The following is a 127,337-nucleotide window of genomic DNA, read 5'->3' as shown; positions in this document are numbered from 1 at the left end:
AGGAGGAAGGAAGGAGAAGGAAGGGAGGGAAGGAAGGGAGGGAAGGGAAGGAAGGTAGGAGGAAGGAAGGGAAGAGGAAGGGAAGGAAGGGAAGGGAGGGAAGGGAAGGGAGGGAAGGGAAGGAAGGAGGGAAGGGAAGGAAGGAAGAAGGAAGGGAAGGAAGGAAGGGAAGAAGGAAGGAGGGAAGGAAGGAAGGAGGGAGAGAAAGGAAGGGAAGGAAGAAGGAAAGGAAGGGAAGGGAAGGGAAGGGAAGGGAGGAAGGGAACGAAGAGAAAGGAAAGGAAGGGAAGGGAAGGAGGAAGGGAAGGGAAAGAAGAGAAAAGGAAAGGAAGGGAAGGGAAGAGAGGGAAGGGAACGAAGAGAAGGAAAGGAAGGGAAGAGGAAGGAAGGGAAGGAAGGAAGGAAGGAAGAGGAAGGAGAAGGAAGAGAAGGAAGGGAAGGAAGAGAAAGGAAGGGAAGGGAAGGGAAGGAAGAGAAGGAAAGGAAGAGAAAGGGGAAAGGAAGGAAAGAAGGGAAGGAAGAGAAAGGAAGGGAAGGGAAGGAGGAAGAAGGAAGGGAAGGGAAGGAAGGAAGGGAAGGGGAGGGAAGGGAGGGAAGGGAAGGGAAGGGAAGGAAAGAAAGGAAGGGAAGGGAAGGAAGAGAAAGGAAGGGAAGGGAAGGAAGGGAAAGGAAGGGAAGGGAAGGAAGAGAAAGGAAGGAAGGGAAGGAAGGGAAGGGAAGGGAGGAAGGGAAGGGGAGGGAAGGAAGGAGAAAGGAAGGGAGGGAAGGGGAAGGAGGCAGGGAAGGGAAGGAAGGAAGGAAGGGAGGGAAGGAAGGCAGGGAAGGGAAGGGAAGGGAGGAGGGAAGGAAGGCAGGGGAAGGGAAGGAGGCCGGTCGAGGGAAGGAAAGGAAGGAAGGCAGGGAGGAAGGAGGGGCCGGTGCAGGCGCCACCCCAGGGCAGGCCGGCTGCTCTCCCCCCGCAAGTGGAGGCCCGCCGGCCGCACTCACCCATTTCGTAGTACTGGGTCCGGTAGCAGCTCTGGGAGCTGGTGCCCGAGCTGGGTCTGGAGCCCGCCTGGGAGCTGAGCCCGGAGCCGCCCTGGGAGTCGGGGAAGAAGGGCGAGCGCGGGCTGAGGCCGCGGCCGGGGCGGCCCCCGGCGCCTCCCTCGGGCCGACGGGCCCTCGTCGGCGTCGTCCTCGGAGCGGCCGAGCCAGGGCCGGCGGCAGGCCTCGTCCGGGCTGCGCGGCCGGCGGCTTCTGCACGCGCGGCGGCTTGCGGAGCTTGCGCGGGCAGCGCTCCAGGCTGTCCTCCCACTCCTGCTTGGTGAGGAAGCGCTCGGGCGGCTTGGGCAGGCCCTCGGCCCTGGGCCGGCCCTCCTCGGCCGCGTCCTTGTCGGGGGGCCTGCGGCGCAGGCCCACGTCCCGGAACAGGCTGGGCGGCTCGATGACCCGCAGGCAGCTCTCCCGCACCTTGTGGCCCTTGGCCTTGAGGTCTCTGTCGGGCCTCTCCCCCTTGCGCACCTTCTTCCTGCCGGGGCACTCTCGGGCGTTCATGGCGACCTTGCTTAACGCTGTCTCTATTGCCTTCGCTAAGCTGTAATTGAACTGAAGAATGCAACTTTTCTTAAGCCTTATAGCTATAGGTCTTTTTTTTTTTTTTGGTGAAATGATCCCTTTTACCCATTTTGAGGCCGTTATTAAGGGCTGGTCTCATCCCTTTGGTCTTTTCAGTCCCCAGCAAAAAGGACGCATGGTTGCGACCGGTGCTTCCCGCCCCCAGGCCTAGGCTTCTGCCCGATTCCCTTTTCATTTCCTTGCTTTGCGCCGTCACAAAGGGGCTCGCGAGCGTCTGCAAATGATTGACAGACAGCACGCTCCACAACTGTCAAAGCTTACTGCGCTCTTCAGTTAGGCCTCACATCATTGGCCCTGGCTGCCGAGTCCAACCTCCTTCATTTACATAAAGGAAACTAGACCGGAAGAGGTGGTGACCGGCCCGAGGCCACTGCCCGCGTGCGGGACCGAGGCTGACTGTTTCAGCGCATGCTCCTAAGAGGAGGTGACAATGACCATTCCAAGGGACCTGAAAGATATAGGTGGACATAGGGAGAGAAAACAAATGCTTAACAGTATTAGTTCCAGGGAGTTGTAGAGGGTAAAAGGGAACTTGTAAAACTAACGACAAAAGAAGCAATAGGGAAGCTGGTCAACTAAAAACGACCGACAAGTAGTCATTCCCGCAGGAAGAATAGTTTTGTGCTCGACTGAATTATTTAACTAGGGCAATAATTTAAATTAAATCTGTAAAATATCCAACCTTCAGAAGTTTGTGGAAATCCCTCGCACTGAACGAGCCCTCGAACTGATTAATCTGGGATAGAGTAATAGTCAATAGAGTGGGGGAAAGGTGATACCACAGCAATTGTTTAGGCCTTAGAGGTATAGATTTTGTGTTTAATGGGTGAAATTATCTCCTATTTTACCCATTAAGTCAACAAGAGCACTCACAGTCTTAACAGTCTTTGGGCTGTTAGGAATGCAAAATACAAAGAGACTGGTCCTGTGAAGACGCCACATAAATGGAATAGAGCCCATATGCTTTTCTTTTTTTCTTTCTATCATCCTTTTTTTTAAATTTATTTTTATTAAAGATATTATTTGAGTTTTACAATTTTCCCCCAATCTTGCTTCCCTCCCCCCCTCCCACCGAAAGCACTCTGTCAGTCTTTTCTTTGTTTCCATGTTGTACCTTGTTCCAAATTGGGTGATGAGAGACAGATCATATCCTTAAAGAGAAGTCTAAAAGGTAACAAGATCAGACAATAAGCTATCTGTTTTTTTTTCTAAATGAAAGGGAATAGTCCTTGCACTTTGTTCAAACTCCACGGCTCCTTATCTGGATACAGATGGCACTCTCCTTTGCAGACAGCCCAGAATTGTTCCCGATTGTTGCACTGATGGAATGAGCAAGTCCTTCAAGGTTGAACATCACTCCCTTGTTGCTGTTAGGGTGTACAGTGTTTTTCTGGTTCTGCTCATCTCACTCAGCATCAGTTCATGCAAATCCCTCTAGGTTTCCCTGAATTCCCATCTCTCCTGGTTTCTAATAGAACTATAGTGTTCCATGACATCCATATACCACAGTTTGCTAAGCCATTCCCCAATTGAAGGACATTTACTGGATTTCCAATTCTTTGCCACCACAAACAGGGCTGCTATAAATACTTTTGTACAAGTAATGTTTTTTACCATTTTTTCTCATCTCTTCAGGGTATAGACCCAGTAGTGGTATTGCTGGGTCAAAGGGTATGCACATTTTTGTTGCCCTTTGGGCATAGTTCCAAATAGCTCTCCAGAAGTGTTCTTTCATCCTTCTGTCCTTTTTTCTTCCTCCCTTTTCTTTTTCTCTTTTTCTTCTCTCCTTCCTTCTCTCTTTTTTGTTTTACAAATGTCTTTTATTTTTATCAGTCATTTTCTTTTTTATTAAAGATTTTGAGTTTTATAATTTTCCCCCAGTCTTACTTCCCTCCCCCCCACAGAAAGCAATTTGTCACTCTTTACTTTGTTTCCATGTCCTACATTGATCCAAACTGAGTGTGATGAGAGAGAAATCATATCCTTAAGGAAGAAACATAAAGTATGAGAGATAACAAGATCAGACAAATATGTTTTTTTTTTCTAAATTAAAGCTAATAGTCCTTGGTCTTTGTTCAAACTCCACGGTTCTTTGTCTGGATATAGACAGTATTCTCCATTGCAGACAGCCCCAAATTGTCCCTGATTGTTGCACTGATGGAATGAGCGAGTCCATCAAGGTTGATCATCACCCCCATGTTGCTGTTAGGGTGTACAGTGTTTTTCTGGTTCTGCTCATCTCACTCAGCATCAGTTCATGCAAATCCCTCCAGGTTTCCCTGAATTCCCATCTCTCCTGGTTTCTAATAGAACAATAGTGTTCCATGACATCCATATACCACAGTTTGCTAAGCCATTCCCCAATTGAAGGACATTTACTGGATTTCCAATTCTTTGCCACCACAAATAGGGCTGCTATGAACATTTTTGTACAAGTGATGTTTTTACATCCGTCATTTTCTGATGTGCATACACTCCCTGCTCATTGAACCCTTCTTTGTAACATGTGACTCCCTGTAGCAAAACAAAACACTATAGAGCAAGGTTATACAACATTCTGCAACAATGTCAACTTCTCTACTGAAGGTATCTAATTTCCAGGAAGAGATTGATCATTACATAAAAATCAACATTTAGTTCCCACAAGGTTACCTAATGAGTTGTAAACAGAGTGGCAGGATTGGCTTGTAAATATACTTCAAGTCTGGGTGAGATTGGAAAACCCAATCACAAAGAAGACCACAGAAAAGATAGGAAAGAGAAGAAAACAGCATATATGAGTGCTCCAAAATTAGAATGGGTTGCCTTGAGAGAGTGAGTCCTTCCCCTGAGGTCTGGATGATTTCTTAAGAGCCACTTAGAAGTTTTCTATGTAGATTAAGTGGCATCAGAAGTCCCTCACAATGCATTTGTTTTTGTTGCCAATTATATTCCAAATAATCTTGGAATTCCATAATGTATTATCTATGTCTTATTCTATATTTCTAATAAAAAAATGGTTACTGAGCCACCAAGAGTTATAAACTTGAATGTTGTCTGTGTAAAAATGTCAATCCTGCCATATCAAGGCCTGTTCTTCATCTGAATGTTGACTTGGCCCCTGGTCAACTTTGTAATAGCACCACTAAATTCCTTTACCTGAGTCAACAAATCACAAGAGACATTTTGGACGAGGAGAAAGAAAACCTATGTTTGTTTGTAAACATTCCCTCTCCAGCCTAAGAGGGATTCAATATTATAACTTATGAGAAGATCATAATGTAGAACTATGCCATCTCATTGGTTGCCTAACTTAGTTTTTTTTAAGGATTTTTTTTTTGCCAGGCAATGGGCCAGTGCTCTATCCACTGCACCACCTAGCTGCCCCTGGTTAACTCAGTTTTATGATCTTTGGTCCTTTCTGTATAAAATGTCCAAAACGTTGTTCTTAAATGATATCCACACATTCGGTTTAGTAAGATCCTAGAGAATAAATCTTCATGAATAAGAAATAACTTCTTGTTATTTCATTTTTAGCCAATGGATATTATGTTTAACTGTAAAAAGAATTCTATTAGATAATGCAAATAATATTTTTGCTCTAAAATATGAAATAATGAAAACTTAATAAATTTCAATATAAAATAGGCTTAATATCCTTTGTTTTTTAGAATATACTCAATGCCTATTTATTAATTTGAAGGGTACTTAAAATCTTTAGATCCTCAAGGCTAGCATTATGAGATTCAAGTCCAAGTATTGTTTCATTGCCAAGTAAGACTTGTAAACACTGATCTTGTTATTTTGCATTGCTAAGTGGGTGCCTATCTCTGCTTGAAGACCCCCCAGTGAAAATGAACACTATCTTCTAAGGCAGCTCATTCTACTTTGAATAGCTTTGATCATTAGTGACCTTTTTCTTTACATCAAGCATAAATGTACTTTTCTGAAACTTTTGACCATTTCTCCTAGTTTTGTCCTCTAGGGCAAAACAAAATGACAACCCTTCAAAAAACTGAAGACATCTTTGTCTTAATATCTTTGATTTCTTCAATCCAGGCATTTTCTTTGCCAAGAAAACTCCAAATAGGGTCACAACTGAAACAATTTAATAACAACAAAACTATTATTAATAGTACAATTAAGGAAACAAGCTCAAAGTTAATTAGTTACAGGCAGAACAGAACTAGACTGCATATATCTTGACTGGCTCTTTCAACTGTACTTTCACAAGCTAGACCTGAGCATTCTGGTAGAATAAGAACACTATAATCTTCATTCTCCTTTGCTCCTTTGATGCTTGGTCTTCCTCCCAAAAGCCCTGATTCTTTGAATTAAATTCAAATTGCTTGTTCCTTCCTTCTTGGTCTCACCTCCATACTCACATCACTGTTTTTCTATATCCCTGTAGAATTAATGATGGCATAAATCTCATTCCCATTTGTACTTTCCTCCTCAGTCTGGGGGCACCTCAAATTTTTTTGGACAAGAAAATGATAATTAAGTCATATTCTGGAGCAAATACTGATTCTCAGGTCAATTTCTTGCTATTCTGTGGTCCCATTCCTCTTATCTTCATCCTGGATAGATACACGGAGGGAAGACTTCTCATATTACTCTAATCTAGACAGGATAAGGGAAGGAAAATCATTGCAAAAAAATTAAGAGATACATTCCACAGTCTAATGGAAATAATTGAATCATCTTTTGCTTATCTAATTTTCAGATTAAATAACTCAACCTAACATGAACATGAAGAATCAGGCACAAGAAGAATCAGGCACAGAAGTCCAACAACCCCAGAGGATCTTTAACTTCTGTGGAAAACCAAAGAAGGGCATTCTAAGTAAGGCTCTGGAAAGATGGTCAAAGATTAGACTGAAGCAAGAGTAGTCAGTATATTGTAATATCCTGAAGGCAAAAAAAATGTACTGATTGTAACTGCAGGTAGGTGAACCAAAGTCCAAGTCACTCTATCTCCCTGAGGCCCCTTTCCCCCTTACCCAGACATATTCCTTAAATAGTTGAAAAAGACAAGAGTATTGAATAGGTTGGGGATTAATTTGTTATCAATCAACAAACATTTATTAAGCACTTATATACCAGGAATTTACAAAAAGAAACTGAGGTCAGAGGCCTAGTGGTTTCTTCCCATAAATTTCTTCTCTCTATTTGCCTCCTCAAAAGTCCTATAGAGGAAATGTTGAAATACTGCTTTCTAAATCAGCCTCTTGGCCTAACTTCATTCAGTCAAACCCAGGGCAATTTCCAAAAGCTATAATAATACATGAAGATCTTTTCCTCTGGGGAAAAATACTTTTGCTCAATTCAGATTATTTCCATTATTTTGATTCTTTATATTTTAACAATATATAAAAGATTTTCCAATTATTCATACACATGAGAAAATAAAAATTGTTTTATTAAAACAGAAAAGCTGCCCGGTACATTGCATTAAAGACATTTATACACAAAAGAGTAAATGTTACAAACATGCTACATTAGCATATGGATATTCCCAAAGTGCCTACTTTAAACATCATTTTGGCAAAAAAAAATTATGTCCATAGTTTCTTCAAAAGTTAGCTAATACTGAAAAAATACTTCATGTGGAATCTAAATACAGGTGCATAAAATAAGTATTAAATTGTATAGCTTATTTCACATATTTAAACATATAAAGTACAAAATTCAATAAACAACATGCAAGGCATTTAATATTTAGAATAGCATCTATACATGTATATGTATATAATTATATATAATATATAAAAACAAATGTAAAAAAATTTGCAACAAGGAATAAGGCATAATACATAGTATCTACAGTGAATATACTATAAAGAAAGAATACAAAGTACCAGATAAACACTTGTGATTGTCATCTTAAAACCATGGCTATTAGTTTTCTTCATAATAAAATACAAGGAATATAAGAATCATGTATTATTTACACAAACAAGTAATTACTTCACTTTTTGGCAATTATTTAAGTAGCAGCAATTTGTTTTAAGACTGATGTTTAAAAACCCTGTAGGTTCAGTTGACTGTTCTCACCCAAATTAGGTTTGAGTCATATGAAATTGCATAAAGGCAGGATGCTTTCTTTATTGCTTAAAAAAAAAAAACCTTTTTATATACTTTAGAGGACTTTTCCGTTTCACAAATGGCAGAAACATGTCAGTGACTTGTCTAACTATAGGATATAAAGAGGCACTTAACTAAATTAGAGTACCTGTTAATACACTAATAGATATATTTTTGTATACCACTGTAAAGTGTCCATTGAATTTTTTAGTTTATATTTTCTAATGATTTAAGATGATCATTTCAGAAATATTTTATCTTCACTTCTGTGTGTTGGCAGTGACTTTTACTAATACTATATTTCTTTGTATCTAAGCTTCTGGTTCAAGTAGTTGATATGTAAACAAATACTGATAAACGTGGAGGATTTTTCCCATTAAAGGAACCCAGCAAGGAATCCTTCTATGAAGTAAATCCTTTTATAAAGCAAAACAACAAAAAAAATCCTTAAGTTGGCTAACAGCATCTCATTCATCAGATAAGACTGATTTTCCCAGTGGTAGAGCACATCTCTTAGCAAATGTCAAATCAAGTTCATGTAGTAATTTCATATCAAAGATCTAGTTTTTAAGATGTTATTTTGAGGACCCATTTTCTATCTCATAATTATAAAAAATGTAGATTTGATGATGAAAAATATTTCTTAAAAAAAAAAAACCAAGAAAAATACTGTGTGGTGAATTATTGAAGTGACATGTGCTTTTAGTAGATGATTGCCATAATAAAGACATCAGTCCCGAATGTCTTTTACAATAAGGAAATATATCATAGATGATTCATTTTGCACATTTTGTAAGCAGTTATGTGCCATGCAAAACTAATAAGGCAAATACAAGGCTGAAGGAAAAGGGACAATAGTGAGGCATAGTTTTTGTGCTAGCAGATAGAAGGCTACTTGAAACTTGTACCCGGGAGATGATAAGTGCTGAAAGTGGAACATGTGAGGCCAGAGTTGGACTATCAGAATTGATCAGTGATTCAATCTTTTCTGCTTCTTTATTGCAAGCCTCGATCTGAGAGAGAGAGAAAAAAATAAGATTGTGAAAAGTAGAATCAACTGGGACAAAAAAGTTTTAAACTGATCTTGCCAAATTTGAAAACATATTTGGATAAGACTTAACTCACATCACTCCAGTGATTCAAGCTCAAGGTCAGTATACAACGAGATGTGTATGGATCATAAAATATAATAAAATTCCTTTAGAATATAAGATGCGTATGGATCATAAAATATAATAAAATTCCTTTAGAATATAATATCAGGATTAAAAATATAGAAATTAAGATAAAATGATTACTCCCCACTGCCTCTACATTCCCCAAGCAATTGGCCATGCTTGGCTAGAAAGCAATGAGAATTCTAATTAAAAAATGCTTAGACCAATTCCTCAGAGCCTGGGCCTTTTAAGCAACAAGTTACAAGAAGCCAGACCAATGATCTCAAAAATAATCCTCACTAAAAGGGAAGGTAGCTTAATATAAAATAGGTACCACTGTTGTTATATCCCACTTCCATGGTGGCAAGGTCTCAAAAATTTTCTAAGAAATATTCTACCACAAAAATAATCTTTAAACAATTTCAGCATGAGCTACAATGAAGAAAGCTTAAAAATAATAAAAACTATAATACAAACTTCTTAGAAGTGCAATTCATGTGTTAAGATAATATCAGGGTACAATTCAGGGAAAATTTCCTAGCAAAATGGGACCAAAAGCAGCATCAGGGACATCAGGTCCACAGTGGAGATGGTGACACCTACAATGCTGGCATGAATCCTCACTGTAGATGTAGGTCAACTGAGAGTACCTAAGAGGTCATTAGTGTCTTGCATGCAATCAATCTTAAGGCATAAGAACATTAACTTCCCCTCCCCTAAGAAGTCCTTTGCCTCACTTGTCAAAACCTCTGTTCCATGGGAGCCTATCAGGATGATGGCACCAAATTTTGGCCCCTTTAGAGGTTTATACTCAGAGTTTGTCTCTTTCTCAGGTGAGGACTAGATGAAGACTCCTCCTCTAAGGACTCAAAATTACTACTAAGTTAGTTAAAGAATTCCTTTTCTTCCAGGTGAATTCCTGTTCAACATAACTATAAAGAGAACAATTTACCTCCTTCCTATCATTTAAAATGCAAAGTACCTCCAACAATTCTATCCCTGGGTCATCTAAATCCTTTCTCAAAAGGCATTGATGTATCCTGGGGAAGGAAAAATGCCAATTTAGATAAACCTTTCTTATAAAATCATTTCTTACAAAAGTGGTATTAAAACTTCTGAGAAGGCAGAAACCTCAAGAACCTAGTAATTCTATCCAAGTAATGGAAAGAGAGCTGGAGAAGATTAACTGGGAGGGACTATCTCCAAAATTATCCTTAGTGAACTTTGGATACACAATCCAAGAATCTACTGGAATAACCTTTCCCCTTCATAGAATACTGATTTATCCAAGGCAGTTTCTAGTGTTAGGACATACAACCCCAATAATTAGGGGTATGATGATGGTGTTATTTTTAAGAATTTGATCCAGTATTAAATGATACCAGTTGGCCACTGATGAATGTGATAATAGACCTTCATAAAAAATGGGTACCTGGATCAGATACAATGATATGAGGAAGGGGACCCATAATGAAGAAGATAATATTCTCTAAGAGCTTTGATAATAGCTACCAGGGCAGCAGATTTAACTAGCACTGTAATCCCATATCCTGAATAAACATCAACTTCAGAGATCTGAGATAGAAGATCAATCTGCCAATCAGAAGTAGGTCAAAAACCATATCATATTGATTTTTCAAAGGTAAATATTGAATTAGCATGAGAGGCATCATTGAGCAGAAGCACCTACATCATTCTTAGTAAGGGTCATATGGTCACACACTTACTGGAACACTGAAAGCATCAGCCTCCATGTCCAGATTGAAGATGATCCTAGTAGTACCCATTCTCTAATGTTTTTCATAAGAGCATCAACACTATGTTTCTAATCCAAAGTAGAGAACTGTTAATTTTCCAGTTAAGTTTTCTCTAGACCTGTGGCTACTACACAGGAATCAGAAAAAATAAAAAAGCTTTTCTCCTTTCTCCCTCAAGCCTATCTCACCTACCAGCCATGCATCTCACAACTGGAAGGATTTGCTATTACTAAGGATATTTACTATTATTTGATGGCTACTGAAGTCCAAAGGCATATTCCTCTCACAATTAGCATAATTATTGGTGAACCAAGAAAAAGAACATTCTTAGAACCAAATCCTCAGGCCAGTAGGAGGCAGCAAAATATTGGGATTTGGACTAGAGGCACCAGTCTTTGGCATTCTGGTATTGTCACAGATGGTTTGTAAAGGATATTAATGCCGGGGGATCCTGGGCAGGTAAGAGCTTGAATATATCATGGACCTGTTAACCTGTTCTATTGATAAAGGAAGTCATTCCTCTGTCTTCAAGGTATGGTTCTTAAAGATCAAAACTTCATTCTTATGTTGGAAATATTTACTCTCTCTATTTATTATACTTCTTCAATATTCACTGCACTAATCCTACATTCAGTGGATGCTCCCTTCTAATCATACTGATAAGACACTCCAGTCGTGGATACCAGTCCTGTGACTGATCATCCAATCATTTGATGTTCCATTTTCCCCGATATTCCCCTTGTATAATAATAAATTTAGCACACTGGAGGTTAGAATGCAATGTGGACCATGAAATGCAGAAATGCTAATAAGAAAAAATAAAAAGAATACAATTGCTAAGATTACAAAAAGAATTCAGATAAAATGGCTAATTCCCCTTTGCTTCTGCATTTCCACAGCAACTAGCTATGATAAATCAGAAAAATGCCCCTACAGGGCACTGGGGATTCTGCAAAGATCTCTGACAACTCCCTTTAGGTTGGCCCTTTCAGGCCTCAGGTGACAAGAAAATCAATCTAATGGTGCCAACAATCTCCCTTTCTCTTTAAATGGAAACTAGCCCAAGCTGGATAAATAGGTGCATGCATACCAAGCATGTAATTCAATATATGATGGATCTGTGACCATTATCAAGGAATGATCACAACTGATTAATTATGACTTCTCAGAAGAACATCAATAGCAAAATTCTAATCCAAAGTAAAGAACCTTTAATTTTCCAGTTAAGTTTGCTCTAGACCTGTAGCCACTACACAGGAATCAGCAAAAATAAAAAGTTTTTCTCCTTTCTCCCTCAAGGCTTTCTCATCTATCAGTTATGCATTTCACAAATGGAAGGTCTTGCTATTACTGTTAGGATTTTACCTAAGGCTTGAAGAAAAGCTAAGAGAAAGATACAAAAAGAGAATTTCAGGCATAAGAAAAAGCCTAAGAAAATGTGTGGAATAAAGTGTAATACAAGGAACAGCAAGGAAGACAATTGTTCTTAGATGGCAGAGTATATGGGAGAAGAGTAAAATGTAACAAGACTGGAAAATCAGGAAGGGTTCAGGCTAAAAAGGGCTTTAAAAGTCAAACAGAATTTTATTTTTGATGTGAAGGTAACGCAAAACCATGAAGTTTAAGTCACTGCTATACAGCATTGCTAGGAGTATATTGTTGTAAAAGCTTCCTAATGTGATTTAGCTCAGTAGTGTCAAACTCAAAATAGAAGGTGGTCACATAATGACTTAGAAAACCATAAATTTATGTGATTTATGAAAGTGAAGCTTAACTGCTTTGACCATTTTATGAGAAGACAGGACTCATAGATTCCAATGCTGGGAAAGATTGAAGGCAAAAGAGAAGGGGGACAAGCAGAGATTGAGATTGATAGTGTCGTGCAAGCAATGAACATGAGTTTAGAAAGATTTCAAGAGATGGTGGAGGACAGAAGGACCTGGTGTGCTATGGACCATGGGTGTCACAAAAAGTCAGAAAAGACTAAATAACTAAACAACAATAACACTGTATTTTTATTTTGTTAGATATTTCACAATTACATTTTAATCTAATTTGCCCCCATACCAGAAGTTTTGCAGGCCTCATTTGAGTGTAACCCCTCTGATATAGCTTACTTTCTCCCTTTTCTTTTAGAAAAGCCAAACCCATGAATTGCACATCTCTCTATTGAGAGGAAAGAGGCTTCATCAGTTATGCTGTAGGCAGAGATTACTCAGGACAACTAATCAGAATCAGCTGACTTTTCAGGTTGTCTTCAAATATATAATTATATTTGTGTGTAGTATTATTCTCCATTTTTAAAATTTCATTTTTCATTAATTTATAAAGTTTTCCCATGTTTCCTTGAATTCTATATTCATTAATATATACAATACCATGCTGCTGGTATATTAATATACACCAACATTTGTATGGCCATATCCCAAAAGAAAGTCGTATAATTTCAGTTTCCAAGTTTATGCTGTTGATCTTGACTACTTTAGAGAATTATTCCACTTTGGCCTTTTTCTTGTCATCTGCTGTACCTGCCATGGCCCCTTTGAGGCCACTGGATCTTGCTTGCTGTCTGGCTGTTGCCTGCTTCTAGCTATGGAATCATAATTAAATCAACACTGTCAATGGAATTTATTGGAACTATTCTATATCTCTACTCACCATCCCAGTGATTTCTCAAATCAAAACACTTCTTTCTAGTTATCAAACCATGCCCTCTGTATCTGTCTCTTTCTATTGGAGTGTAAGTAAGTTCCTCAAGGACAGGAACAGAATTGTTTCTGTAACTCAGCATTTAATAAATATTTTTTATTCATTTTTCACCCAATCATCTGCATAAGCCTTTCTCATATGTTAAGCAAGGATTTTCAAAATTTTATAGAAACGAGAAAGCAACCATGCTGAATTTTTAGTTTTTTTCCTGATAATAATTTTTTTAAAAAATTATCTTTTCCACTCTTTTGGAATTTTCTTCTCATAGAGATACCCAAACCTGAATGCCTTTAAAACTGTTGCCTCAAGCACATATTTCCTTACATATTTATTTAGTTGAGGAATTCTTAAATTCATTTTGAGTGTTTTTTCTACTTCATATTCTATATTCAATGGGTAATCTTAAGCATCTGAAAATGATAGGTATGCTGTCATTACTCACAAAACTGTTATAAGGATCTAAAGAGATGAATATGAAAAGCACAAAATCAAGTAATAATAGTTAACATTTTTATGTCACTGATGAAAATAAGTTGCTTTATTTCATATCTATTAATATCTTGTTTCCAATTTCATATTACTGCTTTTCACTCTTTTGTGTGGTGGGACTATTTGATTTGTCTATTACTATTTTCCTCTACAATAATTTACAGTGAATTTGTACATATTTTGTAGACCAATGAAATTTGTGTGCCTTTGACAAGAGCTGGCAGTAGTTTTTTTCCCCTTTCCTATTGTATCAAGTATTTTACATTGTTTAAACTTTCTAAAAAATAGCAAGAACCACCAGTCTGTATTTATCCATTTCTCATTTTCAGAGTCAACGGCTTAATTGGGTTAGCTTACTATGTATAGTATCTTCTTAAGTCATATTTTATTTGCTATTAGTTTTGTCTTTTGCTGTAACTAGAAAATGATATGACTTGACTGCTGATCCTAAAATGAGTCCCACATTGGTAACTCTCATGCTACAATCTGTGATGGTATTCCAGTGCTCTTATCTATTATTCAAATTGTTCTTGTTGTGAATATTCATGGTATGCAGGCATTCCTGAGTGAGTTTATCAGTCACCCATCTGTTGGGCTGGAATTGTATTCTAGTTTAATTTATAAGGACATGTCAATATAGATATGGTTGAATTCCTCCAGATTCACTGAATATTGATCAAAGCTCTCCAATAACTAACTGATAGGGAAATTTTATGGACTGTCTAAAAATTGTGATTTTTAGACTTTTACTCCTTTTTTGTCATACCACCAATTAATTAATTCATGGTTTAATTATCAACTAAAAACAGATTTATAATGCTAAATTTAAAAATGTGAACTAAGTCTAGCAAAATTTCATTACAACTCAATGCTAAATCTTACCTGTAATGCTTTTGGATTATGATCAACAGGAATGATCAGAATCACTATTTCTGATTCAATGCTTAAGTATCCAAATACATCACACTGTGGAACTGAAATGTGCAAGCGAATTTTCTCAAGTATTTCCAGAACAGTTATGGGTTTTTTGGTTGTTACCTAGAAAAAGACAGATTTTAAATTACTTGAGGTACTGATCATATGCAAAACTACATTTCGTTAGTTTGCAAATTAAGATCATAGGTCCTGTGTGTAACTCAACTCCAAATTCTATCTCATAACTACTTGTATTGGGGACCCTTTTGTATATCATCTGAACTGGCAAGGAGAAATCTTCTATCAAAAGGAATTTCTTTAAATTCTTTTAAGCTAGGGCTAATAGTTGCCTCATATAAAAATGTTATTAAAACCCATGGTTATGAATATTGATGCACCTACATTTTGGGGTCTTGCCCCAAAGTCAGTGGTGAAAAGTAGGATTGATATACAACTGGAAAAAAATTTACATGTGGTAGAACTTTACTGAGGAAGTTTTGGGGCAACTTTACTATTGTGAGAAGAAATACAACTCTCTAGACTCTTTAAAGTCCCAGAATCAGGGGCAGCTAGGTGGTATAGTGGATAAAGCACCTGCCCTGGAGTCAGGAGTACCTGGGTTCAAATCCGGTCTCAGGCACTTAATAATTACCTAGCTGTGTGGCCTTGGGCAAGCCACTTAACCCTGTTTGCCTTCCAAAAAACCTAAAATAATAATAATAATGATAATAATAATAATAAAGTCCTAGAATTGTGGTTTTTTTTTTCTATTTATTCCATTCTGTCCTAGCACCTAACTCAGCATGCTGAGATGTACATTTTTTCTTTTTGACATCAGGCTACCTATGAATCACAAGAGGTGGATCTTTGTAAAAAATAGCTGCAATCATAAATCATAGGGAAGGGGGCAGCTAGGTGGTACAATGGATAGAGCACTGGCCCTAGAGTCAGGAGGACCTGAGTTCAAATCCAGTCTCAGACACTTAATAATTAATAATTACCTAGCTGTATGACCTTGGGCAAGTCCCCATTGCCTTGCAAAAACAAAAAATATATAAATAAACCATAGGGAAACCCTTTATGTATGAAGTTGGTGTGGAAAAAATACAAATCAACTTTTCTGGTCAAATTTCTGCAATAACTCATTTTCATAAAGTTTTTTTTTAAATAACAATCCTGAAATAGGTAAGAAAAGTAATTTTTATTGATCTCATTTTGCAGATGAGGAAGCAGAGAAATTAAGTATTTTGCTCATGGATATTTAACTGTCAGGATTCAAACCCAGGACTTCTGGCTTGCAGCATTCTTCTTTGCTCATATTCCCCCCACCCCCATCACCTTAAGTAGAGTGATCTTTGAATATAGATCAAATATAAAACATTCTTTTTGGCATTCAGAGTCCCTCATAATCTGCCCCTTTTTCTAGTTTTCTTGTACCTTTCACTCCACCATGGACTCTTCAAACCAGTGACATAAGTCTCATTTCTATTCTTTGGACAAGAGACTCCATTTCTTGACTGGGCATTTTCTCTGACTTCCCTCATGGGATAGGAGCATGAAAGGTTTTACTTCCTCATGTCTACCTTATACTTTCACTGGTTTCTTTCCTCCTTTAAAATCCCACCTTCTTCCATCATTTGGAGAATGGCTGAACAAATTGTGGTATACATATGTTATGGAACACTATTGTTCTATTAGAAACCAGAAGGGATGGGAATTCAGAGAAGCCTGGAAGGATTTGCATGAACTGATGCTGAATGAGATGAGCAGCAGAACCAGAAGAACACTGCACACCATAACAGCAACATGGGGTTGATGATCAATCTTAATGGACTTGCTCATTCCATCAGTGCAACAATCAGGGACAATTTTGAGGTATCTGTGATGAAGAATACCATCTGTATCCAAAGAAAGAATTGTGGAGTTTGAACAAAGACCAAAGAATATTACCTTTAATTAAAAAAAAAGTTATTTTATTATTTAATTTTGCTATCTCACATGTTTTTTCCCCTTAAGGATATGATTTTTCAACACATTCATTTAGATCAATGTATAGCATGGAAACAATGTAAAGACTATCAGACTGCCTTCTGTGGGGGTGGGGGTGGGAGTGAGATTAGAGAAATCACAAAATTCAAAAGCAAATAAATAAATAAATAAAAAGCAAAGTGCAAGCAAAATAAATCCCACCTTCTATAGAAAGCCTTTCCTGATATTTCTTAATCACAGTGCCTTCCCACTATTATTTCCAGTTTATCCTGTTTTGGGCTTGTTTGTACATAGTTATTTGCATGTTTCTCCCCCTATTAAATCTGAAAGCGTGGTTGTCTTTGGCCTTTTTTTGTATCCTTAGCATTTAGTACATATACTTCATAAATCTTTATGGACTATTATTCTCTCTCCATTCTGTAATTTCATCATTATTGAGAAATCTAATTGCAGAAACTTGCTCCACTTATTTAGCTCAGTCAATCAACATGGTTTTATTGTGCTATTTTGTGCCGATTTGAAGATACAAAGAAAGGCAAAAGGCAATCCCTGCTCTCAAGAAACTTAATGGAAGAAAAGCAATTAGTTTGTGCCTTCTAGTTCTAGAGCAGTGCATGGGGCACTGAAATATTAAACATCTTGTTCAAAGACACAATGTGCCAGAAACTAGACTTGGACCCAATTTCTCCTGATCCCAAGAATGGTTGTCTATCCATTTTCTTCCACAGCTAGCTCTTATCTACCTCTATTGTAACTACTTGCACATGCATTGCCTAATATTAATTAATAATCAAGCATAATAGTCTATTCATTAAATGGCAGCAGTTTTCAGGAGATGCTATTAACTTATCAAAACTATGTTATAGTGCTAAAGTTTACTTAGTGTTAGCACTCTCATTATTAACTTGCATTTAAAATGGCCTTTTGAAAGACGAACAGCTCCTTCTAGTGAGAATAGTCACAAGTCAAATAAGTAAATTGATCTGGGATCAGAGTTATCAGCAAAGACAAACTCTAACAATATACTGACTATTGTGTACCCCGAGCTATTGAAGTTTAACTGTGACAGTTACAGATTTGAAAATTACCCAAATTCAGTTCTATTTTGTTTTTTTTATTCTCAATAAATATGGTTTGAGAAACAGCAAATTATTAATAATGAATCTGCATCCATTTCTGAAAGATAAGTCAGTTGGCCTTGATGGTATGTCCTTGGCTTAAAATATTTTATAAGTTTATTTTTCTTATAAAACTAAAACCTAATTGTTAAAGTGAATTCATAAGTTGTGGTATTTCTAAAGTTTCTAATATTTTCTTTATTTTTTACCTTAGCAATTGTATCCAACTTTTCCTTGTCAAATAAAATTCTTAACATTCCTGCACACAATGGGCAACACGCACCTGTATAACAGAAACCAATGAAAATAAAGTAAATTGAGAACATGTGAGTAAATAATTAGTTCCTATGTGAGGCTTTACAGAGATATCTCTGTGGGCTATAAGTATAAATATGACCTGTTACATTAAAGATAAAAGATAAAAGGAAATTTTAAAGATCTGGTTTACAGGATTCCTTGCAATGTTGCAGGGAAAAAAATCTGAATTTTAAACTGCAAATAACTAACATGTATAAATCTTTATTCACTCACCAGGTGAGATGACTGGTTTGCATCCAGTTGCTGGGAGAGGACATTGAACTGCAGCACATTCTGTGAAAGAGGCATATTCTGAGAGGGCTCCTACAGCCTGACAAGGGCCGGAGTAGTCCACTGCTACCCGCTCAGAGTAGGCAGCACACACACTACTGTAAGTTTCACCATTGTGTCCACAAACAGGTTTTGTTGATTTGCAAAATGACTGAAAGAAAAAAAAAAAGATTTACATTTAACTTTAATTAGGTGAAAACTTCTTCTTGCACCAATAGGATCCTAAGGGAATTTATTCTTTCTCATGATAAAAATAAAAGGCACAAAGGTAAATTCCAGAGAGATTCTACATTTTATCAATGGGACAAACAATAGCTACTTGGGTCATTCAGGGAAGATTACTTTTTCATATCCTCTAGTTCTGTTGATATGTCTATCCACTGTGAATTAAAAAATATATATATAATTATAACTAATATGTAAAAATGCATTAGGTGTTTTTGCTGAGGTTCATCAGTTATTCACTACAATAAGATGAGCAAATCATAAATTGTTACTATATATTTATACATATATAGATATATTTATATATCTATATATAATCACTATGAATTAAAATGCCTATTCAGTTATTGTGAATGGAATCAAGTTTTAAGGTAGCTCTATTCTAAAGTTAAGATAGAATCAAACTAATATAAGATTAAATGGTATTGTTACATAAATGACTTAAACACATGTAGGGAGGGAAAGGAATTTCAGTGCCTCTGCAAGAAAGAGTCAGAAAACCTGGGTCCATATTCTATAAATGTTACTTGACTAGCTAAATGATGTTCAACCAGTCTCTCTACTTTCCTGGGTCTCAGTTCCCTTGTCTGTACAATGGGTATAAAGCACCAGCCCTGGAGTCAGGAGGATCTGAGTTCAAATTTGACCTCAGATATGTGATGCTTACTGGCTGTGTGAACTTAGGCAAGTCACTTAACCCTGATTGCCTCACATCCAGGGCCATCTCCAGTCATCCTGATTCATATCTGGCCATTGCACCCTGATGCCTCCAGAGGAGAAAGTGAGCTGGTGACTGAGCACAGCAGCCCCTCACTCAAATCTAATTCACTTGCAAGTCATGAAATCATCTCCCTGGTGTCTTGGTCTTCTTAGAGAACAAAAGATAAGCAACAACAACTTGCTCTACTTCATGGGTAGAGCCAAAATCAATAAAGTACTAAGCATATTACAACCATAAAACACAATTTAAATGCCAAACATGGTGATTATTAATACAAATTTGATAATACTTATAATAATTATGGGGGGTTGCCTTGAAATTGGCTTCATCTAAACCCTTCCAAGTAGATTGGTAGGTATCTTTTCCATAAAATTCTCAAAATAAAAATATAAATTAAAAACTCTTTATATACTTAAACTATTGGAGAAAATGTTGATTTGAGTAAGGCCAAAAACTAATTATTGGAGGGTGTTATAAAGAGTTATTCTTGCATGGGTGTGTGCTGGACTACATAACTTCTGAAGTCCCTTCTGTGATTTTATGATGAGCTCAAAATCTAATGACCTCTGGCAAGTCACTAAAAACACTTTGGGCCTCATTCTCCTTAAACGTATAAAAAGAAGGTGAAACTGAACTGAAGAGATGATCTCTAAGATCCCTTCCAGTTCTCAATCCTATGATCCTATATTCTTACTATCAAGACTTCAATTTCATTGTATTGTAAACATCTATCAGGCAACTGGTAGGCTATTGTAATCTGTTGAGAATAAAACAACTGGAGAAATGCAGAAGAAATTCTTCAAAATCACTTCAAGATACTTTATTTATTACTCTAATTTTTTAAATTTAAGGCAATGGGGTTAAGTGACTTGGCCAAGGTCACACAGCTAGGCAATTATTAAGTGTCTGAGGCCTGATTTGAACTCAGATTATCTTGACTCCGGGTCGGTGCTCTAACCACTGCGCAACCTAGCTGCCCCTCTTCAAGATAACTTTAAAACAGGATAACAATCATATGCAGAGCAGCAGAAGGGAAGTTTGTTTAAGCAGCTGAACTGGGCTGCATGAATCCCTTGTGAATTAAATACTTCTCATGGATCTTGCCAAGTCTTGTGATTTAGACAAAAGTCAAGACTTTGTGTGCTAAAAAACAAGGAGATTAGAAAAAAAAAGTGCTCCAGCTATTTAATGTGATGTGACAGTGTGCCTAAATCCCAAATGGTGGCATATTGTATTTTCCTTTTTTTTGCCCAATAAATACAATTGTTTTGTTAAAAAACAAAGCAGTATTTAGTTTAGCTATTTTATAGTTTAAACATTTGAGATGTACATTTATAAAATGTATAGAAGCATGATGAACTTTTTCACAATGTGTGGTTTTAATCTTATTTAAATGCAGTTGTGGGGGGACAGCCAAGATGGCGACAAGAAGGGATCCAGTCTTAGGCGCTCTCTGATAAACCGTGAAACTAAGGACTCTAACTAAACTTTCAAGAGACAGAACCCACAAAGGGACCCACTGAGGCAGTTCTCCTACTCAAGGTAACCTGGAAAAGAGCAGAAAGGCTCTGCTCCCCGGGGTTGGAGGGGCGGCCCGCCAGAGCAAAAGAACTTCAGCCTCCTGGAGGCAGCCTCAGGGAGCTGGGAGCCACGGCTCACAGCAGAGGGTGAGTCTCCTGAGCTGCACCCCGGGGAGCACCGGGCACAAAGTGGGGGAACAGTGGGGGACCTCTGCCAGAGCGAGCATGTGGAGCCCAGCCCTCAGGGCACACAGCGAGCAGCTTGGTCTTTCCCCAGCCCTGATCCAAGAACAGAAGCAGGGGGAGCCAGTAAGCAGGAGCCCCCAGGGCATGAGCCCATTGAGCTGAGGGAGGGGAGTGGAGAGAGACTGCCCAGCTCTGTCCTCTGCCCCTGGAACAGGACTCTGGGGCTCTGACTGCATTCAGATCCTGATCCCAGTCTAGGCCCCCCCCCCACCTCAGCCCCGTGGCAGAGGGGGGCACACATGGTCATTCACAGACCAGGAGGGAGGACAGAGCCTCACACACTGAGACCCTTGTGGGAGTGTCCCAAAAGCTCAGGAAGCACCCCAAAACCAGGCCCAGGCTGGGAAAATGAGCAAGCAGAGAAACAAAAGGAAGACTATTGAGAAATATTTTGCAAATGAGCCCAAGAAGGATCAAAATACTCAGTCTGAAGATGAGGAGGTACAAGCTCCTGCATCTAAAGACTCCAAGAAAAACAGAAATTGGGTTCAGGCTATGACAGAGCTCAAAAAAGACTTTGAAAATCAAATGAAGGAGTTGGAAGAAAAACTGGGAAAAGAAAGGAGATGCAGGAAAAACATGAAAATGAAGTCAGCAGCTTAGTCAAGGAAATCCAAAAAAATGCAGAAGAAAATATCATGCTAAAAACCAGCTTAGGTCAAATGGATAAAACAGTTCAAAAAGTTATTGAGGAGAAGAATGCCTTAAAAAGCAAAATTGGCCAGATGGAAAAAAGAGATAAGAAAACTCTCTGAGGAAAATAAATCCTTCAGACAAAGAATAGAATTCAGGGAGATTGATGAATTTACCAGAAATCAGGAATCAATACTTCAAAACCAAAAAAATGAAAAATTAGAAGAAAATGTGAAATAGCTCATTGAAAAAACAACTGATATGGAAAACAGACTTAGGAAAGAAAATTTAAAAATTATTGGAATACCTGAAAGTCATGATCAGGAAAAGAGCCTTGACATCATTTTCAAAGAATTACTACAGGAAAATTGCCCTGATATTCTAGAAGCAGAGGGCAAAATAGAAATGGAGAGAATCCACCAATCCCCCCGAGAAAGAGATCCCAAAAAACCAACCCCTAGGAATATTATAGCCAAGTTCCAGAACTCCCAAGTCAAAGAGAAAATATTACAAGCAGCCAGAAGGACACAGTTAAAATATCATGGAGCTCCAGTCAGGATCACACAGGACTTAGCAGCAGCTACATTGGAAGCTCGTAGGGCTTGGAATATAATATACCGGAAGGCAAGAGCTTACAATGCAGCCAAGAATGAACTACCCAGCAAGGCTGAATGTCCTCTTCCAGGGAAAAAAGATGGACTTTCAATGAACCAGGGGAATTTCAAATGTTCCTTTTGGAATGGCCAGAGCTGAACAGAAGGTTTGATCTTCAGATACAGGACTCAGGTGAAGCACAGAGATTGGCGGAGAGGAGGGAAATATGAGGGACTTAATGAGGATGAACTGCATGTATTCCTGCATAGAAAAATGATACTGATAATACTCATATGAACCTTCTCAGTTAATAGAGCAGGTAGAGAGAGCTTTTATAGTTGAAGTACAGGAGAAAGCTGAATTTGAAGATAAAATATGGTGTAAAAATGGAGTCAATAGAAAAAAAGGGAAATGGAATGGGAGAAAGAAAAAGGAGAGGGGGAATAAGCCAAGATATTTCATATAATAAGATTTTTTTATTATTATAATGAGCTATTGCAATGATATGGAAGGGGGGAGGCAAGGGGGGAATGAGGGAACCTTTGCTCTCATCAGAGTTGACTAGGAGAGGAAACAGCATATATACTCAATGGGGTATAGACATCTGGAGTAAGAAGGAGGGGGAGCAGGGGGAAGGGGTGGGGATGTGAATAAAAGAGGAGAGGATGGACCATAGGGGGAGAGTGGTCAGATATAACACATTTTCTTTTTTACTTCTTGCAAGCAGCTGGGATTGGAAGGCCTGCCCAGGCTGGGTGGATGCTGGGCCTAAGGGGTGGTATGGGGGCTCAGGGCTTCTTGGCCCCAGGACCAGGGATCTGTCTGCTGCACCACTCAGCGACCCTACAGCAGAGTCAGAGTGAAAGGAGAGAGAAAATATAGTAAATGGTAGTGGAGAAATAAGAAAGGAGGGAGTTGTGATCAGCAATGGCAACGTTAGAAAAATATGGAAGTAACTTTTGCGATGGACTTACCATAAAGAATGCGATCCACCCATGACAGAGTTGTTGGTGTTGGAACAAAGACTGAAGCACAGTTTTTATTATTATTATTTGGGGGAGGGTGCAGGGCAAATGGGGCTGGATGGCTTGCCTGGGGCCACATAGCAGGGTGATCTTTGGGTGTCTGAGGCCAGATTTGGACCCAGGTGCTCCTGACTCAAGGGCCAATGCTCTGTCTGCCACCCAGCCACCCCTACTATTATTACTATTTCATTTTGGGTCTTTTTTTTTTCTTTTCTTCTTTTAGGTTTTTGCAGGGCAGTGGGGATTGGGTGGCTTGCATGTCACACGGCTGGGTAATTGTTGGGTCTACAGGACTGAATGTGGGCTTGGATGCTCGTGGCTCCAGGGCTGGTGCTTCGTCCATTGCGCCACCTGGCCATACCTACAATTAATTACTATTATTCTTTTTTTTAATTTTAATTTTTTTACTCTCCCCTTTACTTTATCACCCAAGCAAGTCTATATTCATGGGGGGAGGGGTATTTTGCTTACTCTTAAACAAGAATATTTTATTAATGTAAAAAAATTTGTACAAAATGAGAATTAAAAAATAAAATTAAAAAAATAAATGCAGTTGGCTCTGTAATTGCAAACTAATGGATCTAGCAGAGAACAGAACTCTATAGACAAGGTAGACTCAGGTTGTGAGGATATGTAAGTAAAAATCCTGTCCAGGAAGAACCAAGAGGAAAAGTAGGGAGGACAGAGGGCAAAATAAGAATCAAACACAAATTTGGTCAGAATTGAAAGAGTAGGCTGTAAACTTGATTTAGGTGCAGATGCTAGAAGGGAGGCACTTAACTATGTGTCTAAGACTGTGCCAAGTGCTTTAAAAGTATCATTTCACCTAATTCTCACAACCACCCTGAAAAGCATTTTATAATGGAGGAAACTGAGATACAAATCACTTCCCTGTCTAAGACCAAGTTTGAACTCAGGTCTTCCAGAATGAACTTTGATGCCTCTAAAAATATTTTCATTTAGAAAATATTATTTAGAAAAATAATAAAAAAAAAGAAAAGTCATATAATTGTACCTGACAGGGGCCTTTGTAAGACACATTTTTTCCTCTTTGGTATAAAATACAGAGGTTGTTGTGTTCTACATTGTCTGTGTCACAAACAGGATCCCGAATCTGGTCACAGTTGAGTTGTCGAGGCACACATTCATATTGGTTGCACCCAAATTTAGCAAAAGTAGTTAGACAAACCTGAGGTTTTGGTATGCATCTATAAAAAAGAAAGTATCTTTATTACAGAGAACCTACTCAATATACATAGTTTTTGGGATACTCAATAATAATTTGCACACTTATCAAAGTTTAGTTTTAGTCAAGCTTTATTCTTTTTACTTTGATACTTCAAAAGATCTATGATTTCTCCTATGAGATTAAATGCTTCTTCAACACAGATCAAAGGTCTTCAAACTGTACCTGATATTTGATCAACTCTACCTTACAAGATGGTTTCTGACTCTACTAACTCATCTGAACTGAATTCTCCACAGTTATCAACAAACTCTTAATTCCTACAACCAAGGCTTTTTCTCAGTCCTTCTTGACTTCTCTTATGACTTATGGTCACTCATCCCTTCATGGCTACTTCCCTGGATTTTCATGACCTGGATGTTCTCTGGTATTCCTCCAACCTGCCTGGCCACTGCTCAGTCTTTTTTTAAAACTAGATCTCAATCATATGCTACCTCTTATTTGTGGGTGTAATTTCAAGGTTCTGTTCTTGCCCTCTGCAATTTTTTCTCTATACTCTCTCCTTTGGTGATTTCATCAGTTCCATTGTGTTTGATTATACTCTTTATATAGATGACACCTATCCTCAAATCTACATGAATACAACTATAGTGGTTCATCACTAATTGCCTGCTAGGCATCTCTTGTATTTCCCTTTGGCATCTGAAACTTGGCATATCTAAATTGGAACTAAAGTCATCATATTTCCTCCAAAATCATTTCATCTTAACTTTCCTGTTCCTCATGAAGGTACCATCATCTTTTCAGTTGTCCAGTCATAACATCGGAGTTAATATTGACTTTTCACTCTCTCTTACCTTGCCTATCATATTGGTTTCTGAATATTGTACCTCTACAACTTCCCTCTTTTCCCCTTTATTCACACAGTCATCACTCTGTGTCAAGTCTCCAACATCTGGCACATTGTAATAGCCTCCTAACCATCTCTCTCACCAATGTCTCTTCATTTCAGTCCATCTTCTCCACTGGTCTAATATCCCTTGCTCAAGAAGTTTCAGTGTTATTAACAGCAACATTGTATGATGATCAACTATGATGGACTTGCTCATTTTAGCAGTAAAAAAGATCAAAGATAATTCTAAAGGAATTGTGATGGAAAATACCAATCACACTCAGAGAAGTAACAATGGAGTCTGAATACAAAAGCATACTATTTTCAATTTTTTAAATTTCTTTTGTTTTTTCCCTTTTGTTCTGATTCTTCTTTCATTTTTTAAAAATATTTTTTAGATTTTTCAAGGCAATGGGGTTAAGTGGCTTGCCCAAGGCCACACAGCTAGGTAATTGTTAAGTGTCTGAGGCCGGATTTGAATTCAGGTACTCCTGACCCCAAGGCCAGTGCTCTATCCACTGTGCCGCCACCCTGATTCTTCTTTCATAACATAACTCTACAATGACTGATGCCAGACATCTTTCCAGACAGATTAGATATTACTGCACGCAAGAATTCCACATTCTGGTCAAATTCTCTTATTTTCTCTATAATATTTCATGTTCTACTTTTGTGTAAGACATCTCTCAAGCCTCTTTCTCTTCTCTGACACTGCTCTACCACAATAACCTGCTCAGGGTCTGCATGCCTCAAATCTTTTCCCACTCAAATCCATCCTTCATTCAGCCACCAAATTGATTTTCCTATAGCACAGGTCCTACAATATTACTCTCTCTACTCAATAAACTCCTGTGGTTCCCTATCACCTTCAGGATCAGTGATACTGGTTTTCTGGCTGTTCCATGAATAAGACACGTCATCCCTTGGCTTTAGGCATTTTCTCCGACTGTTGCCCATGTTTGAAGTGTTCTCTCTCCTCTGCTGCCAACTGACCTTCCAACTTTCCTTTAAGTCCTAACTAAAATTTCCCCTTTAGGATGTTTTCTCTAATCCATATTAATTCAATGCCTTTGCTTTTTAAATTATTTATTTCCCATTTATTTTGTAATTAGTTCACTTGGTACATATTTGTTTTCAGACTGCTCCTCCCATTATATTTTGAGCTCCTTAAGAGAAGGGGCTGTTTTTTTGCCTCTTTTTTGTATCTCCTCAACTTTAGCATAGTGCTTGCACACAGTAGGTACTTAATGAGTGTTTATGTTTGTGTCTGTTAAGATTGTTCCCCTCTACTTGGAATGTTTTCTCTCCTTATCTCCTTTTCTTGGAACTCTTGGCTCCCTTCAAGCTTAGGTCACACGACAACCTTTTGACTTGCACTCAGTCCTTCAAATCCTTTCGATATATTTTTTATATATTGATCTGTTTATATATTGCTTCTCACAAATAGAAGGCAATCTCTTTGAGGGCAGAGGCTATTTTCATTTCTGTATTTATATTCCTAAGTCCTGGTACAAGCTGGCATTTCTTAAATATTTATTGAATCAGTGAATTCAATTTTTGTTATGATCAAAATAACTCATCACATGATGGCCAGTGTTCTGGCAATAAGCATTATATATTATAGGAAAATTTAAATTCAAAAAATGAAAAAATGGAATCTCAAAATTTAAATTTTAAGGAAAAATTACCTAAGTTAATTTAATCATTATTTATCTAAAAACCCACAAACTGCCTTATAAACAGTAATTTTTTGTGATATAATTTGGATTTGTAAATTATAGTAGTGTGAGTTAATAGTTTAGTTCCAGAGAATCTAAAGAATGATTTCAAAATTATTACAAAGAAAAGTACTTAGTACTGCTTACATTGATTAACAATAGGGAGGGATGTTTGTCAGGAATTTAATATGAAAATTTAAACAAAGTCTAGACTGTAATTAGGGGAAAGTATAGAAAGAGAGTTGGGGATAGTATATGGATAGGGAAGGTTTGTCAAACAATTTGATTTTTTTCTTTATAATGTTTTTCTGGTTCAGAGTTAAGGTATTATTTTTCAAATGACTGGTCAATTCTCTGTCACCTTTTAATATATGAAAAAGTCTGACAATAAATAGGAAAAAACCTTTCACGATTGATATATAATTGTTTAAATTCTAAATCTTGATAAGAAACCAATAGTATTATTGTGATAAGATCTAATGAAGACTCTTAGGAGTTTCAGTGAACTAACAAGAATTCAAATCCCAGGTGTCTCAAAGGAAACCAAACTCTAGAATGGTCAAAATGAATAAATGACTTTTGTCTATTGAATATAAAAATCATTAAATCCTGCTTAAATTACACTTTCCCAGATTGGATGGGTCAAAGAACATGTATCAGCATGTTTCTCCACAAACTTCTTAATTCTCTTTCCTAAAAATGAAGTCTTGGAACAATAAAGTTTCACTGTATAATGTGCTACTTATTAAGAGCAATTGTCTGAAAAACATAACATGAAGTTTAGGAAGTACCTTTGAGATTTTTGACAGGGATTAGGATTACATGGATCCTTAGAGACACATGATCCAAATTCAAACTGATGGTCCTGAAGACCGACACATCGTGCAATGCATGCACTTGGATAAGTACGTCCATTCTGTCCACACACAGGGACAAACTGATCTGCACAGTTACATGGAAGACCTGAAAACAATAAGATTACATGCATCACATTTACTTGCATATTTTTCACAAATGCTGTGATTTAGAAAATTCTGGAAAATATTCTCCCTTTCAAAAATCCTTGTTTGTCCCCATTTTAAAATAACCATCATAATGACAGTTAAGGTTGGAGCTAACAAAAGAGCAGGCAACACTTGCTACTGGCTGGGATGGAGATGGAGAATTAGTTAGCATTCCTTCTTCAAGATTTTCAACAGCTGCTTCTCCCTTTTATCCTCCTTTTTTCTAGTTCCTTTTTTTGGGGGGCTGGGGACATAGTGCTGCTATTGAATTTCCTCAGTATAATGACAAAGCTTTGGCTAATGTGAAATTTCCTGGTTCTTCATGTGGACTGAAAGGTGTTTAAAATCTTAGACTTGACACTTGAAGATTTGAATAGACTCCATTTTACTACTAATGCTTTTAGCAATATTAGCAATAATAATTTCTTCTCAAGGAGCTTATATAATCCTCTTTGCTTTATGTTCTCTCTAAAACACAGTACCACTTGAGATGAATCAAATTTTTAGACCTTTAGAGATTATTTGGTTTACCCCTCTTTTCTCTGGATGAGGACACTGAGGTCATAAATAGTGATATAAAGCAGAGTAGAGTTCTTGGGAATTGGTCTGCCCACAGCTTAAGTGGCAATGAGATGAGTAAAGTCGAGGAATGTGAAACACGGTGACTATACTGATTTTGAAATTAGGCAAAGGCAAGGCATTCTAGAATCTTGGCTTATCTCTGCTGCCACCTCTAGGGAAGAAAGAAAAACTGCAAATTAGGTTCCCTACTTGTCTTTTGGGGCAGAGCACAGTGAATAGAGTACCGGCCCGGACCTAGTCTCAAAAACTTACTGGCTGTGTGATTCTAAGCAAGTTACTTAACCCTGTTTGTCTCAGTTTCCTTCTCTATAAGATGAGCTGGAGAAGGAAATACAAGTCACTCCAGTATCTTTACCAACAAAACCCATGTGGAGTCAAACACCCCATGCTTACTTAGGTTGTTGATAATGGATGAAAATCTTCCTTGTTTAGTGAATCTGCATAATGGTCTTCAGGGGTTGAAAAAAATTTCAAGCACAAAGGCCACTAAAGTAGCTTGATTAATGATTAGCCCTTTAGTGATCACATATTAGTAGTTCCTCAACTAAGGACACTGGTGTGACTTAACTAAAATTAGTTCAATCATTTATGTACCTCTACCATGTCTCCTGGAAATTTATAGAGTAAAAGAAGTCTGAGAGAACACAACTACATCACTTTATAAATGAAGAAACAGACATTTAACTAAGTTAAGTAGCTTAGATTCCATTTCTTTTCCTATATTTATTTGTCCTCACATTCATTAGTCAAATGTTTTTAATATTATCTGATATTTTAAAATGACTAATATTCATTACCTGATCACCAAAATTTCAGGAGTAACTTCCATAAGGGAGAAAAAACAACCCTTTCCAAAAATATCTGAAGGATTAGTGTTTCTTGTGATTTGAAATGATTACCTGTAAATGTGTGGCGATCATCTTCTGAGCTGTGTTCATTTAGGCATAAGCGGGTAGAGCATATCAAGTTGCCAGCAAAACAAGAACAGACATTGCAGTCTATGTTAAAAGATGTTCCATGGCCTTAGAGAAAAGAATGAAAATGTGGAATCATAAATGCAGAAACATGTCATATGTTTAAGAAATATATAATACTGTTTCAAAATATAGAATTAAATGGAAGTTCTCAAATGCTCAAATGCTATTTTTTATTGTTCATATGAAGTTAAATTGGTTCTATTCTGCAGGCCCACGGTGCCTCAGCACCCAAAAACTTAATGTTTAAAATTCATTTTCCTTATAACTTCTGCCAAATAGGACATCATTATATTTGATTTGGGAAAAGAACAGAATATGAAATAGTTGGTTTACAGAATAGCTATAATCTCTTCTGGGACACTGTCAGGTACAGATTTCATTCACTACCATATCAATTAAAAAACCTTTTCATTTGACTTATTTTTAATCTAGCCTAAGTCTTTGTAATTACGAAACACATATAACACTCACTTTTTCTTTTCCCTCCAACAATACAAGACTTCTGCAGGTCTACACAATGCATTTCCATACAGTTTTCTAAAAGTCCACTTTGTCCACAAGTACAAATTTTATAACAACCAACTTCTCCTGAAGATGATGGTACCTGGATAAGTGTTCCTTGTCGGACAATGAAATCTGAAGCTTCTCCTAATTTGCAACCTATGCAAAGAAAAATTAACTAATTAAAAAAAAGGAGTGACTGTTCTATGATGAGTAAAACATTTATCCAAAATAGATCTTTTATATTCTATATGGATTATAAGGAATATTCACAATTTTTTTGGCCTAGGATATTTGCTTTAATGTCCTTAGTCAAGAATGTCTCTTCTATTCCACTCAAATTAATTTAATCTTAATATATTTTATTGATATATTCTGTATTTACATTGTAGTTATTTCTGGGGGAAAATATGTTCTACTTCCCCAACCCTGCAACTGAACTCTCTTTTGTGACAAAGAATATCCATTAAGCAAAAATATCAGATTATAATGACTGAGTAGCTATTCAGCATTTTGTTATAACAGTACTTCATGGGGGCAGTTAGGTGGCACAGTGGATAGAGCGCTGGAGTTGGGAGGACCTGAGTTCAAATCCAGCCTCAGACACTTAATAATTGCTTAGCTGTGTAACCTTGGGCAAATCACTTAAAAACCCCACTGTCTTAAATAATAAAAAATAAAAAAATAACAGTATTTCATGTCTCTCTGACTCGACTATCTTCAATAGCTTTTAAATTACTTAGACTGACTTTTGAACAATTGACTTAAAATTTTTTTTTGTTTTTGCAAGGCAAATGGGGTTTTGTGGCTTGCCCAAGGCTACACAGCTAGGTAATTATTAAGTGTCTGAGACCGGATTTGAACCCAGGCACTCCTAACTCCAAGGCTGGTGCTTTATCCACTATGCCACCTAGCTGCCCCCAATTTTTTTTTAGGTTTTTGCAAGGCAATGGGGTTAAATGACTTGCCCAAGGTCACACAGCTAGGTAATTATTAAGTGTCTGAGGTCAAATTTGAACTCAGATACTCCGGACTCCAGGGCCAGTGCTCTATTCACTGCATCACCTAGCTGCACCTGAACTATTGACTTTTGAGAGTCATGTGTATATCATTCTGTGGGTTCTGCTCAGGAACAAAGGGTCAGAGATTCAAAGGGATCTTAGAGGCCAGCTAGAGTCCAATGCCCTCATTTTGAACATGAAGAAGCTGAGCTTATTTTGCTCTGTATCAATTCATGCAAGTCTTTCTATAAATCTATAAATTCTCCATATTTTCTATTTTATACTGTATAATATTATTCCAAGAAACTAATATACTATGTTTTGGGGGGGAACCATTCCTCAATTGATATGTTATCTATTTTGTTTCTAGTTATTAGCTGCCACAAAGAATGATTCAATAGTCATGACAGCATTGGTATATATTAGAATTTGGGGTACATAATAGAGGTTTGTTTCTATCTTTGACTTCTTTGGGGTATAAGGCTAGGAGTAGAATTATGTAGGCCCCCTTAAGATAAACTGCATATTACTAGGTAACAGCTAAGAGTTATTAAAAAAATTACTGTAGTTTAGTTCTAACCCTGTGCAAACATACATATTCTCTACATTTTGGGGGAAGATTCAAAGATTTAAAAGTACTACTGACACTTTACGTAAGTAGACTGTTCAACAGACCTCTATAAAAAGTGATTTTTATGTACTGTGAATTTGCCTAAAGGGGGCCACTTGCCTGTGGAGGGAGGGGACTAGTACACAGTTCAAGGCCTTGTGGGAGCCAAGGGCAGAAAAGGGAGAATGGGAGAAGGAACACACAGGGGCCAGGACTAGTCATGTGGAAGTCTGTTCAGAACCAAGAGGAAAAACCTTTGTGGGGCAGACATGGGAAAGCTTGACATGGACACAGAAGAGAACAGGAAACATGCTGGAACCAAGGACAGATACGGTACCCAGACAGAACACAGACATATGGACAGGAGGTGCTTCTCTTGTTACTGGAGGTCACAAACCAAACCCCCAATTCAGTGGAAGTACACAGTTTCTCTACACAATTCATTCTAATTTCACTTGGAGGATTTAAGATTATTTTTTGGCAGGGGCTGTGGGAGGCTGCAGAGTGACAAACTGAGGGGCAAGAACAGAGAGAGAGCAGAATACTGTATAGTAAATTTAACATGGGTGTTTTTTTTGCAATGTGGATTTTTTTGACCTTTTTAATATAAAGCTGAAATTTCAATGAATTTTTACATAAAGAACTGTCTACAAATTTCAAATATTTGAAAAGCAAGCATGGAAAAATATTTAGTAATAGAACTTAAAATTATTTAATGAGTGCAAATATTTGGGTAGGATTAAGAATAATGAAAAGTTCTCAGGTCTATACATGTCTATGTGCATATGCATATAAATATACACACTTTCCTATCTCAAAGTGGCTTTCTTGGTTTTCAAAAAATAAACTTTTCAATTAAATTAGATGTATGAGTCAAAAGAATTCTGAAAACAGATTCACCCCTAAAAGACCTGTGCTTCCCTGAAGTTTAGAAAATAATATAAAATAAAAATGTCTACTAATTCATAATCTTGAATAGTTTTATCATGATTCCATAGCTTATCTAGTGTATATAAATTAATCACAGGATTATAGTTTTAGAATTACAAGGGACTTTACAGACCATTTAGTCCAACTCATTTTACAGATAAGGAAAATGAATCCCAGCAAGATTAGATGACTTTCCTAGGTCACACAGGTAAAGTTGCACAGTAAGTGACAGAGGGGATATATGAACCCAATTCTCCGACTCCAAATCTGTTGACCTTTTTTACTGAATCAGATCTTGTATTGGATATCAAGCTAGAAAGCTTATTTGAAATAAGTAAGTCTAACATCATCACTTTATGTTCAAGGAAACTAGGATTTGTTTCAAAGTTACTCAGGGAGAAATACAGGTGGGATCTGAACATAGGTCCTGTGATTCTAGTCCTGTGCTCTTTATATGAAACTACACTGTCTCCTTAGGATTATCCTTTCAGACATAATTAAGAAAAGGATTTCATTCCTGGTTTAATGATGCTACTTCTGGAGATCCACTTTATTTATTTTGCAGATGATTATACTAACATAGCAGAGAAAAAGATATAAGTGGGAAGAAATTTTTTTTAAAGAAAGGAAATGGACAAAATGAAGAAAACAGTGCAATAAACAAATAGTCTTAAAGCAGTCAAAGAAATATTAGCTGGAAAAAATTCTACTGAGCAGGTTTTGTATTATTTTATTCAATACTGATTTTATGAAGAGAACAGATTATGTTGATGATATGATCACTCAGATTTTTAAGAATATATATTTTATTTACCCTCAATTACATGTTAAAACAACTTTTAAAAGTTTTGAGTTCCAAATTCTATTTCCCTCCCTCCCTCCCTGAGACAGTAAGCAATCAGATATGTTATACAAAGTGTAATCATATAAAACATTTCCATATTAGTCATTTTATCATTTAGACTTTAAAAAAAGAACTTCAGAGATAGAATAACAAAGAGATATTAAGAATATAAGAGAGGGAAAGCAAATTTCAAGGAAAGTATATTTAAAAAAGCTTTTCGAAGGAAGTCCTGTCATCTATGATTTAGTTTAAAATATAAAATCTGAAGAATAAACATATAGTACTTACCTTGAACACAAAAATAAGGAAGACATGGATCACCAGACTGGCATCCTTTTCTATTCACCTCACATAATTCATTAGCAGGACAAGGATTTGGGTTACAGGGATGAGTAACATCTTCTACAATGCTGTCTAAGGAACTTGGCCCTGAAAAGTCAATAGCAGATAGTTTAAATGACTTAGAAGAATAATGGAGCCCTATGAATTTTGAGTGCTATTTTAAATAAAAAAATAAGGTAATAAGTATAATAGAGCACTTGGCTTGACTTTTTAGTTCATTAGTGACTTTGGCTTGCAAAAGACTAATGTCATTCTACCATGTCCCTTATTCAATATAAGTTAGATGATAAAGTTTGGTGATGCAGCAGATGCTAATGTGTCTTGCCCCCTACTGGGCCTATAATTTTAAGTTCAGTTCAAATGCTACCTTCCCCAGGAAGCTAATCCCCTCTTGATGGTTCCTTCTTATTTCTTTTGGACATCAAAGAGAATTTGTTTTGTACCTCTCTAAGGTGCTTATCAAAGCATAGCATCTTATAGTACAATACACAATTTGTGTATTATGTGTTAACCATAGGTACTTAATAAATGTTTGTTGAATTGTACTCAGTATGCTAAAGTGGCAATTAGGCTGTTGAAATATAGTATATACAGAACATTCATGTGAAATTCAAATAATTTACAATTACAAAAACCCCTTTCACAGTATTTAGCCTCTAAATGGATAGATCAATTTACTAGTCTGTATCTGGATTTTGCCTATCTGGTTTTATATATTTGATTTTTTTTCTTTCATGGTCATCAATAGAAATGCACCAGGGAATAGGTGATCAAAGATGCAAACTTTGTGTCACCTTCTCTAGACACCCTAGAGACATCCTCTTAGAAAGGGGAGCCAACAGCAGCTAGCCTTCCTACCATGTGCTCACAAGCTAAGTACTACTCCTTTCACTAATTCCATGTCTTGTTTTTCTGAAACATGTTTAATCATGTTGACTCAGAGTCCAGTGCCATAATCAATTCAATTCAATAGTCATTTATTAAACTTCTTACTGTGTGCAAAACTAATTTAAACATTAATTGCATTTTAAATGCACATATTTATGTTCACTGACTGATTTTTTTTAAATGTTTGGGTGGGTGGGGAACCAATCACTTTATTTGTCTTTTTGATTCCTACTTACTTTGATCACTTTTAGACTGGTTAGAGAGCCTGGGTCCAAAGACCTGGGTTCAAATTCTGCCTCTATCATAGACTGGCAAAACACTTCGTCAATCCTCTAAAGTTATAAATTTCAGAGTAGGTTAAGGGGATTTTTTAATTAAGTGAAGGTCTGGCTCAAATAAAAATATGGTAGATTATGGTGCCAGGCCACAGGAATTCAAAGTCAAAAATAAGCATCGCTTATATCAAGATGCTCATATTCCATTAGGGATACACTGAAGAAACTACACTAAGAAATAAAAGGCAATTTAAGGAAGGAACATTAACAAGAAGGTGGCAGCTAAAGGAAGGTAAGGATTCTAGGAAGCAGAAGTGAAGGGGTGATATACTTTTGAGCATAAGGGCACTTTGTGCAAATTCGGAGAGTTTGGAGAAGGCAAATGACATTCGTGAGAGTTTGGAGAAGGCAAATGACATTCATGATGGGGAATATGTGGAATGAAGAGAAGCCAGACTGTAGACCTAGTGATTGTTATCTTATCCCAGAGGCAATGGATTCTGAGAGAGAGAGAGAGAGAGAGAGAGAGAGAGAAACACAGTCATATGGCCAAGGCATCAGGAGAAGGCATGAATCCAAATCTTCCTGGCTCTAAGTACAGACAGGCCATACAACTCTTACCCATCACAGTCTATAAGGGTGAGGGTTAACTGCTATTCATATAATTAACCCTCTTCACTTAAAGTCACTAACAAAACACTCTGCTTCTGGTATCTTTAACAGTTGAGAAGGTCTTTATCGAATCCTTTAGTCAAAGGCAGTAAACTAAAGTCTCTAAGAGGGGAACTCCAAAGCAATGCCCTGATTTGTGACTGATGATGGTTTCTGAACCAGTCAAACTCACAAAGTGTTCATTAGTTTAATGCTTTCGACTGAATGATTTAAGAAAAACACACTCAAATGTTAAAAATACTGGAGACAGTGTTTGGTTGGTGACTTTATGTGAGATGGGATGATAGACTCAATCAAATCAAAACTTCCACATACATAAAATACAAACATATGTATCTTATCTAAAGAGATTGTTTCTGCTTCTCTGTCAAATTTTAATTTCAGTCTAGCAATTTTCCATATAAATTACATTACACATAAACACACACACAAACACACACACACACACACACACACACAAAGTTTAAGGTCCTTTGATTGCAATGTACTCAATGTAATTCTAAAATTCATATGTAATAAATTCATTCTTCAGTACAGTATTCCTCATAGAATTTAGGAGCTCAAAGGAATACCTTCCCTCATCCCTAAATTCAGTACATGTTCATTTTGAAAAAATCAAAAGTTTTTCACAGCAGTTACTTCCCCTGTCAGCCCTAGTTATATTTAAAAATAATGGTATTATAGACAGAGAGGGTTTTGGGTATCTGCAGAGAATTAGTGAATACCAAATGTAGAAACCTAAGATTTTAGTTGCTAGGATCATTCAAATTGTGAGGGTTCAGAACAAGATGTTTCCAGTTAAGAAATATTTATTAAGGGGCAGCTAGGTGGTGCAGTGGATAGAGCACTGGCCTTGGAGTCAGGAGTACCTGAGTTCAAATCCGGCCTCAGAAACTTAATAATTACCTAGTTGTGTGGCCTTGGGCAAGCCACTTAACCCCATTGCCTTGAAAAAAAAAAACTACAAAAAAAAGAAATATTTATTAATAATGAAAAGTTAACTTTTTGAAAGGAATTTAATTTTGATCTACTTAATAATATTCTGATACTCGTGATACACACTAAATCAAAAGGCAGAACTAAAGATTTTCAATAGTTTATTTTATACAAATAGTTCTTGCTTTATAATAAACAAACCTCTAGGTAAAGCAATTTTTATATAATGTAAGTGTGCCAGCAGACCTGGGGAAGAGAGGGAGGTAAGAAAGGAAGGAAGAGGGTTACCTGCCCATGGAGACTCATGATTCAAGGACATGTTGGGGCTGGGGACACAGAAGACAGCAAGAAGAGGAACACATTGGGGCCAGGGCCATTCACATGGGGCGGCCTGACTGGCCTAAAGGCAGGGAGGAATATACCAAGCACAAGTCAGTCAGACACATGAGGTGGACATATAGGCAGGTAGGCAGAGCATGGAAAAAGTCTCCTCTCTAGGTGCTGGATGGCACCTGGCAATGGTGGCATTCTTTTGACATGTCTGTTCTGCTTTCACTGAGATCTTTGTTGTTGTTTTCTTTTTTTGGTGGGGTGAGGTAGGAAGATTGTGAGAATAGGTACTACTGAGCAGAGGGGGAGGAGTGGAACTTTACAATATGGTACAGTTAGCATAGGTTTTTTGGATTGTGGATTTTTTTCAGAATTCTTCACAAAGTTAAATTTGCAATGTGAATTTACATAAAAAGAATTGTCTGTATATTTATCTGTGACTATAACAAAAAATTGATTTCTCTAAGCTAAGTGGTAAGATACTACTTTCCCCCCCTTGTTTTTTCTTTTTATAGCAGCTTTACGTAAATAGTTATTTAAAGCCTGTAGTATTATAGGACTACTTTGTGTAATGAACATGTGTCTAGAAAAAAATGTAAGTTTAATTTTAGTGTACGAAATCATGTTTTAATGATTACTGTTAACCACTTAAAAATAAATAATTCTTTTGTGAAGGAACTAAAATGTGAAGGAAATAAAAAGTTTATTTATTTCATCAAGCAACTCACTTCACATCTAAGGCACTATGCAAGATACTGGAGACTTACAGTTTATAAAATAATATAGTTCCTGAAATATAAAATGTATATAAATATAATTTTAAGTTATGTAAAATATCATCAGAACAAAGTAGAACTGTAGCCAAAGTTCCATTAGAAAATATGATGAACAGAACACTCATAACTGAGAAAATCAGGAAAGATTTCATAGAAGAAATCACACTTGAAATGAACTGGGAAGGAAGGGGGATTCTGGCAGGCAGAAATGTTCAAAGCCTGTCCTGATCATAGGGAGAAGGTATGCATGAATGACAAAACTGGTAATAGGCAAGCCTAGATAGGTCAACAATCAACTATTCCAATTTGTTTCTAATGTCAAATGCATGAAAGGGGGAAAAAGTGTGAAGGAAGACTAATTTGTCTGAAAATCTGAATTTTCAGATATTGAGGTTGTTTGAAGTTTGTTGCACCTTTATGTTTGGTATTTTATTAATTTTTTTAAATTTGATTTTAAAAGTTTTCATTTCTTCAAAGTATGATTGAATTATATTAGGGATCCAAAATATTGTTATGGTATAACAAATCTCTAATTTAATAACAAAAGCTATTAAGACAACAGGAGTCATTAATAGAAATCTATGGCCAAGATGCCTTGCCTAGAGAATATATAATTTCTCTTAGACAAGGGATTCTTACTTTTATCCTGATCTACCAAGAATCAAACCAAGAAATCTAATACTAAAAGAGAAACACACGATATTTCTTTCTGATTATATTGGTAGTAATGGCATGCCTAAAATACTAAGAACAACAAATTAGAATTTATAATCAGGATTTTTTCGTGAAATTATTTTGTGTCACATAAAGGAGGCTTGCTAAAAATAAATATCACCAGAAATAAACAAATAAAGCATATTTGAATTCTCATATAGAAATGTTACTTACTAAGATATGTATCTAAAGGTATACAGTTCTCCAAGTCATCTGTAGGAGATAGAAGCTCACAAATGCTTTCAGCTGTATGGTCTTCAGGAAACTTATTTTGATCTCCACATTTCTTAAGAATCTCTATACAATCAGACCTGAAGAGAAAAACACGATGCACAAAATCATAGTATTTACATCTACCTCAATATGTCTTAAGGTGCAGCTCCATGAGGGTGAATGTCTAAAGGACTGGCTGTCTGAACTATTACCATCAAATGATATCACTATCATCCACAGTTTGGAGAAGTTTAATATGAAAAGGATGCCCCTGCAAAGTATATTTTTCAATGCAGTCACTCACAAAAATCATTAAAGCTCAGAAGAGTTGCAATCTATGTCAGGGAAGGAATTTCTCTAAAGATGAAATCATGGATCCTTAAAGTGCTTTAGTGGAAGTTAAGTTTTTACTATAGTCATAATTATTTAAATAATTAACACTATGATCCCAAACTGTAATGTTAATATTATTTAAAAAGACTTACTTGCAAATAATGCTTCCTCTGGATTTACTATGACAAGGTTTAATCTGCAAGGAGCAGGCAATTGCTTTCCACATTTCAGGTTGACATTTTTTAATGTCCAGAACAGGTATGTTTATAAATGGCATTTTTATGCTTCCTTTTTCCCATAGCTTCATGTCATTCATGGCCCCTTGGTCTGACTGAGCATTACAGCTCCTGAAAAGCTCTGTTGGTCTGAAATGAAAAAGTCACATGTGGTGACAGTGGTGTTCTTTCCAACCAAAGGTCATGGCACATTACAGCAATATCAGTGCAAGTATACCTTGCAACACTGAAAAGTGAATTTTAAGTCAATGGAAAATCACTTGAACTCCCCAAAAGAAAAATCAAACCAAATAATATGAAACTTTAACTTCAACTTACTAAAATATTCCTTAGTTGACATGACATGATCCAATTTTTTTAAAAAGTTCACAAAATAATTTCTAGGACCTTACAAAGGAGTCAGGTCCTGCAGTAAGGAGGACCTGAGTTCAAAACCAACCCAGACACTTGATAACTTCTAGCTGAGTGACCTGGGGCACAATACCAGCTATAAAAATAGTAGACTACACTTACTCCAAGTAATTTTAAGAGTACAAAATGTGTCATCCTAAAGTAAATAAAATTAAAATATACTGATTTATCAACTGAGAAAATACATGACAAAAAATTCCTATAAATTCAGTATCATTTTAAAATGAAATTATAACATCATTAATCACAACTATACATAGATGAAAACAGTAATGTGTGAGACAATGTTAATTCTGCCTAAAAAGGAATGATTGCTTATTTATAGATTTACATATGGATTCAAAAACTTGTTACAAAAAATGTCATGGTTTACAGCTTGGAACAAATGACTGTATCATAATATTTTTTTTTCAGTTTCCTCATTTTATTTTTTTTAAATCTTAATATTTTAATTTTTTCCCAATTACATATAAAATAACTTTAAACATTCATTCTTGGAAAATTTTTCCCTCCTCAAGATAGCAGCAAGTAATCTGGTATAGGTTGCACATGCACAATCATGTCATATTACATTTAAATTCTCAGTGTTAAATCTTTTTAATATCTTGATGATGCATTTTCTATGTTTTAGAAATTTTACTTATATTTCCTAATTGAAAACTGATTTATCATTTTGAACCCTTTACCATTTTGATTTACCATTTCAGTCTTAAGAGGAAATCAAAAGGAGTATTTTATGACCAAATAAGAATTCAGCCAGGCTAAAGGTATTTTTTTTAGCTCATTCTACCAACAAAACAAATTTGTACCAAAAGTATATTTTCATTGAAAATTTGAGAATTCCTTAAAAAACTACAACCTTCTTTCCTACCTGTTGTTAAAATTAGTGCAGTAAGAAAGGTTTCTACAGCCCAACTGACAAGGTTCTCGGACGTCTGCTAAACAGGTCAGCATGGAAACTTCTACAGGATTATATTCACAGAATCGATCAAATTCTTGCCAGCTCTGTGTATTTCCCCAGCTCATGCTATAAAGCTTAGTGCAGAGTTCTCTGAAACAAATTTATATTTGGCTAATTAGAAGAGTTGGATAAATATTTAAAATGTGTTATAAAAGGTTCATAAATGTCATTTCAAAAAGCTTGTCACATATCATAGAACACAGAAATAAAAGGAGGGAGTGTGATGTAATGGATAAAGAGCTAACTGGTCTTGGAGTCCAGAAGAGTTAGCTTTCAGGCCTACCCCCGACATATAGTAGTTGTGTGACCCTGTGGCCCAAGTAGCTCTAAGAATCTGTTGCAAAAAATGTGCCAATTTGCATTATTATAGGATGTTGCTCCCCTGAAGTTTCCTACACTAGTGAAATCATGGTCCAAGAATGACTTCTCTCTAAAACCAAAACCCTAGGATGAAATTTTCATAATATAATGGAAGAAAATACTCTCAGAACAATAGTCTTAACTGTAGTTGAGAGAAGCAGTAAAGTTCTAAGCTCTTGTTTGAGAATGGCTGACCTGCCAAGAATAAATCTAATACACACTATAATCAGAAAATGGGCTTCCTCAGGGCCTTGGCTTTCACGGGCAGATCATGACAGCTGTATCCTAGGTGACACAGAGTCCCTTAGGAAACTGTGAGCTGACAGGTCTATCAGATTCTGATTCCAGGTGTCTGATTAATTCTGTTTGACTAGGGTTGGGGGGAGCACCACCAATTCAATAGGAGAACCAGGAGAACCTCAATTCAAGTCCTGCTTCTCAGGCCCACACTAGACTTCCCCATATCAGTGACATTACAAGTCTAATTCTTATCCCAATTCAAGCCAAAAAAATTCAAAAGAGAGGGAGCATTTTCTTTAAATCTCTAGCTTCAGAAGACATATTCTAATGTTTCACAGTAAAAAAAAGGAGCAATTTGGATTACTGAACATATCAGCTTTTATCATCTTTTGCAACCAAAAGATTGTTTATAAATTTAAAGTTAACTGTGTGATAAATTCTCTGTATAACAGAATTCAACTCTTAATAAATTGCAATGCTAGTTATATTTAAAAAGGTTTCCAAAAGAGTCAAGATATGAATTCTACTTGCATCTCACTGAATAAGTGACTTCACCCTTAATTTTATTTATATATATATATATGTATATATATATATATACACACACATATATATGTATGTACACATATATATTTCATATATATACATGAAACTTGAGAATCCCAACATGGCCTGCGAGTGATAATTTTTTTTTTTTTAGGTTTTTGCAAGGCAAATGGGGTTAAGTGTCTTGCCCAAGGCCACACAGCTAGGTAATTATTAAGGGTCTGAGACCGGATTTGAACCCAGGTACTCCTGACTCCAGGGCTGGTGCTTTATCCACTGTGCCACCTAGACACCCTGATAATTTTTGTATAATAAAGACTTAACTTTACATTTTCAACAAATGCCCAGTAATTAACAAACAACAAGGTCTAGGAAGTATCCAGAATTGCATTTAAATTGCACATACAAAGTATAAATTGGGTTCCAAAACTAAATGGGAGGAAAGCAACAGATTGGACTGCCTTCAAGGAAATTATAAAACTACTTTAATGACTCCAAACGCCTTTCCAAAACAAGGGCCTATTATTTTAATGTTACATAGTCATAATATATATAGAAATACCAGATGAATTGAAAAAGAGTATCATACAGAGGGCAATGGCAATGCACATGGTGAGTAAAAGCAAATAAAGTACTTCAAATTGAAAAGGAAGAAAGGATACCATTAGCAAAACATGTGATCTAAAAAGAAGGCAGGCTGGTTATGAAGACAGGGCTAACAGATAGACAGCCTGAATATTCCACTGGTCCTTCTGTGATAGTAGACGGTAAGGAAGACCTTAAACATACTATACAGCAAATTTATGTAAGGACCTGGACCAGAGTCTCACATAATCATTAAATTAGATATCATAGACCAGTACTTGAAAACCAGTGACACTGTTCTGATGGGGAAAAGCTAATATACTTTAAAAATATTTTCTAATTTTAGAATGTCGTTATGGAACCTACGACAAAGCAAAGATTATTTTTAGTCTCTGAGATTTTAATCACTCAACAGGTAAAATCTTCTATAATAATGAAATTAGGAGTGGAGAGAGAATGCAAAAGCTAAATTTACTAATGGCATCATTCACTGTGAAGGAAAAATGGAGGAAGTGTGTGAATGACTGACACTCAAAGGACCATAGGAGGTTGTCTAGTCGATGTCCCAGGGTTAAATTATAATTAACTTTTTGTTGTGAAGGGAAACTGTATATGAAATCTTTGTTATAATCATTCATAAACAAAACAGTAATATATTCAAAGCCATACATTTAAAGTTTGTTGATAAAACATTATTCAGTTATAAGACCACTAAATATTCTGCTTTTTCCAGTCTTTAAACTAAAATCTTTAAATGTTAAAATCACAGGACTTCATATATTTATTTAAAGTTTTAGAATTAAAGTTTAGTTTTAAAGTCATTTATTATTGTGTTGCTCTCCAGTAGCTTTAATAAAGAAAAAAGAGATACTGACCTACATGTGGAAGTATTTGCTTTAGAACAACAATGTAATTTGGCTCCATCAAGGCCTGTTGAAGGAGGTGGATATACGGTGACTCCAGGGTGAACAGATCTTGAGCTTTCAAGAAAACACTGCCAGAGTGGATCCTGTGGCAGAGGCATTGTTTTACAACCTTCTATGAGTCCATCAACTATTTCAAGTTCTGTCTTCATTGACATAAGAATTCTTTTGCAAGCATTTTGGCAGGCATAGTCTTCAGCTCTATCACAGCAATATAAACCTAAATTGATGAGATTTTATAAAAATACCAATTATACTAGGTGTGGGGCAAGAAAAAGCTCATGTTCTAAAGAAGATTACAATTTAATATGGACAGGCCACGAATAACAAACACTGAATTGAAAATAAACAATAGAAGCTTAGAGTGTTGAATTTAGACTAGATATCATTATCATCAAGAGAAGGGGAATTAGGGAAGAGCTGTCCCATGAACTGTTCTTTGAAGGCTACAAGTTGGGATTCCAAGTAGTGGAAATAAGGAGAAGGGCAATCTAGGTTTAGGTCATATAAAACTCAGGACCTAAAATGGGAAGAAATCTGGTCTGGCTGAAGTGTAAGGTAAGGAAGAATAGTGGGAGATAAGGGATCAGACTGTGGAGGGCCTTCTAAAATTCATTCATTCATTTATTAGGGTTTTTTTTTTTTGGCAAGGCAAATGGGGTTAAGTGGCTTGCCCAAGGCCACACAGCTAGGTAATTATTAAGTGTCTGAGACTGGATTTGAACCCAGGTACTCCTGACTCCAGGGCCAGTGCTTTATCCACTGCGCCACCTAGCCCTCCCTTAAAATTTATTTATTTGTTTGTTTGTTTGTTTATTTATTTATTTTTAGATTTTCTAAGGCAATGGGGTTAAGTGGCTTGCCCAAGGCCACACAGCTAGGTAATTATTAAGTGTCTGAGACTGGATTTGAACCCAGGTACTCCTGACTCCAGGGCCTGTGCTTTATCCACTGCGCCACCTAGCCCTCCCTTAAAATTTATTTATTTGTTTGTTTGTTTGTTTGTTTATTTATTTATTTTTAGATTTTCTAAGGCAATGGGGTTAAGTGGCTTGCCCAAGGGCACATGGCTAGGTAATTATTAAGTGTCTGTTAAAATTTATTTTTAAGGAAAAGGTAAGCTACTAAAAGTTTCTGGGAAAGGGTGGGGTGAGGTGTGGATGTGTGTAAGATATTCTAAGAGATTAGGCAGAATATAATAAAAGAAGTCTGAAAATTAGCCATTGGATGAATTTTCATACCTAATTCCTTTCCAAGGAAATGTCAGATTTTTTCCCCATATTAAGCTACATGATTTATTCAGTACAATTTACACTGAATGTACTATTCATAAGATCACAAAAGTTACCATTAGAATTGTCTATGCTTGTAAAATACTAATTTCTTTTTTTAACTGTTATATATATGCTCATTATCACCAGTCTGCAACAAGTTATATAGAACCATATGCCACTTCAAATACTTAAAAAAGATATTTTTAACTTAAATGCATGGGAAATATCAGATTTACAAATAATTTTTGAAAATCATTATGCCCACCAACATTTTATTTCTTTCTTGAAGTATGCTTTGACCTGAATTGTGTTTACCAAGGTCAATTCTATGCCCCACTCATTCTATTTCCTAATCCTTAAACTAGAAGAATAAGCATGAAATAAAAATACTGATAATTCCTTCACAGATTCCCAAGAAAACATTTTTAAAAAAAAGTTACAGAAATTCTGAAGATATTGTATTACTCTTCATATCTACTGACTGGTTTTCATCTGACTTTTTGATTCAGAACCTGGGCAACTGGACTAGTTTTATTTATTTATTTTATTTTATTTATTTTACCTAATTTACCAATTTGGGGATCTGGTATATTCTCTATTTTTTTATTCTATCTGTGCTGACTTCACTATGTCTAACTATTTCTATTAGAGGAAGCTGCTGCTCACTGCCATCTCATAAAAAAATCATCAAGAGAAGATTAACTAATTGTAAAACTTTCAAGTATTCTGACAACAAAAAAGTGGCATGTGTAACAAAGAAAGATCATAGAATTTAAAATTGAAGAAATCTTGGGCATCATGTCATACAGTAAAACAGTATAAAGAAAATGAGTGAGAGAAGTGAAGGGACTTGGTTAGAGTAACACAGAAAGTAGCAGAGCTGAGTTGGGGGCCAGAGTTTCTAGAATAGTTCCATTATCCTCTAATTTGATCAACAGTAAATCCCTTCATTTTGTTGAATCTCAACTTTCTCACATGTAAAATGGGAAAAATAATACTTATGTACATCACAGGGTTCAAGGAAAGGAATTGGAAATTGTAAAGTATTGTGATTGCTATAAATGGTTGTAATATTATTATTAGCAACAACAACAACAAACAAAAAGCTATCTTTATGGTGACTATGTTCAATTTCCCCTCCTCTCTAAGCCAGAAAGCTCCTGAGGGCTTAGGATATCTTTTTTTTCATATTACTGTCAAAGATATTTCTTATAATAAGTATTCAATAAATGCTTTCCCGTAATAATGTACATTCACAATCTTTTGGGGAGGGATGGGGCAGAAGGAAGGGTTTCTGGATCTATGATTTCATCCAACTGGGGAACTCCAAGGTAGAAAAAATTCATTCCACTGATCAAGACTGCAACTCATTTGTGCTGATGAATCTAACCATTACAAACTTCAGAATTCTTTTAGAACATCATTTCTTTGTCTACAAACACATTAGGATAAAGCACTCTTATTTTACTTACTATCTGTTGGATTCCTCATTGGATAAGACTGGGTGTAGTTGTTCACACAGTGTATTAACTGTGGGCTAATAGATGCACAATAACTTTCAACTGCTTTGATCTGAGATGGACCAGGAGAAGAGTCTGTTCGAAAAATGGCTTGACAGTATTCCCGGCAGTTTGTGTGATGACCAGCATAACTACAACAAACTGAGCCCACTGGGAAGGGGGAAAAAGAAATTTAAATGGAAATACATACATTAGCAATGAAGACATTAAAACAATGAGATTACAAGACAATGAGACTGCTGCCTTTCTAGATTTAAAACAATATGTAATACTAGATATGGAAAAATCTTACACTGAATTAACATTGAAAGCAAAACTATTAGACTGGTAGGTACAAGAGATATTCATCAATATTAAGGTTGGAAAATTAAATAATGGTAATTATTGAAACTCAATAAGAAAAAGGTTTCAATTGGAACTGTTATGTATTTTTGCATGGCTCCTGACTGAAGCTTTTCATTAGAACTCTCTAAAAGGGGAAGAATTTTCATTCTTGCTGTGTTAACAGTGACTGAGATTCAACTGAATGGGTAAAAGACAAGGCAAAGATAGGAAAAAGAAAAATGTCTCCATATATTAACTCAGGGGAAATTGTAGGTCTCGGGGAACCAAAAGACAAAACTGGAGGTGAAAAGGTGGACATGAGATTCAGAAGAGGGGAAAGATAGGGGATAAATACAAAGGAAGAAGGATTTTTTTCCTAGGGAAGCAAGGATAAAAATAAAGAAAGAAGTATAAAATTCAGATAATTAGCAAGGGCATGATGTAGAAAATAAAGAGATTTAGGGTACTGGTGGGGAGAGCTTTGCAATAGACTTTTAACATTTAATGTTTGTCATATTCAAAAGCAAGTTTCTTGGTGGCAGCTAGGTGGCGCAGTGAATAGAGCACTAGCCCTGGAGTCGGGAGGACCTGAGTTCAAATGGGACCTCTGACACTTAATACCTAGCTGTGTGACCTTGGACAAGTCACTTAAGTCCATTGCCTAGTAAAAACCTAAAAAATCCCCCAAAACAAACAATACCAAGTTTCTTGCTAGAACTTGATTAATGGGAGATTGGTGAAGCTCAACAGGAAAGCCAAGGAACAATGTAAGGTAGCAACTAAGGCAAAACTCTGGTTTCTAATATGTAGCCCTTAGAAATATAATTTTTAAAAATATTCGAATGCTATCCTTTTGTACTGCCAAGAAACAGTAACTAACCTATTGTTCTGGCTCAGCTACTCAGTAGTCACCCAAAAAAGTTTTTTTTGATAAATATTTTTATTATGAACTTAAATATTCAGAAACACGAAGGCTTCAATATACAAAGAACAACAGAAAAAAGGACTGTATATGAAGCTGTGAATTTCTTTTAGACAGGGTTTTTAGTCTTTTAGAAAACATGTATTAAATTCAACACAATGTGTCACTCTTGTGTTTATCCCTTTCAGATCCCTTTCTTCTCTTGTGTATTTAAATTTTTTTTTTAGTTTTTTTTTGGCAAGGCAGTGGGGTTAAGTGGCTTGCCCAAGGTCACACAGCTAGGTAATTATTAAGTATTTGAACTCAGGTACTCCTGACTCCAGGGCTGGTGCTCTATCTGCTGCGCCACCTAGCTGCCGCCTTTAAAATGTTTTAACCCTCTTTTTGAATTATTATAACTTTTGACCAGTATCCTTAGTGATATCTCACACAAAGCAAAGTCTCCTCCCTTGAAACAAATCATTATTGTCAAGCAAAATAGATCAGAATGTTCCTTCACTGAAAATGTCGCATTCTATACTTAGTCCATTATCTCTCTGCCAGAAGGGAGGAAACATACTTCAGTATCAGTATTTTTTAGTCATGATTGGTCACTGCATTCATTGCATTTCTTAAATCTTCTAAAGACACTGTGCTTAGTCTTTCCTGATTCCCTATATCACCTTCCACAAAAGCATTTTCGAATTTCCTTTTCTGAGGCCATTCAACAAAGGCTTCCTCTTCTCTCCTTTTCTTTATCTCAATCCCCACCTTGATGTCAACTCTCAGAGACTTCCTTTACCCTAGTCTATTAACAAGATGGTCCTTCTTGCCAAGAGCACTCCCTCTAGATAGATATGAATGTGATTCCATCCTCTCTTAGTTTCTTCATCAGATTGCAGTTTCAAACAATGTCCTCCTTCATCTCTATCATTTGGTTCTTTCCCAACTGCCTTCAAAAATGCTGAAGTGTGGAGCAGCTAGGTGGCAGCGGATGGAGCACGGGTCCTGGAGTTAGGAGTACCTGAATTCACATCTAGCTGTGTGGCCTTGGGCAAGTCACTTAACCCACTGCCTTACCAAAAAAAAAACCCTAAAAAAAAGTTTCACTGGATCCTATCCCCTCCCTCTTCAAGCTATCATCTTTAATTTTTTTCTTTCTCAGCTAAACTCCTGGGGGGGGGGGGTATACTCTATTTCCTCTCCTTCCATGCACTCCAAAATTCTTTCCGTTTGGTTCCCAATCTCTAGATAATCTCAGTAGAAACTGCTCTTTCAACAATTATCAATGATCTCATAATTGTCAAATTGAATCTTTTCCCAGTTCTCATCTTTTTTGATCTGATGCATTTGAAACTACTGACCACACTTTACTTAATATTCTCTACTTTTTGGACTCATGTCATTAGTCTTGATTCTCCTCCTATCAACTTATTACTCCTCAATTTCTTTTGTTGGATCATCATCCAGATCACATCCAACTGCAGGTATTCCCCAGGCTGACCTGGGGCCCCCATTTTTATCTATATTCTTGGAGACCTTAACAGCTCTACTAGATCTGTATATTAATGAATCTAGAACTAAATATATCCAGTTCCAGTTTTTCCTTTGAATTTTAATCCCACATCACCCATTATTTGGGATTCTTGAGAAATGAATAAGGTATTCCACATTGGTGATTTTTCCAGATAACTAAAGCTTACTATTTTAAACACCAAAGCACCTTTAAAAAAGAACGAAACTACTTTGAAGCTTTTCTAAAATACATCATATACATCTGTCTTTTGACATTCATTGTTGTGTAACTCAATACTAATTGACCCACAGGTCTTTTTTTTTTTTTGTAGTTTTTCTTTTTCTCTATTAGCAGCAACCTCAGATATACTTTTTCACTGTTATTGTAGCAAAACTTTTGTTTCTAATCTGCAAGAACTGGGAAACTAAATTATTAGATTTTGTTTAAAATAAAACAGTCTCTGAATTAGAGCCTGGTTATCACCTTATGAGACATTTATTTTGCTTTTCAAAGTCTTTTTGTTTATTGATTGTTAGCTATATTCTAGATAGCTAAGGTTGTAGCCTCAGTGACCTGTGCATAAATGAAGTACACAATTTTTAACTTATTTTTCTTTGTAGTATATTAAAGTGCAGCATCATAGTACTCTATATATTTCACCATTCTTCAGAAAAAAACAAGAGTGATGTGACTTTGCTTTTGTTTTTTTTGTTTTTAGATTTTTTGCAAGGCAAATGGAGTTAAAGTGGGCTTGCCCAAGGCCACACAGCTAGGTAATCATTAAGTGTCTGAGACTGGATTTGAACCCAGGTACTCCCGACTCCAAGGCCAGTGCTTTATCCACTACGCCACCTAGCCACCCCAAAGAGTAATGTGACTTTAAAAGAACATTATGCTCTTAAAAATCGAGGATTTCTCTCCAAAAAGCTTTTGTTTCTATATCTATCAATATTTATTACATTAGAAATAAAATGTCTTATTATTTTGAAAATAGTTTTGACTTTGCAGACACCTTGAAAAGATGTCAGGGATCTTTTGGGGTGGGAGAATGTGGACCACAATTTTAAGAATCACTGGTCCAAGGGGTGGCTAGGTGGAGCAGTGGATAGAGTACCGGCACTGGAGTCGGGAGTACCTGGGTTTAAATCCGGACTCAGACACTTAATGATTACCTAGCTGTGTGGCCTTGGGCAAGCCACTTAACCCCATCTGCCTTGCAAAAACTTAAAAAAAAAAGAATCACTGGTTCAGAGGAGTGTTCACCACTACAGCCTCCTTTCCTTCAACCTGAAACCAGTTATGCTGTTAATGACAAGGATAGGAAATAGGTTCCTGAAAAAGAAGAAAAAACAATCTAGAGAATGAATAGAAGGAATAATGAAAAAATATATATTTTATAAACTTAACCTTTAGAGTACTGGGACAGGAAAGACCACCTGAGTACACCAAGTGTTATGAGAAGCATTCTTCAAGAGAGATAGTCCAGATTTTGAGAATGATATTTATTCATTCAATGCCTCTAAACTGTTTTTCTTACACCTGTACATTCTCTATTTCGTAGGTTTACTTTTAGGAGAAAGGAGATATTATAAATGTCATTGTTCTAAAAATGATCTATTAAGCCAAGACATTTTAATTCTTTTCATGAGAAATATCCTGTTACTGTAAATTCATTTTGATCTTCACTCTTAACAACAGTGGTAAGGCTTTTGACAATACAAATAACACTTGAATTGTGTTTCCTGAATTGCTTTTTAAAATAACTTTAGATAAAATACTTACTTTCATTTTGGCTAATGCAACTGAAAAGGGCATTCTGTAAATAAAAACAAATCCCAGTAATTAATAATAGTCAGGAATTTCTGAAATAGGTCTTAACATCATGTTAATTTATTCTACTCCAAAGATGACATGAAAATAATAAAATTATTTCTGACAGCTAAAATTTTATATTAAATCATTTAACAAATGACAATGAATAATAAGAATTTTAGATTCTGGTATGGGACAGAACTGTCACTGAACCTTATAAACTAACTGTGGGATTAGAAAAAAAAAGTTGTAGTAATGGAAGGGAGCTTTGAGATGATCTTAATGAAAATTCTGTATATGAGGAAACTATTTTGTATATGAGGAGACTGAGGTGATTTTTATTACAACAAATTGGAAACTACATATAGGTTAATTAAAGAAACAATTTATACCCAAATACTCTTAATACTTGCATATGCTCATAAATTATGGAAATCTAAATAAAATGTTATAAAGAAGATAAGTGAATGTAAATATTCTAGATAATTGTAGAAACACGTATTTCATAGACTATTTGAGCTGGAAGAAACCTCAGAAACCATTTAACATTTTTCAGATGAAGAATCGGAGGTCTGGATTGGCAAAGTGATGTGTCCAGGATCTAGTAGAGTAGGATTTAATGAAAACTTGATTAATTGTCCAAAGTCATATAGCTCATTACTGATAATGTTGTCACCAAGACCCACCTTTCCTCTCAGTCCAGTGCACTTTTTCAGATAGAATGCTGTACTAAAGTTAAAGAAATGTGAATGAACTGTCAGTGAAATGTAAAGAGGAAAAAAGCAACAACAGAGATATATGACCAAAATCAAGAATAAAATTCACAAAAACAAATTGATGGCAATGGTTAAGTAGCTGAACTTCAAAAGGAAATGGGCCCTGATATAAAAGAGAAAAGATAAATAATGTGTATTTTAAAGGCAGAAAACTGATGGAAATTAGAAAAGTTCTTGTGATTGAAGGAAGAAAATGAAGGTAAGAAGACCTTGACTTTTAAATAGTGAAACTATAATGTATGACAGATTCATTTGAAAGAGAAGACTTATTAACAAGTCTTTAAACAGTCTTGCAGTTAAGAACCAACAAATATACTTAGGATAGAGGGTTTGTCAGAGTTCTCTCATCCAACCAATATATGAAAGAAGGATGCTATTTATTCTCTCCAATAATGCTGATCTTTTTTTAATAATCCAGATGGTTTTTACTTTTAAAAGTTATTTTTCAATTATTTCCTAGTCTAATTTGACTTTTCATTCTCTCATTAGCTGGTACAGATTCTGTTTATCTGATTTAATTTTTTCAGGAAAGATAAAACTATTAAAAGCTTTCACCTCTTTCACAGTCATCTGTTACCAGATTTCTTTCCCTATGGAGGTATGAGGTAACATTTTCTTTGACCTGTCTTTTGTCTCTATAAAGAATGGAATAAAGTTTTGCTGGTAAGTTTTATATTTTTTTCAAAGCTATATAGTCTTGATTATTTCTCACCTTTTATGTGCTATGTACTTCCCACCTTTTATGCTATTTCTTTATTTCTCTCTGAAGTGGCAAATCTTTTTTGCTGTTCATATCATTACTATTTATCATTGAAATTCCTCCGCAGTCTTGTAATGTGGTTTCTTGATACTTAAATACTTATCCTTAAGAGGCTAAGAAATAATAGCTGGCATATTTATAAAGTGCTTAAGTTTACATAAAGCTTTTCACAAATCAGTAGATCTTTACAACAAATACAAAAATTATTATTCTTATTTTAAGGATGAGGGAGCTGAGGCTTGAAAGGTTCACACTATTTAGTGCTAGAAGTCATTTAATACAGCCTCATCTTTCCAGGAGTTAAGTAGCAGAGCTGGAATTCAAATTCAGGTCAGGTCCTCTGATACAAGCCACTGCTTTTATCACTGTGACACCATCATATTCCCTAGAAAGATGTACCAACCCCTCTGTCAGTGAATGAACCCTGAAGAAAGGTGCAATGGTCACGCAGCTAGTAAATATTGTAGGTGTTTCTAAAATGAATACTATTATTTCACTAACACATGAGCCCTCTTAGATGACATCAGGTCAGGTTCAAGGTTCATATAGTCTGCTATTCTTTTTTCTAAAAGAAAAATACCAACAACTTGAGGATATGACTTTTTTTCTTGATGCCAACCTAAAAAACCAGGAATATTTCCTGTCCCTCCCTCTCATTTCCAAATTCAAAATTTCCCTTAATGATTTCTATCACAAATCTATTACCATTTATATTTTCAAACCATGGTATCTCTTAGACCAAAGAATGCAGTAACTTTCTCCCCACAACATAAAGTACTTCCTTTTATTTGTTCTACATTTACTTCTTCAAAGAATAAAGAGGTACCTAGTTCTACCATACTGAACTTGATAATCTCTGAACAGTTTCTCTCCATTTAATTTTACAGACTTTGATCATATTTCTATCTTCCCAAACAGAATTCCAACTTATACACCATTCCTAATCCTACTTTTCACTGTTTGACATTTTGCAAGACTAATCATTTGAAAACACCTATCCAGTTTTCTCAGAGTTGATCTGATGCCCTTGTTTGTATCATAGGTTCTTCCAATTCTAAAACTGAATGGGCTCTCTGAAAATAGTTTAATATTAGGATCAGCCTTCTGTTGTACACATGGGAAGAGCTGAAGCAGTGAAGTACTCTAGTCTCCTTCATTTCTATCACCCAGAATTCCATATAATTTAATTCTAACTGTATAGGATAATTCAGGCAATTCAAAGGTTTCCATTTGGCCCTACCTATGGTAAAAGTTATTATTTGTATAAGTCCTGACTGCTCAAAACTCGCAGTATACATTCTCATAATATACTCACCCTGATTAGTCACCACAATTGTGACATAAACAGGAAAGGAAGAAGCTTCACCTGAAAAAAGGATACTCCTTCCCTCCATGGTCTAATCCCCAATACAAACTGGGGTACTCTTGTTGGGATAAAAGCAGCTAGACTTACAATATCTAAAAAATTTTCTTTACCTTTATATATATTTGGCAGTGTCTGCCCCTAAGCTATTGACTTAGACTTCTATCTTACAGTTAAAATAATTAGTCCTGGGAGAACCTTGATGTGCTCCAAGGAAATTCATTGAAAGGGTCTTTCAAATCTGTATACAAATATTCAGATAGCTTGGAATGACCAAGTGATTTCCTATTACTTTTAAGATTAAACATAAACTGTTCTGTTTGGTATTTAAAGTTCTTTAAAGAAAAGTCTTTTCCTGTCTTTACAGTCAAATTCCCTTCTTCGTGTTGCTTGTATATATATATGCCATTTCTGTCTCCTTTGCATTTGTTGTCCTACCATGCCTGGGATGTTCTCTTTCCTCAACTCAGAGTCCCTATCTTCTTTCCAGACTCAGGTCAAATCTTCCCTTCTCTCAAGGGCTTTTCTAGTCCTCCACACACCTCTGTTCCCTAGCTGCTAGTGTCTTCCTCTACAATCATTTTTCATCTAATCTGTATATATCTTCTATATACCTAATTATATATGTTATCTCCCCCATTGATATGTAAACTCTCTGAGATCTAAGGCATAATTTTCCTTTTCTTTATGCACTGTCTGTAAGTACAAAATATATGACTTGCTGGACTAAGTTTGGGTGAAACAGAAGGAATCACTGATCCTTCAATTCCCAACAGTTTAGCACTCCCAGAGGCTGATAATTATCTTATCAATCTCTAGCTTCACTGGTTAACCAAAGTTTATTAAATGAAAAATTATTGCCACTCTATGACTAAAGCCCTCTTCATGCCATCTATTTTTGTGGGCTGTTTCATGTGCCCAAACAATAGCTATGGCTATACCGATCTCCAGCTCAAACTTTACCCACTGATGGAACAAGTCTGTTCAATGGTGTGGCAGGGAAGACCCAAAGCTAAAGCCCAATATCATTCAAATGGGGATTGGCCCAAAAGATGGGATTTATATGCTATAACATATGCTGGTCCAAAGATGATGAAGCCATGGCAATTCAGAATGGATGAAGTCCACCAAACTGATTTCTTTTAGGAATTTCACTCCTCCTCTAGCTTCTCACAGCTAAAAAGGAAACTCATTTTTATGGAGCCAGGTATGCTCCCAATCTTAACTGCCTCAAAAGGGAAAAAGGACAATCCTCATCTGACTGACTCATCTGACTTCATGAAACTAAATTTTTTTTAAGGTTTTTGTAAGGCAAATGGGGTTAAGCGGCTTGCCCAAGGCCACACAGCTAGGTAATTAAGTGTCTGAGACCGGATTTGAACCCAGGTACTCCTGACTCCAGAGCCAGTGCTTTATCTACTGCGCCACCTAGCCGCCCCTGAAACTAAATTTTCTGAAGTTCCTTAAGCAGATGGAGTGAAGCAGCTAAGAATTCTATATTGTTTCCATTGGATCACTTTCCCAGTTGTTCTAATGACTCAATACAGTTTTAGTTTTAATTTCTCTTTGATGGTAAAAAAACCACCCACCTATCTTCCAGTTCTCCTGTGGAGGAAGTCACCCCTTGGGGTTAGTTAATAGGATAAATCTAAGGTTCTCCTAAATCAGGGGGTGAGTTCCCAATCTCATCCTAATTTCCATTCCCATTTTCTTTTCATTGCTCACTTGGATTGAACACTTGGATTGCTCACTTGGATTGATATCATATTCCCACCTCCTTACAGATGATTGATCTACACTTCCATCAGCAACACTACTTCATCTATGCTATTACTAAGTCTAAAAGAATCTCTTTTTGGTTTTCAGGACATAATCTTTAAAAATAGAAAGTGTACTTATATCTGCCTCTAATTGCTGAATGTGCAAAAAAATTTACTTTCATTTTCCCTTTGGTGGTGATTCAATTTTTTAAAAACAGACTAAGAACCTGAGCATATAGGTCTGTGACATGCCTTCAAGCTTATTATTTTCCTTAGTCTAATCCAATAGGGTCAGTGGAACTTCCCTTATTCTATTAGTAGCTACCAACATCTTCTGGTTTTCCCATAGTTCTTTTCCAACTTAAAGTATAAGATTAGTCAGAAGGTCAATCAAGTTTGGGCTAGCTCTAGTTTAAGCCAGTCCAGTGATTCAGACTTGAGATAAGAACACAATGAAATACCCACAGAACACATAAAGTTCAATAAAAATAAATACAAAATAAATATGTTCAGCTGTTTTTCATGTCTGATGCTTGGTGATCCCATTTGGGGTTTTCTTGGCAATGATACTACTAGAGTGGTTGGTCATTTTCTTCTCCAGCTCATTCTACAATGTACATAACAATAAAGGATTTAAAAGAATATAATCAGGGTGGCTAGGTGGCGCAGTGGATAGAGCACTGGCCCTGGAGGCACCAGCCCACCTCAGACACTTAATAATTACCTAGCTGAGTGGCCTTGGGCAAGCCACTTAAAACCCATTGCCCTGCAAAAACCTAAAAAAAAAAAAAATGACTCAAAATATAATCAGTGATTAAAGTGGTTGTTGCTCCTCTACACTTCTGCACCAACTATAATAACACTACTGGGGGAAGAAAGATATAGAAATGAGAATTTTATGAAACCGCAGGGACACCTCTAGGTAAGGCTTTTTATGTCTCAGGTGACAAGAAAGTCATGCTAATGATTCATGCCCCACTTCCTCAAACCAATCAATTTCTGAGTTCCTTATTTCCTCAAACTTGAACATAATAGGTATGCATTAGTGAATCAAATGGTGGTTAAAAAAAGGCTAACAGGTTTATGTTGATTTTTAAAAAATGTTTGTTTGAATCATTATTTTTTACACTTACGATTTCATTAGCACAGGCAACTTTTTTTTTTTTTGCAAGGCAAATGGGTTTAAGTGGCTTGCCCAAGGCCATACAGCTAGGTAATTATTAAGTGTCTGAGACCGGATTTGAGTCCAAGTACTCTTGACTCCAGGGCCGGTGCTTTATCCACTGTGCTATCTAGCCGGCCCTAGCACAGGCAACTCTCAATGAGGAAACCCTCACACTACAACCGATCTACAACTCCTACTTAATTTAAAAGGCACTGAGAGCAATTAGCATAGGGTTAAGAGACTATGTTGTCATTACTTGAACCTAGGACTTGCTATCTTAGAGGCTGTTATCTATCATGCTATAATGTCTCTCTTTAAAAATTTATACAGAAACTAAAATAATCTTTTTTTTCCCGTACTATTTACTAACAAGCTCCAGGAAAACAAGGCAAAAAAGTCAAATCTTTATGATAACTCAGTTCCTCCTCTAATAGTATCAAAATACTATTGATCAACTTAGTTGATTTTTTTTCTAGACCAAAATATTCTTTAGTATCCCAAAATATTCTTTAGTATCCCTGGTATGGATCCAGTTTTATGTAAGGATAGAATGTTTTTTTGTTTTATTTCCAATATCCACCTCAGTAAAATTCAGTTTTTGACTGAATGTTTTGATCTCACAGAAGACTACAATTATGTTCTATTTAGGAAGATTACATAATGTAGCATAACATTTGTTCTTTTTCTTCTTTTTTTTTGTGGTTTAATGGGTTTAAGTCACACATATCCACTCTGAGGCTGGATTTGAACTCGGGTCCTCCTGACTCCAGGGCCTGTGCTCCATCTTGTGGCACTTAACTGCCTCCAAGCATTTGTTCTTGTGCTCAGAAAACATCTGCTTTCAGAGACATTTTTCTATCAAAGATTTATATAAACCTCACAAAATATTGTAAACTTGTAATCCAGTTAAATGTTCAGGTCCATGAAATAGAAGCTAACAGAAAGAATCTCTTAGTCAATGGGAGTGGGGATGCAGGTAGTTTTTAAATTCATATCACAATATTAACTCCTTTAAACAAGACATATCAGAGAGAGATTGGGCCAATAGTAACAACTTGGACCAAGACTATAATGGCATAGCTTCCTTACATCAGGATCTAGGTGCTACTGATTTTTTTTGCCTGTTTCATCTATCATTTTAACTGTTCTTTTCTAATTCTTCTTACTTTTCTCCCTTGTCCCAATCCCTCCCTTTTGTCTAGCGGCTTTCTCCCCTTGAAATCTCAGTCATTCCAGATCCTCTTCTTCCCTTTTAACTATCGACTCTAATAAAAATAGGAATAGTATAAACAAAAAATGTGTAAAACTTTTAAAAGTTATATCATAAAATTCAGTAGTTTCAGTGATGTGATTTCTAAGGAATAAATGTCAGCAAAGCCCACTGAAGGGAAGAATAATAAGTACATGAATATCTTATATTTTAATTCTGAAGGTCGTTTAAGATATTCTTGCCTTGACTAAGTCCTTATTTGACATTGTGCCCTTCATACCAAGAACTGTTTCATTATTTTTTTCCGCCTATGGTAACAACTCCCAACAAGACAATGGGTTTAAATAATTGGTCTTGGGAATAAAAGTAATAATAAAAAATAGAATCTAAACTTTTCTCTCTACTATGGTTAGTAGCTAGTAAAAAGGATATTATATGGAACTTTACAAAAGAAGGCAAAAAAACCCGGATTCAATGGCAAGATTATGTATTCAAAACTACACTGATTCTACAAAGTCAACTTACACATATTCTAAGTATGATAATTAATAGTTGGAAAATGAAAATCACCCTCAGAATGATTTGTTTGCTATGATTTTAGGCAGTAATCCAGTGTTCATATAACTGTAGGGAACAACATTTTTGAATTGCCACTCTAAGCAAATTCTTAGATAATTCTTACACAATTTTTATGGGAAGATTCTAGTGTTACTGGTATTTTCCACTGACTCTAAATAGACTTCCTAATGGATATGATAAAGGGCTTCTATTTAATTGATAATTCTTCTAAAATAAAAACTCTTGTTTAATTTAATTACCTAAAATACACAAAAAGGAAGGGTACTATACAAAAGTGATATACAAAAAAAGTAGCAGAATGTGATTTTAAGAAGGACCAAGATTTTTTTTTTATCTATGCTAAAGCCAGTACTGCAGGACCTAATTGGTTTCGCTCTTTTTGGAGCTCATCAGCTGCAGGTAACGGCCTAAAAATCAAATTGGACATTTTCCATTTTGCCTCTCTAATCCAAACTAAAAAAAGGTTAACATATGTAAATTTTATACTAACAACCTAAGGTTATCACCTGAAAAATACATGATAAAAATGATCATACATGCCTAAGTATTATAAGCAACTTAGTATCAAAGAAGTCCTAGGAGTAATTTTGTTTTCTTAGAAGCAATTTTAAAAAAATTATAATTATTTGTCTTCTTGCTGCAGGGACTAAAATTCTGGGCAATGAAAATATTCCAAATGTACCTCCATTTAAAATGAACATAATTTTAAAACATTACATAACAAAGGAAAACCACTTTTTCATTACTCATTTTGAAATGTTTCCTTAATCAAGCAAAGCATATATAGTAATCAATTTTCATTTCCTTCCCAATTACTCTTACTTCTGAACTATATATAAAACTATGTAATGAAAAATATGTAGAAATACTAAATATTCTTTTTTTTTTTTTAAAGCGGAATGACTATGCCCAGTCAGGGGTAAATTATTTCTCCTAATTCTGGGTTTATTGATTAAATTACTATTGTTCATACTGTGGCTCAGCAGGCCACTAATATACTTTCTGACAGTTCTTAAGATATTTTATATTATTATCTATTACATACTATATTATCTAACAAAAGCTCAATATAGTCTTTTATTTAAATCCTTATGTTTGTGATAAAATATTATTTTCAAACGTTCCTAATACTGCCTTTCTTGAGGAATTCTTTTACCTACCTTATTGAAAGAGCATCAAATACAGAAGACGGCTAAATGTAGAAAGAATGAAAAAGAAATTTCTAAAGAAAATATAAAGAATAGATTAGAGAAGGATTTGGAAACAAAAGAAAGACTGGGAAGGGAAAAAAATACCTCAACACATCAATCATATTCTTTAAGTTTAATAAACATTTGCAATGCAAATATATAAAGCTACAGATGAAGAAGGTATGACAACATAAGTAAAAAGGCTGACTGCAAGGTACACTTGAAAATCAATTTCATCATTTTAAAGCTATATAGCTTATAGGGGATTTGTTTAGTTTTTATTTCATGAAATTTACATTAATTAAATCAATTTAATTATAATTATTCTGTTATTCAAGGAGAAAAATGATTTTTAGTTCTTAAATAACCATTCCTTTTTACCCCTTATTATTATGGTAGAAACTCATCTCATATCCTCATCTAAAATGTTAAGGTTTTCTTCAGTCTTAAATTCTAACTTAATTCTCTTATTATTCATCAGTAGCTGGTAAATAAAAAATATGGTATAGTTTTATTAATATTCCCAATGAACAAAGTAGGCCTATAGGCAAAGAAATCTAATACAGACTGAAAATAGGAATTCACCATCACAATGAACCATTTGAAAATGCCAATCGGGATGCCTCCTACTCAGTGACCAGAATTTGGTAGCAACATAGACCACATTTTGGTGAGCAATGAATGAAAAACAGATAGCATCTCAAAAGAAGGTATTACTCTCTAATTCTGCCCTATTTTCCCGCCTTACTAAAATAATCATATGTAAGTAAATGAAATAAAACCTCAAAAATTCTGATCAAAAAAGGAAATGTTAGTTAAAATTGATAAAACCTAAATCATGTAATATGTAGAAGGCAATTTTACTAACTAATCACTACCTTTTGTTGACAGTCACAGTCACATGCCTTGAGTTTAATTTTTTTGATGTTTTTTACTTCCCAGAAATCAGTTTCCCCAGCAACTATCTTTCTGTTTTTAGGAAATAGAGGACCTATTGGGAAGATTTTATCTTGAAATGATTAAGCCCACAACTCAGGATCAGTTTCAGCTTGTGGGGAAATTAAAAAAGGACAATAAACACAATACACTTGGGTCTATACTCTGTTTTTACTCTTCCAGGTAACTCCTAACAAGTATAATCTAATAAGGTTTGGGGCCAGCTCATTGGACAATGTTTTATTTACTGCCATTTCCTTTCATTATAGTAAGCCAATGTAGAACACCTCAGAGTGCTAGAAGATGCTTCTTGGGACAAGTTAACCTGAAGGGCAAAAAGACAGAATACTATCTAATTACACTTCCCCCATGGACAATAGTTCTGCAGTTTGTAGCCTTATAAAGAGATGTTTGGGATACAAGTGATACAATGAGTCAGAGGTAGCTGTTTTCCTAAGTCCAACATTAGCTCTTCACTTACTATGCTGTGCTAACTTCCACTACTGCTTACGGTGTCCCTTAAAAATGCAAAATAAATAATCTCTCCTTAGTCTTTCTAATAGTTCAAGTTCATTCCGTACTCCATCACACCATTTTTACAGTGTTAGGCCTTCTTTACTTTCTATTACTTACCCTTCGCTTTCTTTTAAATCTAAGTTAATTGACATGCTCCTTGGTAAGACCCATACTAATTTCTTTAGAAAATTTTCTCTTTTCTTCAGCTGCATTCTCATTTTCATCTTTAGAATTTTCATTCTTGAATGCTTTTCATATTGATTAGGGGTGACTTTTCCTGTACATTTTTAGGTCACAGATTCCTAACTTTCCTCCTCTGTTTGAATCCTTTGAAATTTCCTGTCCTAAAATGAGAAATATCAGGCCATTCTTGGAGTTCCTCTCCTCTATTCCAAATTCAAAGATACAGTAGTATCTTTCCCTAAAGATTTACATCAATTTTCTCCCAGCAATTCGCAACTTTTTATTATTGAGAATTCAATCTAGATCAGAAGTTCTTGTTGAGTCCTTTACTTTCTGAAAGATAAAATTATCATAAAAGATACTTTTAGCTATGATTCAGGTAGAAAACTCCTGAGTTTTTCCCAGATAGTTAAAGTCTTTTATCATTGTATATTGTACTAGTCTTGCTATCTATTTCTTCTTTCTTTCCAATTACTGCTTCTTTTTCTATTTCCAATGACACTGATTCAAATACTCTTCACACTACTTCCCAATTCTGGCTCCCAGATTTCTTCCCCATGACTTCATTACTTCTATTTTTTTTTTGTGTGCACTGTATCTATTCTGTACTGTATTTAGCTTAGTGACTATCTATCTATCTATGCACTTTTCCCTTCCCTTTTCAGTTTAAAGTCCTGTTGCTTATCTAGGCAAATATATGTCTTATTAGGTCTTTTAAGTAAATTTCCAACAAAAGATTTTGTGGGGGTTTTTACTTTGAAATTAGCATCCATTTGCCCATAAATGAAATACAGTCATTAAAACAGCTTTTCTTAAACAAGTTAAACATATGCTTTTTGTGATTTATATTCCTCCATCCATTTAACAAATTCTTCTTCCACAGAACATAGAAAAAAAATTTCAACACAGCCTGTGTATGAAAACTCCATTCCTTTCTGCATGTCTATTGTCAATATTTCAAAGAGCAAAGTAGGGATATATCATGTGAGGAGAGTATGGTAGCTTCTCAGGTCACACATATGAAATGTTAATGGGAATTCTTTATTACTCAGTCTATTTATAGCATACTCTTAATATTTGCTGGCTTCAAATGAATTGTTGATCCTGTAGTAGTAATAATAACAAAAATCCTTCATACAACATATGTGTTCTATTCTCTGAACATTTCCTTTGCTGGGGAGGCACACTATCTTGCTGGCAATCCAATACATTCCATTTTGGGAAGGTTCTAAAATTAATTACAAAGTGCTTTCTAATATTTAGATTTTGTATTAATATCTATATTCTTAGTAACTCCTTTTCGTATCACTCTAAAGTCACTCAGTTCTCACCCTCAGAGTCCCATGTTCTCTCACATACAACATTTACATCTAAATGCATCATGTATTAGCTTGTTGGTATAGAACTTTGGGCTACCAGTCATTCATGCTCAAGCTAAGAATCACTTTTTATTCTGTCCATTCCTACCATTTCAATATATTTGATGTTATTGTGTCCTATTCTTTCTTTAAAATTTCAAATTCAAACCTTCACATCCACTTTCAACTCTCACTAAATCACCAAAGATTCCTGGCTGCTTTCTCTGCCACAGTCTATGTTCCCCCCAAACATAATTTTACAGGATGCTCTGTCAAACTAATCTTTCTAAAACAATATGTGCTTTGGGGGGGGGGGTGCAAGGCAATGGGGTTAAGTGACTTGCCAAAGGTCACACAGCTAGGTCATTGTTAAGTGTCTGAGGCTGCATTTGAACTCGGGTCCTCCTGACTCCAGGACTGGTGTTCTACCCACTGAGTCACTTAGCTACCCCTAAAATAATATGCATTTAATGCTATTTTTTCATCTTAAGAATGAATATACAATGATTACACTAGATGCTGAATAAACTTATACTCTCAATTTTGAGAAATCTCAATTCCTACTTCTTCCATTAAATATTCACATAATAAATAAGAGCCAAAAATGATTTATTCCTACAAATATACATTAAGAGTTAATGGCCAGAGGCCAGGTGGCGCAGTAGATAGAACACTGGCCCTGGAGTCAAGAGGACCCGAGTTCAAATCCAGCCTCAGACACTTAATAATGACCTAGCTGTGTGGCCTGGGGCAAGCCACTTAACCCCATTGCCTTGCAAAAACTTAAAAAAAAAGAGTGAATGGTCACTACTATATTACTTATTATATGCTTGATATTGTTTTCTAAATGCTTCTAGTGAAGGTCTTACTAGTATTAAGTACTTTATATAGTACTCAAAAAAAAGGAACAAGAAAAAAGGTCCTACCTTAAAAAAAATTGTATATTGTAAATTAAAGGCTCAAGAAATGAGTAAACTTCTTCAATCACAGAAAATTATATAAACTGATATGTAAAATACAAAAATTTTCACTCCTCTAAAATTCTTGCTCAGATTACTAACAAGTAGGTAAAATGAACAAACTTTAACCATTTTTCTTGCACTAATTTTTAACTACTAAAGGGAGTCAAATTAGATAGGTCCAAAGTAGATAATGCTGGAAAGAGATGGGCCAAGATAATTAAAAATCTGAATAATTATTCCATAATTAATTGGGAACTATGTATGCTTTGCTACAGCTCTTTTTAATTTGATTACTTTAATTTGTATTGATTTTGTATTTTAAAGCATAAAAGAAACCTATACAAACCCATTAGAACCTTTTATCAATTACTTTTAAATAAATGTCTCAGATAATCCAACAAAGTAACAATAATGAACAATGTAACCTAAAATATCTATTTCATCTCTCTGGCATTAGTTTATTTAGAACTTTCTAGCTCTTCTACCAAATGTGAATACAAGTTCTCTGAAAAGTTATTCCACAATGGACATAGTTTACACATCTGGTTGAATCTCTGTATGGCTCTTTACCAAGAAGGGGAAAAGTCCTAATAAGACAGTTCTCCAAATTTTCTATGTCTAGTTGCAGTAAATATAATTACACTAATTTTATCTGGCATATGCCATGTTATTCTCTAAATCATTTGATACTTGGTTTGGGTCTTTTTTGTTATTTTAACCATATCTCCCTTCGTAGATCTTTCTGTCAACATTCAATAGATTCCTTTCTTAACATCTCCAAAATATTATGATTAATAAAATGGGGTCTGAGTGTATCTGAAAAAAAATCCAACCCCTAAGGTAAAATTTCATATTAAAGAGAAGAACCCTCCCAGAACTTAATCAACTCCAGACAAAAATAAGAGAATGGAAACTGGGAAAATGAGTCAGGTTATCTAGTCAGTAAAGAAAAAAAGCTACTCTCAAGACTTCTATCATAGATTGCTTTAATCTCTCTTACCTTTCCTTTCCCGTCCTCCATCAACACATATTGGCAGACTTCCTAGGGCAATGTAGAAATCCAGAAATGGGAAGGAAACAGACTAACATAATAGAGGAAAAGTTACAGAAGATGGACAGTGTGATACATAATTTGGGAGAGAAGATAGAATTATTCAAGTTAGCCAAGAGAAATTAAATAGTAGTCATTTCAAAAGTAAAGGGCATAAGAAAAAGAGAAGGACCTTTCATTTCTTTTTAATCAAGGTACACTTTCAATAAGAAGAACAGAAAAAATTATAATTCATTTGAAAACTGTCTTCAGAAGAATAGATAAAAGATTATAAAACTTGGCCCAAAGCACAAAAGGACAAGAAATGAACAAAATTCTTCAGTTTCAAATGTTTCAAATGTTAAATGTTGGAAGAAAGAAATCTTGATTATAACTATGCAGACATAGACTGTGAAAAAAAGAGTAGTTTTTAACTTGATAATCTTTTCTTTACCCAAGAAAAAAGAATCTAATAGGCTGCCAAATTTTATATAGCTAAAAGAAATTAAGAAGGTGCTTATGTGTAAATGATTATGTGAAAATGATCCCATGAAGGGCAAAGCTGTTCTCAATGGATGACAATGGAACGTTCCTCTTTTAAATTTGAAAGCTATAGGAAGCCAACAGAAAAGTTCAACTAGACCTAACTTTTTAGGTCCAATCTGTTGCAGAGACAATGAATAGCCTATTTGGTGGGTATCATTTAAAGGGGTCAAAAAGGCCTACCTCTGAACAGGTGACACATAATTGAAATTTCATCACTGGAAGATAGACTTCCTTTGCATTAAGCACAGTTCTCTCTTTTCTCTTTTAAGATACAAATTCTCCTAAGATAGGCATTACATTAAACTATTCACACTATTTAGCACCACAGCAATGCGTCTTGGTAGGGAATCAATCAAGTGGGGAAAGGGAGTAGAAAAAGGGAGATATGTCAGAACATTAGAAGTTTAACTGGAACTGGATCATTTTAAAATAAAGAATAATAAGCTCCTGTGGAAAATCTTCAGTTTGAATTAAGTAATGTAATCTGTACATTACATTTATATATTTCTTATAAAACCAGTGCTCAGTTTCAAAAAAATTCTCAAATGAGGTAAATGAAATTTTTCTGTGCAAACTAAAGAAAAATTTCTAAGAGAAGGCCAATGTGTGTTGCTTGTATAAACTAGTTTATTCAGAGATAAAAGATAATCTTTCTTTTAATTCTAACAGTATTTGAATATTATTTCTAAACTTTAAAGCAAAATACATACCTCATATTCTTTTCTGCAAACTTTGGAAATATCATTCTTAGAAGAAGCCTAAAAGTCAATAGAGTTCTCATTAATTTGTAGCACAAAACATTAGCACAATTAAAAATAGCACAAAACAGAAATACCTTAAGATCAAAATGCTCAAGGATTCTCATATGACATTTGTATTATCAATAGCCATTAATCATCAAAATATATGGCAAAATTTAAAATGAATTCAGTAATGTTTTTAAATGAATTTCTATTTTAGCAGTCATAACAGCATCTACATAATCAGTGATATGATCAAGATATACTTATTACTAATTCATCATGATTATAGTAGTTATACTGAATTATGTTTTTTGATAGAATGTAACTGCATAGTTTTATACACCCCCTACAATAACTCCCATGTTTCTCAGAGTTCTACAGAACAATTAAAATTTCATTAATTAAAAACTCATCTATATCATGTCATAAAGGACCCTCACCCTATGGGAATAACATCAACATTTTTGAGGGTACTGTTTTTTGACCCAGTTAAAACCACATAGAGTTCCTATTTAAACTACTTATCCACAAAGCTAGACTATCTTGTTAAAATTCAGATAGAATACACACACAAACCCCAAATCTGGAATGCTCCCATCATTCATCTCCTTTGCAGCTACTCATAAGCTGCTTCAGAACTGGATAAAGCATACAACCAAGTTGACTGAGTTCACTAGAAATTTCTTTTATCTGATCTCAACTAGGTCCCCAATGCAGCATAATCTCTAATTGATTTTCTAATTTACTCCTAACAAAAATAAATGTTCCAAATCTTTTCTTTTACCCTTGCTCTTCTTCCTCATTTCCCTCTCACAGTTGATGACCTTGCCTTATACATTACTGAGAATACAGAAGCTATTTGCTGTGAACTTCCTCTTTTCCCCTTCTGTAGACATCAACCCTCATAAGGCTCTCTCCTCTTTTAGTCTAGTCTTTGATAAAAAGATGGTTAATCTCCTTTCTCAAGGACAATCACCCTGATTCCATCCCCTCTCATCTTCATCCCTCCTTGAAGATAGGGATTTATTCCCTTTTTGTATCTTTGTATCCCTTACTCCTAATACATTTAAGTATCTGAAAAATGAATAGTAGGGTTAGAAAGGTAGATTGAAGGTAGATTATGAAAGCCTTTACATGCTAAATAGAGGAGGTTATATATTATCTAGAAACAACAAGGAGTCGCTGGAGTTTACTGAGTAAGAAAATGACAGATTTGTGCTTTAGGAAGTAGAGAATGAATTGGATTTGAGAGTGACTTAAAGCAGGAAGATCAAACTGCTGCAATAGTCCAAGTGCCAGGTCAAGAAAACCTATATTAGAGTGGTGACTCTAATATAGCAGGAAGGAGGTGGATATCAGAGAAAATGTCTAAGTAGAAAAGATGATGAGTGAAACAGATCAAATAAATTTGACTTAGAAGAAAACATTATATCAATATAAAATTTAATCAAATCAAAAATAATAAAATTTATGAGAAAGAATTCTTCATTCAATAAGAACTATTAAGAAGATTGGATAGCAGTGTGAAGAAAAAGAGGTTGAAACCTATTCTTAATACCATATTCCACAATAAGTTCCAAATGGATAAATAAGCTGAATGCAACCATAGGCTATATCATAAAGGTAAAAAATATCACAGGTAATATATAACAAGATTTAAAAGCTAGAATGGTTATCTCCCTCACATAGCAGCTATGGATAAGAGATTACTTTGTAAACAGCTATTTATAAATATTACAAAGAGAATACTGTAAAGATTATTTTGATTTCTATGAAAATAAAAAAGGCTTTACACAAATAAAATACATGAACCTAGAACAAGAAAAGATATAAGCAGGGAGAAAAATACTCTTATGTGAAGTCTCAATGATAAAAATTCTGACATCCAAAATTTGTTGGAAAATGACACAAATTTATGTGATCAATAGCTATGTCCTAGAACATATATGGTATCAAAGAATAAGCAGAACTCAAAATTATTAATAACTAGAGAAAGAGAAAAATAGATCTAAAACAATTCTATGATATTATCTCATATTCAACAAATTGACAAAGATGGTAAAGTTGTAAAAATTCACTATTGGCAGGGTTTTAAGAAAGCAGAAACATTAATTCACTGTGAGTAGAGCTATAGATTCATTCAGTTATTTTGGGGAAAAATTTGGAATTATGAAAAAATATAAGTTTGCATTTATTGACAACATTACACAGCTGGCTTCATGGCCCAAATAGATTATTGATAAGAAACAAAAAACACAACAATCTATAGAAATATCAACAGAAATGCTATTTTTAACAATCAAAAAACTTAGATAAATTTTGTACCCAATAACTGAGGAATGACTGAAAGAAACTGCAAATTTGATGAAATATTACTGTGTTAAAAATAATATGAGTAATTCAAAGAAATGTAGGAAAACATGCTCAGTTAATAAATATATAAATGAGGACAATTTTAAATAAATTGCACTCCCTTATATGTTGTTCTTTAGTCATCGAATTAGTAATGGAAAATAATGGAAAAGAGTTAGTGTTGTGTATTTGGAGATGACAAGACAGATATTAATTACCATTCTTAAGGATAAAGATTAGTACTAATGAAATAGGAAAACTGTAAGTCCTTTGACAAAACAAATGATATGGTACAATAGAAAATGTCAGATTTACCAATTAGAACCCTTATTGTAAATGGGATTACATTTACAAATAGAAAAAAGTTTTTTGGAATAGATTACAACAAATAATTCAATATGTGGCCTAAAAAAATATACCTAATTTAGAAAGATACTTAAATTGGGAGAATGGACTAACATTTTCTAAGTTTCAGCTAACTCCAGAAAATCTAGAGTTTGAATATTAGAAGAATGTGAATTCTGATTAGAAAACATTACAAGAAATAGGTAAAATAATCTTGACAATTAGAAAATAACAATAAAATGATCCAGTTAACAGGTTGCACATCAATTCAACTTTCAAAAGAAAAATCAAGTAGGTTTTCAAAGACAAATGGATTTATCAGTCAGTAATAAGTGAGAAATTTCAACACTCCATTAACAGAATAATATATATTTTTAAAAGGTAAATAGGAAATAAATTAGACTTCAAAGGGAGAAAAAAATGCAATTGGTTTATAAAAATAAAAAAAAATAACTGAGGAAAGTAGGAAATTTCCCCAAAAAATATATACAGAATCACATTATATATTCAAAAAAATTATAAATTCATAAAGTCAGAGATTTTAAACACTACATTAAAAGAGAATACAATAGTATTTAACAAGAAAAAACATAGCAAAATAAAGCAGATCTATAAGACAAAAAAATCACTTGCTGAAATGTTGAGTTAAAGATTAAGTTATATTAAAATAATGACATTAGCAAATACACTATACCAATCTTATGGGATACAGTCAAAGTGGTGTTAGGAAGAATGCTTACAGTAATAAAAATAAAATTACTGAGTTGAACTGTCATAAAAAAACAAATTAAGTTGGGAAAATTAATACACTAAAAGCAAATATGCAACTGTTAGATTGGATAGAGAAAGTATTAATTGAATATATGTATGTGTGTGTGTGTGTGTGTGTGTGTGTGTGTGTGTGTATGCAAGGCAAATGGGGTTAAGTGGCTTGCCCAAGGCCACACAGCTAGGTAATTATAAAGTGTCTGAGACTGGATTTGAACCCAGGTACTCCTGACTCCAAGGCTGGTGCTTTATCCACTATGCCACCTAGCCGCCCCTTGAATATTTTTTAAAAAGAATAAATAAAACACTAGAAAACCAAAAGCAAGGGAGGATGAAAACAAAGAAAATACTAATCATCACTGCTGAATAAATATGAATAATCTGTTTTGAATTAAATAATAGTTGGTTGAATAAGGTAGGTACATATATATATACACACACACACACACACACACACATATATATATATGTATATATGTATATGTACATAATGTACATAAAGATAACTATTCAACCCTACAAGATAGCTAAGAAAAACACAGAATAGAAACTTTAGGAAGCCTTGATGCTATATGAGCAGGGGGAATTAATGCCACACAGCTGAAAATGCAGCATGAGATACAAAGCAAAATATTAAATATAAGCAGTGAGAATCATATAGATCTTTCTATATTACATCCCATAAACTGGACAGGGGACAAAAGGCCTTTACAACCAACAGCAAAAATTAATTACCTGCTATGCTTTCTACCATCAAGATTTTAGATTTTTAAAAAAAACTTTACCTGTTTGCAAGCTTGTCGACATTCCAAAACAATAGCCAGTTCACAACAGCCTAAGCCAACCCAGCCATCAGATTTCTTAAAAACACCTGTAAGATGAAACACCCATTCTGTCATTTAAATAGCTCCATATCATTTCTTTCAAATTCAAATGTAACTGACATTAGACATGGTCCATAATATTTCTCACATATCAAAGGAAAATGAACTTGGAAAAGCTCTGAAAATTTCACCTATCCCCATCTCTCAATTCTTAAGAGCTGACAGAACTGCTACTATTTTAAGAATAATAATCTAGTGATTATTCTTTTTCTAATTCCTCTACAATTCTCCTTTATTGTTGAGATTTTGAATATTTCTCACTTTTAGTGAGTATACTCCTCAGGTTAAAAAAAAAGAAAGGAAAATAAAATTCAAATCACTCAGTTTTTCAAACTTCTACATCAACACTCATTACAACAATAATACTCTTTCCTTCATCTAATTAATTAAAGGGGTACAAAGTATTGCTTTTATGTACTTTTCATAGTCTAAGTTATGATTTTCTAAAATTATCACAGATCACAGACTGATAAAAGTCAAAATGGATTTTGGAGACCACCAATGAAAAGCTATTAGGATAAAACTAGAATAAATAGCAACTATGAAAAGAAATTACTGAATAGTTGTTAAAAATTACTCTTCCATATCAACATTTAAGAAATGCCATAATTATATTTTTTTTTTTAGGTTTTTGCAAGGCAAATGGGGTTAAGTGGCTTGGCCAAGGCCACACAACTAGGTAATTATTAAGTGTCTGAGACTGGATTTGAACCCAGGTACTCCTGACTCCAAGACCAGTGCTTTATCCACTATGCCACCTAGCCACCCCCATAATTACATTTTTGTACAAAACACAGAGATCCATATAAAATTAAAATTATTCCCTACATATGAAAAAAGTTCAGGTAGTCTCAAAGGAGCAGAAATTAGAAATTTAGAAATTCATCTGAAATTGTATGTCAACAACTACTAATATAATTAATTATGCTTTGCTTTTTAAGAATCAAACATTATCATAATTATGAACATTTTTGTTATTTTTAAGTGTAATAAATAACTGAAAGAAAAAACAGTCAATCAAATAAAATAATCCAACTTCCAACAATCTTTACAACTAGTATTTCTGACAAAGGACTCATTTCTAAAATAAACAGAGAACTGAGTCAAATTAAAAAAAAAACAAGCCATTCCCCTATTGACAAATGGTCAAAGGATATACAAAGGCAATTTACAGATGAGGAGATCAAAGCAATCCATAGTCATGTGAAAAATTGCTCTAAATCATTACCTATTAGAGAAATGCAAATTAAAGCATCTCTGAGGTACCACCTCACATCTCTCAGACTGGCCAGAAAGGACAATGATCATTATTGGAAGGGTTGTGGGAAATCTGGGACACTATTACATTGTTGGTGGAATTGTGAACTCATCCAGCCTTTCTGGAGAGCAGTCTGGAACTATGCCCAAAGAGCAACAAAAAATGTGCATCCCCTTTGATCCAGCAATACTACTACTTGACCTATACCCTGAAGTGATGATGAAAAAGGTTAAAAACATCATCACTTGTACAAAAATATTCATAGCAGCCCTGTTTGTGGTGTCAAAAGATTAGAAATCAAGTAAATGTCCTTCAATTGTGGCATATGTATGTCATGGAACACTATTGTTCTATTAGAAACCAGGAGGGATGGGAATTCAGGGAAGCTTGGAGGGATTTGCATGAACTGAGGCTGAGTGAGATGAACTGAACCAGAAAAACATTGTACACCCTTAACAGTGACATGGGGGCAATGATCAACCTTGATGGACTTGCTCATTCTTTCAGTGGAACAATCAGGGACAATTTGGGGCTGTCTGCAATGGAGAATATCATCTGTATCCAGAGAAGGACTGTTACCTTTAATTTAGGGAAAAAACCCAAAACTGATATCTTACTGTCTGATCTTGTTATGTCTTTTACTTTATGTTTCTTCCTTAAGAATATGATTTCTCTCTCAACACATTAAATTTGGATCAATGTATACCATGGAAACAATGTAAGGACTGGCAAATTGCCTTCTGTGGGGGGTGGGGGGAGGGAAGTAAGATTAGGGGAAAAATTGTAAAACTCAAAATAAATAAAATCTTTAATAAAAAATCCAACTTCCCACAAAAGATCATATGATTATAATTTAAAGCTGGAAAGGAAAAAAATATATATTTTTTCCAATTACATGTAAAGATGGTTTTCAACATCCATTTTTTGTAAAATTTCAAGTTCCACATTTTTCTCCCTCCTTCCTATGACAGCAAGTAATCTGATACAGGTTAAACATGTACAATCAAGATAAACACATTTCCAACATTAGTCACTGTGAAAGAAGAATCAGAAAAAATCATGAGACAGAAAAAAACATAACAAATTTAAAAAAGTGAACTTATGCTTTGGTCTACATTTAGATTCTATAGTTCGTTCTCTATATATGGATGGCATTTACATCACAAGTCTTTTAGAATTGTCTTTGCTCTCTTGATTGCTGAGAATAACTAAGTCTATCATATTTGATCATCACACAAAGTTGCTCTTAGTGTACAATAATCTCCTGGTTCTGTTGATTTCATTAAGCATCAACTCCTCTAAGTTTCTAGGTTTGAAAATGCTTTAGAGTAATCATCCAGTCCAACCGCCACCTTGAATTTAAGGATAAGGAAACTGAGGCCCAGAGAGGTTGTGACTTGCCCAGATTAAAAAAGTTAACTATGGCAGGATTCAAACTCAGGTCTTGATTCTTGAGTTTAGAGTTCTAATCACCATACTATGCTGCCTCTAGGAAAGAGCAGCAGAGAATTTTTAAGCTATAGATCTTAAAAATAATTTAGTCTAATCCCCTTCTTTTTACAGATGAGGAAATTGAGGTTAAATGTAGTAATTAGTTGCAAAATCAGGACTATGTCTTCTGAATACAGTGTTGTACTCACTTAGAATTACTTTTACCTAACATTGCTCAATATTATTTTTAACTTGCTGTATTCATATATGCCATAAGAACAGACAAAAATAGGGACACCAAGAATATGCAAACCCTAAAACTCCTTTGTGTACATTATACACTATTAAAAATCATACTGTACATAACTCAAAACTCAATTTAGATAAGTTTAGATAAGTTTCAAGTGTTTTTCAGTATCACTCTATAGGAGGCACTAATTGTGCCTCAGTAAAAATTATAATTTCATATAAATACAAAGTTAAAAAATAAAAGGCCTAAAACTTATCTTTACCTGGTAAAGAAGAGTTCATACAATTCCAAACGTCAACCTAAAAGTATATTATATACAAAAAAGATTAATGGCTTTTTGAATAGGACACAATTTTAAAAAAAATATTCAACAGATGTTGTCAATTAATTATGCTCATGCCAATATATTTATAGTTACAGAATCATATCCATTTCAGATTTAAACAATTGATTATTATAATCATGCCACTACGTTATAAAAACCGAACTAAAAGTTATTAGGAACATTTCTTAAAAACCAGTATCAGATAAGCTGTTAGAGCTATAATGGGGGAAAAAAAGGTCTACTTTATCTATTGCCTAACTTTGAAAATCACAAAAAGCACAGAAATTAAAAAAGAAAGCATCAACTGTTTAGTTATCAATTTAGTATATTCAATTATGCATAGTTCCCTGTCTGGAGGTCTCCAAAATAAGCAATGGGATGCCTTGGTCTTTTCCTGTTTTGAACCAAACTCCTGGAATTAGGAAATATCTGGAGCTCAAATTTCAAGGCTTGGGCTGTGAAGGGACATGACATGTGGAAAAATAAGATGGGGCTGTGAGAGGTTGTATGTTATCTTCAACCCATTAAATCTTGCCAGATATTTCCTATGAAGTGAAAAGTTAAACTTAAATTCCTATTTATGATACCTGGGAGACAGAGGTAAATTTCACTGATATGCCAACTCCCTTTCATTGATACAGATCAGCAACCTTTATATAACTTATAGTTGCCTGAAGGACCAGAAAGTTAAGTAATCTGCCCACCGTTAGAACTTCAATATATGTCTGAAGCAGTACTTGACCCCGGTCTTTTTAACTCCTGGCCAGCCCTCCATTCAGCACTGAGTTGTCTCTCTATGATAGTACTAGTTGTCATAAAATTCTTCAAAATACAATTGATATATAATGAAAAACCACCAAATTCCATTAAAATTTCACATTATTAAACATTCTAAAATACTTATAATTACAACTTTCAGGATGAAATCATTGGGGGACTAGGAAATAATCTCTTATACTGAGTAATTTATATAGAAGCTTTTCCTTTCACAAAGCTAAACCTAATACTCTGCTCATAACACAAGGCCTGAGCACATTAAATAGAACAATTAGCATACAAGTTCTTCACTAGATCCTTGTTTATTTAAAAAACAATGACACACCCTCCCACCACACACACACACACACACACACACACACACACACACACACACACACACACCCCCCATCCACCCCACCATAGTTAAGTTAAAGCAAGACCTACCATTGATTCTGGGCAATAGCCTGGTGCTCTCTGTAAAAGGTGTCTTAGTCGAGATTCACTTTTTGATGATAAAATCTATTTGAGAAAAAATGTCAATGGAACTAAATAAACCAAAACAATGAATTAAAAAAACCTAAACTTTTTGAGTTATCAGTCATCTACAGTTCTTTTCAAGTTCAGTGTTATAAGGAAAATCTTTATCGACTTTCCAAATATAGCAGCTAAAATTAACTTTTAAACACTGCTATAATTAATTAGGAAATAATCAAGAAATACAAAATGCTACAGTTTGAGATATTGCTTTTTTAATGACCATAAGGGACGAAAAACAGTATCTTCACGATAAACCAAAACAGTATCCTATACAATTTCATTAAACTGCTTTCAAACAAAAAAAATCCTAAAATGGAAGTAAAAAAAATCGCCTCCAAATTAATAGCAAATTATTTTAGGTTAATTTAAATAGCATTTAACTTTTTTTTCAAAGGAAGCTTCATGAATTAGTTAAAAAAAAAACCCAATAAAAGAGCATCTGTCCTAACAGAAAGCATGCTTCAGATTCAAAGAAACTGGTTTATTTTTAATTAAAATGAATCTGTGCTGTGATTTCATAGATATGAAATTTCCTCCAAAAAAGTTCATGTGTCCATGCCTCCCAAAGCGTGCAATTCATCTCCTCTTGTTAGTTTGCCACAGTTCACTCAAATACTTGCTTTTCTTTTGCTACTGAGAGCTTAAAAATGGAGCAAGTATGAGTACCTTCACCATGGGAAATGATTGGCTTTTTTTTCACTCATACATTTCTGTGAGGATGTACTTACTCTATACTACTTTCTTTCATATCAATAACCAACATTCCACAGTGTTTAATGATTTTGAAAAATAAAATACATACATTAGCTTGGGTAGGGCTAATATGATTATAAAATATTATGGAAATCCCAGGCAGTGAGGTGAAGTGACTTGCCCCAGGAGTATATTAGGTTTCAAAAGTGTGATTTGAACAAATGTTGCAGTCTTTTTTATTTTGTTTCTCATAGTCTATCTACATCTACCATTTGCCTCTCCATTTCTTTTTTGTGTGATCCTCTATTTCAATTCTGAGAAGAGGATATTGTGATTTGCAAGACACATCAAAGGAAGACTGACATTAAAAAGATGGGGTTTTGCTTCATGGAGAAACTTGGGACAATTAAAAGAATTGTGCAATATCCTAAATGCTTATCATAACTAGACAATGATCATTCTTCCTCTATTTATTCTTTCTGTGTGAAGAAGTAAGCCAAATGCTTTAGAGCAATTTATAGATCTCATCTAGGAGGCTTGGCAAAGCTCTGGAGTTTGGGGTGATCAGAAAATTATCTGTAGATAGGTACATATGTTAGTTTTTACCATTCCTCGACCTGGACTGTGGGGGCATGATCTCTTCTATAACAATAGTATACCTTTCACAAGTACATAATCTTTATTTTATGCCTTATTTGATATTGATGATTTAAGAGAGGGTGGCTCTCTCCATCTTCCTGGCATATTTACCTGGTCCCCACTACAACCTCATTTATGTTCTGGCCTCATTATCCTTCTTTCAAAATCTTGTCTCTTTAGTTAACCATTTCAACTTTTAAAAAACATCAACTCTGACCCACTCCATCCACTTTCTCTCTATTCCTGCTTTCATGCTGTATAACAGCTAGAAGTCATACAGGAGGATAGACAAGACCTGCTAAAAGTTTTGATATCTAACCTCAGAGCTTGGCCCTCATGGCTGCATGCCAATTCTTTACTCTTCTCTGACAGAATCTCTTAAATACTCTCCATTGAAGCTATTCTAAACTTTACTTTCTTTTCTCTCTTTTCTCCCTCAGCAAGACTTTACCTTATACTTCACTAAAAACAAATTAGGCCTGATGTCTTAAACTCCCTCTCCTCCCCAATTTCCTATTTCAAAACACTTCAACATTATTACTTATTCCCTCTTCCTTTGCTCCAGGCTCTGAGTAAGAGGTACCACCTTCTCTTTGTAGGCTCTGATTTGTGCTCTTAACTACATACACTCCCATTTCCTCTAGGATACTCTTTCTCCTTAACTTTCAACCTTTAAAACAGCTCAAAACCTGCTACCTGCAGGGTAAATAAAATTTTATTTGAACCTATAGTACTTCTCAAACTATCACTGCAAGTCATTCCTAAGCTAGACATAATAGTTGCCTTCATTACTTCCCCTCTTACTTGTTAACCCCTTGCAGTTTGGCTTCCACCCCCCCCCCCCCCCCTTGAAGGCTAGTGATTATATCTTTATTGCAAAATGTAATGGTCTTTCCCTCTTGACCACTAGGTAGTATTTTAACATGAACTATTCCCTTCTTTTCTAGATAGTCTCTAGATTTTTCTTGTTATCTCTTGTTTCAAAAATAAAAATTTCTCCACAGTTCAGTACCATATGTTTTGGTGTTGCTTATATCTTTCACTCTCCTTTACAGCAGGATCATTATCCTAACCCCCAACAGGACCCTGTCTTTGCCATTCTCCTCTTTTTTTTTTGGCAAGGCAATGGGGTTAAGTGACTTGCCCAAGGTCATACACTAAGTAATTATTAGAGTGCTCTGAGGCTGGATTTGAATTCAGGGCCTCCTGACTCCACCACACCACCTAGCTGCCCCCATTCTCTTCTTTATCATTTTTTTGCGAAATACTACAATAGGTATTGGGGATATACAGATAAAAAGTCAAATAATTCCTTGTCCCAAGGCACTTATTTCTCCTGAGGGAGACAACATGAATAACATAGTAAAGAAAAAATGATTGTTGATGTAGGCAGCTGAAGGGATCTAGAAAAGTTCTTATGTAGAAGATGACGCTTCATTCCTGTCCCAGATCAGCTTCTAACTCTGGATTTTGCCTTCATGCCTCAGTTGCCTCTCTCCTGGAACATCCCCTCAACTTTATGACTCCCTTCTTCCACTGTTGGGTTGGCCTGAAATCTCCATTCTAAGGAAAGGCCCAAAGTCAGCTATTTCCTTCCTTTCCATGTGCTGGTACCTTCAATTTTCCATTTCACTTACATGCCTTAACTTCCCCAAGTAGAATGAAAGTTCCTTGAGAGTAGGTTGTCTTTCTTTTTGCTAGTATTTGTATCTTTAGCATAGGTTCTGAACAAAATCAGCACTAAACAAATGTTGATTTAATCTGGCTAAGGATTTTACAAGACAGAGGTGGAGGGAGGGCACTACAGATATGAGAGACAGTCAGTACAAAAGCATGGAGACTAATGATGGAGTGTTATCCATGAAAAACCGTAAAAAAGTTAGTTTTGACTATTACTGTAGTGTAAAAAGGGAAATGAGATATAACAGGGCTAATAGGTTGTTGCAAAGTTATAAAGGACTAGAAATACTAAACAGTTTATATTGATCATAGAAACAGTAGGGCACTATTAGAGTTTTAATGTGCTAAGAGAGTGATGTGGTGAGATAACACTTTTTTTTAGTTTTTTTTGCAAGGCAATGGGGTTAAGTGGCTTGCCTAAGGCCACACAGCTAGGTAATTATTAAGTGTCTGACGCTGGATTTGAACTCAGGTATTCCTGACTCCAGGGCCAGTGCTCTATCCACTGTGCCACCTAGCTGCCCCCGAGATATATATTTTAGGAAAATCACTTTGGCAGCAATATGGAGGATGGAGTTGGGAAAAGACAAATCAGGAAACTCACTGAGATGGTTATTACAAAAGTCCCAGTGGCAGGTGAAAACGACCTAACTACAGTGATGAGTGATGGCTGTGATTAAAGAGAAAGGGATAGATGTAAGAGATGTTGAGGAGGTAGAAAAGACAACTGACTGAATATGTGGGATAAGGAAGAACAGAGTCAAGGGTACCAGAGTTAGACTAAAAGAATTTCATCTTAAACAGAAACAGGTAAGTATGAAAGGGAAAGACAATGAGTTGTTTTAGAAATGCTAAGTTTAGACAACTATAGTAGGAAATGTCTGAAATGACTAATAAGTATTTGGAGATAGAAAAGTAGAGCTCAGGAGAGAGATTGTGCTGGTCATTTAGATGAGGGAGTCCATCTATAGACAAATAACTGAATTTACAGGAGTGACTAGGTCAATTAGTAGAAGACTTCATTCAAAAGAAGGGAAGTAGGACAGAGCCAGGTACATCAACAGTTAGATGGCTATGAATGATGAAGGAGACTGAGGAATGGTTCAACAGGCAGGAGGAAAACCAAATCAACAGTGTTCAATACTAGGGAGATTGATAAGGATGAGGATTGAGAAAAGGAAATTGGATTTGGTAATTAAATTCTCTGTAACCAGATAAAGAATTGTGGAGTTTGAACAAAAACAAGACTATTAACTTTAATTTAGGGGTAAAAAACACATTATCTTATTATGTAATTTTGCTATCTCTTATACTTTATTTCTCATCACATTCAACTTAGATCAGTGTATACCATGGAAATAATGTAAAGACTAACAGACTGCCTTCTGTGGGAGGTACAGGGAGGGACACAAGAACAGGGGAAAAATTGTAAAACTCAAAATAAAATAAAATCTTTCTTTAAAAAAAGATTGCTGGTAATTTTGGAGAGGTTTCAGTTGAGTATTATGTCAAAAGGCAAACTACAAATGGGTGAGGAATGAGAAGAGATAGAGGCAACAAATATAGACAGCTTTTTCTATGCATGTGGCTGAAAAAGGGAGGATAGACAGAAACTCAGTATGGGAGACTTGAACATGTTTATAGGGAGCAGGAAAGGAAATCAGTACATAGTCTGGTGATCCTTTGGAACTACTATTGTTCCTATGGATCCAACAATCATTTGTATGCAAATAATTAAAAAAATTATCTATTTAAGTCATCACCTCTTTCTTGAGCTCCAACAACATTACTTTCTAATTTCCCTATTTATTTCATAATGGCACTAACATTCTCCCAGTTACCCAAATTTGCAAACAAGAAGTCCTCTTCAGGTACTCTTCCTCACCTTCCATATCTACTCTGTTTCCAAGTCTTGTCAATCTTACTTTCTTCAACACCTTTCACATCAGTCTGTGCTTCTCCATTCATATAATGACCCTAATCAATGTCCCCATCACCTCTTACCTAGACTATTACAATGATCTCCTAAAGCATCCTCTTATATAAACTCTCCTTCTTGCCTATCCATTGTTCATAAAGCTGCCAAACTGATATCTCTTTTGTACAAGACTGATCATACTGCTTTCTAGTCAGGATACTTCAAGAATTCCCAAGGCCCCTAAGATAAACTCTAAATTTTTCTCCTTGGCATTTAAAGCCCTTTATCTGGCTCAGTCTAGATATCCAAACTGATTACATAATACTTTCCTTTCCATATTCTGGTTGTTCCCTAATTAAGACATTTCATGCTTCCATGAAAATGCTCTGACCCCCCCCCCCCCAATTCCCTTACATCTGAGGTCAAATAATAAGTTCTGATTTCCCTACTTGTTACTGTGCCCAGCTCCCACTCTCCCAAATTACTTTGTTCATATAATGTATAAACTTGCAGACTGGGTTGCCACAAATCCAAATGAGTGGAATATTTCCTCTAAGAGTTAACATTCCTAGTGTAATCCTCTCAGGGTTAAAAATCATTAAGACAAAGACAGACTATTACCCTTAGATTATTCTTAGAAGAGGGAGAGAGGCCTTGCATTCCCACTCAGATACCCTCCCGATTCTGTTAGGGAGGGAAATAGTGGAATACTTCCAGAGAAGAGGCCTTGCAGTCTTAGTTAGCTATTTGATAATAGACTGTGAGAACAGTAGCTTGGCTTCTCTTGTTTGATAAGTGCTAAACTAAGAAGATAGTAGAGTTCCTTACAAGACCTTGCATACATTAATTCACTTAACAGAAGGTCATTAGAAATCTTCTTCTGATACCCTCACCATCTGGACGGTTAGGTAATATTTTATGAAAACCTTTTAGTCTTCTCTTTGTTGCTGGGTAGATTTTTCATGTAAAGATTGTAACTCTGAAAACCTTAACCAATCAGGCTGGAAGAGAGGGGGTTAGGGAGGGGGGAATTGTGCTAGGCCATATAATTTTGCTTGACTGTCACATAGGGCAGCTCCTTGATCTTCACTACCTTTGTGAGACTTGGAGTATGCCCTTTTCTTGAGAAAAGTCAAAATAAACTTTCCTTTTTTGCTCAGAGTCTCCATATTTTTTAGTGAATTTTTATCCCACACATAAATGTGGCCAGATCCAAGTGAAATGACATTGGGGGGATGGGACAGCTAAGTGACTCAGGGTAGAGCACTGGCCCTGGAATCAAGAGGACCTGGGTTCAAATCTAGTCTCATACATTTACTAGCTATGTGGCACTGGGTAAGTTGCTTAACTCAGACTACTTCACAAAGAAATAAAAATTTAATTGGAAAATGTTTAACAAAATAAATAAAAATGTAATACAACACAAATAATGTTAATTAGTGGTTTTCTAAGTCAATATGCAGCCCAAAAAGATCTGTTTCCATTTGAGTTTGACACTACTAGTGTACAGAGAATCAGCCTAGAAGCCAGGAAGACCTGGGTTCAAAATCCATCTCTAGAACATCTTGGATAAATCACATAGCCTAGGCAACCAAGACAATAAATTACAAAGAAGTCAACTGGGTTAGAAATTTCTTCATTTAAAAGTTTCACATATCAATAAAATCAGGTTCAGTTCTTATACCTGTCACTACATATACTGTATTTACTTATCTGAGAATACATTGCACTCTCCTGGCCCTTCTCATCCAGAAAAAGTTATCACTTCATTTTTACCCTTAACAAAGAATATAATCCTGCAACACCTTAATAGACTATCTCTCCCCTGAGTATTTAAACTGTTTACTCCCATCTCACCCCACTAAAGAAATTTCTATTTCTTTATATTTAGCAAAGATGATTCTTAGAAAATGGCCATACAGTTCATCACGTGGTCAGGATTCAAAGTCTTATATAACAAAATGTCTCTTATAAGCATTGCACAAGCTTACCTGTTCACAAACATCACGGCACATTAAGTTATCCTTTGCATGGTAACAACATAAAGCACCTAAGGAGAAAAAAAACCTGTTAACTAAATCCACCACATATAATGTACAATAAGTACCCTACTTTTAATTAAAACCCCATTTTTTAAATCACAATTTTCTCATTTTTAGAAAAATCTACAAGATTAGCATTGTTTTTTTTTATTTTTATTTTTTAGGGTTTTCCAAGGCAAATGGGGTTAAGTGGCTTGCCCAAGGCCACACAGCTAAGTAATTATTAAGTGTCTGAGACCGGATTTGAACCCAGGTACTCTTGACTCCAGGGCTGGTGCTTTATCCACCATGTCACCTAGCCGCCCCAAGATTAGCATTGTTAACAGTTCTCTTACCACTTATGGTCTTCCTCTAGCTCATCAGTGTACTTTTTAAAGAAGTTAGCAACCAGAAATGAACACAAAACAGCAGCTCAATGATGGTTCATCTCTTTAATTTGGACACTATAACATTTATTTATGCATTCTAAGATTAATTTGAGATGAAAATAAAGTAAATTTCAAAATAATAAAGACAATTAGATGACAGGAAGAAAGTATAATTAAAGAGCAAACAACAAAAATTATGTACAAGTTTTTGGAAAACGGCTTTGAAGTGAAATTTTATTATACTATAACCATTTATATATTTTTATTTTAGAAAATGTTTTTTAAACCACATTACTTAATATCTGCTTCACTTTCCTCATTAAAATATAAATAACTTTAACTTCCTCCCTAAAGACATCGAACTAAAAAAATAACATATATATATATATATATATCTCCTAAATTAACTAAAAATACAAACAAAATCAGAAAACATGGCTGATCTGCAAAGATCCTCTGCATTCAAAGGACAGATTCCATAAACATCTACCTGGTTAATGAGTCATCCTAAGAGGTTAACAGACCTTTTAAAATATGATTTATAAATCAAAAATTTCAGAGAATTTCAGAAGTCAACTAGTCTAACATGAAACATTCTAAGAAATAGCAACACAGAATCCACTTGAAGATCTCAAATGAAAGGAAACTGGTTTCCTCTGAGAACAATCCAATACACCATATCCTGCTTTAGTTTTAGGAAATTTTCTTTATTTTGAGCCAAAATTAATTTCCCTGAAATTTCTATGCTACTGCTCCTAAATTTGTTCACCTGTATAAAACTAATCTCTCTTGCCTATGTCAAGTAAAGTATTCTCTAAGAAAAAAAATCCCTAATTTCTTCAAATGTTTCTTAAAATGGCATGGTTTACTTACCATCATGGGCATTCTGTGCCAAAAAACATATTTTAAAATATTGTTTTCCTTTCCATAATCTAAGACCATGGCATTGAACAAATGCTGACATGATTTATACACTGTTTATTATAGTGAGGGGAATGCTGTGCAAAAAACATCCTCCTCACTGCCTTTTTCAGAACCTTTTTACCCCACTGACTGATCTGACAGGAAACAAGATTTCTGGTGAAGGTCTGGATGCTATGGGAGTCCTTGGTATTTTGGATATAGTTCCCTCCCATATCAGCAAAGAACCACAGTGGCAAAAGCACCAGTATGTGATTTTTCTGGTGACAAATTAATGACAACATGGTCTAGTTAACCTAGGTCTCTCAAAAATTTAGTTGTCAGTAAGGTGATTTGAGTTATTCTACTCAGCCCTGTAACCATACTCCCCCGGAACCCAAAGCCGCATGGCAGACTGTAGGAATAACACCACTGGATCACTAGTTAAGCATGGTTTATGGTTGGAATTACAATGGTATCTGAACATCTTTGAACCTCTGATTTCCATTCGTGATTAATGAAAACATTCTTGGCAAATGCTTTTACTCTGGTCCTTCTTGTGCTGTTCTAAGAATTTCACCTCAAACGGCAGAATAGGAATGCCTCCAGTAGTCCTCTTAATCATGGCACCAGTTCTAGAAACCAACAAAATAGAACTCGGAACCTATTCCATTATTCCTAGCTGGGGTATCCAGGCCATTTGCGTATGCTCTGAATATTTTGATTTTTTTCTAAGTAAATGCTTCAGGCCTGCAAGACATTTAGCTGAGAGCAGCGAAGAGGTACCAAGAGGCAGGGGGTGGGACAGACAGTATCTCACCCCATTTTGGACCACCAACTCAATCCCAAGATCAAGTTTTTTAACTGCAGCAACTTTTAGACAAGCTTTTGGAGCTGGAATTACTGCAGCTGCTGGCACCAGACTAGCTCTTCAGTGGGCCCTCATAAAAGGATTTAAAGTATGCTCATTCCAATTACGGGGCCTCCAGAAGAATCCTTTATTTTTATGTCATGACAAAATAACATACCTTATAATACTCTAGAAATGGCCTAATTAATGGTGATTTTATAATCTAGCCTCATTCTAGACATAACTTTTTTTGACTACCACTTCAAGGTACTTATCATCTTCCAACTCTTTTCAATCTCAGAACAAGAAGAACAAAGTTAAACTATTTATAAAACACTTCTAGCACCTCAAGAAAAATAATCCATTATGTAAGTTCCAGTTAAAATGTAATGAACTCAACTGGTTTTAGCAGCAGACAAGATAGTGGTGTAGCAAAAAGAAATACACTGTGCTCTGTTCCCCTCCCCAAACTCCTTCGGGTTTAGAAATATTTGTTCTTCATTTCTGAAGAGGACTCTGACATCGGGGGAGCTAATGTCATGACAAGCACATGAACTAAATTTGAGTGGGGGGGTGCTGTGCTAAGTCACCAAGCTTCACTTTTTCCTCCAGTCATTTGAATCCAGTGGTCAGATAGGAGTCAAGACAACTAGAGACCAGTGCTCGGCGAGTTTGAATCTAACTGGACACGTCACACTTGCCAGCTGTGTGACCTTGGGCATGCCACTTAACCCTGATTGCCCCACATCTAGGGCCATTTTCAGTGGTCCTGATTCATATCTGGCCACTGGACACAGATGGCTCTGGAGGAGAAAGTGAGTCAGTGACTTAGCACAGCACCCCCTTCCCCACTCAAATCCAATTCATGTGCTTGTCATGACTCCACCTCCTTGATGCCATGGTCTTCAGGTCTAGAAAACACACCCGACTAAAGCTTGATTAAGAAATCCAAGAAAAAAAAATCAAGAATCATTTTTCCAGCCCAAATTAACAAAGGGAGATAAATCTGTAGACACAGAGAAATCTGTTAGACAATGATGACAGAGTCTGGCCAGGAGCTAATCCCACCCAAACATTCCAGAACAAGGTGAGTTTGTACACAGGGCAAGAAAGAAGTCAATGTTTATTAGGCACTGACTCTATGTCAGACACTGTGTTAAGCACCGTACACATTACCTCATACAACCCTCACTATGACCTTTGGGAGGTGTGTGCTTTTATTCTCATTTTCAAGTTGAGGAAATTGGAGCAAAGATTATAAAATTTGTCAAGTGTCATGAAGTTAGCAAATGTCTAACTGACTCCAGGTCTTCCTAACTCCAAGTCCACTACTGGTCCAGTCCAGGTCCAGATTCAACATAAGGGGCCTAAACTTGCTTAGTTACAAACTGGCAGCTCTGTCATTTATTACTTGGTTCAGTGACAGACTTGAGGTAGACTGAGGAAAAGACCTGCACCTAAGAGAACTAAGTTCAGAAGAAGTAGTTGTATTGCTTTAACTCCAGAAGTGGAAAAGGGTTTGCAATCCCTTCTCCAGACCACTGTGGGGTGTAGAGGAATAATCAGAGAAGGGGAGTCCTTGAGTTGTCACTCTAAACCAAGAGTTTTCCAGCTGGCTGAGAGTGGCTGAGTCCAGTAGGAGTCTCCTGAAGTTCCATAGGTCTGTTCAAAGGTAGGAAACAGGCTGGAAGAATGAACAAAAAATTTCCACCATAAAAAAACTGTTACAGGGACGCTTAAGATAAATCTCAAAGAAGAAAATTAAGTCCAAAATATCTATAAAATCTCAAAGAAAAACATAGACTTGACACAAGAATTCCTGGAATAGATGAAGCAAAAGTTAAATAATTAAAAAAAAAAGCTTAAAATGGTTTTATAAATGAAATGAGATTGCTGGGAGGTGAGAGAGGTAAAGGAGGCAGTTGGAAAAGAAATAAAAGCTATGGAAAAAAGAACTGGAAAGATAATTAACAGTTTGCTCAAGCAACAAATACCTGAAAATCCTCAACTGGACCAAATAGAAGCCAGGGACTCCACAAGACAAGAAGAAATATTTATAAACAAAGTCAAAAGAATGGAAAAGATAGAAGATACTATAGCTAGCTCATAGCCCACAAAACAATTGGACTGCCTGAAATCATAACCAAAATTGAGCAAAAAGTCAAAAAAGAAAACTGTCCAGATCTTTTAGAGTCAAAGAGCAAAGAGGAGATAGAAAAATCCAGTGGTTGAATCCTAAAAGAAACTGCTAAATGAAAACTCCCAGAACAAAGTAGCCAATAATCTAAAGACTCCAAGTCAAAGAAAAAATAATACAATCAGCAAGAAGAGTTCAAGTACCAAGAAACCACAGGCAGGATGATTCAAAATTTAGTATCCACTCAAAGAAATAAAGAGCTTGGAAGACCATTTTCCAGAACACGAAGGATATAGGTTTACAACCAAGAAAAAACTCAGTAAAACTAAATATAATCCTGGAGAGGGGGAAAAATGGACCATTAATGAATTTGAAGACTTCTAAGCATTCTTGACAAAAAGATGAGAGCTGCACATAAATTCTGAAGTGCAAACACAGGAGTCACGAGAAATATAAAAAAGGTAAACATGAATAAAGAATCAAAGGACTAAATAAGGAAAATTTATTTACATTCTAATATAGGGAGATAATACCAAGTACTCTATCATCAGAATTTAATTAGACAGGCCTGAGGTTTTTATGTCTTGATGATCTAGAATAGAAAAGAGAGAAAATATATTGGGAGTAAGGGGATGGAGGGAAGGAGAGTAAGGTTGGGGGAAATTACATCATAAACTAGAGTCCACAAGTAGAAGTTAATATAAAAAGGAAAGAAAGGGTGGGGAAGCGGCTGAGATTCAAACCTTACCTATCTGAATTTGTGGATGGTGGGAAGAACACAGTTGGTGCGTACACTGAAAATATTTCATTCAAAAAGGAAATAGGAGAGAAAAAGGAACAGGGGAACATAAAAGGGAGGGAAGATTATGTGAGGGATTTGATCCTAAGCAATCCAAACTATAAGTAGGTACAAAAATATTTATTGCTAACTTAAGATGGTAAGAATATGTGCTATAATAAAAGACAAATAGTTTTGAAGAAAGTAGGGAAGACTTGTGCAAACTAATGCATTGTAAAATTAGTAGGACCCATAAAACAATTTTTACAATGACAATATTATAAAGTTAAACACAAGTGTGAAAGAATTAAGAACTCTTATCACCTTCTTATAGTAACCAACCACAGCTCCATAGGACTCATAATGAATATGCTTCCCAAACTTTCTGATATGGAGAGATGATGGGTTCAGACTACAGAATGGGGAATAATTTTTTTTGGATATGTCCTTGCTTGACTATTCAAATCTGTAACAGGGGTGGCTGTTTTTCCAATGAGGAGTGGGTAAGACTAGGAGGTGAATTTTTACCGATTGAAAAAAAATTAGTTTTTAAAAGGCATAATGTTCAAAAATTATTTCTACAAATATTTAGTTTCAGAAACAACCTGGGTCTGTCAACCCAGGTTAAGCCAAGGTAAGTCTGGAAAGGCCCATTACCAATAAGTTCACCATGACAACAGAAATTAGTTATGACAAATCATGAAAAAACAAAACACACAAAATTTCTTCCTATATTCTGTTGTCCCCTTTTGCTTCTTCTGTTCTAGGGTCAGAATTTAGAAATGGGAACAGAAAAGCACAATGAAATAGTTTCTAGTTCATTTGCAAACAATTTCGGTACTTAATGTAAGATCCTTTCAGTGCAGCTAGGTGGTGGCCCTGTAATCAGGAGTACCTGAGTTCAAATCTGACCTCAAGACACTTAATAATTACCTAGCTGTGTGGCCTTGGGCAAGCCACTTTAACTCCATTGCCTTGCAAAAAAAAATAACAAAAAAAACCCCTTAAATATAAGATCCTTTTCCAACAATGAAGATGACATACTCAGGAGGAAGTAAACTTTAATGATCCTAGCCCAATAGAGACATCAGAGGTCAGCTGGTTCAAATTTCTCATTTCACAGAAAAATCTTCATTACAAATAAAACCAGCTAATTACACCTTAAAACTATCCTACACAAGGAAATTACAGCTAAAAGAAATCCAGTTCACAGGTTCTTCTTGGAGATATAAATGAAGGAATAATGGAATAAAAGAATTAGAAGGGCTATCACTAGCTATATAACCCAGCTCCTAGCCAAAGATGGCAGAACAGAGTATTGGGTGGAAGTTGGAAAGAGAAGGAAAAAAAAAAACTTTTTCTATTAACTAGAGCCATCTAAAAGTGAAGGTTTTGGAAGTCATGGACTAAGTTCTCCTTCCTTGAAGGGTTTCAAATAGAGGCTATTTGACTACCAAAGCATCTTTAGTACGGTTTTTACTTGGGATAGGAGTTGAGTTATATAGCTAGTGACAGTCCTTCCAATTCTTTTATTCCATTATGCCTATTCATCTTTCAAGGCAGAGCTCCAGTTCCCTTTCCCCAAAAAAGTAATCTTCTCATATGAACTTCTGTTCTAATCTCTCATAGTTTCTGAACTCCTAATGCACATGATCACATTATTTTGTTCTAACTGCCCTATGAATATATGTTAATTTTATCTTCTCTAGTAGAGTTTTGAATGACAGGACCAAGTCTAATACTTATTTTATATTCCTTTTGTCCCAAACCCCAGCTTTCTCTATTACCCCTCAAAAGCCTACAAATATGTTAGGCAGATTATAGAATGGTAAAAAAAAACCTCAATAAATAATAGATTTGTGACAATCGTTTTGTTTTATTTAGGATCTTCTAAAGAGAATTCTTTATCTGTAATACTTTTTTAAAGGGATGATTTTATTTCCCTATTGTGATTAAATATTTCAAGTAAAAGTATTCCAATTTCCTCTACTCACCTACTGAGATAGTAGCATCCAATAGTATTCACCTATTTTCTGCATATTTAGGAACATAAAGTTCAGTAGATTAAAATCACATAAGAAAATATTTTAGAAAGCAATCTGGAATTATGCAAGGAGAGTCCAAAGAATGCAATATAAGACTTATAAAAAAGATTACTGCCAGAATAATTATATTTACAAAACTATGTATAAAACTATCATTTGTGATATTAAAAATCCATTAACAAAATATATGCTTATGAATGGCTGAGGAATACTGAATATGAAGAGTTCAAACAAATATGGAAAATACATATGATAAAGTGTGAAAGCCAAAATAACAACTACAACAGTTTAAATAAAGATTTATGGGGAAAAAAAGGAAAAAAAAGATTTATGGACAACAAAACTCTGGAAAAATACTCTGGTCAATGTTAGGATCATACTATCAAAGTTCAAAAAACAGCCTTTCTTTTAACATTCTATAAATAGTTTCTAGGGAATATACTTTGTGTGTGTGTGTGTGTGTGTGGGGGGGGGTTCATCTAGAGTTTCTTTTGGGAGCTGTCTGTGTTGTCAAAAACAAAAGGTACCAATAAAAACGTTTCTAAAGGGGTAAACAGAAAAATAGTCACGTTTTCCCTCTACTGAAAAATAATATTTTGGTTAAAAGTTTTGCCTAAAATAAATTTTCATGGTGAAAGCTATTACACAACACTCTTAAGGTTATATAATATGGCTGTAACTACAATACAACGAACTTTTGCAGAGTTTCTATTTCCAAAAGTCATTATAATTGTGCAATCTAAAAAATCTCCTAGACTTAACCAGTTATAATTTCTAAAATCAAAGACTCTATTGTATAGAATACTAAAATTCTCCATCAGTTTAACTTCAATTGATTACAGCATTCAAAAAACATACTGTTCAGGTGAATATAATTTTCAGGGTAACAATTCAAACTTTTTATTTCAACCACCTTTAAAAATATTTTTATATTGTTTCCTTAAACTTTCCTGTCTTATTAACTATCAGTATTGATTCCCTTTTCTGCCTAAGGATCTTGCAAGTGTCCAAAGATCTCCAGACATTTATGTGAATCTTCCCCTCAAAATTATATATCCTTCCCCACATCTCCTCTTTTACAGAATTTCTAGCAAACATCCTAAAGAGAACCAGCACTAGCCTTTATCAGACCACAAATGTCACTAAAATACATGCTAAGTTTCATCCTCAGTTCAAATTCGGAATTAGAAGTGAGGGACTTTAAGGACAGTAGTCTTGTTTTTCCCTTTTTTAAAAGTTTTTTTTTTTAAAAAAAGGAATGGGTAAGCGGTGTTTCAACTCAGGGAATAAAGTCATTCCAGTAGAAATAAAAACAAATCCTGGTCAGAATGGGGATACGCAGATGCCCAAAAATAGAGGTTCTTTTTTTTTTCTTTTTGGTGTCTGGGACCCCTTTGGCAGATGGGCGATTCCTGCGCACTGGCCCCCTTCTAGGAATCGTGCTTTTTAGGGAAAATAAAGCTGCGTCGCCCCTCCCGCATCCCAGGTGGTGGAGCCCCGGTGAAGCCTCTCCCGAAGTCCGTCAGGGACTGACCCTAAGCGCCCACCTGGGCCTGTTGCAAGGAGCAGCCCGGCAAGGTCCCTGCCCCGCGGGCCGCCCGGGCCGGGGTGAAGTGGGCCCGGCCCCGGGGGGCGGCGGGGAGCCCGGCTCCGGGGGGCGGCGGGGGGCCCGGCCCCGGGGGGCGGCGGGGGGCCCGGCTCCGGGAAGCAGGGGGGCCCGGCCCCCGGGGGCGGCGGGGGGCCCGGCTCCGGGAAGCCGGGGGGCCCGGGAGCGCGCGGCGCGGGAACTGGGGTCCGGCCAGTTAAAGGCTCGGCGGCGGGAGATGGGGGCACGCGCGCCGGCCAGGGCCGGGGGGGGGGGGGGACGGGAGCGAGGCCCGACGGGAGGCCCAGTCCCGCAGCCCACCGGGGTGACTTCGGCCCCACCCGGGCTCCCTCCCCGCGGGGCCGGGGTCGCAGCTGCCCATGCGCGGGCACCGTCCGCCACTGCCCAGAGGCTTCGGGCCGGGACCCCTCCGCCATGTTGGAAAAGTCCAGGGGACGGGGTCCGGCCCCAAACCCCCTTCAGACTTACCCGGAGTGCCGGGGACCAGCCCCGCGGCGGCCTCCGCCACAGCTGCCGCCGCCAGGAGGAGGACCAGAGAGCAGCGCGGGGCCGGGGCCGCCGCCGCCTCCTCCATAGTGCGGGCCGGGCCGGGTCGGGCCGGGCCGGGTCTCCGACCGAGCTACCTCTCCCCCCAGACCCAGACTGGCCCTCGGCGTTCCGGAAGAGGCCCCATCCGCTTCCCTCCCGCTGATTGGCTGCGGGGGCGCCAAGCCCCGCCCCCGTCCTCGCGGAGATTCCTAACAGTCCTGGCGTCTGGAACGCGGCCCGGGGAGAGGCTGGGCCGGGAGGGGGCCGAGGGGCGCCTGCGCATTGTGGCTTGCGGCGGCCCCGCGCGCCTGTGCGAGCGCCGGGCTCCTCCGGGATTCAGAGCTGGCCCCGAGCCTGCGCTCTCCCGCGTCTTCCAGCTAGACCCTTCCACTTAACACTTTTTTTTTTGGCGTGTGTGCTCCTTGTAGGCAGGAACCGGCCTTGTATACCCCCTGCTCTTGGGGCAGTGCCTAGCCCAGGGGCAACCCCCACTAGGGATGCGCGTTGAGTGTTCCAAGTTCTTTAGTCATCCATTTAAAAATGAAAAGTAAAAAAATAAAAAAAGTAAAAAGTAAACAGGAGAGACACTAGGAAAAGGGTGAAGTAGATGATTCCTGCTCTATGCTCCTGACCCTTCCCTTGAACCTGTGCCTTCTCATCCAAGTCTCCCGTACAAGGACTCAAGGTAACATACTTGTATTATGCCACCTCTCAAAAAATGCAAAAGACTCAAAAGATGCAAGGATTCTGCCTTGTTCTGCATTACAAAGGACACGGGCATGGCCGTGATCTGTACTGGAGCATTGGAGTATCGGAGCCCACAAGCTGGGTTACTTTTGGTGGGCCATGAGGACTGGAGTGCCTTGGCCCAATAGAGCAATTCCTTGTTTTCCGTGGCAGCAACGTGGGAAAAGGAATGGTCGAAAGAATGAGATGTGCTGGGCAGGGCCAGTGCAAGCTTGGACCTCAGGCCCCTGACTACTCCTGTTGTGTTTTATTCTTTTGGGGGGGAGGTTGGTCTTAGAAGTCTAAATAGTGATCCTGAAATAGATATTTCTAGCCTTGGAAGGCATCCTTGTGATATTGAGAATTCAGGAGCTCCTGGTTCCATCAGTAGGAAGTTTCTGCAACTATATCCATCTCAGAGAAGATAACCTTAAATGTAAGCCCTGATCTGCCAAGAACGCAGATCTTGAGAGCATTGTGCTTATAAAACCGAAGTGAAAGTTCCACAACCCCAGGAAGTATTTCATGTCTGAATGTTTTAAGTATCAGCCAACTAGCAATTTGGAACCATTCCCAAAAGATCAATCAAACTATGTTATACTCTGATCCAAGCAATTCCACTTCTAGGTCTGGATCCCAACAGATTATTACAAAAAGGGAAAAGGACCCATATGTACAAAAATATTTATGGCAGCTCTTATGATGACAAAGAATTGGAAATTGAGGAGATGTCCATCAGAGAATGGTTAAATAAGTAGTGATAGATGAATTGAATAGAACACTATTGTATATAAGAAATGATGAACAGATGGATTTCAGAAAAATCTAGGAAGACATATGCAAAGTGAAATGAGGATATTGTATATAGTAAGGAACAACATTATGTGATGATCAACTACGAACAACTTAGCTCTTCTCAGTAAAACGGTGATCCAAGATAATTTCAAAAGGCTCATATTGGAAAATACTATCCACCTCCAGAGAAAAAGCTGATGGAGTCTGAATGTAGATTGAAGCATACTGTTTTCACTTAATTTTTTTGTAGTTTTTCTCCTTTTGTTCTGTTTCCTCTTTTATAACATGACTAATATGGAAATATGTTTTATGTGATTGCACATATATAACCTATATCAAATGGCTTACTATCTATCTTAGGGGGGAGAGAGAGGGAGAAAATTTGGAACTCAAATTTTTAACTTAAAAAATAAATACTAAAAATTGTTTTTACATGTAATTGGGGAAAATATTTAAAGGAAAAAAGTATCAACCTCTTGGGAGTTACTGTATGAAGCTTTAAGTCTTTAACCATGTACAATTATAAGTCTTTTGGGACTGAAGTATTACTTTTATGTAGGGAGATATTAATAGCTAGTCTATGCTTGATCTACATTATATATTAAGCACTTTTCTATATCTTTTGGGGGAAAGTCTAGACTTGAATTTTACCTAAACCATATGTGATTTTCCTCCAGGGTTCTCCAGTGGAGGCTTAAAGAACTATACACAATGAGGGAAAGAATCTGATCCTTTTCAGAGTTTAGGTTTCATGGTTAAGCTCAATGTACCAAAATGAGCCCAGAGCAAGGGTCTGACAGTGGAAGAGGGAAGTGTGCTGTCCTCTCCTCCTCCCAACCAAAGAGTCTATTGTTATACTCACAAAGGAATCAAAATGGACAAGATTCCCCTCACTCTTTAGTGAATCCTAAAATTCTGCAATCTTAATAGCACCACCCTCTTGTTCAGACTCCCCTTAAGGGAACTGGAGAAGCTAAGTGGCATCAGGGATAGATGGAACCTGGCATATAACACTAATTAGTTTGTTATTCTGGGCAAAACTCTTAACCTTGTTTGTCATAGTTACCTCAATGAGGTAAGGAAAAGGAAATGGCAAACCACTACAGGGTCTGCTAGGAAAACCTCAAATGGGATTACAAAGAGCTGGACACTACTCAAAAATGACTCAAAAATAAGAAAAGAGAAAGAAGCTTAGAGGCTACTAGACAAGGAACCCTTGACAACCTGGTGTGGCAGGACTAGGTTAACTATGGATGCCACAATTGATTTCTTAATGCCCAATATGAATGATTTTTCCCATAATCAGTATTTGTTAAAGAATGCACATGTAGCATGGAATATGGGGAATATGGCTTGTAGAAGAGATACATCCTTAGTGTCTCTTCTTTCCACCCTTTTCCAAGAGAGACTGTTTTCTACTAGGAAGAAAAGCAAGAGATTGTCAACAGAGCTTACTCTGCTCTCCTCCCAGAGAGGGAATGTTGGACTTAGACTTTTATCTATCTTCTCCTTTAAATATTATTAATATAAGAAACAAAAGTTTCTGGGTTAAGCTAAACTCCTCAGCTTTATTTGTTGATGGAGATGGAGGGCCCCAAACTTTATATCTAAGACTTTACACCCTTAATAACAAATGCCAGTTTCATAATAATTACTCAGCAAGTAGGAAAAAACCCCATTTATTCAAATAGATAACCAAATAGAAATTGAAGAAAATATACATATGAAAAATATATACCAGCCAATAGAATAGAGGAGCTGTCCCATTAGGAATGAGGTACAGTTCTATTAGAGAAATCCCTAGATCTCCCCTAAGAGAATAGGGAGATGACTGAAGTTCTACCTGTCAGCTTCTCCCAGAGTCTTTTTCTCTCTTCACCTGAAGAGAGGTTATCACCCATCTTCTCTCTCTCTCTCTCTCTCTCTCTCTCTCTCCTGTCTCTCTGTATCTGTTTCTGTGTCTCTCTCTTTTTTTGTTTCTCTGCCTCTCTGTCTCTCTGTTGAAGAGATCTGATCTGTCTTCTCTCAATGCTTACCCACCATCTCTCATATAGGCATAGGGTATTGATGTTCACCAATGAATAAAAGTTCAATACAGAGGGGCAGCTAGGTGGCACAGTGGAGAGAGCACTGGCCCTGGAATCAGGAGGACCTAAGTTCAAATATGACCTCAGACGCTTAAGAATTACCTAGCTGTGTGACCTTGGGCAAGTCACTTAACCCCATTGCCTTGCCCCCCAAAAAGGCCAATACATTTGGTCCTTTGAAGAAGGGTTACAAATATAAATGTACATATAAATCATACACATTTGTAATTGTTTTCTGACCTATCTTAGAGATTCAAGATACCTACCATATGAATAATTAAATAAAAAGATCTGAGTGAATGTTTGCGTGATTACTATATCTCTAGCAACGTCAAAATCTTTTTCTTTTTTTTAGGTTTTTTGCAAGGCAAATAGAGTTAAGTGGCTTGCCCAAAGCCACACAGCTAGGTAATTATTAAGTGTCTGAGGTCAGATTTGAACTCAGGTACTCCTGACTCCAAGGCCAGTGCTCTCTCCACTACACCACCTAGCCACCCCCCCAATTACATTTTAATCTATCTCAAAAACTGTGTTTGATAACTCTATTGTAAAGAGCCTCCATTTGTATATGCAAACTTTATGCATAGTCTTACCTTTTTCCTTCTTAGAATGAAATAATTTATTTAGACAGGCTCTTGCTGCTGAATATAAGGAGAGGAAATTAATCACTTTTCCATTACAAATTATGCCTTACAAAACAAAGATATCACTAAAGTATCTCTTTCCACAAGCATATAATCCTCTCATACTCATAGCATACTAAGAAGTCTGGGGAACCAAAATGGTGGCGGGGAGCCAAGATGATGGCTTGAAGGCAGCATTTCCTGGAGGACTCCTTCCCCCCAAACTCCAAAAGCCATCAAATTATGACTCTAACCAAAATTTAGCGGGGCAGAACCCACAGAAAGATTGAGTGATAACGTTTTCCCAGTCCAAGATAACTTAGAAGTTCTGCAGGAAAGGTGTTTTTCACCAAGACAGGAAATTGGAAAAAGCCCTGGGCACAGGGCACCTTGGGGACAGCTTGAAGGGGTGGAGAGAAAATCCTGCTAGACCAGAATGAGTGTGGAGTGAGGGAGCACCAGCCGCAGAATCTTCTGCGAGAATCTGGAGAGGGCAGTCTGCACCCCCAGAGCACAGCCCACAGATGGTAGAGGGGTTGGGGAAGAATGCAGAGGTTTCTCTGCTCTCCCTCCGGGTAGGACTCTGCTGTTTGCCCACACTCAGATCTGGGCTTCCATGCTAGGTAGCCAAGTGCAGCCCCAGGGCAGAGGGAAGTGTGGGGGTCATATACATATCAAAGCACGGGCAAGAGAGCATAAGACCTTGGAGGAATAAAGGTCCCAGTGGGGTGTCCCCCCCAAAAAAACCCAAAGCTGTGGAAGTGCTGTAAATTGATCTTGGGCTGAGGAATTTAGTAAATAACAGAAAAAGAAGAATCTGACCATAGAGAATTAGTTTAGTCCCATGGAAAATCAAAACACATACTCACCTGCCAAGTGCGGCTGCCCAGTCTGGGGAGCTCCACCGGGGCTGAGTCCTCGTGGCCGCCGGGCCTCCTCCCTTGGCCCCAGAGATGGCGGCCTAGCCCCGGCGGAGCTGTCCCCCCAGGTCTGGGCAGGCGGAGCCCTGCAATGCGGGGCCCACGTCAGGGCTGCGGAGAACCGACCCTCCATCTTCGAGATGGTGGCGCAGGACAGCCTGATGGCCGCCGTGGGGCCTGCACTGCAGCATGGGGCCAAGGTGCTGGCCGAGGCCCGCTACAGCTTCCTCTGGAGGTGGTTTGCCGAGATCTTCACGGGGCTGGACCTGGTGCTGCTGCAGCAGCTGCTCTATGTGCTGGGTGCTGTGGGGAGCCACTCCTCGCTGCTGGGGCTGGAGGCGTGCGCCTGGCCCGCCTGATGGCCCGGGAACCTGCAGGCCCTGCGCGGGCTGGGGGGCCCCCGCAGCCGCCCACCAGTATACGGGAGAAGGTGCAATCAGCTATCAAGAAAGCCTTGCCGTATTGGTCTCCACAGGCCTTTTGTAGGGGTTTTCTCCCTACAGTTCCTCGATTGGTGGTACTCCTCTGAGAATCAAGAAACCATCAAATCTCTGACAATCCCCCTGCACACCTGGACTATAACTCAGATCCCTCTCTGTTGCCAAAGCTGAAGACCGTATGCTCCTTATGTCGCAAAATCCAGGTGAATGAGGTTGTACTCACCACTTCTGGTTATGTGTTTTGTTACCGATGCATATGTAACTAGGTGAGGAGTCAACAAACCTGCCCCATCACAGGTTATGCAACAGAAGTCTAGCACCTGGTTCAACTATACTGCCCTGAAAACTGAATGATCTTGCCAACTGTGCCTGACGGTATGCCTGCCATTCTGCCCTAGTGACGAGTACATGGTACTACTCAGTCAGACCCATCCATCCTAGTTACCCATCTCAGGATCACCTCTACCTTAAAAAGCCTACCTAGCAAAACATTTTTTAAATCAAATACATATTCATTTGAATGTAGTCTATTAATATGCCTTCTAACTCCCTTTCAGAAATTAATGAAAACAGTCAAATTGCTATATGAAGACATAACCAGGAGTCATTAGTGCAGTGGACAATTGTGAGGATCATCTGAAATAAGATCTAGAGTGTACTTTTAATCAAGCTATTTGAGTGCTGACACATGTGGAGGGAGAAAAGATAGAACACTGTCTCCTCTACCTTTGGAGCCACACTAGCCCAAGAAGCATCCAAATAGGGAATTCCATTCATTAGGCAGGCTCCTCTCCAAGGATTAATTTGTCTAAAGGATTTTGCTTTGAATGGAAATTAAACTTTAGAAAATGAGTCACTTTTTCAAATTGACACCCCTTCAGCATTCATTAATGCCTGTCTAGTTTGGATTGTGATTTAGAGTGAATCCTTCACAAGAAGCCACAAAATTTATCTTTTTTTTTGGGAAACCGATTAAGGTCAAATCTTGTATTGGGTTATTTCAAGCAGGCTGAGAAGTCAGAGTCCCAGAATGTTAGACCAGGAAGGGACCTTGGAGATCTCTAGTCCAAGTCCCTTTTCAGAAGTAATTTGCCCACATTCACCCAACCTGGTTACTGTGGAGCCCTGACCTCCTCACCCAGTGCTCTTTTCTCCACTGTGCCACAAATTACAGGGAGCAGAAAAACAGCTTTGTATAAGCAGTTTATTCTAACTCCCTGAGGTATCTGCTAAGCTAGCATGAACATGTCTCACCACTAATTGTGATTTTTATGAAGCCCTCTCTGTAACATACCTCAAAAATAAATTTTGGTTTTATACAACAACAACAACAAAAAAAAAAACAACAAAAAACCACATACTCAGATGATGACAAAATCGAAGCTTCTGTATCCAAAAACCTCTAAAAGAAATAGAAAATGGGCTCAGACTATGGATGAGCTCAAAAAAGACTTTGAGGGGCGGCTAGGTGGCGTAGTGGATAAAGCACCGGCCCTGGAGTCAGGAGTACCTGGGTTCAAATCCGGTCTCAGACACTTAATAATTACCTAGCTGTGTGGCCTCGGGCAAGTCACTTAACCCCGTTTGCCTTGCAAAAAAAAAAAACCCTAAAAAAAAAAGACTTTGAAAAGCAATTAAGGGATGTAGAGGAAAAATTTCGAGGAGAAATGAGAGCAATGCAGAAAAATCATGAAAACCAAATCAACAGCTTGGTGAAGGAAATAATAAAAAAAAATTGAAGAAAGCAATATGCTAAAAGCCAGTTTAGGCCTAATGGAAAAAAAAGCAAAACAAAAGGCAAATGAGGAGAAGAATGCCTTAAAAAGCAGAATTGATCAGCTGGAATAGGAGATAAAAAAGCTTCTGAAGAAAATAACTCCTTCAAATGTAGAAAGGAAGCTTTGAAAGAAATCAGGAAGAGGGGGTGGCTAGGTGGTGCAGTGGATAGAGCATTGGCCCTTGGGCAAGCCATTCAACCCCATTTGCCTTGCAAAAACCTAAAAAAAAGAAAAAAAAGAAATCAGGAAGAAATGAAACTTCCAAAAAAGCCCAAAATTAGAAGAAAATGTGAAATATCTCATTGGAAAAAAACAACTGACCTTGAAAACAGTTCCAGAAGAAATAATTTAAAAATTATTGGACTATCTGAAAGCCACAATCAGGAAAAGAGCCTAGACTTCATTTTTCAAGAAATAATATAGCAAAATTTCCCTGAAATCCTAGAAGCAGAGGGTAAAATAGAAATTGAGGGAATTCAGAGGGAATCCCCTCTGAAAGAAATCCCAAAAGAAAAACTCCCAGGAATATTATAGCCAAGTTCCCAAACTCCCAAATCAAAGAGAACAAACAGTTAAACTATGGAGACTCCATAGTTAGGATTACATGGGATCAGCATCTACATTAAGGGCTTGTAGGGATTGGAATATGATATTCTGGAAGGCAAAAGATCTTGGTTTACAACTGAGAATCAACTACCCAGCAAAACTAGACATCCTCTTTCAGGGGAAAAGATGGACTTTCAATGAAACAGGGGACTTTCAAACTTTCCTATTGAAACAACCAGAGCTGAACAGAAAGTTTCATCTCCAAGTACAGGACTCTGGTGAACCATAGAGGGGTTGGAAGAGAAGAACGAGCTATCAGGAACTTAATGATATTGAACTGTTTGTATTCCTGCATGGGAAGAAGATATTGATAACTCATATGAACTTTCTCATTTATAAGAGCTGTTAGAAGGAACATATATAGACAGGACACAGGAAGGAGCAGAATATAATGGTATAATATAGTAAAAAGATGGAGTCAATGGGTGATAAAGGGAAGTACTGGGAGGAAGCGGAAAGGAGATGAAGAAGAAGCTAAGAAATTTCACGAGTCAAGAAAAAGCTTTTTCAATGGAGTGGAAAGGGGGAAGGCAAGGGGGAATGCGTGAGCCTTCATTTTCATCAGAAATGGCTCAGATAGGAAATAACATACACACTTAATATGGTGAGGAAATCTATCTTACCCTAGAGAAAAATGAGAAGAAAGGGATGGGATAAGGGGGAATGGGGGAGGGAAGGGGGGAATAGGTGATAGAAGACAGGGAAGATCGAGGGAGACGGTACTCAGATACAACATACTTTTGGACAGAGCCAGGATGAATGGAGAGAGAAAATAGAATAGATGAGAGTGGGGAGGAATAGGGTGGAGGTGCAGTTAGTACTAGCAACTGTGGGAAAAATATTGAAGTAACTTCTCTGGTGAACTTATGATAAAGAAAGCAACTCACCCCAGAGACAGAGCCATTGGACTCTGAACACAGACTGAAGTACACTTCTCTCTCTCTCTCTCTCTCTCTCTCTCTCTCACTATTCTTGAGGTTTCTCATCCTCTTGGGGGGGAGGGGGGTTTATGTTTACTCTTATAACAAAATTATTGCAATAATAGTAATAATAAATTAAAGTTCACTTGCAAAAAAAAAAAAAGAAAGTCTGGTCACCCCTCAGAAGGGAAACAAATTTTCTGAGCCTTCATTCTCATCAGAAATGGCTCAGAGAGGAAATAACATGCACACTTAATATGGTGAGGAAATCTATCTTACCCTAGAGAAAAATGAGAAGAAAGGGATGGGATAAGGGGGAATTGGGGGAGGGAAGGGGGGGGTAATAGGTGATAGAAGAGAGGGAAGATTGAGAGAGAGGGTACTCAAATAACAACACACTTTTGGACAGAGCCAGGATGAAAGGAGAGAGAAAATAGAATAAATGAGAGTGGGGAGGAATAGGGTGGAGTTGCAGTTAGTAATAGCAACTGTGGGAAAAATATTGGAGCAACTTCTCTGGTGGACTTATGATAAAGAAAGCAACTCACCCTAGAGACAGAGCCATTAGAATCTGAACACAGACTGAAGTCAACATTTTTTTTTTCTCTCTCTCTCACTATTCTTGAGGTTTCTCATCTTCTTGGGGGGGGGTTATGTTTACTCTTATAACAAAATCATTGCAATAATAGTAATAATAAATTAAAGTCCACTTGCAAACAAGGAAGTCTGGTCACCCCTCAGAAGGGAAACAAACTTAGAAGGCAATATTCTGACTATCCTTGTAAACATGTATCCATGTAAACATCATGGCTATCTATTTAGACTTGCGAGACTACTCTGAGATCTAGGACTCCACCAAAAGGAAAATGCACTTGTGAGGTAAGCAGCCCATTCCCATCAGATCCACCCCATCTGGATAATTCACACACTATCCCAAAGATAGATGTCAGGGTCCACATCCTTTGCTCCTTCATATTATGATTTCAGTTCCTTTGACACTGATCCCCTCTCAGGGATCATTCAGGTATTCTTTTACTAAGGATCATGATTCTCTTGATAGAAAGCAAGATCTCCAAACTCTAGAATTACAGTGCTACCCATAAAGCAACTAAGCAATTCAAAAGTTCGTTCTTCTAACCTGAGGGATGGGGTTCAGTATTGATATTGTTCAGAATATACTTTCAGATTATATGGATGAACATTTCTGCCTCTGCCATTTGCCTCCTTAGAAACTCATAATATTCCACCACAATGACAATGCTGTCATCTTTTGAGTGCCCTCTCTGTTCCAAGCACTTTATAAATATATCATTTGATTCTCACAATAACCCTGGCAACTAGGTGCTCTTATTCCCATTTTACAATTGAGAAGACTGAGGCAGATAGATGTTGAGTGACTTTCCCAGGGTTTCACAACAAGTGAGTGTCTGAGACTCAGTCTTCTTGACTCCAGGATATGAACTTCACCCATTGTGCCAACTAGTAGGAGGTGATGGTTGCTTGTTCTCTCAGTCAAATGGCCTTGAGCACATGCAACTCATCATTATATGCCTTGAAGTGGTCATTAATGTTTATGGAAGAGGGACTCAAACCCTAGTCCTTCCCCATCTCTCTCCCCCAAGATTTCATTTACAATCTCCCTCCCAAAGAAAGGCAAATGAATAATGGGATATAAGAAAGTCTGTTAGCTCCTTTTCATCAGTCAATACAAAGGAAAAACTTCTTCTAAAAGAGCTCATCCCACAACAATGGGAGTTAAAAACAGTACCCATTAAATAAGACAGTAAGCATTTATTCAGTACCCGCCCTGTCTCAGGCACATAGGGAGTGTTGCTGGGTTGTGGAAAAACTTTATGGCACTGTTTGAACTTAGCCCTGTTGTGGAAAACTAGATCTGCTGCTTAGATTCAAAATGTGTTAAATGTTTAATTTGGGACTTAAGTTATGCTGAGCAGAAACCCAGTCAGATCTTAAGACTGATCTAAGTAATGTGAGAAGTTTTCTCTTATTGTACATCTCAAGCACTCACATCTCTTATCTGGTAGCTGCCTCTCTGCTGGCCAATCAGCTATTGTAAGACCCTGAGACTCTAAATCTGTGAACTTTAGCCTGAATGCCTGTAAGATCCTGAGTGTAGAAATCTGTGAACAATAGCCTGAATTCCTGTAAGACCCTGAATGTCGAAACCTATGAACTGTTGCCTAAACTCTGCCCCTAAGTTCCTGCTTGGGCAGCTAGCTGAGTTTCTTCCAGATCAGCTCCTGAGGATTCTGCCTCAGACCATGCAGCAGTGGGGCTTCTCCGAGGACCTACATACAATAAGACCACGACACACCTTCTCAAGACAATCTGCAGGCAGATGCTTGAAACTCCCCTACCAAACCATATATAAGGTCTCTCTTCACTTTACTCGGGGTTCCAGGATCCTAGCCCTGACCTAGGATGGAACCCTAGCTCGAGCTAGTTTAATAAACCCTTGCTATTGCATCTCCATCATGTTGAGTGCCTCTGTTCTGTAATTGGGGACATCTCTCTCAGACCTTAACATTATTTGTTTGAATCTGATTTAATATATAATTGAGAGACACTAGGGGGAATGGGCCATACCTTTTTCAACTCTTCCCTCTACTAGATGACTTAATAAATTTTTGTCTAAATTATTTCAATTGTAGATTTTGTTCTAAACTAACAGGACCATATCCAAGCCCTTCACTGGAAGATATAAAACACCATAGGCTTATTATGATGTCGATGAGAGAACTCCTTTCACTTACCTTTCATACAGAGGAGGGGAGAAGGGTGAAACAGGCACGGGAAAAGAATCCAAACACTGTTGTATAGGAAATTGTCAAGAAAAATTCCCAAGAATTAGTTAAAAACAAGAAAAAACCCCAGACAATACACTTGTAAAGTACTGTCCCTTTTGTACACGAACATTTCTGAAATGGGTAGGAAAAGGACATTCAGTTAAAAAAAAAGCAATTTAAGATGGTTCTGATGACCTGACAGAAAACTGTCCCACAGTTAAATATGCTGACACTAATATGAAAGCAGATCAAAAATCACAAGTATTAACTGAAGATGGAGATGACTACAAGGTGTGGTCCATCAGTTCATTTACATTTGGCTATTGCAAGGTTTTGAAAGGCTGTAGCTGCATAACTAAAAACCAGAGAACTATTTGAGAACTATTGGAAATTGTATATTGTACATTTCTGTTATACAAGTGAACTGTTGATTTGGAATTTTTTTAAGCCTAAATCAGAGATAGGTCACTAATAACAACAGTCTCTGATCTGAGGTTTTAAAGGCCATAGAAAAGATGAACAATCAGAGATCTGGAAATAGGCAGGAGAAAAAGACACAGGAGTTCCCCAATGAGAGGAGTTAATGGCAGGCATTACTCCCTGCTGCTTGAAAGAGACAGAATAGAAGATAAAAACAACTGTATTGTCTGACCAAGGACCAGCAGGTTCTGTAGCTGCTTGGAACTCTCCAGCTTGAGACAGATGGAGGGGGAGGGGGAGAGGGAGAGTAAGAGGGGGAGGGGCATGGGGGAGGGGAGGGGAGAGGGAGAGAGGAGAGAGGAGAGAGGAGAGGGAGAGAGAGAGAGAGAAGAGGGAGAGGAGAGGGAGAGGGAGAGGGAGTGGGGAGAGGAGAGGGAGAGGGAGAGGGAGAGGGAGAGGGAGAGGGAGTGGGGAGAGGAGAGGGAGAGGGAGAGGGAGAGAGGAGAGGGAGAGGGAGAGGGAGAGGGAGAGAGAGAGAGAGAGGAGAGGGAGAGGGAGAGAGGAGAGAGGAGAGAGGAGAGGGAGAGAGAGAGAGAAGAGGGAGAGGAGAGGGAGAGGGAGTGGGGAGAGGAGAGGGAGAGGGAGAGGGGAGAGGAGAGGGAGAGGGAGAGGGAGAGGGAGAGGGAGAGGGAGAGGGAGAGGGAGTGGGGAGAGGAGAGGGAGAGGGAGAGGGAGAGGGAGAGGGAGAGGGAGTGGGGAGAGGAGAGGGAGAGGGAGAGGGAGAGGGAGAGGGAGAGGGAGAGGGAGAGAGAGAGAGGAGAGGGAGAGGGAGAGAGGAGAGAGGAGAGAGGAGAGGGAGAGGGAGAGAGAGAGAGAAGAGAGAGGAGAGGGAGAGGGAGAGGGAGTGGGGGAGAGGAGAGGGAGAGGGAGAGAGGAGAGAGGAGAGAGGAGAGAGGAGAGAGGAGAGAGGAGAGGGAGAGAGAGAGAGGAGAGGGAGAGGGAGTGGGGAGAGGGAGTGGGGGAGAGGAGAGGGAGAGGGAGAGGGAGAGAGGAGAGGGAGAGGGAGAGGGAGAGAGGAGAGGGAGAGAGAGAGAGGAGAGAGAGAGGGAGTGGGGGAGAGGAGAGGGAGAGAGGAGAGGGAGAGAGGAGAGAGGAAAGAGAGAGAGAGGACAGAGGAGAGGGAGAGAGAGAAGAGGGAGAGGAGAGGGAGAGGGAGAGGGAGTGGGGGAGAGGAGAGGGAGAGGGAGAGGGAGAGAGGAGAGGGAGAGAGAGAGGGGAGAGGGAGAGGGAGAGGGAGAGAGGAGAGGGAGAGGGAGAGGGAGAGAGGAGAGGGAGAGAGAGGAGAGAGAGAGGGAGTGGGGGAGAGGAGAGGGAGAGAGAGAGAGAGAGGAGAGGGAGAGAGAGAGGGGAGAGGGAGAGGGAGAGAGGAGAGAGGAGAGAGGAGAGGGAGAGAGAGAGAGAGAAGAGGGAGAGGAGAAGGAGAGGGAGAGGGACTGGGGAGAGGGAGAGGGAGAGGGAGAGAGAGAGAGGAGAGGGAGAGGGAGAGGGAGAGGGAGAGGGAGAGGGAGAGAGGAGAGGGAGAGGGAGAGAGGAGAGGGAGAGAGGGAGATATGGAGAGAGATGGGGGGAGGGATGGAGGGGAACAGATTCGAGTACTTAGATACTTTATGGTTTCCTAAGGGAATTAATTGCTTGTCACAGAAAGAACTTAATTCTATTTCAGCACTCAAGCAAGAGAATAAACCTGGAAATCAGAAGACCCCAGTTTAGGATTACTATTTCACCGAAAGAGTTTAATGCTGATATTTTACTAATTAACTAATTACTTAGTTTAACATTGCAGCAGTCTGAGAGTGGCAAAGGAGTGGTTTTATCCAGCGATGCATGGACAGGCTTAGAAGAGAACTCTAGCATCTGGGCCTGGCGTTCAGTCCTGTTTTGACTAAGATCCATAGGATTCCCTACTTAATATGCCCCATCTTAGGGTTTTGTAAATGTGTTCCCACTGTCTAGTCCAGAATATGCATTAGAGGGAAAGTGTGACTTGTTTGTAGTTGAATTATTATATTTCCATTTTTTCTGCCTTTGCCGTTGATTCAGAAAATGTTATGATTATTTTTGTTTCTGTTTGTTGTTTAATAAATGTTTTAATTTGAGTTATGCCAATATGATAGTTTTTTTATGAAATAGAAAACATCCTGAAGGAGACTAAGGAGTTAAAATGACTAGTAACATCCTACCCTGAACCCTAGAACCCTAATAGAGTGAATTGTAGCCTTGTGTCTAGAGACACCACCCTGATCTGCCAGTATGAGTACTGGAGGGGTGAGTAAGCCAGCCTCAACTCAGGAATAAAGAGAACAGGAGTGTTATACCCAGACTATAAACAAATAGAAATGAACCACAAGGCTCAAACATGGAAGAATCTAGTAGTGGTAATATTTATATTTTAACTTCAACTTCATTAGGGCATCACCTGAGGGCAATCCTCCTGAATTTATACTCAGATGTCGATAACCCAGAGGATAGCTAACCCAGTTTGAAGGTATTTCATGGGTCCAAACTCTTAAGATTAATTGCTCATTAGCCCTCGTCATAGCCCAATATTGTTGCCCTAGACGATAACTCACTCAATACAAAGGTATTTAAAAGGAAAACAAAAAAGCTCCCTTATCAACCTTGAATAAACTCTCTCACAAATAGATCCAGGATTATCAAGGAGTGTACAGTCATAGCAGTCATAAGCAGAAACATAAACATACACACAAGGAACACATGTGGTTAATGCCAATATCTGATGGCAATCATTATAGCCTACCTGGAAGATATTTTTGTGGCTCTAAAAACATTTTAAATTCACATCCAATTTGCATTTTCTTTTTAAAAACATATATTTTAAAAAATTATCTACAGACATAATTTTCAACATTCATTTTTGTAAAGTTTTTTTTCCCTCCTACCTTTTCCTCCCCCCACCCTAGGAAAGCAAGTAATCTGAATTAGGTTATACACGTATAATAATGTTGCACATATTTCCATATGATGTTATCATTTTTAAAACAATTTAGCTATCATTTTAAAATTTTGAGTTTCATGTTTTCTCTCTCCCCTCAGTCTTTCTCTCACCCATTGAGAAGACTAGCAATATGATACCCATTATATTCAACATGTACTATCTAAACAACCCACAGCATTTAGAAAGGAGGGTTGGCAGGGTCCACATTTCCTGCATCCTTCATTGTTTGGCCTTATCATACTTATAACTGCAGGATAAAGACCTTCCTCTTCTCGGAGAAGTGTGCTGTTAAGGAAATATTGTCCCTCTTACTGATGTTTGCTAGCTCTCATACTCAAGATTATCTACAAAATAACCCTAGGATTAGAAATGTCTTCTTAGGATTGTTTGATGCTAACCTGTGCTCAGAAAAGGAAACAGAAACATAAGCAGCTGCCAGAAACTGGAAGTTAAAGAAACTCTATTCTCCATCTTACCTAGGCAAGTATATGTCTCCCTTTGCTATGTGCTTCTGCTGTTAAGTCACATTTACCATTTGAGGAGCAGGGAAAGAGAAATTCTTTTACTCCTCTTTTACTAGAAGTCCAAAGATAGAAGGGTTTGGTCAAAGGAGAAGCATCCACAAAAGAAAGGACTCACTCTTCTTTCAAAGAGTGGGGAGGTTACTTCAACAGATGACTCCCCCCTTCATTGGTAACCCAAAAAGTTTTCTGTGGCCTCTGAGCAAGGGGTCCTGCTCATTCTCCTGGCTGTTTCTCAACCAGGGGTTATTGGACTTGTTTAGCTCTTCCAGATGTTCCTTCAAACAAAACTATTTATTATGTAATAACATGATGTAGATTGGAGCACCCACCAAATTGATCAAAAGTTGTCTTGCTCAACCATGCTACTCCATAAAAAATGGTTGAGCCCTCAAAAAACTCCATTAGTTTGATAACTAAATGTTTCAAAAAGTTGTTTCAGAGAAGTAGAGTGGGGGAAAGGCGAGGAAAGGAAAGAGGATGAGGAGAAGATTACCAAAGCAAATATCAAGGTCATATAAAATGTCAAGTCATATAAAATACGACTGGAACTGAAAGGACTTCCCAGAAGGATCCAATGATGCAGTTGATGCTAAAAGCAATAAGTTCTTTTATTTGGCTTGTTCAAGGTAAGGCTCTATAGGGATAATAGAAAGGAAGAGTAATAGACTGTGGTTTGAACAATATATGTACAATGCTGCTGTCATTAATTCTGGTATATATTAGGTATGTACCCTTTGAGGATGATGAAGCCTGATGTTTCCCACCATATATGTGACTCAACACCAAAAGGTACTTGATACTTTAGAGATAATAAAAGAATCCCTTGTTGGCTCATAATTCAGAAGAGACAATGCCTTGGTGGATATTTAGAAGGAGAATATTTTCTGTCTTTCCGTTCCCTACTCTTCTTTCTTTTTATCTCTTACCCTTCCATGCTGTGGATTGTGTTGGAATTATTTTGATTTGCTTTCTATGAGAATTGAAGAGAGACAACTTGTCTTATCTGCAATCCCAGTTTCCATATGGCCATGAATCTATGACAGGAAAAAATCCACATCCTACTTAGCTAAACTTGGTCCTGAGTTTTGGGTTGACTCATCTGTGTTTGCTTTTTATTGATTTTAGGTGAATAAATATTGATTTCTAGATTAATGAATCAGGTTTAGAGGCACCTCATGAGTTTGAGAGCATCTGTGTTCCTGTGTCTTTTGGTTTGAGCTAAGTGAGAGGAAAAATTAATTGTTTAATTATTTCAATTCTCAATTGTTTCAGTGCCCTTTGCATAGATGATCACCAAAAAGAGAATGAGCCCAAATCTAAACCTGTTTTCTCAGAAGATATCTGCTAGGACGGATACAGTGCAGAAACAACATGAAATATAAAATGTCATTCAGCAGTAACGAATGCTCAAAATGTCTTATATTTAGATGAGATTTAAATAATCTTCCAAGGATATGTGGTAGAATTGTAGTTATGAGTGAAGTTACTAGAGACTATTTTAAGTCTTTCTGTCAATGTCTACTTTTAAGTAATTTGTATTTAGCATTTCTCTTGTGTGTGAGATTTAACTACCTAGATCCACACCTGATTCATTGTATAAGTTGAATACCTTTCTTTTTCCTCATTGGAGAGGCACTAAACCTGAACCCCAAATCTAACTTTAAGTAAATCAACCTTGGGGTACTGATGTTAGTCGTGTAATGTATGAGAAAATGGAAACTTATCTCACATTAGAAACCAGGGTCCTTCAGCACTGAACCTTAATCAGACAAGGTCCAGAGCAGAAGGAACTGATGAAGTGCTTCAGTTCTTGAGGCTCAGAAGAAGTCAGACAAAACAATAGGGAGTGGTACTATAGTAAGCTGCCAGTCTCCTCACTTTCAAAGCACAGTCAGGAAATAACAGAGGAAAGATGTAAGTGAGGATGTCACGAATGAGGTTCAGATACATCAATCTTCGTGCTAAGGGAGGAAAAAAGAGATCATAATGATCTTGCAAGAAGTCAATCCCATGCCATGGGACATAATGACACCAAACTCTTATTGAGATTTACTAGGCCCACACTTTGAATTTTCTTGAATAAAACCAGAAGGAATAGAGAAGAAGGCGGGGCTGGAGGGTGGAGGGGATTAGAGAAAAGGCACATAGCCAGGAGAACTTTGTTGCTGGGAATAAATGTAGAGGGAAGTAAATTGAAAGAAGACTGAAAGGTAGAAAGAGACCATGTAGAGAAGGGCTTTCAATGCCAGATAATTTTATATTTGATTTTTACTCTGTATCTCTTCCCCTTCTCTTCAGAATAATATTTTTAAAGATAAAAGAAAAGGAGAAAAATTTAGAAAAATAGATCAATATATCAGAAGTCTGAAATTTTGTGCAGTGCACCACATACACATGAACCTTCTGCTTCTACAAAAGGGTGTATTCTTGTAGCAGCTATGAGTGAAACAAGGCTGGCAAAGGAAGGCCAGTTTCCTGAAAATGGAGCCAGATACATGTTGTTTCTGGAGTGGTCACATTGAAGAAAAGTACAGTGTACTGGGGTAGGTTTTGCAATCAAAATCAATCTAGTCAACAAATTTGTATGTATACCAAAAGGAGTGAACATCAGGCTCATGACAATGAGATTGCCACTTGCAAGGAAACATCATGTCACCATCATCAATGCCAGTGTTCCCACTGTGATGAATTATATATGAAGACCTGGAGACTCTTGTCATCAATGTTCCAAAACAGGACAAGTTAATAATTCTGAGTGACTTTAAAGTTAGAGTAGGTTCAGACAACCACACATGGCAGGGAGTCCTTGGCAGAAATGGAGTTGAAGACTTCCAGTCAAGACAGTGGAGAGAAGACAGGCACTGTGCTGAGGTCTCCTGATCTTCCCTCATATATAATATGAAACAAACCTCTTAACAGAAATTCGATTGACAAAACCCAGAAAAAGAAGCTAGGAGAAGAATATCTACAAACAAGGTCTGTCTTCAGGGATCATGGGTGAGCCAGGGGCAGAGAACAGAGAGCCAGCAGGGACAGGGTGAGAGTCTGACTAACCTAAGATCAGCTGCAGAGGCTTTGACTACGGGAGCCACGGTCCAAGAACCAACTAAGGTGTGGAAGCTTTGTCTGTGGGACTGATGGTTTGGGGTACTCCAGGAGGGCTGGAGGGTGAGTCTAGCACAGAGAATTGCAGAGTACAGCTGGACATTGATCTGCTGGGCTTCTGGTCTGGAGGACCTCAGACTCCATACTTTCAGTGGAGCCCTCTTCCCAGAACAAACATAGTAACAGCCTCCCCCCACCAGGCTCAGGTGTGGGCAGCAGAGCTCCCTCAGCTGAATAAGGAGAGTAATATTCTTTCCCCAGGACCCAACCCACATTGTTCAAGGATAACAGTATCCAGCAGTGCCACCTACCCCATCTAGGCCAAGGGAGAGGGCCTCAAATCAAGGTCACAGACACTCTAGAGAAACTACTGACTAGTCCATTTGAAGTTACTAAACCAAATGAGCAAAGCCTCTAGGTACCTCAACACCAAACATCTGTGAACCAGCCCCTCACCCAACATAAGATCTTAGGAAAATGAAGGAAGGCCAGTAGAAAGGAGGGTCCATAGAAAACTATCTAGAAGATAAAGACCCTAATTCAGAGAGATCTAGAATTTCTGAGGAGAATATGATTTGGTCTCCATCCCAGAAAGACTTCCTTGAAGAAATCAGGAAGGAGTTTAAAAATCAATTGGAAAATTTGTAAGAGAAAATTAATATCTTGCAACAAGAAAACAAATCCTTGGAAAATACAATTGGACAAATACAAAAAAGAAAATAATTCTCTCAAAACCTCAACTGGTCAAATGGAAAACTCTTTCAAAAATAGAATTGACCAATTGGAAAAGGAGTTGCAAAAGGTAAATGAAAAAAATTCTTGTCTAAAAAAAAGAATGGAGTCTGTGGAAACCAATGGCTCTATGAGACAACAAGAATCTGTTAAACAAAACCAAAAAAATAAAAAAAATAGAAGAAAATGTAAAATGCCTCATTGGCAAAACCACTGACCTCAAGAACAGAACTAGAGAAATAACTTAAGAATCCTTGGACTCCCTGAAAATATTGAAGAGAAAAAGAGCCTGATCTTAATAGTACAGGATTTAGTGATGGAAAATTGCCCTGACATCATGGAACCAGAGGGCAAAATAGTTACTGAAAGAATACATCAATCTCCTCCAGAAATGGATCCCAAAATGAAAACACCAAGGAATATTGTGGCCAAATTCCAGAACTATCAGATAAAAGAGAAAATCCTGCAAGCAGCCAAAAAGAAACAATTTAGATACTAAGGAGCCATAGTAAAGATTACACAAGATCTGGCTGCATCAACATTAAGGAATTGAAGGGCTTAGAATGTGATATTCTGAAAAGCGAGTGAGTTTGGAATGCAGCCAAAAATGCACTATCTGGCAAAACTGAACCTTCTCTTCCAAGGGAAATGATGAACATTTAATGAAAAAGGAAACTTCCAGCTTTTCCTGATGAAAAGATTAGTGCTTAATAGAAAATTTGGACTTCAAACAGGAGATTCAAGAGACACATGAAAGGTTAAAAAAAAGAGTAAAGAAAAAAAATGCTATCCAATAAGATGAAACTGGCTATATCCCTGCCTGGGAGAAAGACTCTAATAACACTTAAGAATTGTAACGCTATTAGAGAGACTAAACTTAGCCAGAAGTAATGGACACTCATAGCTTATCCATGACTCAGATACCTCCTTAAAAAGGGGGGGGCAGTAAAGAGATGGGAGCATGGAGGAGAGTGAATGGAGTAAGTCTCATTACATTAAGAGGTACAAAGGACCTAATGGCAATAGAGGGGAAGAAGGGAGGAGGTGAGAACCACCTGAATTTTGCTCTCATCAAGTTTGGCTTAAACTTATCTTACATTTCAAGTTTTAAAAGGGGAAAAGGAGGGGAGGAAAAAGGGAACCAACAGAAGGAAGGGGAGAAAGAAGGGGCAAAGGGAAAAGGGAAAGAAAGGGGAGTGGGTTGGATAAAGGGGGGAAACACACTGAAGGTGGTGGTATTCACAAACAAAATACTGGGGAATATGGATAAAGTGGAAAAGGGGAAAAATGAAACAAAGGGAAGATAGCATGGAGGGCAATAAAGAGTTAGTAATTATAACTTTGAATGTGAATGAACTCTCCTTTAAAACATAAGCAAATAGCAGAGTGGATTAAAAACAAGAATCCTACAATATGCTGCTTACAAGACAGTCATTTGAAGCAGAGAGTTACATATACAGCATATACAGTAAAGATAAAAGGTTAGATGAAAATAAATTTTGCTTCAGCTGAAGTGAAAAAAGCAGAGGTAGCAATCCTTATCTTAGACAAAGCAGCTGCAAAAATAGATCTTGTTAAAAGAGATAAGAAAGGAAACTGTATCCTCCTAGACAGACAATAAAATAATTTCAATACTAAATATATATGCACCAAATGATATAGCTTCCAAATTCTTAGAGGAGAATCTGAAGGAATTACAGGAAGACATAGATAGCAAAACTCTACTGGTGGGAGATCCCAACTTCCCACACTCAGATTTAGATAAACCTAAGCATAAAATAAACAAGAAGGAAGTTAAGGAGGTAAATAGATTGTTAGAAAACCTAGACATGATAGACCTAGGGAGGAAATTGAATGGGGATAGAAAGGAATATACTTTTTTTTCCACAGTGCATGGCACTTACACAAAAATTGACCATGTACTAGGGTATAAAAATCTAATAATCAATTGCAGAAAGACAGAAATAGTGAATACATCTTTCTCAGATCATAATGCAATAAAAATCACATGCAATAATGGGCCAGGGAGAAATAGACCTAAAGCTAATTGGAAACTAAATAACCTCATTTTAAAGAATGAGTGGCTCAAACAAGAAATTATAGAAAGAACTAATGATTTCATCCTAGATAATGACAATAATGAAACAACATCCAAAACTTATGGGATACAGCCAAGGCAGCTTTAAGGGAATATATTGTATCTTTCAATGCTTACATGAATAAATTAGAGGAAGAAGAGATCAATGAACTAAATATGCAACTAAAAAATAGGGAAAGAACAAATTAAACCCACAATTAAATATCAAATTAGAAATTCTAAAAATTAGAGAAATTAATAAAATCAAAAGCAAGAAAACTATTAAACTAATATATAAAACCAAGAGTTGGTTTTATGAAAAAAAACCCAATAAAATTGATAAACCTCTGGTTAATTTGATTAAATAAATAAAGAAGAAAACCAAATTGCTAGTATCATAAATGAAAAAAGGTGAACTTACCACCAATGAGGAGGAAATTAAAGTAATATTTCAGAATAATTTTGCCCAACACTATGGCAATAAATTTGACAATCTAAGTGAAATGGACAAATATTTACAAAAATATAAATTGCCAGGTTAAATGAAGAGGAAATTAAATACCTAAATAACCCTATCTCAGAAAAAGAAATTCAACAAGCCATTATTGAACTCCATAAGGAAAATCTCCAGGGTCAGATGGATTCACAAGTGAATTCTGTCAAACATTTAAGGAACAATTGATTCCAATTCTATATAAACTCTTTGGAAAAATAGGTGAAGACAGAACTCTGCCTAAGTCTTTCTATGGCACCAATATGGTGCTGATACCTAAACCAGGAAAAGTTAAAACAGAGGAAGAAAATTATAGACCTATCTACCTGATGAATATAGATGCAAAAATCTTAAATAAAATCTTAGCAAAATGATTACAACAAGTTATCACTAGGATAAAAACTATTAAAAATAATTAGCAACTTTAGCAAAGTCACAGGATATAAAATAAACATCCTCATGGATTCTCAACATTTCTATATATGACTAGCAAGATGCAGCAGAAAGAGCTAGAAAAAGAAATCCCATTCAAAGTAATGTCAGACAATATAAAAATACCTGGGAGTCTACCTGCCAAGGCAGACTCAGAAACTTTTTGAAAACAATTACAACACACTTCTCATGCAAATAAAATTAGATTTGAATTACTGGGCAAATATCAGCTGCTCATGATAATATAGACTGAGCTAACATAATAAAAAAAAATGACAATGCTACCTAAATTAAACTACTTATTTAGTGTCCTACCAATCAAAATTCCAAAAAAAATTACTTTAATGAGTTAGAAAAAATTGTAATTCTCATATGGAGAAATTAAAAGTTGAGAATTTCCAGGGATTTAATGAAAAAAGTGCAAAAGAAGGTCATCAAAACTGCATGGTATTGGCTAAGAAATAGAGTGGTGGATCAGTGGAACAGACTAGATGCCATAACAGGAAATGATTATAGTAATCTGCTCTTTGATAAGCCCAAAGAGTCCAGCTATTGGGATAAAAACTCTCTCTCTCTTTGATTAAAAACTGTTGGGAAAATTGGAAGTTAGTATGGCAGAAACTTTGATTAGACCAACTCCCTATACCAAAATAAGATCAAAATGGATACAGGATTTAGACATAAAAGCAATATTATAAGCAAACTGGAAGATTAAGGAATAGTTAATCTGTCAGATCTATGTAAAGAGAAGCAATTTATGATCAAGGAAGAGATGGAGAACATCATTAAAAACAAACCAGATAATTTCAATTACATTAAATTAAAAAGCTTTTGCACAGACAAAACAGTAGTAACCAAGATCAAAAGAAATGTAGTAAATTGGAAACAATTTTTACAATTAGTATTTCTGACAAAGGACTCATTTCTAAAATATACAGAGAACTGAGTCCAATTTTTTTTAAAAACAAGCCATTCCACAATTGACAAATGGTCAAGGGATATGCAAAGAAAATTTACAGATGAGGAAATCAAAGCGATCCATAGTCATATGAAAAAGTGCTCTACATCACTACTTATTGGAAAAATGCAAATTAAAGCATCTCTGAAGTACCACTTCATACCTCTAGACTGGCCAATATGAACAGAAAGGACAATGATCAATGTTGGAAGAGGTGTGAGAAATGACACTAATACATTGTTGTGGAACTGTGAACTCACCCAACCTTTCTGAAGAGAAATTTGGAATTACTCCCAAAGGGCAATAAAAATATGCATATTGAGTCTATACCCTGAAGAGATCATGAAAAATGATAAAAACATCATTTATATAAAAATGTTCATAGCAGCCCTGTTTGTGTTGGCAACGAATTGGAAATCGAGTGAATGTCCATCAATTGGGGAATGGCTGAACAAATTGTAGTATACGTACATTATGGAACATTATTGTTCTATTAGAAACCAGGAGGGTTGGGAATTCAGAGAAACCTGGAAGGATTTGCATGAATTAATGATGAGCAAGATGAACAGAACCAGAAGAACGCTGTACACCATAACAGCAATATGCGGTTGCTGATCAATCTTTTTTTTTGAAAGGTTTTATTTATTTTTTTTTACCATTTTCCCCCAATCTTGCTTTCCTACCCTACCCCCCACAGAAGGAAGTTTGTTTATTGATGATCAATCTTAATGGACATGCTCATTCTATCAGTGCAACAATCAGGCACAATTTTGGGGTATGTGCAATGGAGATTACCATCTGTTTCCAGAGAAAGAATTGTGGAGTTTGAACAAAGAACAAAGACTGTTACCTTTAATTTAAAAAAAACTCACCATTATCTTATTATATAATGCTATCTCTTATACTTTATTTTTTTTCCTTAAGGATATGAATTCTCTCTCATCACATCCAACTTAGGTCAATGTATACCATGGAAACAATGTAAAGACTACCAAACTGCCTTCTGTGGAGTGTGGGGGAAGGGAAGCAAGATTAGGGGGAAAAATTGTAAAATTCAAAATAAATAAATAAATAAAATTTTAAAAAAAGAAATGGAGTTTGAAACAGCAATAACAGGGGTTTCCTAGTACTGAAGACTTGTGTATCTCATGGCCTTCTCATCACTAATAATGTCTTCCATTTATCTAAACTCCATAAAACTTTGTAGATGTACCCTTGAACAAACATTGGCATTTAATAGACTATGGACTGTAAGGAGAAAAGACAGGATGTGAAAGTAATGAAGGTAATGTCTCAACAGTCTCAACAGACTGTGATCAATCAACATTGAAGCCATTAACCATTTACCCCAGGTTGAAGTCAATTCCTCCCTGACGTTCCAACTGAAGAATAGGCTCTGAATGCCATTAGGTCCCTTTCATGCAGCAAAACACCTGGTTCAGATTCTATTCCAGCTGAAATCTGGGGGTGGGGTGCCCATTGCTCTTATAAAAACTGACTGAAATGTTCTGGGTTATATGGCATGAGGAGGTTATTCAACTAAGAATTCAAGGATACCTCCATTGTGCAGCTCTATAAAGGTAAAGGGAATTAGATTGTTCTGTGTCAATCACAGGGTGTTTCTCTCTTAGTCAATTCTGGCAAGATCCTTGCCAGAGTCCTCCTTAATAGACTGATCCTTCACCTGGAAGAGGCAGTGTGAGCCAGTGTGGTTTCAGGAAGGGTCAAAGAACTTTCTTGGGAGTTTCAGAAATAGGATATTTGCTGCCTGACATCTTCTGGAAAAATGCCAGTAATATAGTCTGTATTGTCTGTATGCACTATTTATAGATCTAACCAAGGCCTTTGATACTGTCAGTCATGAGGGCTTATGGAAAATTATGTCAAAATTTGGTTTTCTGGATTTCATCAATATTGTATGCCAGTTTCAAGATGACATGGTTGCCCTGGTTAGTGAACAATTCTTGTATTTTCCTAGTCACCAATGGAGTGAAACAAAACTGTGCTCTTGCTCCCAAAATTTTCAACCATGTTGTCAAAAAGCATTCAATGGGGATGAACTCAGCATCGAGGTCAACCACCACACTGATGTTAAACTCTTCAACTTGAAAAGCTACAAGCCAAGATCAAGTGGAGAGTGTATTAATGTATAATTTTTTGTTTGCAGATGATAATGTGCTCAGTGCAGTCTTTGATGTTGGGATGTAACAAAATATGAATGGATTCTTGCCGTTTGTGCTAATTTTGGCCTAACAATTTACACCAAGAAAATACAAGTGCTCCATCAGCCAGCGCCACATTAAAAATACATGGAACCATCAATTGCAATGAATGGAGAAGTTTTGAATATTGTGGATAAGTTCATTTACCTTGGCAGTCCAGGGATGTATCCATTGATAATGAGATTGATACATGTATTGCTAGAGCTAGTGTTTCGGAGATTCCAAAAGAAAGGGTGAGAGAGAAGAGGTATTAGATTAATTATCAAACTGAAGATATACACAACTGTTGTGTGGACCTCATGGTTGTATGTCTAAGAAACCTGAACAGTTTACCAGCACCATGCCAAGAAACTGAATTGCTTCGATTTAAATTCTTAGGAAGATTCTGAAGATCACTTGGCAGGATCAGATACCAGACACTGAGATCCTTTCTTGAACTAATCTTCCAAGCATTCAAACTCTTCTACAGAGAGTTCCAATGTCAAAAACACACACTTGCCAAAATGACTATTTTATAGAGAATTCACATAGGACAAGTGCTCATGGGAAACAGCAATACAAGGACACTCTGAAAGTCTCTCTTAAGAATTTTGGAATCCTTTCTCCTTCTTCCTTGGACCAAAGTCAAGCTGAGGATGGATTAGGTGACTGAGTCTGCTGATTGGATCTGAGTGGGATGGGCAAAATCCAGCCTGATGGAAGAGATAGGCAGAGAGGAGATTCACCTTAAGCTAATTCAGGCTGTGCTAGTGGGAATGAGAAGATGGCAGTGAGCTGTTCCACCTAGCTGACAAAGCATCAACCTCTACTGACACAAAAGCTTAGATCAGAGATCTATCTCAAACAAGAGGTCAAGTTATGAGTGAGTGTGAAGAATGCCCAGATGCATACTCTTCACATCTGGCTGATGGAACTACCCAACAATACAGTGTCTTCTTTGAAAGATATGGTCCTTTTGGACTATGGCTTTCACCCAAGCCTGCAGAGGTAGATAATTGGCTGGTGGCAACTCCATGACCAGGACTCTCTGCATTCCCATGGGGTGAGGCAAGATGATGACAAGGCATGCTTCTACTCTGACCACCACACACAATTTAGCCAGCAGGAGCTACAATGGTTTCTAGAAGACTTGGACCTCAGAGACCTTTGTCTACAGTCTCAGGGTTTACAAGAGCCCAGAACCATGGAATCTCATTCCCTCTGAGGATACTAGAACTACTGCTCCTTCTATTGTGGAAGCAACCCAGGCCTGATTCCTCTGTGATAAGGGATTAACTCTACTTCTGCCTACCTCTGGTACTCATCACTGTAACCTCTTTACTGTAACCTTTCTCTTCCTGCCTCTTTGAGATATCAGTCAATCAAACATCATTGTTAAATGCCTAATATATACCAAGTACTCTTCCAGGTGCTGAAGATAAAAATATAAAAATTGAAACAATATGTTCTGTTAGGGAGCTTAACATAGTGGAGGCAATGAGAAAGGATATATGTATAGTATTTTGAATAAACACATATTAGATACAAAGAGAATATATATATATATATGTATGTATATATATATATATATATATATATATATATATATATATATATCAGTTAAATTCAATATATTTGGGGAGGAAGAATGCCAACAATATGGAGGCAAGAAAGGCTTTATGTAGAAGATGGTGCCTGAGCAGTATCTAGAAGAAACAATTTTATGGAGCAGAATTTTGGAAGAAGAGAAGTTTTCTGGGGTAGGGATGAATAATGGATTCATTTTTAAATAAGTTGAATTTGAGGTATCTCCAAGGCATCCAATTTGAATTGTCCAATAGGAAATTGGTGATTTGGGAATGAAGCTCAGAGACTGAGAGATTCTGGGGCTGGATATATAAATCTGGGAGTCATCTGTTTAGTGGTGATAATTAAACTCATGGAAATTGGTGAGATCACCAAGAGGGAGAACGTATATAGAGAAAAGAGAAGAGGTGCTAAGAAAGAGCCCTAGAGATCACTCATAGTTGGGGACTTGATATGGATGACCATCTAGAAAATGAGATTGAGATCAAAGATAGAAGAGATTGGTAGATAGATTAAAAGGAGAACTAAGAGACAGTAGTGTCCTGAAACTCCAGAGGCTTTTTTTCCATCCACTTTGCCACATACCTCCCCAAGCAAAAGGTGGAGATATTTTTTCCCCTTAGGAGTTTGGTTGAGAAAGGGAGGAGAAACATAGGACAATATCTTGGTTGGATGGCAGGGTCTAGTGAAAAGTTTTTTTTTAAGGGTATTTTTTAAGGCGTTGAACATGTTTGAAAGTAGGAAAGGAACTAGTTTATGGTGATATGTGTAAGGGGGGGTAATTGAAGATGCAGTATACTAGAGAAGATGAGAGAGGATGGAATCAGGGGTAGCTGTAGAAGGATTGACATTGGCAAGGAGAAGGGACATCTCTTTGTCAAAAACTGGAGAAGAAAAGGAGAATTCAGGGGATGACATCAAGGGGTTTTAAGATGAGAAACAGAGGAGACAGAGCCTCATTTTTTTTTCCTTTCAGTTTTTAAATTGGTAGTGGAGAGGTAGAAGATGGTTAATAATATTGATGTCCAGGCGGCTAGGTGGTGCAGTGGATAGAGCACCGGTCCTGGAGTCAGGAGTACCTGAGTTCAAATCCAGCCTCAGACACTTAATAATTACCTAGCTGTGTGGCCTTGGGCAAGCCACTTAAACTCATTGCCTTGCAAAAAACCAAAAAAAAATAATATTGATGTCCCCTCAAATGAGGAACATCAAAACTTTTTTTAAAGTGCATAGAAGACATCAAAATGAAATTCAAAAAGAAATCTGGACAAGGAAAAGTTTGAAAGTACTATGTGCAATTTATACTTTAAAATGCTTTGAAGTAGAGATTCATAGTTTCGTAAACAGTCTTTGTGATCTGCTGTGTATGTGAAAATGCTTTTTTACCTTAGAGTCTAAATTCAAAATAAAAGAAATTTAAAAATTAAAAAAAAGAAATTTGGAATTAATTGTGCAGCCTGGGAAAAACTGGCACAGGACTGTCCAGCATGGCATTGTCATCATCAGAAAGGGTGCTGTGCTCCTATGCATAAAATAGCTCAAAGAAAACATGAGATGCACAAGTTTAGATAATCCACTCCACATGTTCACATATCCTTTTTGTGACTGATCTGTAGTAGAGCATTCTAAGCTCATATTGGGTTGATAAGTCACAGTAAGATACTAAAATAGTGATGTCATTTTGGTCTTCTTTGAGCATGAAGGACAGCAACTAACCATTCTTGTATCTCTTTTTTGGAGCCATATTTATTCTTTGTAATTTTACAAGATTCACTTTTTACTTTTTGGGAGGTTCTTCCAATCATATTATTGTAGTCATTGTGAATATTGTTTTGTTGGTTCTATTCACATTCCTCTGAATCAGTAGATACATGTCTTTCCATCATACTTTCTCTTCAACTGCATTACATTCATGTACAACATTTTCTTAAGCCACTCTTCAATTGATAGCTATATATTTTGTTTCCAATTCTTTTCTATCACAAAAAAATGCTGCTATAAATATTTTGGTTATCATGGGGATTTCTTATCAATGGCCTCCTTGAGTCATAGACCTAATAGTAGAATCTTTGGATCAAAGAACATGGACATTTTAATCACTTTCATTGCATAATTCCAATTGCTTTTCAAATTGATTTTCCAATACTTGTCTTCAACAGTAAAGCACTAGTATGCCTTTCTTCCTGTAGCATACCCTGTAGCATCAACTATACATCTTTGCCAATTTTCAGGGTATGAAAGGAAATGAAATGAAACCTCTTTTGCTATGAATTTCTTTTATTATTAATTATTTGGAGCATTATTTAATAGAATTATTAAAAGTCTTCAAGAATTCTTTTTTAGAATTATTTGTTCATATCCTTCAATCACTTATTTTCTGAAAAATTGTTTTTGTTCTTATATATTTCTTTTACTTATCTTTATACATCATGGATACAAAATTGCTATCAGAGAAATTTTTCCCCCCATGACATTGCTTCCCTTACCTAAGAATATTACTTTTATTTCTGCAGATGCTTTTCAGGTTCATGTAATCAAAGCTATTAATAGATGACTTTTGCAATTGTCTGCATTCCTTGTTTGGCTAAGAATATAAATCCTACCATAGCTGTAAGAGATATATGATCCGGTCCTCTTCCAATTTTTTCATGGGATGATCTTTAATATTAAATTCATGGATCCTTTTAGAATGTATTGATGAATATGATGAAAGCTGTTAGTGCAAGCCTAATTTCTAACAGAATCTTTTCCAGGTTTTATGTATAGAAAATTCTTTCCTAAATAACTTATGTTTTCTGATTTATTGAACTTTAGGTTTTTGAGTACCATTGCTTCTAAGTCACTGTTTTATTAATGTCTTATGAACCAGTTAACTTTTTCTAGATTTAGATCTTAAGACATATGTAACATACAAGTTAAATACTGAAGAATATTGTTATCTATGGATTCTTTAAGTAAAATATAGCTTCTTTATATCTGTTTATGTTTTGAATATTTGTTTTTGCTTTGTCTGATAGCAGAATTGTAACTCCTGGTTTTAGATTCATCTGATGTATAGTAAATTTTGTTCCATTTCTTCATTTTATGCTGAACATGTCTGGTTTTTTAAAGTATGTTTCTTTTGTATTGTTATTTCATTTTATTTTTCCAATTACATGTTAGGAAAGTTTTTCAACATTGATCCACTTGCATATTTATAAGTCACATATTTTTCTACCACCCTTTCTTCCCATCTTTCTTCCCTAAATATGCTTCTTGTAAGCAACAGATTATGGGATTCTAGTTTTTTAACCAATCTTTCACTCTTTTTGTTTTATTATATAGTTTAATATAGTCACCTTTGAAGCTATGAATTAGATAAATATTTTCTTCTATTCATTTATAATATTTTTCTAAATTTGAATTTCCCCCTTTTTTCTGTAAACAGTATTTTATCTCTTGTTATTTTACCTTAATCTATTTTAAGGCACCCTATTTCCATCAGCTCTCTTCTCACCCTCAAGTGCCTCACCTGTTATTTTTCATACTTTCCCTAGGTTTAGAGTTTTGACTTAATTCCTTTTTTCTTTCTTCCTTTTATCTAGGTTTTTATTTCTTCCCTCTTTTTTCTCTTTATTAAGTATCAAGTGAAATTCTCCTCTTCAATTTGTTTCATTTATTAGTTTTTAAATTTCATTTTCTGTATCTTTTCTAAAAAAAGGATTTCCCTAATTCTTTTCCTTATTTCTCTTCTCTTTCTATCTATTCTGGACTTTTATTCTTTGATTCATGACCTTGATTCTTAATCTATTTCTTCTAGAGTTTCTGGGTCCTTGTGAAAATAAAGCTTCTAAATTACCTATTTTTAGTTTCCTCTTTGAAACAGGTTCATTGTTTTGTAGATACTACCCCTTGAACCTCTCCATTTTTTTTTTGTTGCTGCAGTGCCTCATTCTTAGAAATACCAGTTACTGTAGGTAATAGAGAGGATAGAAAGATTGTCCAATGGTAGAAATTTTCCTGTGTTCGATTCTTTACTATGCTTTGCTCTCTTCATGATTGTTCTTTTTCTTATTCCTCTAGAATTTCTTCTTTGGACCTATGCCCTTCCCATTCTTCTGGGTAACAATTACCTTCTGGAGTTTGGATATCTCTTCTTTTTTTGTTTTTAAAGATTTTATGTATTTTGAGTTTTACAATTTCCCCCCATCTTACCTCCCCCCCCCAAGAAGGTAATTTGCCAGTCTTTACATTGTTTCCATGGTATACTCTGATCCAAATTGAATGTGATGAGAGAGAAATCATATACTTAAGGAAGAAACATAAAGTATAAGAGAATGCAAGATCAGACAATAAGATAACAGTTTTTTTCTAAATTAAAGGTAATAGTCCTTGGTCTTTGTTCAAACTCTACAATTCTTTCTCTGGATACAGATGGAATTCTCCATTGCAGACAGCCCCAAATTGTCCCTGATTGTTGCACTGATGGAATGAGTGAGTCCATCAAGGTTGATCATTGCCCCCATGTTGCAGTGTTTTTCTGGTTCTGTTCATCTCGCTCAGCATCAGTTCATGCAAATCCCTCCAGGCTTCCTTGAATTCCCATCTCTCCTGGTTTCTAATAGAACAATAGTGTTCCATGACATACATATACCACAGTTTGCTAAGCTATTCCCCAATTGAAGGATATTTATTTGATTTCCAATTCTTTGCCACCACAAACAGGGCTGCTATGAATCTTTTTGTACAAGTGATGTTTTTACCCTTTTTCATCATCTCTTCAGGATATAGACCCAGTAGTGGTATTGCTGGATCAAAGGGTGTGCTCATTTTTGTGGCCCTTTAGGCATAGTGGATACCTCTTCTAATGAGGAAGAATGATTAGTATTGCTAAGCACTAAATCCTTGTAGATTAAATTCATTGTTAGGTCCCTATCTGCCATTATAGAATCTCTCCTTTACCCCCATGGGAAGTCTTCAGATAGTTCCTCTCTTACCACTGAAACAGGACTTGATTTCCCCTTTCTTTTCCCCCTTTCAGCCCCTTCTTTTGCCTCCCATACTCTTGTTTCTGTAGAACCTTTTCTTCCTGAGAAGTTACAGAAATTATTTTTCTTCATTTGACTTGATTAAGGTACATCACATGTTTCCTTTACCTTCTTCCTTTACTCTCTCCTTTTATGCACCCTCCTATATCTGCAATATAATACTGCAAAAATCATTCACCTATTAATGGAATATTTTGAGGTTTAATCCATGATATTTCAGATCAATTCTTCCAACATTGTTTTTTTCTATTTGCTTTCCACTTTTATTATTGTCTCTAAAAAAATCTTTTAAAGGTCTCTTTGACATTATTTTGATGTTGTTATTAATCTCATATATATATATATATCATTCTCTTTTTAGCTTTTTTCTTTTTGTTCTAATATGGTTTATACCATTATATGCACCTTTCTTAATTGTCATATTATTTAAATTTCTTGTATTTCTTTATTCTTGGTATTAGCAAAGCAAATTTGTTCAGATATGATTTTCTACATAGGATTCCTAAAAATTCTTTTCTATTAATGAATTAGGTTCAGGTAAGCAGGATATGTCACCTTGCATTGCATGGGGAGCTCCTTTACTTTTCAGAACATATTTTTCTACTTCTTCCTGTGGTTTTTGAAAGGTATAAGATAGACTTGTATATTCAAATATCCATTTCTTTTTATTTGAAGGTCTTTCTCATGGTTGGTTGAAGAACTTGTTTTTATTGAAATTGTTAAGTTTAATCTCTATATATCTTAGAATTTTCAACATAGAATTTTTTTCCTGGAGGAGATCTATGAATTCGTCAACTGACACTTCAATATGGACAGTATTCTTGTTTACTTTCTTGCATTATGGTGTTCATTTTTTCTATTTGTCATGTTCCTGTCATGTTGTAAGGGAGATTTATAATCTTTAGGTTGTCTTTGTTTTGCAGATCCATATATTTTGCTTACATAGAGACCATGGGTTTTTTCCTCTCCCTTAATATTTCTTTTTACTTCTCTTCTTGCAGCTTATTCTTCACTTCTGTAAATTTGTATTCCTAATCCTTGACTTCTCTGCAACCTTTAATACTGTTGACCTCCACTCCTTGATTTTCTTTTCTCTCTAGGTTTTGAAGACACCAATTTCTCTTGATTCTCTTCCTATTTGACCATCCCTCCACTGTCTCCTTTGCTGGATCCTCTTCCAGATCATACCCTGTAGACATGTGCTCCTCAGGGTTCTGTCTTGGGCTCTCTTCTCTCTACATTATTTCATTTGATGATCTCATTAGCTCCCATGGATTTAATTACTATCTCTATGATTCTCAAATCTATCTATCCTGTCTCAAACTCAGCTGACATCCATTCTCACATCTCTACCTGCCTTTTAAACTACCCAACCAGGATATCCAATAGGCACCTAAAACTCAATATATTTAAAACAGAAATCATTGTCTTTCCTCTTAAACCTTCACCTTTCCCCAGTTTCTCTATTACTGCAGAAGTAACATCATCCTCTCAGTCCTTCAGGGTTGCAACTTAAGAATCCCTTTCCCCATACCATCACCCTGGGCGGGACCATGCCACTGTCCTTCCTCATCTCTCCACCATACTGTTGTGGGTTTATTTTTTGTTAGGTTTTTTGTCTGTGTGTGTGTTTCTTGTGTTAGTGGAGTTTGTGGAGGTAGTATTTGTTTCATAGCAGGGGTAATGCCCTGATCATCACCAATCAAGTAATTCCTGGTGAAGACCGCAGTTGCTACCTGAACTGCAGTGAGTCTACCACGCACTCCCCCTTTTTGTTTAATGAGAGTGCGCTTCAAGGACATCCTGGATTCCTCACTATTTGTCCCTCCCCTTCCCCTCACCCTGTATCCAAGCTGTTGCTAAGAGCTGTTGAATTTATCTGTGTAGACTGAAAGTAACAGAAGCAGTTACAAATTATTAATTATTAGAGACTAGAGATAGCACTTAGTCTGGGCCATTCTTGGCACTGATACTTAAGAATGAACTGCCTACAAGGAGTGTGTAGATGAGTGGTTCAGAAGTATCAGTGAGTGGGACACGACAGAAGTGCTAGGACTATCTTGCCAGTGAGCAGGCTGACAAAGATATTTCAAGATTTCTGAGTAAGGAGGTTTATTCATCTCTCCAGACTGCATTCATTGGTGGACTCTCTAAATTCCATCATATGCAAATCTAATATAGATGGTATGCCTGTATGTAGCTGGTACATTTTGAATAATTTACCTATGAGGAAACTATACCTAAATTAATGTTCAGAAGCTATTCATTCAATACTGGATTTGTTAAATGATGTTTTCTATACTATGACCAAAGATTTGGGAGCAATATGTAAGAAACAACTTTAAATAACAAGAGGTTAGGTGCAGGAGTGTCTAAAACAGGCTGGAACTGGTTTTAGAGACTAGTGTTAAATTTTTAGTGTGAGCATCTACACCTAAAAATTGGCAAATGCTACAAATCAAGACTTGATTTTTTTTCTCTAGACTTTAAAAGTGATGGATAAACTTGTAAATAATGCCGATTAAGTTTATGAGGGTGTTATTCGGTATATCTTTTGATTCAGAAATACCACTGCTAGGTTTGTATCCCAAAGAGATTCTTATAAAGGGGAAAAGAGGCATATGTATAAAAATATAGTAGTTCTTTTTGTTTTGGCAAGGAATTGGAAATTGAAGGGTTGCTCATCAGTTAGGGAAAGGCTAAATATATTATGGTACATGAATATGATGGAGTACTATTGTTCTCAAAGAAATCAAGAGCCAACTTCAGGAAATCCTGAAAAAACTTTCATTAACTGATGATGAGTGAAATGAGCAGAACCTGGAGAACTTTACACATTAAGAGCAACATTGTGAGATAGAAATCTATGATGGACTCTCCTCTTCTCAGTTAAGTGATCAAGAACAATTCTAAAACACTTGTGTTGGAAAATGCCATCTACATACAGAGAAAAACTATGTCGTCCAAATATAGACTAAGGCATAATATTTTCACTTTAAAATTTTTTTATGTTTTTTCTTTCTTTCCCCTTTAGTTCTGATTCTTCTTTCACAACATGACTAATGTGGAAATATGTTAAACATGATTGCACATGAATAACCTATATCAGATTATTCAGTATCATGGGGAGGGGGAAGGAAAGGGAGAAGAGAAGAAAATGTGGAAATTAAAAGCTTACAAAAATATGAATGTTGAAAACTACCTTTACATGTAATAGGAAAAAATAAAATAAAATAATTTTTAAGACAGAGGGTATTATACACTTTTTCTGAACAGTCAGTTATTAAACTCTCACCAATGCACTCTGGATGGGTAATGTATTTTTCAATGTATGTACTAATTTACATATTTCAATAAGTCACCCCATTAGAATGTAAACTTATTGAGGGAAGAGACTGTTTTTGCTTTTTCTTGGGATTGTGCTAGGCAGATAGTAAATGCTTAATGCATGCTTATCGATGGATTGATTAATAGGTAGAAAATTCAGAATGAATTCTCTGAAAACAATACAGGGATCTCAGTGTTTGAATTTAGTGTCAATTAACAGAAATTCTTTGTAATTAGCTCTTTGGGACATTATCCCCAAAGCTTCTGAAGTTCTTCTGTTTGAATATTTCAGTTAACTTTAAATTGTTCAGGGACTATAAGAAATCCCCAGAAAGCAACAGAAGATTTAAATTTGCTCATAGCTTCAGGAGTTGATTCTTTGGAGTTTTTCCTCTGTCACAGAACAATTTTGAAAGAAATGGAAATGTAAGTTTGGGTTTGGCATTAAATTATTTCATATTCTTAGCCTTTAAGTATGATGCATATTATTTCCTTGGGATTATCAAATTTTATCAAACATAAAACTGACATCATCTCATAGAGTTATAGTGATTGGGGTACTCTATCAAGTCAACTTCCAATTTACTTATTGCTATTGAATTCCATACAATCTCAAATTCTAGAAAATCAAAATCAACCCCAGTCACATAAACAGCACAATTTAACAAAAAAAAATTGAGGTATTCTGGCAGTTTGTTGAATTGAAAAACCACAACTAAAAGAAGAAAAAAGAATTCTAGGCCTGCCTGTGAAACAGACTGGGCAAGTATCTCTGTGTAAGTTGCAGAAAAGGTGCAGACCTATATTGATAGAGGTAGTTTCCTCATCTGGTTTTTCTATATAAATGAGATCACAGGTTCAGTCCTT

The 127,337-nt window shown here is 36.7% G+C and overlaps 2 protein-coding genes and 1 pseudogene across 2 annotated transcripts in view; 1 reads left to right on the top strand and 2 right to left on the bottom strand.

Moving 5' to 3' along the window:
* The window catches only part of GLIPR2 (GLI pathogenesis related 2), an 82,291-nt gene extending 80,510 nt beyond the window's left edge, over positions 1-1,781 (bottom strand). The window contains exon 1 of the mRNA XM_074201670.1: positions 988-1,781. Coding sequence (XP_074057771.1) covers positions 988-1,533 — 546 coding nt within the window. The 5' untranslated portion in view covers positions 1,534-1,781. The remainder of the gene's footprint in view (positions 1-987) is intronic.
* Positions 1,782-6,992: 5,211 nt separating this feature from the next.
* Positions 6,993-90,992, bottom strand: RECK (reversion inducing cysteine rich protein with kazal motifs). Its single transcript, XM_074201669.1, has 21 exons — positions 90,810-90,992; positions 81,607-81,665; positions 74,593-74,667; positions 73,327-73,363; positions 70,027-70,112; positions 65,744-65,791; positions 50,670-50,703; positions 46,099-46,296; positions 43,305-43,572; positions 40,609-40,788; positions 39,243-39,455; positions 38,719-38,855; positions 33,900-34,040; positions 30,197-30,385; positions 29,648-29,770; positions 27,954-28,125; positions 24,382-24,574; positions 18,346-18,553; positions 18,024-18,097; positions 14,675-14,830; positions 6,993-8,693 (listed from the first exon to the last, which is right to left on the bottom strand). The coding sequence occupies exons 1-21, from the start codon at positions 90,913-90,915 to the stop codon at positions 8,481-8,483; spliced, it is 2,910 nt and encodes a 969-aa protein (XP_074057770.1). The 5' UTR covers positions 90,916-90,992; the 3' UTR covers positions 6,993-8,480.
* Positions 90,993-95,944: 4,952 nt separating this feature from the next.
* LOC141498914 (peroxisome assembly protein 12 pseudogene) lies at positions 95,945-96,944 on the top strand (annotated as a pseudogene).
* The last annotated feature ends 30,393 nt before the right edge of the window (positions 96,945-127,337 follow it).

This window comes from Macrotis lagotis, chromosome X (genome assembly GCF_037893015.1).
Source record: "Macrotis lagotis isolate mMagLag1 chromosome X, bilby.v1.9.chrom.fasta, whole genome shotgun sequence".
Classification (NCBI taxonomy): Eukaryota; Metazoa; Chordata; class Mammalia; order Peramelemorphia; family Peramelidae; genus Macrotis; species Macrotis lagotis.
The sequence above is the reverse complement of the archived record's forward strand: the minus strand, read 5'-3'. Positions and strand labels throughout refer to the sequence as shown.

Bases quoted from the DNA above. Each gene is read 5' to 3' on its own strand.
- RECK (XM_074201669.1), bottom strand. From the start codon at position 90,915: ATGGAGGAGGCGGCGGCGGCCCCGGCCCCGCGCTGCTCTCTGGTCCTC. The intron at 39,456-40,608 runs GTAGGAAAGAAG...TTTTCATTTCAG, and splicing joins TGCACTAATTTTAACAACAG to ACCAACAGAGCTTTTCAGGA. The intron at 18,554-24,381 runs GTACAATTATAT...TTTTTCTTTCAG, and splicing joins CTTACAAAGGCCCCTGTCAG to TCATTTTGCAAATCAACAAA.